The sequence below is a fragment of the Schistocerca americana genome, chromosome 2, assembly GCF_021461395.2.
Source record: "Schistocerca americana isolate TAMUIC-IGC-003095 chromosome 2, iqSchAmer2.1, whole genome shotgun sequence".
Classification (NCBI taxonomy): Eukaryota; Metazoa; Arthropoda; class Insecta; order Orthoptera; family Acrididae; genus Schistocerca; species Schistocerca americana.
In genome coordinates this window covers 990,300,153-990,444,331 of record NC_060120.1, presented here as the reverse complement: position 1 = coordinate 990,444,331, position 144,179 = coordinate 990,300,153, and positions in this window count along the sequence as shown.

Below are 144,179 nucleotides of genomic sequence, written 5' to 3'. Positions count from 1 at the left end.
GCGTCGTCTCACGCGGTCTGCACGTCCAGCACGAACGCTGGTTCAACTGAGGCGCCAGGTGGAAATGGCATGGCAAGCCGTTCCACAGGACTACATCCAGCATCTCTACGATCGTCTCCATGGGAGAATAGCAGCCTGCATTGCTGCGAAAGGTGGATATACACTGTACTAGTGCCGACATTGTGCATGCTCTGTGCCTGTGTCTATGTGCCTGTGGTTCTGTCAGTGTGATCATGTGATGTATCTGACCCCAGGAATGTGTCAATAAAGTTTCCCCTTCCTGGGACAATGAATTCACGGTGTTCTTATTTCAATTTCCAGGAGTGTATATTACAGCTCAAATCTCTCACCTCCCGTCTTTCATCTGTTTGGCCCAATGAAGAATACAGTCTGCGGGTAGTAGCTCGTGGATGACAGGGAGGTTACTGATGCAGAGAGACTTGGGCAGCGGCGTCGGCCAGTAGATTGGTATCATGACGGCATACAGTCCCTCCCAGTTAAGGTGGCGTACGGGCATCGCTTTGAACGAAGATAATGTTGAAAAAGAGGATTCTGTGGGAAAAAGGGTGGGGAATAATATACTGTATTGGAATCCTCAAGAAAACGACCCTGCTTTCAGAAAAATTCTGTTGCATTACTAATTCAGCGCCCTTCATACAGCAGGCTGAAACATTAACGCAAGTTCTTACATTGTTCATGAAAGTGGTCAATCGTGTTACTGGAGAATAAAACTTGCAGAAGCTCATATCTGCTATTATTCAAGTAAGGTTACAGAAGGTTAAAGATACGCAAACTTGCTGCATGGCGGTCGGAACGACAAGGCTTATGGGCGTACTTCGCTTTTTGCTAATGAACAGCCAAGGTAAATCGAAAATCAGTAATCATATTCATTAGACGGAGATAAATTTTATTTGAAATGTAATGATTCTCTAATCCTTGATTTTCTTGCTTCAACAGTCAGTTTTGGCCATTATTTGTTATGCAGTCCTCAACACCGACCAGCGCAGCACCGCGGAACGGCATCAATAGAGCGCTGACCCGTGGGCTAAGTGGAAAGAGCGGGCATTGTCGCACCTCCAAGAAGGTAGATCTCGGCGCCCGCTGTCAAGGCTGACTTAACCAACTGCCCATCGCTGGTCGGGCCGAGTTCAGTCGCAGGCCTCGAGAGTATCAGTACTGAGTAACAGGAGGACGATACTTCGTTCTGCGAGCAGAAACTAACTGCATTTAGGAGGCACAGAAAGCGCATCAATCCACCTAATAACGAGAAGTTAAGTTTCTTTCCGTTTTTAGAAATACAGTGTTCTATCTAGCATGAGGTCGCGCTTGGTGCGGCCTTGCCTGTTGCTGGTACGCCGTAAGTCACGGAGGCTGGTACTAGGGCGTATCGCTTCTAGTCGGGCGTGCCGCGACAGGCCTCACAAGGCGAAGTGATTCGTCTCAGAGAGCCTCTGCTTCCCAAGTGTCTCTTTCCGCCTTACCGTGGTGCCAGACGTCAAGCTCGGCATATCTCGCCCCCCCCCCCTCCCCCCGAACGTCAAAAGGGAGAGCTGCGACCCAACCCGATGCGAAACCGAAGGTTGCGTGGCACAGGGGGAGCTGTGTCGAGGGACCGACGATCTGTCCCTCTCTCTTTTCGCAGGGTACAGACCAGCAGGTGCTCAGCATGCCGGCGATCTCGTTTGTCGGCGTGGGATAGCGGCGCGAGTTGGCAAAGGTGCTTCGCCGCGCCCCTGGGTAACCGGGCCGTGCTCTGCCAAATCCTGGAGGTGGTGACATCGCCTGGGCCGGGTTAGCTGGGTCCAGACCGCCGAACGACTGGGTGACCGGCCCACCACCTGAGTAGGAGTGGGTCCTTGGCCGAGAGATGGAAGCTCGGGCTAGTAAGCGGCGAAGGGCGAGAGGTGCATCCGCCTCTCCGGAGTGCGGGGTGCACTTGCCGAGGAGCGTCGAGTGAAATCGTCGATGGCAGAGCCACCGAGGGGGACCAGTGCGCTGGGGACGGCAAGTTGAACCCAAGCAGCTCGAGAGTGCCCTTGGCCTTGGGGCGAGATCGGTAGCTGTCACTCGCAATTTCAAGATGGCTGGAACTGAGGCGAGTGATACAAGTGCGCCTAAGCGGTCATCCATGATGCCTGATCTCTCTCCACAGGACGAGCTGGGACAGGCAGACGACGAAACTGTTACACAGAGACATGCGCGAATTACGATGCTCTTGGAGCAAAACATTAAAAACGGAAAGATATGTCCAGAGGCACCGTCTATCATTAAAAATGAGTTGGCTGCATGGGCTATTGCCAATGCCAAACTCGAAGGCCGCGTAGAGGAATTAGAAAGGGAGAATGATAGACTGAGGAGACAACCGACTAAGATCTGGGCGGGAGTGGCTGCGCAAGCGCCACTCAAACTGCAAACTACAAAAGACACAATTGCAAAAGTTACCAAGCGGCCAGACACAGCGGTCTTTCTTAGGACCCTGCCTGGCCAAGACACAAGCGAGAAAAAGATACAAGAATTACTGACAACCGCCATTGATCTTGTAAAAGACAAGATTAAAATAAACAGGTTTAAACCAAGTAGGAACTCGGTGATCGTAGAAGTTGCCACGGAGGAGGACAGGGATAAACTGCTAAAGAATCCTAAGCTGAATTCGGTGGTCAAGTGTGATCCACCGAGAAAAAGAAACCCCCCCAATCATACTACACGATGTTCCAGCGATAATGACGAATGAGGAACTTTACGAAACAATTAACGAACAGAACTTCGAGCATATGAATGATGAGGAGTTTAAAAACTCTTTCAAGTTCAGGTTCAAAACGGGGCCTTGGGATCGTGATGTTGTACATCACGTTGCTGAGGTTACCGCACCCATGTGGAGAAAAGTGATGACAATGGGCAGATTATAGGTAGGTTTCCATGCGGTCAAGGCTAGGGATTATCTTGTGGTACCTTGTTGCCACAAATACGGAGACTTGGACGACACTGCAGCAGGAGGCACTGCACCAGGGGGTCGGCGTGCTCCAAGTGTGGTGAAGACGGTCACACCTGGAAAGATTGCAGGGTGGTGGGAGCCTGTATCCCTTGCAAAAGACGTGGCAAGAACTCTTGTGGAACCACAGGATGGAATTTCCCTACCTATCGAATGTTAGAACAAAGACGGATTTCTAGGATTGAATATGGTTGAGTATGTTAAAGAGAACAGGATGCCAAAGCGGAGCAAAAGGAGGAGGAATACCATAAGGGCAAATAAATTTAAAGCATTCTTGAGGTCGCTTTCGAGCGTCGTTTAAATTGAGTCAGTCGACAAAGATGTTCAAACGGAGCTCCCAACGATGGACAAAGGCATTCAAACTGAGCTCCCCCTTGTGGTCACAACTCCCTCCTCTCACAGCCGGGAAACGATGGCGATCAAAGACCAGCAGCGTTAAGGGAATCCTGTGGTAGTGGCAATCCCGAAAGACGAAATCAGTAAAGAAGAGCAGAAACCAACTCAAGAAAGCACAGTAGCCAGCTCAAGTGCAAATGTAACCACACAAGACACCCCTGTAGTAAGGCTACTGCCTGTTGACCCGATCAGAGTATATCCCAACGATGAGTATACCATGTAGTTGGCGAGGTTGGAGCAGCCGGGTACCCTGACCACTGCCTTACGGCATGTGGTTCATGTGGGACTTGAGCACGGCAGAAAGGTCACCTTGTCAGTAATGGAGGCTGTAGACAGAATACAGCTAAAGTCAGTGAATCTCCCCACCGACTTCGGAGCCCTGCGCGACTTACTAAAGAAAGTCTTTGAAAGACGAGGCGAGAAATTCGACCTCAATGACATTAACGAACAATCTGTTTTGGCAAATGGACGAATTACGTCCGACTGGAGTAAGACTTGGCCTAACGATCACATCCATTCGTACTTTCCATAGTGACCAAAATTACCATTGGCCAACTTAATACTCACAACAGCAGACTAATGAAGCAGGAGCTGCGCAAGGAGGTGGAGGAAAGGAGACTGGATGTGCTCTGCCTGCAGGAGCCGTACTATCAAGCTGGAAAATAATCATTTGCAGCCGCGACCTGGCAGGTAGTCAGCAGAGGGGAAGACCCGAAAGCGGCGATTGTAACAACAAACCAAGTCCTGAGGGCTACGATACTCTCACAGTACAAGACTAGTCACTGCAATGTCGTGGAGGTGCAATCTCCCGTCGGATAATCACACTAGTTAAAATGCACTTCGAATGCGGTGACAACATCGAGAGACATCTTGACCACCTGACTACCGTAACCACGGCGTTGCAGGGACGAAAAATGATAATAACTTCTGACATCAATACAAAATCCCCCTATGGTATAGCGGTACAAAGGACACAAACGGAGAAAAGATAGAAGAATTCATAATGGCCTCACAACTAGTGGTGGCCAACAAGCCCGGCAACCCTCCTACCTACGCTGTGGGAGGAGGACTAGGCACAAACACTGACGTGACCTTAGTAACACCAAATGTAGTCTACATCATCCAACAGTGGAAGGTTGAAGAAAATGCCACCACTAGCGACCATAATCTCATAACTTTCACTCTAGGTGACAGAGAGTGCCGCTGGGCCATGGGGTTCGAGGTGCAAATGAATTATAAAGGAGCTGACTGGGAACGCCTAGCGAGGGAGTGCGACGTTCCTGCTTTGCCAGAGGGTGAAATTCACAAGGACACAGACGTGAACGAGAGAGCTGAGGAACTGGTGAGTACAATAATTAGAGTGGTGAAAGCAGCTGTACCAACCAGGAGGAAGGCCATGGCGGCCTCTCCGTCACCATGGTCGGCCGCACTCGAAGACATGCGCCGGTCTGTCAGAAGGTTGAGGAGGTACTACAAGCGCAGTGTCGTCTGGCTGGAACGGCAAAGATGGCTGCTGCAGTATCGGGAGGCCCAGCTAAGGTTCCAAAAGAAACTAAGAGCCATAAGAACAAGAAACCGGGGGGGGGGGGGGGGGCTATGTCCAGAATCAATTAGCTTTAGACCCATGGGGCACACTTTATAAATTAGTTAGAGAAAAGATCCGATCTCCTATGGAGTTGTCAACAGTCAGGCATGGGTTCAAATGGTTCAAATGGCTCTGGGCACTATGGGACTCAACTGCTGTGGTCGTCAGTCCCCTAGATCTTAGAACTACTTAAACCTAACTAACCTAAGGACATCGCACACATCCATGCCCGAGGCAGGATTCGAACCTGCGACCGTAGCAGTCGCACAGTTCCGGACTGCGCGCCTAGAACCGCGAGACCACCGCGGCTGGCTCAGGCATGGGGACGGGGTGACAAAATCCTGGCAGGAAACTGCAGAGGTCCTCCTCCAATTCCTGTTGCCTGATGATAGCGCGGATGGGGAAACTGAAGGACAGCGGCAGCTACGATATGATGACCTTGGCGAATATAACAATGACTCGGCAGTCTACCCCTTCTCTGAAGAGGAGGTGACTGCCCACATAAGATCACTAAAGAGAGGTAAAGCTCCCGGGCCAGAAGGCATTGTGGCGGAGGTGGTGCAATTCTTAGCCCCCCAGCTAACTGCACCACTCACTCACCTATATAACGAGTGCCTTAGGCAAAGGAATTTCCCCAAGACCTGGAAGGTCGCGCATGTTGTGCTTATCAAGAAAGGACCCGATAAAGACCCGATGGAAACGAAATCATATAGACTATGTTTGTTGGACCTATTTGGGAAGATATTAGAGAAACTACTGGCTGACAAACTGGCTGCTGTGTGGGATGTGCAGCAGGCAGTTCGGCTTCAGGCAGTTCTGATGCAATCGCCCTGGCGGCTGAGGTCTGTGGCTCTACAGCGCACAAGTACGTAGTTAGCATCATGGTAGACATCAGTGGTGTCTTCGACAACCTGTGGTGGCCTTCGCTCTTCTCCTGCTTGCGGGAGAAAGAGTGTCCCGGGCCGCTATACGGTTGCCTGAGGAGCTATTGAGAGGATCGGAACGTCTGGCTATCATCCTCTAGCGGAAGAGTGGGAAAATCGATAACAAAGGGATGCCCCCAGCGTTCCGTCTTAGGTCCACTGTTCTGGGGCATCCACATGGAGCCGCTACCGGACAACTTGGAACAAAGTGAAGAAGTACTAGAGGTGATAGCCTACGATGATGACCTCCTCCTGTTGGTTGGCGGCCGTAGTCGCGAGGACATAGAGCCTAAAATAGAATGGGCTATAGATAAATTGCAACTATGGTGCCAAAACACAAAGATGAAAATATCATCAAGTAAATCAACATACCATCTCGTAAAAGGACAGCTGATCAGAAATCCAACTGTGAGAATCAAGTACTACCGGTTCTTCAGCGACGTGAGACACGTTACCTGGGAATCATCATTGACGGAAGGTGGAACTTTGGGAAACACATTGACACTGTAACCCAGAAAGCCCTCCAAGCACTAAACAATCTCATCTCCATTGGACATAAAAGATTTTATCTTCCCTCTCACCTCATAAAACTACACTCCTGGAAATGGAAAAAAGAACACATTGACACCGGTGTGTCAGACCCACCATACTTGCTCCGGACACTGCGAGAGGGCTGTACAAGCAATGATCACACGCACGGCACAGCGGACACACCAGGAACCGCGGTGTTGGCCGTCGAATGGCGCTAGCTGCGCAGCATTTGTGCACCGCCGCCGTCAGTGTCAGCCAGTTTGCCGTGGCATACAGAGCTCCATCGCAGTCTTTAACACTGGTAGCATGCCGCGACAGCCTGGACGTGAACCGTATGTGCAGTTGACGGACTTTGAGCGAGGGCGTATAGTGGGCATGCGGGAGGCCGGGTGGACGTACCGCCGAATTGCTCAACACGTGGGGCGTGAGGTCTCCACAGTACATCGATGTTGTCGCCAGTGGTCGGCGGAAGGTGCACGTGCCCGTCGACCTGGGACCGGACCGCAGCGACGCACGGATGCACGCCAAGACCGTAGGATCCTACGCAGTGCCGTAGGGGACCGCACCGCCACTTCCCAGCAAATTAGGGACACTGTTGCTCCTGGGGTATCGGCGAGGACCATTCGCAACCGTCTCCATGAAGCTGGGCTACAGTCCCGCACACCGTTAGGCCGTCTTCCGCTCACGCCCCAACATCGTGCAGCCCGCCTCCAGTGGTGTCGCGACAGGCGTGAATGGATGGACGAATGGAGACGTGTCGTCTTCAGCGATGAGAGTCGCTTCTGCCTTGGTGCCAATGATGGTCGTATGCGTGTTTGGCGCCGTGCAGGTGAGCGCCACAATCAGGACTGCATACGACCGAGGCACACAGGGCCAACACCCGGCATCATGGTGTGGGGAGCGATCTCCTACACTGGCCGTACACCACTGGTGATCGTCGAGGGGACACTGAATAGTGCACGGTACATCCAAACCGTCATCGAACCCATCGTTCTACCATTCCTAGACCGGCAAGGGAACTTGCTGTTCCAACAGGACAATGCACGTCCGCCTGTATCCCGTGCCACCCAACGTGCTCTAGAAGGTGTAAGTCAACTACCCTGGCCAGCAAGATCTCCGGATCTGTCCCCCATTGAGCATGTTTGGGACTGGATGAAGCGTCGTCTCACGCGGTCTGCACGTCCAGCACGAACGCTGGTCCAACTGAGGCGCCAGGTGGAAATGGCATGGCAAGCCATTCCACAGGACTACATCCAGCATCTCTGCGATCGTCTCCAAGGGAGAATAGCAGCCTGCATTGCTGAGAAAGGTGGATATACACTGTACTAGTGCCGACATTGTGCATGCTCTGTTGCCTGTGTCTATGTGCCTGTGGTTCTGTCAGTGTGATCATGTGATGTATCTGACCCCAGGAATGTGTCAATAAAGTTTCCCCTTCCTGGGACAATGAATTCACGGTGTTCTTATTTCAATTTCCAGGAGTGTATATCATAACAGCATCCTAACATCAATAGTGAGTTACAGCTCAGGAGTCTGGGCACACAGTCTCACGAGGGTAGTGCCCACCATGACAGTGAGAAGAGTTCAGAGAAACATGATATGGAGATTTGTGGGGGCCTACGGGACATCTCCAGGGGGAGCCCGATTAGTCATAATGGGGCTCCGACCCCTTGATATCAAAATTAGAGAACAGGTTGCGTGGTTCTGGGCTATTAAAGGGACTTCCGCGAAGATAGAAGACATATTAGGCACTGGTGTCGAGGATAAGGGTGAGATAAGCCTAAGAGGCGAGCAGTTATGACAGGAATTGTGGGAGGCAGAAGAAACATGTCGCAGAACATTCGAACTTCTTCCGAATGTCAGGGAACGACTGGGCATGAAATACTTTCAACCTACCCGAGGATTTTATCCATTTTCTCACTGGCCATGGGTCCTACCCGATATATTTACGTCGGTTTGGGAAGGGTGCCACACGAGCGTGTGAATGTGGTGTATCAGATGGTACTGCCGATCATGTGGTCTACGAGTGCCCCTTTTCAATGATGTAGCATCCATATTACGTGACCAGTTACCCGACCATGACACCTACCACTTGCTCAGACGAGAAGACACTTTTCAAGCTCTCAACAAATTGGCTAACGAGGTAACACGAAAAGTGTTAAAAGAATACCTGAATGACATTGAGTAACTAACAACCTGAGACATACCTAATACTAGCTGAATCCAGTGCCCTATTCCCATACCGCCTGTGTGTGGACAGGCCGACTTTCCTCACAGTCTGGAATCCGCCGCGTACAGGACTAGGGGGAGTGAGGTACAACACCACCGATATAGGACAAGCACCAGATATCACTTAGATTAGAATTAGTTAGTAGGACTTAGAATTAGGAAATTTGTTCGGAACCTGCAGCGAATAACATCCTTGGCCTGCTCAGTGTCAGGCTCGATGATCAAGACTCTACAAGTGGGTTTATAAATTTACTGCCACACCTGTGACGCTGCAGGCAGTAGAGATTAGTTATGCATAGGTCTTATAAAGCAAATATTAATAATAATAAATTAGTTGCGCATTGTTAATCTAGTTATGGCTGTAGCTCACTCATTAAATTGTAATTAGCTGCAATTGATGCTGTATAAAATTAAGACCCACTAATCACTTAAGGAAGTTGGTTGAGATTGTATAATTATTATAAAATTGTAAATAAAGATTCTTTTAAATACAGTGTTCTATTAATCTGTGAGTGTTATAAACAGATCATTTTGGATTCCTTCTACCGACCATCGCAACTTCTCTCCTTCCTCGTTTGTGTCGGTGTTGAGTCCCGCAGTAGCCGACATAACGCATGTAAATTCGCTTGAAAAACTCAAAGTTATAGCAAACATTTCTGTCCGTCGTGTAAACAGTGTAGACGGAAGCATGGCGAGCTCTGCGCGCCCGCAGCACCACGCAGATCCTCCGCCCGCCTTGCGCTGGTGAACCGAAGGGTCCATATCTGGTGGCGCTATCGGCGATCGTCGGTGGCGGCAATTACCGGCCGCGGCCTCATATCCTGCGGGCGGGTCGGCCACTAACTGGCAATCTCTCCGCGGCGCGCCGCCTGCATCCTGCCGGAAGAGGAGAGGAAAGCAGAGGACAGGACCCGCACCCAGACTCGCGCCCCGCGTGTCGCTGGCCTCGCCGGCTCCGTGGCCCCCAGCAGCTGCCAGCAGCTCGGGCTGCGGCTGTTAAAAACACTAGCAGTTACCAATTGTTCGTTTAAAATTGTGAGCCACGTGTTTGTGATTATTACAGCGCCATCTGTCACAAAGCGAAGAAAGTAGTCCAACTAAAACATTGACATTTCTTTAGGTTCTATACGAATACGTAATAAAAAGTGGAGGTTCCTATTTAAAAAAAAACGCAGTTGATATATGTTTGACCTATGGCAGCTCCATCTAGCCGGCCAACCATAGCACCATCTGGTTTCCTTCTTCTAGCTAGACGAGTTTTGTTCTTTGTAGTTTATTCGTTTGACGCTTATTTCGTGAGATATTTGGCCCGGTCACTATCAATGGACCACCCTATATATACAGGGTGAGTCACCTAACATTACCGCTGGATGTATTTCGTAAACCACATCAAATACTGACGAATCGATTCCACAGAGCGAACGTGAGGAGAGGGGCTAGTGTAACTGGTTAATACAAACCATAAAAAAATGCACGGACGTATGTTTTTTATCACAAACCTACGTTTTTTTAAATGGAACCCCGTTAGTTTTGTTAGCACATCTGAACATATAAACAAATACGTAATCAGTGCCGTTTGTTGCATTGTAAAATGTTAATTACATCCGGAGATATTGTAACCTAAAGTTGACGCTTGAGTACCACTCCTCCGCTGTTCGGTATCGGAGAGCACCGAATTACGTAGGGGTCCAAAGGGAAGGTTATGGACCTTAGGTACAGAAGAGACTGGAACAGCACATTACGTCCACATGCTAAAACCTTTTTATTGGTCTACTTCACTGACGCCATGTTGTCAACTTGAACCTGTCATAGTGCTCTTTATGGGATGCCACTTGCCCAGGTTAGTTTCCGTATCTACACGGGGGCAAGATCTGTAGTATTGACAATGACGGTAGGTGACACTTCTCATCACTGTGCCCTTTTTCGTTATATATTAAAATATCACACACTTTATACTGTCTTTTACAACACTCGACATAGCTTTCCTAATTGTACGGTAACTTTTTTACAACTTCCGATGTAGAGTACGACATGTCCGGCCCTCCAGAACGGCCGAAACAGAGATGCGTGACCGGACCTTCAGAACGCCCGAAATACAATTACGCGTCCGCCCCTCCGGAAAGCCCGAAACAGAGTGACTAGCGCAGCCGAAGTTCGTCTCCGAGGCGCGCCAAAGCGACTCAAAGGTGTCCGTATCACTTGGGTTGCAATATCGTTACTTTTATGTTTCTCAAAATTAGTGAAGTTTAATAAACAAAGTCGGTAGACTCATAGGGAAAGTATGAGAGATTGTCATATTAAAACCTGGGTTAAATACAATGGAAAGTATATCAATAAGTAATAAGACAAGTTAGGCATTTTGGCGCTTAGCACCCGCATGTGGCGACCAATCAGAAACAAGTTTAGTACAATTGGTGCACTCTCCCACGGGACTGGAACATTCTGTACTATATGTCGCTTGTACCTCACTCCACTTTTGTACCATTCGCGTGTATCAAGAAATACTTTCGGCCACAGCCAGAACTATCACAGCGTGTCATTGTGTGTGTGTGTGTGTGTGTGTGGGTGGGTGGGTGGGTGGGTGGGTGTGGTGTGAGGGGGAGGGGGAGAGCGTGCGTGCGCGTTCGCTGAGAGGGTGGAGATGCGAATTTCAAAATGTCAAACTTTTTTACAGTCCTTTCCCCTTCCCCGCCCCCTCATAAAACCCCTCTTCCGACCACAACATATTTAATGTGTCAGAGATGCCTACGATAATACTAACAACAATTTAAAAAAAAATAACTTTATTTGAATGGGCGGCGTCTGTTCTTTCTGCCTCAATGGGCTATGAATGCACAACCGTCAGTGCAGGTCCACATTTACACTCGATCCCCAGCAGGAATCTAAGATTAGGGAGCACACACGACATGGACGGGGACTTCGGATAAGCAGTGGTGCTAGGAAGAAATACGAGTCGGATTAATAGAACCCGGGTCGTGCAATGGTTAACAGAATTTGCCTAGTGAACGAGAGATCCTGGCATCGAGTCCCAGTCCGGCACACATTTTCACTCGTCGTCGTTAATTCTGAATAAAGTCCCAATGGAAGTTATATCATCAATTGCTTCTCTTTCCTTTCCTTTCTCTTTCCTCGACTTTCAATTTACATAAGAATAACCGTACTTTACATCTGGCTAGGGCTATATCGACCGTACGAGACTCATCCATTTCTTTCTGTCGAATGCACTGTTTATCCATTCGGTGTCAATGTTCATACCAGCTGTGGCCTCCTAGAAGTTATCTCGCCATCTAATTCTGAGTCTTCCTCTTCCTCTCATTTCATATATTGTTCTGCAGAATGCTAGAAAGGTAGTCCATCTCCATCGTTCTTGCTGTATGGCATGCTCAGTTCAACCCTCTATTATTTAACACTTTGACGATATTACAGTGTTTTTAGACCTTAATCTTTTCTTACCCTCCATTCCAAGCTGTTTTTATCACACACAGGTCCAAAAATTTTCCTTAATATTTTTCTTTCGAATACTTATAGTTTTTCTTCATCTTTCTTTCGAAATATTAACACTTCACATGCCTGTAACAATACCGCTTTATTAATCGGTCGATAGAAGTGAATTTTAAATTATGCACTGAGCACTCTTTTCTTCTTTTTGCCAAGAAAAACTACAATGTCTTTCGTTCGCTGTTGCCAGACGGATGCCTATTTCTATATCAGTTCTATTTTCGTTACCGCCACTTGCGGTCAGATGTAATGAAAGTTTACCCATCTACAGCCAAAGTCTTATTAAGTTCCGCAATAAATTTCAGCTAATAATTGCAAACTGTCTGTTCAACAATCACAAACTGAGGAGGTATACACGGGAAACGCCGGCAGAAACACGAAGATTGCACGTATATAATGTTTGTCAAGCTGTTTCTCTTGAATAAATAATCAGTTTTTCTGAAATTGAAATAATTTGAATGTCTGTACATCTACCGATTCCGTCCCATTCGAATAATTCCTTCCTGGCGAGTCGTTTCTTTTGCCTAAGAGTCTATCAGTTTCACTCATTTCACGTAAGAGACAGAATTTAGCGCAAAATGATAAAAACACACTAACTTAAGACTTATTGCAACATACAAAATTAAACACTGCAAATTCAATCCTTTTGTGCCGCTGCCTTTTGGATGAAAAGCTCCTCGTATCACATGTTTTCTTGTGCAAGATTGTCACGCTGCAGCAACCAACAATAGCTGGCCATCATGGGTGTACCCCATCGCCCCTACAACCTCATTACCATTACTTTAATATCTTGATGAAACCTTTCAGCCTTATGTTTATGCACTGCTCGAGTTTTTTCTTGAAATCTTTCTAAATGTCAGAGAAGGATGTGTACCTTCGGACTCCTGTTGCATTCTAAGGATTCGTATTTTTCCATCATGTTGTTCACATATACCACATAGTATGAATCCCTCTTTTGTTCCGAAAACTTCAGAACCACTACTTTGAAATCAATCCAAGCTTCCGTTTTTTGTGAGAGACACAACTTTCAAAAGTGTTATCTTAGTTCCCTGATATATCGCCTTGCAGATATACCTTCTTTGACTTCAGTACCTGATAGCGCAGAAAACGTGTTGGTTATCTTTCTAAAACAACTGCCGTTTTATTCAGTGCTCTCGAAAATTGTTTCATTAGACCTAATATAACGTGCAATTGTGGTAGCAGCATTTTCTGAGGATCCGCTAAGCTTTTCCTGAAGACGTTCTTGGATTCCAGAGTCAAATAAATTTCTTCATGGCCATTCTCGGCCATTCTCGTGTAGACTAATAGTTCTTTCTTCCTCGGCTTCTCATTCACATATGTAACACAGATACCCTGTTGATGTCCTAACAACACAAACACAAAACCTTCAAATCACCATATATCGTCCATTGATGTTCACTGTAATTTACCGAATAGTAGGTCGAGATTCCCGTATGCTTCTGTGAGATGGACAGAATGAAGGACTGTGATTGATGCAACATGGCTGCCGTCATGTAGCAATACACCTTTAGTCTTCTATTACTTGAGTTAAGGATGGGCCTCCGGTTATATGTCTTGTATACTCGTAACTTGTTAATAAAGTTTGGAATGTCAATGCAGTATACGAAGACGCTTCCTGCAAAAAATACTCTTCCAAGTCATTCTCTCTGTGTCTGTAAAATGTTGCACTTACTGCTGGAGCTAGTAAGATCCTTTCTTCCAACGTTGAAGTTAGGATTTATGAAGTGTGCGTTGGGAAATTTAATACACTTACTAGCCTGTTTATCTCAATTTGTGTGAAAGGTTTGGACATGTCTTGCAGCTGCCCAATCATAATTTTTAGAACGTTCATCTGATAAACAACTTTATTCGGAATGCAGTATCTGAAGGTTCTCAAGAGCGATAGGTAGAGGAAAACCAGGGCCATGTGGTAGTCATACTCAGAAGTATCCGAACGACCTGAATTGCATTTCGCCTGATTCGCATGCAACCCACATAACGCAGCTGTCCAGCAGGTCCTCTAATAGCTCTTTGGTACAGTCGTTTGACTATTGAAAATGGTTCCAACACATCACCATTAGAAAACACTGCTCTGCATCGCAATAACTCAAGATGTAAAGTAATACTACGATTCTACAAATATCAAGGAACACCTTATCACAGGTAAGACTGCCCTTAAGGGTTGTAAGCTCACATTTATTACAATAAATGACATACCTGAAATGTTACCATTCTCATTATTAGGTCAGATAGGTAATGCACGTAGTAAGTTCGTCGTATTCATAATTTCCTCTTCAAAGTAACATACCGTACTTATTATTTAACACAAAATGGCATTAAAAATTTAAGTTATTCACGAGCAGCTAGTTGAGAATATGTATGAACTTCAAGTGACACGACGAACCGTCTCGTTCTGCATATGGATTCAAACCCAGGTCATGCAGACTAAGCAAAAATTACGCCTGATTAGGCATACAGAGAGTAATATCCCTCGATTTTAGACAGTATCAGTTAGCAAATATCAACCTTAAATTACATAACGTAAATATTTTTAACGAACGCGAATTCCTACCTAGCACCTATTATCCCTGTTGACGAATTACGAGAGATGTTAAATATTGCTTCTTAACAAGTAACTTACTTGAAATGCCGTGAGGTAAAGCTTTGTGTTGGACAGGGATTCAAACCCAGAACCTAATCGGATAGATATCGAAGCACAATCAACTGTGACATATTGGATATTCTCGGCAGTAGCTAAATGTTGTAACTGAAATGACGAGACGAAACATTAATTTTTTCCTTCCCAGGACTCCAACCCGGTTCTATCACTGTTATATTCTAGAGAAAACGAACGTTAAATATGGGTTTGTTGCACCAGCAGCGACATTTGAGCATGTCTGAAATAGAAATAATATGATGAAGAGTTCAGTGCTGACTGGGAATAGAACCCCACACATATTGTTGCTGACTACACACAAAGAGACGTCAGCTACCGAATTTTTCTCCACCAGCAGCTCGGAATAACATCTTGAACTTACAGTGATCCCGCAGATAGTTCTGTGTCTCACTGGGAGTCAAAAACGTCAAATATCGTTAGTGTTGACAACGAATGAAAATACATTAAAAATCGAAATTATTATCCACCAGCAGATAGGTGTTCTCATGCTAGAGCTTGTTAATACATAATGAAATCTTTAGTGCCGGGCCAGGAGATGTTGAGGAATCTGAAGTTTTGAACAAACAACAAATTGTAGTCGATCTGTATTGTCACAAAGGGAACAAATTCCACGTTAAGGGCGGTCTGAGTTGCATTCCCAGTTCAGAACCAATTTTATCGACGTACAGAAGCTCAGATAAAAGATGGAATAAGTGTCCTGTAAACCTACATAGCGTTTGTTCCGTCACTAGAAATAAATAACTAGTATAAGAAAGGTTACTGGTGATAGAGTTTCTACATGTCGCCACTCCAGACTTTATTGTGGCTCAACCTAACGTCTACTTGGTAGAGAAGGAATATCATTTTTAATGTGAACTTCAGACCACAATGCCATTATATCTTCTTCAATTGGTGTAGCCAGAAGAGAATGGAATCTGTCTCTCGCTATCTAAAATCATAGACGGAAGCTGGAATCTAACCCAGACCATAGATATATGAACCTATCATCATCCCAACAGACCACCAAACCCTCTTCTCAGTGGCTCATTTTTCTAGCTAACGCCGGTGTACCACACTGGCTTAGAATTCTGACACACAGGCTCCCTGTATCAATTTGCAGCATGTTCAGTAAATTCATTTACTTGGTTGACCGAATCACCATGAACTAGCTGCCTCAGCTACCCAGTGCATACATTCAACTTTACTTCGTAATCGGCAAAATAAAATCACGTAACTGCCAGCAACACACAACTGCCAACAGTGTAGAATGCAGAAATTTAAATAGGAAGTGTTCCTTTCCACTTGAGCTACTCTATTGCGCTATCTGCTTGTTGAAAACGTCGTGCAGTGCAAAAGAAAAGGTATAACTGTTTGTCTCTCATAAGTATTCACCTGGCCATATGCATTATCCCACAGCGCTGTGGAATGCAGAAGTTCTGGAGGAATTGTTGTTGACTTCTGGAGGTGTTGTAGCTCTGTGTCAACTAGTAGCATAATGGTAAGTATCGCGCATGGTAGATAAGAGGTCGCGAGATTGAGTACATTCAGTGCCATATTTTTTAAAACGCAATGCTGCTGTCTGCTGAAGTTATCAAGCTAATGGAACTTGTAATTCCCTTCACTTCTCAACCCAATATAGTCGCATGTGGCTAACTTCTGTGACTTTTGTTCATTTCAGGTTTTATAGACGGCCAGAGGGTAGATGCATCTCGAAACTTTTGTGTTATGTATGGGTAGAGGGCATCGTGCCAAATTACGTCGGAAAAGTATTTTCTACATTAGCTGTTGTCTGGTAGTGGCATTTTATTCTTCTTCAAACCTTGTTTGACAGCTTTAACTCAGAACAAGTTTTCTACATGCATGTAATTAATAAACCGCATGTGCATTTTCAGACTGTTATAGATAACATCAGAGAATTCGCATATATCGTTGATGACTAATTTCTATCTTATGAAAATTGTGAACTGTATTATAAAAAGTGAAATAAAACTAGCCACGATAACCTTACGACGAAAGTCTGTTTTAATAAAACTGTGTATCTGTACACAAGCATGCCTCTATCGTCACGAATTAGTAAAATACTACTCACTTAGATTTTGATTGGGTCTGTGTTTAATTGGTATGCTGTGTCATACTCAAGAGGTATGCAAATGTGGCATTTCATAAATAAAGTTATGTATCCCTAGAAACCCAAAATTTGCTTGTCAGCAGCGGAAAGAGGCGTTACCTGTTGTGCAGCATTGTAAGTATTTCACCATTGCACTATGAGCCGAAAGTATTTTCTTGCACTTTCCTTATCGGTGTTTGATCTGAGTGTTTGTAGCTCTTTCACAGAAGGGATAAAAACGCTACACTCAGTGGGACTGGAACTGCGAAACATAACAGGTCAGTACGTTACCATAGAGCTGGCGAAAACACATGTCTCTTAGCTTCCTTTTACGAGACCAGTAGTGGCTAGAACTCGTAAACCGCTATTTGAAGGACGAGATTAGTTGCGATTTACACGTGCAACGACTTTCCTGGGCTGAAAACCGTAAATTTACAATCTTTTGTTACACCTCAAGCGATATTAACTCAGATTAATCAATGGAAATGACAGGTAAAATCAAGTGAACTTTGAGGCTTAATACCGTGCGCACCAGGAAGTAACTCGTCGATCACAGAGTTGCCAAACATACACTGCCTTGTTGCCAAATCTCAGTTACAGTACCAGCAGTAAGAAGATGAACCGATATGATCCTACAGCAGGCTGGGAAGTGACCATAGATGGTGTCTCCAAGTCGCGGCTGCTACGGCCTGGAATACGTAATGCGTCTGATTCGAATTTCTGTAACTAGGTTTAGGGACTGGAGCGTACTTACTAATAATACTCAGAACTGACTGCAAACTAAGCATCGTAAATCAGTAACTCTCATACATCTACATCTACATCTAGATGACTACTCTGCAATTCACATTTAAGTGCTTGGCAGAAGGTTCATTGAACCACAATCATACTATCTCTCTACCACTCCACTCCCGAACAGCGCACGGGAAAAACGAACACCTAAACCTTTCTGTTAGAGCTCTGATTTCTCTTCTTTTATTTTGATGATCATTCCTACCTATGTAGGTTGGGCTCAACAAAATATTTTCGCATTCGGAAGAGAAAGTTGGTGACTGAAATTTCGTAAATATTTATCGCCGCGACGAAAAACGTCTTTGCTTTAATGACTTCCATCCCAACTCGCGTATCATATCTGCCACACTCTCTCCCCTATTACGTGATAATACAAAACGAGCTACCCTTTTTTGCACCCTTTCGATGACCTCCATTAATCCCACCTGTTAAGGATCCCACACCGCGCAGCATTATTCTAACAGAGGACGATCGAGTGTAGTGTAAGCTGTCTCTTTAGTGGACTTGTTGCATCTTCTAAGTGTCCTGCCCATGAAACGCAACCTTTGGCTCGCCTTCCCCACAATATTATCTATGTGGTCTTTCCAACTGAAGTTGTTCGTAATTTTTACACCCAGATACTTAGTTGAATTGACAGCCTTGAGAATTGTACTATTTATCGAGTAATCGAATTCCAACGGATTTCTTTTGGAACTCTTGTGCATCACCTCACACATTTCGTTATTTAGTGTCAACTGCCACCTGCCACACCATACAGCAATCTTTTCTAAATCGCTTTGCAACTGATACTGGTCTTCGGATAACCTTACTAGACGGTAAATCACAGCATCATGTACGAACAACCTAAGAGAACTGCTCAGATTGTCACCCAGGTCATTTATATAGATCAGGAACAGCAGAGATCCCAGGACGCTTCCCTGGGGAACACCTCATATCACTTCGGCTTTACTCGATGATTTGCCGTCTATTACTTCGAACTGACAGGAAATCACGAATCCAGTCGCACAACTGAGACGATACCCCATAGGCCCGCAGCTTGATTAGAAGTCGCTTGTGAGGGACGGTGTCAAAAGCTTTCAGGAAATCTAGAAATACAGAATCAATTTGAGACCCCTGTCGATAGCGACCATTACTTCGTGCGTTGCACAAGAACTATGTTTTCTGAAACCATGCTAATTACGTATCAATAGATCGTTCCCTTCGAGGTGATTCATAATGTTTGAATACAGTATATGCTCCAAAACCCTACTGCAAACCGACGTCAATGATATAGGTCTGTAGTTCGATGGATTACTCCTACTATCCTTCTTAAACACTGGTGCGACCTGCGCAATTTTCCAATCTGCAGGTACGGATCTATCGGTGAGCGAGCGGCTGTATATGATTGCTAAGTAGGGAGCTATTGTATCAGCGTAATCTGAAAGGAACCTAATCGGTATACAATCTGGACCTGAAGACTTGCCCGTATCAAGCGATTTGAGTTGCTTCGCAACCCCTAAGGTATCTACTTCTAAGAAACTCAAGCTAGCAGCAGTTTGTGTTTCAAATTCTGGAATATTCCATTCGTCTTCCCTGGTGAAGGAATTTCGGAAAACTGCGTTCAATAACTCCGCTTTAGCGGCACAGTCGTCGGTAACAGTACCATCGGCACTGCGCAGCGAAGGTATTGACTGCGTCTTGCCGCTTGTGTACTTTACATACGACCAGAATTTCTTCGGATTTTCTACCAAATTTCGAGACAATGTTTCGTTGTGGAACCTATAAAAGGCATCTCGCATTGAAGTCCGCGCCAAATTTCGTGCGCCTGTAAATTTTAGCCAATCTTCGGATTTATGGATTCTTCTGAACTTCGCATCCTTTCTCCGTTGCCTCTGCAACAGCGTTCGGACCACGGGGAATCAGTTCCATCTCTTACCAATTTATGAGGTATGAATCTCTCAATTGCTCTTGCCACTATATCTTTGAATTCGAGCCACGGAATCAATTTGAGAGCCACATCTCGTCTACATTTGCATAGTCAGTTCGGAAGGAATGGAGATTGTCTCTTAGGAAGGTTTCTAGTGACACTTTATCCGCTTTTTTAAATAAAATTATTTTGCTTTTGTTTCTGGTGGATTTGGAAGAAACGGTATTGAGCCTAGCTACAACGACCTTGTGATCACTAATCCCTGTATCAGTCATGATGCTCTCTATCAGCTCTCGATTGTTTGTGGCTAAGAGGTCAACTGTGTTTTCGCAACCATTTACAATTCGCGTGGGTTCGTGGACTAACTGCTCGAAATAAGTTTCGGAGAAAGCATTTAGGACAATCTCGGAAGATGTTTTCTGCCTACCACCGGTTTTGAACAAGTATTTTTGCCAACATATCGAGGGAAGGTTGAAGTCCCCACCAACTATAACCGTATGAGTGGGGTATTTATTTGTTACGAGACTCAAATTTTCTCTGAACTGTTCAGCAACTATATCATCGGAATCTGGGGGTCGGTAAAAGGAGGCAATTATTAACTTAGTTCGGCTGTTAAGTATAACCTCCACCCATACCAATTCGCACGGAGTATCTACTTCGACTTCACTACAAGATAAACCACTACTGACAGACACAAACACTCCACCACCAATTCTGCCTCATCTATCTTTCCTGAACACCGTCTAAGACTTCGTAAAAATTTCTGCAGAACTTATTTCAGGCTTTAGCCAGTTTTCTGTACCTATAATGAGTTCAGCTTCTGTGCTTTCTATTAGCGCTTGAAGCTCAGGGACTTTCCCAGCACAACTACAACAATTTACAACTACAATTCCGACTGTTCCTTGATCCAAGCACGTTCTGTATTTGCCATGCACCCTTTGCGGTTTCAGCCCACCCCGTACTTTCCCGAGGCCTTCTAACCTAAAAAACCGCCCAGTCCACGACACAGCCTCCGCTACCCGCGTAGCCGCCAGCTGAGTTGTTTTTATATTTGTTTCGTAGGTGTACTCAACACAAAGAAACTCATTCACAGACGTTTTCGTGCCTCGCCGATAGTCGAGGACAAGAGACAAATAAAAATAAAAAAAAGTGTGTGTTTCTTTGTGTGTGTGTGTGTGTGTGTGTGTGTGTGTGTGTGTGTGTGTGTGTGTGCGACAGAGAGAGAGATAAAAATCAAAAACAGTGAGATAGAGAGAGAGAGAGAGAGAGAGAGAGAGAGAGAGAGTAAAAAATTGTATAGAAATTGAATCATGGTATGTAAAGAAACCTTTCATTAAAATCACACGATCCACGTCATTACGAAATATCGTATTCATGATCTATGAAACAAGAATTATTCTAATGTAATCATATCATATTGATGACAAGCCATGAAGACTCATGAATTACCGAAATTTTTGCCAATACCAGTGACCAAATCTAAAGTTGAAAATAAAAGTCGACAATTTTTGTAATAAACTGGGACTTCTGTCAAGACCCTTTCATCCCTGTTAATTAACCACAAAAGATGTCTGATATACCTCTATTCTGAAGTAACAAATCGTACTTGCATTTAAAGGTGAAGTCCATGATGTGGAGTTATGTGACGAAGATACGAACTCAACACGTAATCTGATTGTTAATACCTCTTCAGTATGACACAGCATACCAATTAAACACAGACCCAATCAAAATCTAAGTGCATAGTATTTTACTAATTTGTGACGATAGAGGAATGCTCGTGTACAGATACTCAGTTTTATTAAAACAGAATTTCGTCGTAAGGTTATCGTGGCTAGTTTTATTCCACTTTTTATAATACAGTTCACAATTTTCGTAAGATTTCCTTTAATGTTGTTAAAACAATAGTAAACATGAGATAGAAATTAGTCATCAACGATATATGCGAATTCTCTGATGTTATCTATAACAGTCTGAAAATGCACATGCGGTTTATTAATTACATGCACGTAGAAAACTTGTTCTGAGTTAAAGCTGTCAAACAGGGTTTGAAGAAGAATAAAATGCCACTACCAGACAACAGCTAATGTAGAAAATACTTTTCCGACGTAATTTGGCACGATGCCCTCTACCCATACATAATACAAAAGTTTCGAGATGCATCTACCCTCTGGCCGTCTATAAAACCTGAAATGAACAAAAGTCACAGAAGTTAGCCACATGCGACTATATTGGGTTGAGAAGTGAAGGGAATTACAAGTTCCATTAGCTTGATAACTTCAGCAGACAGCAGCATTGCGTTTTAAAAAATATAGCACTGAATGTACTCAACTCGCAACCTCTTATCTACCATGCGCGATACTTACCATTATGCTACTAGTTGACACAGAGCTACAACACCTCCAGAAGTCAACAACAATTCCTCCAGAACTTCTGCATTCCACAGCGCTGTGGGATAATGCATATGGCCAGGTGAATACTTATGAGAGACAAACAGTTATACCTTTTCTTTTGCACTGCACGACGTTCTCAACAAGCAGATAGCGCAATAGAGTAACTCAAGTGGAAAGGAACACTTCCTATTTAAATTTCTGAATTCTACACTGTTGGCAGTTGTGTGTTGCTGGCAGTTACGCGATTTTATTTTGCTGATTACGAAATAAAGTTGAATGTATGCACTGGGTAGCCGAGGCAGCTAGTTCATGGTGATTCGGTCAACCAAGTAAATGAATTTACTGAACATGCTGCAAATTGATACAGGGAGCCTGTGTGTCAGAATTCTAAGCCAGTGTGGTACACCGGCGTTAGATAGAAAAATGAGCCACTGAGAAGAGGGTTTGGTGGTCTGCTGGGATGATGATAGGTTCATATACCTATGGTCTGGGTTAGATTCCAGCTTCCGTCTATGATTTTAGATAGCGAGAGACAGATTCCATTCTCTTCTGGCTACACCAATTGAAGAAGATATAATGGCATTGTGGTCTGAAGTTCACATTAAAAATGATATTCCTCCTCTACCAAGTAGACGTTAGGTTGAGCCACAATAAAGTCTGGAGTGGCGACATGTAGAAACTCTATCACCAGTAACCTTTCTTAAACTAGTTATTTATTTCTAGTGACGGAACAAACGCTATGTAGGCTCACAGGACACTTATTCCATCTTTTATCTGAGCTTCTGTATGTCGATAAAATTGGTTCTGAACTGGGAATGCAACTCAGACCGCCCTTAACGCGGAATTTGTTCCCTTTGTGACAATACAGATCGACTACAATTTGTTGTTTGTTCAAAACTTCAGATTCCTCAACATCTCCACGTATTGCGCGTGAATGGGTTCGAATCCTGGCCCGGCACTAAAGATTTCATCATGTATTATCAAGCTCTAGCATGAGAACACCTATCTGCTGGTGGATAATAATTTCGATTTTTAATGTATTTTCATTCGTTGTCAACACTAACGATATTTGACGTTTTTGACTCCCAATGAGTCACAGAACTATCTGCGGGATCACTGTAAGTTCAAGATGTTATTTCGAGCTGCTGGTGGAGAAAAATTCGGTAGCTGACGTCTCTTAGTGTGTAGTCAGCAACGATACGTGTGGGGCTCAATTCCCAGTCAGCACTGAACGCTTCATCATATTAGTTCTAGTTCAAACATGGTCACATGTCGCTGCTGGTGCAACAAACCCATATTTAACGCTCGTTTTCTCTAGAATATAACAGCGGTAGAACCGGGTTGGAGTCCTGGGAAGGAAAAAATTAATGTTTCGTCTCGTCATTTCAGTTACAACATCTAGCTACTGCCGAGGTAATCCAGTATGTCACAGTTGATTGTGCTTCGATATCTATCCGATTAGGTTCTGGGTTCGAATCCCTGTCCAACACAAAGCTCTACCTCACGGCATTTCAAGTAAGTTACTTGTGAAGAAGCAATATTTAACATCTCTCGTTGTTCGTTAACAGGGAAAATAGGTGCTGGGTAGGAATTCGCGTCCGTTAAAAATATTTACGTTGTGTAATTTAAAGTTGATATTTGCTAACTGATACTGTCTACAATCTAGGTATATCACTCTCTGTATGCCTAATCAGGAATGACTGTTAGTTTCCGTCAGTCACGTAATCTTTGCTTAGTCTGCATGACCTGGGTTTGAATCCATATGCAGAACGAGACAGTTCGTCGTGTCATTTGAAGTTCATACATGTTCTCAACTAGCTGCTCGTGAATAACTTAAATTTTTAATGTCATTTTGTGTTAAATAATAAGTACGGTATGTTACTTTGAAGAGGAAGTTATGAATACGACGAACTTACTACTTGCATTACCTATCTGACCTAATAATGAACGTGGTAACATTTCAGATATGTCATTTATTGTAATAAATGTGAGCTTGAAACGCGTATGTATTCAGTACTAGCGATGGCGAGGCATGACAGAACTCTGACCAGAGAGTTATTTATCGTGGCTAGTCTGCGCTTGACTGCGCGAGAGTTCAGTTGTGAGTTGGACTCAGTCGGAGTAGTGTGTGAGGAGTCGGCGGGCGTCGACATGGGTCTCTGGTCAAGGTTCGGGACGAGGTATATTGTTAAATAAGGTAATGAAGCAGAATTGCGCACATCTGATAATGTAATGTATGTTAATTGTAATTAATTTGTTCAAGAAAAGCCCCAATAATAATTTTGTTTTCAAAGCAATCGTTTTTTAAAAAATAATTATTCCAATTGAAACAATATTTCCTATGCTTTTCCTCCCAGAATCAATTTATCAGATTAATTGTCACTAGTGTAACTTCCCCACAAAAGAATTTTTATGACAATATAAAAAAGGAAAATAGAGCCAAGTGTAACCTCCCCGTGAAAACATGAAAATGAAAAGAATTGAATAGAATTGCAAATAGTGCCAAATGTTAGCTTCCCACAGTAATAAAACTCAATGATAATAAAGATGTGCAAATATATTAAGTCCCCTTAAAATTAACGTTAAGGTGAACCTGATAAATTTAATAAGGGCAGCTGCGCTGACCTTAGGCCCTATGCAATAATTAATCTGATAAATTGATTCTGGGAGGAAAAGCATAGGAAATATTGTTTCAATTGGAATAATTATTTTTTTAAAAACGATTTCTTTGAAAACAAAATTATTATTTGGGCTTTTCTTGAACAAATTAATTACAATTAACATACATTACATTATCAGATGAGCGCAATGCTGCTTCATTACCTTATTTAACAATATACCTCGTCCCGAACCTTGACCAGAGACCCATGTCGACGCCCGCCGACACCTCACACACTACTCCGACTGAGTCCAAATCACAACTGAACTCTCGCGCAGTCAAGCGCAGACTAGCCACGATAAATAACTCTCTGGTCAGAGATTCTGTCATGCCTCGCCATCGCTGGTACTGAATACATACGCGTTTCAAGCTTACAAGCCTTAAGGACAGTCTTACCTTTGATAAGGTGTTCCTTGATATTTGTAAAATCGTAGTATTAGTTTACATCTTGAGTTATTGCGATACAGAGCAGTGTTTTCTAATGGTGATGTGTTGGAACCATTTTCAACAGTCAAACGACTGTACCGAGGAGCGATTAGAGGACCTGCTAGACACCTGCGTTATTAAGGTTGTATGTGACTCAGGCGAAATGCAATTCAGGTCGTTCGGATGCTTTTGAGCATGATTGTACATGTCTCTAACAGGATCCAAATCAGGATAAACGATTCCTTTTTTATTTTTCGTTTTCAAACGTTTTCCTTTGCAAATGCAGAAGTAACAGTCATCCAAGGGATTCTTGGTGAACACTTCACCATCGGAAGTGGTAAACTAAGGGACTTCAACTTTCCCTTTGTCCAGTTTCCAAACTCCGCAACACAAATGCCACACACTCTTAAGGACCCCCGGCTTCACTCCAGAATCAACAAAATAAAAACTTTAACTAAATGAAGTGATATTCCCTCAGTGTGGCAATAGTAAGAAAATGAAAGTTCTATGTTTGCTTCAAAAACTGTCACCTCTGCATGGTTACAGCTGAAAAAATACACCAAAACAAAGTAGGCCACTGCAGCAGTGTTATGGATGCTCTTCCTCAACACTTGTTGAATAGCTTGTATCTGACAGCCCCCATTACAACAGTGAAATTACTGCCATCTGGTGATTTCCACACACGTTATAAAATTGATATACGTATGTCTGTATGTTCCACAATTCCTCCTAAACAACTGGACCGATTTCAACCAAGCTTGGTACGCGTACCACTTGTGTGGAAAGAATCGCTGTGGGGGTAGGAACCACGTACCTATCAACGGGGGTGAAAAGGCTGTGTAGCCTACGACGCACAAGAATCCATAGTTTATTCACAGAGGATTTGAGAACTAGAGCACTTACTGCCTTGCAACGAACTTCACACACAATTTCAAGCCTTTACGAAAAGTTTTCTCGCCGTCAACCCGCACAAAAATGAAGGAATGAAAAAAAGTTTATCACTTACTAAATTTTCGCTGTTCGTGTAGTAAAACTACCGTGTGAAGAAGGACACTTTAATTTATTACTACTTTCCTACTAACTGTATTTGCAACACTTTTGCAGCCAGTATTCACACCTGCAAAATTATATAATTATACGACACACAGTTAAGGAGATATTGCGTCAAACCATGCGTGACATTTTCATTTTGTACTTCTTTAATAGTAGCTCTGTCCACGACACGTTTCGCAGACCGTATCCACACATGCCGCTAAATGCACTTAGAAAAATGTATCATTGTACAACGCATAGTTCGGAAGATACGACGTCATAAACATCGAGCTGCGTGAAAAAGAGACTACAGCTCGAAATTCGCTGGAGATACAGTTAAAATTCGTGTACCATTGAGTGTGAAATATGTTAAATGCGGGCAAAAGCTAATCCTAAACCCCTGTAAAGATTAGTAACAAATTTTGTTCACATATTTGTTACGATTGTGCGGTTTGATTTACCGTGGCTTTTCCTGTCTGGTTTGAGTGTATCGAATAACAAGCAAATAATATTAATAATTAATGATAATAGTATGTGATCAGTTTATACGAATTTTAGACGCTTGACAATGGCTTTTTGCGTAAGGTTCGTTCATTCTAAATTGACGGTGATATTTCTCAAATTATTAGACTTCGCAGTTTGAATAATTCCAAAGCTTTGTTTCGTACTGGATCTTTGATGTAATATGTAACACGGAACCTTTAGCCTTGCCAAGACACCGTTTAATTGGAACAATAGGTTGCAACATAAATGAAACACAGATATTACATAATATTTGTATATTCCCAAAATACTATACTAAATTAAATAAATTAGACACTTAGATAAATTCTGTTGCGTGTGTGCTCTCATCATGATTGTAGTGTATAAATGACGGTGGTTGCTGCTTAAAATTATTTGCTAATAATCACTGTGTCGTTCATCAGTGGGTGTATCAAAGATTTATTTGATATTTAAGTCCCCCCCCCCTCCCCCTAAACCTTCTTCAGCCACGACCTGGGTCACAGTAGTGACTGTCTTTAGTTTTACGTCGTCATAATTGGTACGGGTGATGATGCAGACGGACGTGGATTTTCACTTGACGCTTCTTCTATGTTTACATTAAGGTACTTTGTATTCCACTCTCCAGTCTGTTGTGGCTTTTGCGGTTGAACACCTTGACTTACTTGCTGCTTGTTGGGAAAAGCCCAATTTTGATTTTGTACAAGCTGATAACTGTTTCTGTTTTTGTTGCAGTTTTTGTTGTTTCATATTCTGTTATTTACATTAGTATTGTTGCGGCACCTCTTGTGTGGGTTGTTGCTTGTTGTGTATGATACGTTATGATTATTGTTCATAATGGGGTGTGTCTTCTGATGTTGGTACCTGTATTGGTTTGTGGAAGGAAGCTACTGATTCTGCTTCGCTACGTCAGCGGCCGGCGCACCAGGATTAAGCTGGCTAGAATGCGCGTTTTGCGTACCACTGACGTACAAATTGTGGCAGCTGCTTTGCGAGCGGAACATTGATCCTCGTGTAACATATCAACAGAATCAAGCACTGATATAAAATATTCTGCATCATCGTGTGGAACGTGCAGTAACTTCTCTTTAATGTTAAAAGGCAATCTGGCAATCAGTGATCGGAGTATATCGCGCGTAGCTACAGGTTCATCCAGAAAGTGGTCCATATTCAAATATTTCTCAAAATAAAGACGCAAATCGCCTTGTTTAGCACTGAATCGCTCTGGTTCCATAATCTGTACCCATACGTTCTTGTAGGCTACCGACTGCGACCAAAATTTGGTCGAGGAAGCTCTTTCAAATTATTCATATTTCACGCATCTGTCGGCTGTTGGATTGGACTGGATTGTTTGGGGGAAGAGACCAAACAGCGAGGTCATCGGTCTCATCGGATTAGGGAATGATGGGGAAGGAAGTCGGCGTGCCCTTTCAAAGGAACGATCTTAGCATTTGCCTGGAGCGATTTAGGGAAATCACGGAAAACCTAAATCAGAATGGCCGGACGCGGGATTGAACCGTCGTCCTCCCGAATGCGAGTCCAATGTGCTACCACTGCGCCATCTCGGTCGGTCTCTGTCGGCTTAATTATATGTCCAAACACCTGCGTCACCAATGTTTCGTCCAATATTCAAGTTGGATTTGGTTTGCGTCTGTTTCCTGTCGTGTACCATTTTTGCTAGTTGTATACGCGTAACCACCATGCTAAACGTAATGTATATTGTAAGAAAAAGCTTTAAACATGTTTGAGAACATGAAATTAATTTCGTATAGCAATTATGTTGGCTTAACTGAGCAAGAACTGCAATTAACGGTGAAATAATTAATATTATTGGCTGCTTGCCATTTTACGTTGCATATGACACAATTCGGACATTTTGTGGAATATTTTGACTGTATTGTTGTAAGAACCTGTATGGTAAAAATAATTTGGAATACGCGATCTTGTGCAAAAATTACTGCTCCGGTTACGGAAAATTTTCACAAAATTGGGAGACAAGCTACAATTACTGGAAGCGCTTGGGCTAGCATGCTAATGTAAAAATACGATGTCTTACCTTGGAGCCAAGTATGAGGTGTGGAACCCAGGTTTGATCAACAATTTCAATGGTTCGTTGTTTTATGTTTCTTTTTTGTTTTTTGTTTTTATGTGTTTGGTATTTACAAATATTCAGTGGCAATGGCTCGTCAGATACGATCCCATTATGCATGCAACAAATAAAAACAATGTATCAAATACAATAAAATGTCCAGACACGAAGTCGCCAGTTTGAATTATCGTGTCTTTTCCTGTCTGGTTTGAGTATATCGAAGAACAAGCAGATAATATTAATAATTAATGATAATAGTATGAGATCAGTTAATATGAATTTTAGGCGCTTGACAATGGCTTTTTGTGTAAGGTCCATTCATTGTAAATTGACGGTGATATTTCTGAAATTATCAGACTTCGTAGATTGAATAATTCCAAAGCTTTGGTTCGTACTGGACTTTTGATATAATTTGTAACATGGAACCTTTAGCCTTGCCAAGACGCCGTTTAATTGGAACAATAGCTTGCAACATAAATGAAACACAAGATTAAATAATATCTGTGTATTCGCACAATATTGTACTTAATCATATAAATTAGACACTTACATAAATTCTGTTGCTGTTTGCAACTATTAATACGTCTAGTGAGAAAGGTACGGCCAAACTTTCAGGAAACATTCCTCACACACAAAGAAAATATGTTATGTGGACATGTGTCCGGAAACGCTTACTTTCCATGTTAGAGCTCATTTTATTACTTCTCTTCAAATCACATTAATCATGGAATGGAAACACACAGCAACAGAACGTACCACCGTGACTTCAAACACTTTGTTACAGGAAATGTTCAAAATGTCCTCCGTTAGCGAGGATACATGCATCCACCCTCCGTCGCATGGAATCCCTGATGCAGCCCTGAAGAATGGCGTATTCTATCACAGCCGTCCACAATACGAGCACGAAGTGTCTCTACATTTGGTACCGGGGTTGCGTAGACAAGAGCTTTCAAGTGCCCCAATAAATGAAAGTCAAGAGGGTTGAGGTCAGGAGAGCGTGGAGGCCATGGAATTGGTCCGCCTCTACCAATCCACCGGTCACCGAATTTGTTGTTGAGAAGCGTGCGAACACTTCGACTGAAATGTACAGCAGCTCCATCGTGCATGAACCACATGTTGTGTCGCACTTGTAAAGGCACATGTTCTAGCAGCACAGGTAGAGTATCCCGTATGAAATCATGATAACGTGCTCCATTGAGCGTAGGTGGAAGAACATGGGGCCCAATCAAGACATCACCAGCAATGCCTGCCCAAACGTTCACAGAAAATCTGTGTTGATGACGTGATTGCACAATTGCGTGCGGATTCTCGTCAGCCCACACATGTCGATTGTAAAAATTTACAATTTGATCACGTTGGAATGAAGCCTCATCCGTAAAGAGAACATTTGCACTGAAATGAGGCTTGACACATTGTTGGATGAACCATTCGCAGAAGTGTACCCATGGAGGCCAATCAGCTGCTGATAGTGCCTGCACACGCTGTACATGGTACGGAAACAACTGCTTCTCCCGTAGCACTCTCCATACAGTGACGTGGTCAACGTTAGCTTGCACAGCAGCAACTTCTCTGACGCTGACTTTATGGTTATCGTCAACTGCACGAAGAATTGCCTCGTCCATTGCAGGTGTCCTCGTCAATCCATACATCAAATGGGCATCTGCCAACTCCGCATTTGTAAACATTGCACTGACTGCAAAACGACGTTCGTGATGAACACTAACCTGTTGATGCTACGTTCTGATGTGCTTGATGCTAGTACTGTAGAGCAATGAGTCGCATGTCAACACAAGCACCGAAGTCAACATTACCTTCCTTCAATTGGGCCAACTGGTGGTGAATCGAGGAAGTACAGTACATACTGACGAAACGAAAATGAGCTCTAACATAGAAATTAAGCGTTTCCGGACACATGTCCACATGACATCTTTTCTTTATTTGCGTGTGAGGAATGTTTCCTGAAAGTTTGGCCGTACCTTTTTGTAACACCCTGCATATATATATATATATATATATATATATATATATATGTGTGTGTGTGTGTGTGTGTGTGTGTGTGTGTGTGTGTGTGTTTCTGTCTATGGCGATGGCAGAAATGCGCCTGGTCAGGACGGCTTCCAGAACAAGAAAGGTGCCCGTCTTCTCCGCAAGACAAAATGAAGTGCATAATTATTCTAATGTTTCAGCGGTTGTATGCCACAATCGATACAGCCACATATAATAATTAATATCTTATGTAATTCTTTATTTAAATTCAGAACTTATATCTACGTTTCTGCTATATATCGACGCCCATCCCTCAAATGTGCCTTTAAAGCGGATAAGAAGCACCAGCCCCTTATTGGGGTGAACATGATAACGTGGATAGAGAAGGGGGTAGGACGAGATAGGCACAGATAGTGGGAGGAGGAGACTGAGAGAGGGGGGAAGAGGGAATAGAGAGCATGAGGCTAGAGGCGGAGATGGATGGAGGAAGGAAAGAGTAGGTGTTGCGCAATAACTGGGGGAAGAGGTGGGTATTAGGGGAGGGGGGTGGGGGAGATGGACAGAGAAAGGGAAGAGGAGGAGATGAGCAAAGAGGAATGGGAGGAAGAGGCACACAGTGAGAGGGAGAGGAGGAGTAGGAGAAGATGGACTGAGAGAGAGGTAGGGGGAGATTGGTAGGGAGTGGGGCAAGAAAAGATGGACAGCGGGATAGGAGGAGGTGCACAAAGATTGGGGCTGGAGGATGTTGAGAGAGAGAGAGAGAGAGAGAGAGAGAGAGAAAGTGGAAGGAGTGGATGAAGGAGAAGTGGGAAGAAGGAGATAGGTTTAGAGAGAAGGAAGGGGAAGATGGACTAAAAGAAGATTGAAAAAAATCCGTACATAGGCAATGCCAGATACTGAGGTAGTATCGTATGTAATGCTTTTATCTTTAAAGACGCAGTAATGCAAAAATAATTACTTCGAGTTGGCAGTTTACTTTCAAGTAAATGTTTGCACATCTCTTTCATTGGGCATATTACATTTTACCATTTTTCATTACACACATCAAAAAAAGTTTTGCATCTTTGCATCACTTCGGTTACGAAAGTTACGGAACCTGCACTTAAAATTGGAATAGAGACCAACATAAATGTTATTTCCGCCCTTTTTCTTGCTCATGAAAACCTCACATTGCATGTTGTACCACCAATCAGCTAGACTTTCAAAGGTGGTGGTCCAGATTGCTGTATACACCGGCACCTCTAATACCCAGTAGCACATTCCCTTGCATTGATGCATACCTGTATTCGTCGTGTCATACTATCCACAACTTCATCAAGGCACTGTTGACCCATATTGTCCTGCTCCTCAACGGTGATTCGGCGTAGATCTCTCAGAGTGGTTCGTGGGTCACGTCGTCCATAAACAGCGCTTTTCAATCTATCCAAGGCTTGTTCGGTAGACTTCATGCCTGGAGAACATGCTGGCCACCCTAGTCGAGAAAGCTCGTTATGCTGAAGGAAGTTATTCACAAGATGGGCACCATAGGGACGCGAATTGTCGTCCATGAAGACGAATGCCTTGCCAATATGCTGCCGATGTGGTTGCACTATCGGTCGGAGGATGGCATTCACGTATCGTACAGCCGTTATGGCGCCTTCCATGACGACCAGAGGCGTACGTCGGCCCCGCATAATGCCACCCCAAAACAGAATGGAACCTCCACCTTCCTGCACTCACCGGACAGAGTGTCTAAACGTTCAGCCTGAAGGGATTGCCTCCAAACACGTCTCCCACCATTGTCTGGTTGAAGGTATATGCGACACTCATCGGTGAAGGGAATGTGATGCCAATCCTGAGCGGTCCATTCGGAATGTTTTTGGGCCCATTTGTACCGCGCTGCATGGTATCGTGGTTGCAAAGAAAGACCTCGCCATGGACGTTTGTAGCGAAGTGGCGCATCATGCAGCCTGTTGTGCACAGTTTGAGTCGAAACACGACGTCCTGTGGCTGCATAAAATGCACTATTCAACATGGTGGCGTTGCTTTCGGGGTTCCTCTGAGCCATAATCTGTAGGTAGCAGTCATCCACTGCAGTAGTAGCCCTTGGGTAACCTGAGCGAGGCATGTCATCGACAGTTCCTGTCTCTCTGTATCTCCTCCATGTCCGAACAACATCGCTTTGGTTCACTCCGAGACGTCTGGACACTTCCCGAGAGCCCTTCCTGGCACAATGCGGAAGCGATCGAACTACGGTATTGACCGTCTAGGCATCGTTGAACTACTGACAAAAAGAGCCGTGTACCTCCTTCCCGATGGAGTGACTGGAACTGATCGGCTATCGGACCCCCTCCGTCTATTAGGCGCTGCTCATGTATGGTTGTTTACATCTTTGGGTGGGTTTAGTGACATCTCTGAACAGTCAAAGGGACTGTGTTTGTGACGCAATATCCACAGTGAACGTCTATCTTCAGGAGTTCTAGGAACCAGGTTCATGCAAAACTTTTTTTTAATGTGTGTACATGTCATAAAATTATATAAAAGCTATATGCGATACGAAAAAAATTGTGGTATTTTTGGCTTCTAGTGGAAAGGGGCAATATAACACAAGTGTCATAATCAGTAAAGTAGTTTCAGTGTTAACGTGTCTGTGGGTGTATCATGATGACTGCGAGACAATGGGCAAAACAAGAACGGAAACACGTGGCGTCACCACCGTCGAAATAAGCGATGACCCAATGTTTCTCAGGCAAAGTGATCCTGAATGATATCTGGAATTGTCATTGCGTGTTCTTATTAATTAATTATGCAGGTGGAGGTGCCGGTGGAGGTGCAGGTGCAGGTGCATCAGAGGAGCAAACAATCGAATTCTGACAACCTTACGGGAAGTCGTCAAAATGAGGCGTCTCAGGAATCAATGTTGGGAGGGGGCAAGGGTTGTTTTCCCTCTACGACATACCCCCAGCTAATTCTGCACCCGAATAGTCACGTCTGCTGCTCCATTGGTCTGTCAGATTTGACGTCAAGCCCTCCGTCCTCCCTCCACGATCCGTATTATCTCTACATAGCACCCACACTGGTTTTTCTTTCCTTGGATACTAGAACAGTGGCGTGACATGCCAATTCCCCAAGGGCCTCGAAATTTTTTTCGAAGAGCAACGTGTAGTCAACAATCAAAATGCAGACTTGTACACGCGAGATGTGCATCAAGTCATCCTTCTTTGGGAACGGTGCACAGAAGTGCTAACACCAACTTTCATAGTTTCGACTTGATAGTTTCGAGGAGATGACTGATCTTAGTAAGTATTAAAGGTAAATACTAAAAGAAATCTCTTATTCGTCACGTGTCATAGACTAAAGATGTATATGCTGGACCACACAGCTGCCCCTACCGCTGGGTTTTATGCAGCCCTCAGGGCCTTCAAATACCATGTGAAAGATTTTCATATTCTCTCACTCACTGTGTGCAAATTGTTAATCCTAAAGAAAAAATGAACAGCACTTAGTTGGAGGAAATTTCATTTAGTTCATTTTGTACTCGGATACGTTTTAGCTGGAGGCCATGGTTTCCGACTTATTCAAGAACAACGTGTTTGAAGCTATCTATTGTATGATTTTCTTGAATAGGGCCTCTAGCGAAAAAGCATCTCAGTACATAATTTAACTACATTAAATTTGTTACAGAAAGGTCTTGTTCATTTTTTTCTGCAGGACTAATAATTTGAGTGTAGCCAGTTAGAGAATTGGAAAATGTTGCACTTGGTATTTGAGAGCGTAGCGGGTTGCATAAAACCTAGCGATAGGTTCAGCTGATTCACTCCGTATAATGAAAACTGGCGAGAAATAATAGAAAGTTTACGGCGCTCGTGTTCCTCGTAAGTTCACTCACCATATCACTTCTTGTTGTGAGGAAAGCTGTGTGAGAGATCTCTGCAGTGAGATGTTAGATGTAAACCTTGTCTTCTGCACAGTTCGATGTGGCCCGCCATGAATTCCTTTCCTGTCCAAACCTCTTCATCTCAGAGTAGTACTTGCAACTTACGCCCTCAATTATTTGCTGGATGATTCCAAATCCCTGTCTCCATCTACAGTTGTTACCCTCTACAGCTCCCTATAGTACCATGGAAGTCATTCCCTGATGTCTTAACAGATATCCTATTATGCTGTCCCATCTTCTTCTCAGTGTTTCATATATATTCGTTTCCTCACTGATTTCTTCCCTTCTTAGTCCACCCAATTTTCAACATTCGTCTGTGGTATGACATGTCAGATGCTTCGATTCTCCTCTGTTCCGGTTTTCCCACAATACATGTTTCACTACCACATAATGTTGTGCTCCAAACGTACATTCTCAGAAATTTCTGCCTCAAACTAGGCCTATGTTTGCTACTTGACCAGGAAAGTCCTCTTTACCAGTGATAGTCTGCTTTTTTTGTCCTCCTTACTCCGACCATCACTGGTTTTCTGGCTGCCTAGGTAGCAGAATACCTTAACTTCATGTACTTCGCGACCATCAGTGCTGATGTTAAGTTGTCGCTTTTCTCATTTCTATTACTTCTAATTACTTTCGTCTTCCTTCCAATTACTTTCAATCCATGTTCTGTACTCATTAGACTGTTCATTCCATTCATGTAATTCTCCTTCACATTCACTCAGGATAACAACGTCATCAGCAAACCGTATAATATATATCCTTTCACCTTGAATTTTAATTCCAGTTCTGAATCTTTCTTTTGTTTTCATCATTGCTTGTTCGATGTACAAATGGAACAGTATGGGCGAAAGAGTACAGCCCTGTCTTACACTCTTTTTAATTCGAACACTACGTTCTTCGTCATTCGCGCTTATTATCCGCTTTGGGTCTTGTAAATTTGTATATTACCTGTTTCTCTCTATAGCTTATCCCTTTTTCTCTCAGAATTTCGAACACCTTACACCATTTGACGTTCTCGTACGCTTTATCCAGGTCAACAAATCGTATGAACTTGTCCTGAACTTTGTTTTGTCTTGTTTCCATAATCAACTGATACGTCAGAACTGCCTCTCTGGTGCCCCATTACCTTTCCTAGAGCCCAACTGATCGTAACATAACACAACCCTACTTTTCTTTTCCATTCTTCTATATACGATTCTTGTCAGAAACGTGGATGCATAAACTGTTAAGCTGATTTTGCGATAATTTTCACACTTGTCAGCTCTTGCAGTCTTCGGTAATTTATGGATGATATTTTTCGAAAAGTCAGCTAGTACATCGTCAGAGTCATACGTTCTACACCCCAATGTGAATAGTCGTTTTGTTGCCTCTTACTCCAATGACTTTAGGAAATTCTGATGGAATGTTACCTAACCCTTCTGCTTTATTTGATCTTAAGTTTTCCAAATCCATTATAAATTCTGATTCTAATACCCGATCCCCTGTCTCTTCTATGTCGATTCCTTTTTCATCTTCTGTCACATCACACAAATCTTCCCACTCTTAGAGGTGTTCAGTGTACTGTTTCGACATATCCGCTCTCTTATAATATGCACTGAACAGTGAAATTCCCATTACACTCTAAGTGTTATCACCGTAGCCTTTAATTTCAACGAAGATAGTTTTGGCTTTTCTACGTGCTGAGCCCTACCTTCTGAAAATGATTTCTTTTCGATTTCTTCACAGTTTTCATGCAGCCATTTCGTCTAAGTTTCCCTGCCCTTCCTGTTTATTTCATTCTTCAGTTACTTGTATTTCTGTATTCCTCAATTTCTCTCAATGTTTTTGTAACATAAATAAGTATGTAAAACAAACACAAATGTCTCCCTACTGAAGGTAAAGATTAATGTGATGCTTCTGTAATAGGGCTTCATGTGTAAGTAGGCTGTTTAGGCTTTCTTATTGGTAACGCCACGTAGCGCTCTGTATGAAAATCACTGGCTGTGCTGTGCGCAATCTGTGGCTAGTTTGCATTGTTGTCTGCCATTGTAGTGTTGGGCAGCTGGATGTTAACAGCGCGTAGCGTTGCGCAGTTGGAGGCGAGCTGCCAGCTGTGTTGGATGTGGGGAAGTGAGATGGCGGATTTTTGAGAATGGATAATCTGGAGGTGTCTCCATCAGAAACAGTACATTTGTAAGAATGGATGTCATGAACTGCTATATATATATTATGTCTATTAAGGTAAATACATTGTTGTTCTCTATTAAAATCTTTCATTTGCTAACTACGCTTATCAGTAGTTAGTGCCTTCCGTAGTTTGAATCTTTTATTTAGCTGGAAGTTGTGGCGCTCGCTGTATTGCAGTAGTTCGAGAAACCAAGATTTTTGTGAGGTAAGTGATTTGTGAAACGTATAGGTTAATGATAGTCAGGGCCATTCCTTTGTAGGGATTTCTGAAAGTCAGATTGCGTTGCACTAAAAAAAAATATTGTGTGTCAGTTTAAGCACAGTCATGTGCAATTATTTCTATGGGGACGTTTCACATGATACTTTCAGTGGAACACTAGACAGACGTAACCTGAAGCTATGCTTTAACATCACACACGTATTGTCACACTTCTTGGTCTACAGTGAATCATTTTGGTTAAATCAATTACCTGAAGACAATGGAAACTGTAATTCCTCCCATTAGGTCGTCGTCTTGGCTTCTAATTATCTGTTGGACACCTGCAAAGAATTTCCTTAGTTCAGGTTTCAAAATGGCTCTGAGCAATATGGGACTTAACATCTAAGGTCATCAGTCCCCTAGAACTTAGAACTACTTAAACCTAACTAACCTAAGGACATCACACACATCCATGCCCGAGGCAGGATTCGAACCTGCGACCGCAGGGGTCGCAAGGTTCCAGACAGAAGCGCCTAGAACCGCTCGGCCACACAGGCCGGCAGTTCAGGTTCCAGCAACTCTTCAATTTACATACCCCGTTCAGATCTGCCATCGTTTCATTACATCGATATTCGCTCCTTTCTCTCCAGTCTACTCCCTGATTCATTCGTTTCTGTCTCTAACTCTTCTGCGAATTGCCGGCCGGGGTGGCCGAGCGGTTCTAGGCGCTACAGTCTGGAGCCGCGAGACCGCTACGGTCGCAGGTTCGAATCCCGCCTCGGGCATGGATATGTGTGATGTCCTTAGGTTAGTTAGGTTTAAGTAGTTCTATGTTCTGGGGGACTGATGACCTCAGAAGTATAGTCCCATAGTGCTCAGAGCCATTTGAACCAAAGACAATTCTCCTGCGAATTTCTAGCATGACTTTCTACTGTGTTACAACTTTCAGATTTTGAAGAGTTTTCGTGATTTTGTCCATGTTTCAGTTCCATAAGTAAAGATCAGTAAGTCCTCTGATTATGCCTATGTGTTTTGAAACTGTGGTTTACGAAAAGTATTCCTGAGCAGTATTTCTCTTCATTTCTTTTGCTGTTCCTCTCTTGTCTTTAACTGCCTCAAATACAAGAGTTCACAAAGTTGTTCTATCACTTCGTTGTTAATTGCAATTATTTTATTTTTAATATGCTGATTACTAATTATTTTAGTTCCACTGTAATTCTTTTTCCAGCATATTATAAGAATTACTCCGCTAAGGTCATCAGTCAGTTCCTCTAGTGTACCTGACTTGTACAATGAGGGACAATATTATTTATAGTGCAACATTTGCCACGATCGTACTAAGAAAAGTACATCTGCCATAACATACCAATAAAATTTTATTGCCGTAGTTTAATCACTTTACAATCCCAGACAGTGAACGGGAACAACGCTGAGACAATGGAATATAAAACACTCACGATGCCGATCAATTAAAAAATAAGATATTGAAATGAAATCTTTATTGTCAATACTAACATTCCACTATCAAATAATGAACGTGAACTCATTCTTTTGATAGTACTTGCTAATGACGTTAAATACACATCAATAGTTGCGAAATGTGGCATTTAACTAAAGTGAAAACTTGAAGCTACATAAATACGGCATAGAACGTGAAGAAAAGCAAAGCTTTCTTAACCGTCGGGAAAAAGTCATCCATCTTCACCTTTCTTAAAGGTTGACCATAGTACGACTATCGAAAGCCAACGTTGTTGAGACACAGGCCTCTTGAGTGCCCTAAATGGAGTTGTTATTGTTGTTGTTGTTGTCGCGGAGTCGTCATAGTCGTCTTCCGTCTGAAAAATTATTTGATTCATATGGCTACTGAAGTCCAGTCCTCTTCATCTTTGCTTAACTATGGAAACCTACACCCACCTGAACCTGCTTATTGTAGACAATTCCTCACCAATTTTTATCCTCTAACCCTCCCTCCCTCCCCCACCCTCTCACATCAAAGAAAATAATACCTTTATGCCTCAGGATGTTTCCTATCAACCGATCCCTTCTTTCAGTGAAGATGTGCCATAAGTTTCTTTTCTCCCCAATTCGAGTCAACATGTCTCCATTAGATGTTCGATTTACCCATCTAATCTTCAATATTCTTCTACAGCGCCTCATTTCGATAGATTTTCTTCGTGTCTGTACGCTTTACCGTTTACATTCAATTTCTGTTAAAGGCCACACACCAGACAAACTGTTTTATAAAATATTTCCTAATTAATATTCTACATTAATAAAATTTTTCTTTTACGGATACGCTTTGCTTGCTATTGCCACTATGCATTTTATATTGTCTCTACTTCGCAGCCGGCACGTAGTTTGCTGCCATATTTCATTTACTGTAGTACGTTCTCGTCATAATCTGATTTATTTCGAGTACACTACGTTACATTTGTTTTACTTTTTCATGCTTTTTAGACTCTGTTCAGTTGCTCTTCCAAGCCCTCTGCCATCTCTGACAGTATTACAATGTCATCGGAATATCTTAAAGTCTCGCTTATTCTCCGTGAACCTTAATTGGTTTTTCCAGATTTCTCCTTTATTTTCTTCACTTCTTGCTCAATGTACAGATTGAGTATCATTGTCTCACACCCTCTCTCAAGCAATTCCTCCCTTAATGCGGGCTTGTTCTCCTTATTCCGCCTCAGTTATAGAATGTCGGCGACTGCTGCGCAAACACTGTCTCGACGTACGCGTACACCATAATTACTCTACCAAGAAAACATCTGGGGTACACTCGTCTGGTATGAGACGTTCCCGGGGAGTCCACTGTGGACCGAACAGCACAAAATGCCCGGGTTCGGTGTGGGGCGGCGTTGGGGTGGGTGGACTGCTGTGGCCTGTTGTGTGGTTGTGAACCACTGAGGGCTTCGGCTGGACGAAGCCTCTCCGTCGTTTCTAGGTCTCTGGTTCAATACACAATAAACTATACACAATGCCTCCCTTTGTGCCTTTAAACTTTCAGAACTGGGGTCTGATTTCTATACGAATTGTAGGTAACCTTCTGTCCCCTGTATTTTATCCCTGGTTCCTTAAGAATTCCTGTTTATTCCATTCAATATTGACAAACGCTTTTTCTAAATTTATAAATTTTATAAATACTGATTTCCCTTTCTTCAGTCGTATACTAAGATAAACAGTAAGTTCGGCATTATTTTGTGAGTTCCGCCATTCCTTATGAATCCAAACTGGTCTGACAACGTTACTAGATAAAAATGAGGAATATATAGACACCAACATGCTAATAACGAGTTATTTTTGTCTTCCCTGATATTTATGTACTCGGCCTCTCTGCAACTTCATACTGTCTACATGGTCTCAGTATGATTGATGGTACCTCCTGAAATGATGAAAAACTTTATATCTTTTAACTGGAAACTGGAAACTGAGTTAGTTACCTGTTTATGAAATTTTCTTCTTGCTCATCGCTTGGTGTTTCAAATGGTTCAAATGGCTCTAAGCACTATGGGACTTAACATCTGAGGTCATCAGTCCCCTAGACTTAGTACTACTTAACCCGAAATAACCTAACGACATCACACATGCATGCCCAAAGGCAGGATTCGAACCTGCGACCGTAGTAGCAGCGCGATTCCGGACTGAAGCGCCTAGAAACACTCGGCCGCTGCGGCCGGCGCTTGGTGTTTTCAACAGTATGCAGATATTTCCATTATAGTCGAAATGACGGTGCGTTTCTCATAACCACCAATTCGTTCTTTATTCGCGTCAGAATTTCGAAATAAGAGACGCCAAATATGAAGAATGTAATATACATGGACAAATTAATAAATTGGCAATTTTTAAACAGAATAAACAGAAGGATATAATATTCTAAACGTAATATATACAGTTACAGTTTTCATACAAAGGTTAACCAGTATGTGGCTACAATGATAGCACTGATTTTAGCCAGTGTCGGTTCCCACCCACGAGTCCAGATGAAAATGTCACTTTATGAGATGACTAGAAGTTTGTACCTCCCCACGTTCGCACAGTGAGTATCCATCTTGCACAGTTCCTCTTTTCTTGAGGTTGTTCTTGAATCCTGTTACTTCAACGTGCACCATTGTCTTCATCACGAGGACCCATATCTGCAATTCTGGCGCGTTCAGTATGATATGGATACCTCTGTTATCGTTCAACTCTAGCTTTCCTTGGGTCTCATTGAACTGGCGCAGAAGACCTTAAGAAACTACTACTGGACTCAAGACGAGCTAGTGATGGCTGATGTTCATGAATGGGATGGGCTGAGATGATAAAGACCCTTTGCCTGTCTATACTAACAGCCAGTTCCCGTCTGGTATCGGGCGGTGCTACGTCTGCAGACGTTAGTTTCAGTCAGCCTGTGATTACCCTGCAGGTTCCATTCAGTGCACTAACGACTTTTTTAGCTTGAGAAGATTTATAGCACACAGGACTAACGTTTACAGCAGCGAAGTGCCAGAGCAGTCTGAAGATGGGCACCACTTCCATATTAGGACTGTTCCTATTTTTAAAAATATCGGAAATAAAAATATATCAGTATTGGCCCTCGATATATTGAAACAAAGTGTCATTATGTCGATATATTGAAGGAAAAAAGTCGACGTACCAGTCTATAAAAATATCTGCTGCATATTGGAAATATATATCCGCTTTTAGAGCTGTATATTTAAGTATTGATTTATTATTAGACATCCTGTACATCAATAAGCTAGCAATATGCTTATTCCCCTTAGAGTATGAATTGAAAGGAAAACGATGCACGTTCACGCTTGGCGATAACCACTATGCTAACGATGGTAACTGCATATAAAGGGCTTAATGAAAAGTGTCCTATGGGTCCGTCGTTCGGTTTCGTCTCATATATCGGATTTGTCCAAAACACGTCATGTTGACTTCCCCCTTTCTTCATTTCTGCAAACGCCACCGATCTACCACGTGTTATGTTAAAACTGCGTGGTTAAGTTAAGCGTTGTAGTTTCTTAAATATCTTCAACATTTCGTGGCCCTGTCAGCAACTTTGTAAATATTAATTTTAATTTTAATAATTAGCAGCCTCAGTTTCACCGTTTACCTAGAATTTACCTAGTTTTCAGTCGGGATAACCCAACCTTCTTCAGAATAACTGTAGCTGCCGTTTGTCCATAGTGGACATCGTCAAGCTAAAACTACAAATCTAAAAATTATCGTCAGACTATAAAACTTATCTGGAACTGTCTCGGCCCCACTTCGCGACCGCGATAGGGCAGCCACTAGTGCTGTTGGTAGCGCCCACCACTGATTACATCAGAATTTCCCCCCACAGATCTCCGCCCACCGCTAGGACCAATCTTATCATTTAGATTTTTGTTCATCATTTTCAGCAACTAGCTTTGAAGAATGACGACGTGAAGAAATAACACACTAGCTGCGCTAAAAATTGTTTTTTAACGCACCTGGTGTGCTATATCTTCACATCGGAAAGCTTGTTATTCAATTCACACCGCCACCCCTTAGTAGCATAGGACTTAGGCGACGAAACCGTTGCCCCGGTGTTTATGCAACGTGTCTTTAAAGTTTGAGAGCAGTCTAAGTTAAAGCTGAGATGAATTGGAGCTTTGCTGTGTTCCTATTCCATTGCGTCTCGTTTCACAAGGAACTTCCATAAGGATGACTCCAGCGCCAGGGCCACCTGCAGTAGGAACAGGGCCGCGAACGGTCCAGTCGAGGTAGTCCCGCAGGTTCTCCATTAGGTTTACCCTGGGGTGTCTGATGGCCAAGAGACTAAGGTAAACAGAGCTCTTCGAACCACGCACGTGTAATGGGTAGTGAATAAACATTACATGGTCGTGCTGATAGATACCAACGAAACGAGGAAAAACAGCGTGTAGGTGTGGACATGGTACCAAAGGATAGACGCATACTGTTGTTGATCCTTTGTGCCTTACAGAATGACGAGACCATTCACGGAATGCCACGAAAACATTCCCCATACCACAACGCTTCGACAGTTGTTGTAGAGTGTTTGCTTTCAGACGTTTAACGACGTACACGCCAACGGCCATCTGTCCGACGGAGCATGTTACATGATTCATCTGAAAAGGCCAAGTCTCGCCACTCAGTGGACGTCCAGTTGAAGTACTGGCGTACAAATTTCAGCCTTCGTCCACTATGAACAGCAGTCAGCATGACGGCGTGAACGAGGTACCTGCCGATGAGGCCCATGTGTAGCAATGTTCGCAGAACGGTCGTTGAGGAGACGCTGTTGGTAGCCACTTGGTTCATCTGAGAGCTCAGTTGCTGAATAGGTGCACGTCTATTCACCAGTGCACATCTCCGCAGCTGGCGTTCATCACTGTTACCTATGGACCGAAGTTCACCACATTTGCCTTGGTGCTGGTTTTGGATAGCGTCATTTCACCACGCGCAATACACACAGTCGAGCCAAAACATTATGACTTCCTGCTTAATCGCATGTTTGTCCGTGTCTGGAACGAAATACATCACTGGCTCTGCGTTTCAGAAATCCGACAGTTCGTTGGTGCGTTTGTGGAGGTATGTGGCATTAGATGTCTTCGAGCAGGTCATGTAATTCGCTTAAATAACGGCCGCTCATTTGTGTACGCGGTGATGGCACCCGATAGCGACCCAAATGGGTCCCATAGGATTTACATCAGGCGAATTTGGTCACCGAGACATCAACGTAAGGTCGCTATGATGCTCCTCAAGCGAAGGTAGCATGGTTCTGACGCAAAGACACCGACAATTATGTACTGAAAGATAACATCAACGTCGGGGAAGACATCAAGCATGAAGGGACGCACGTGAATCGCAGCTGTCAGCGTGACTTAACTACCACAGGTGCCACGTAATGGAAGAAGAATGTCTCCCATAGCGTAATACCGCTCCCACCAGCCTGTGTCCGTGGTGGGCTCCATGTTTCGAGCCACCGTCCATCTCGGTGACAGCGTCTGCGGAGACGACCATCGACCTAGTGTAGCAAAGCGTGATTTACCCGAAGAGCCGGCACGTTTCGATTGATCAATGATCGAATCGCGAGGGTCCTCTGCCCACTGCAATCGTAGTTGACGATGTTGTTGAGTCAACAAGTGAACACGTAGGGGGTGATGCGCTGCGGTGTTCCACGTTCAACAACGTACGATGAACAGTGTGCTCCGGAACACTTCTGCGTGCACCAGTGTTGTGCTCTTTCGGCAGAGATGCCACTCTTCACAGAGTAGACCCGCCTGTGAGAAGAGTCGTGGACGTCCAATCATTTAGCGCCTAGTGGTAATTTCACTGTCCTACCTCTTTCCGTAGATGCCTAGCACAGTAACACGTCAACATTCGACCAGGATCGCCGTTTTCCAGATAGTCGTTCAGAGGCTCTGCATAATAATAATCTGCACTTTGTCACAGTCTGTTACCTCAATGGATTTCCCCATTTGCAGCCCATACCTTCGCTAGGGTGATCCCCCGTCCGTGTCTGCTCCGCTTACATACTTTTGTTACCGCGTCTCGTGCCCGTAACGCCACCAGGAGCATCCCAACGCTGTGATGGCCACTAGTCAAAATGTTTTGACTTACCAGTGTACTTTAACCACTGCGGCACGTGAACAATTTACAGACAGCCGTTCCATAAATGCTTCCATCCTTGGCCCGGAATCTAATGTTCATACCGAACGAGGTGGCGCAGTGGCTAGCACACTGGACTCGTATTCGGGAGGACGACGGTTCAATCCCGCGTCCGCCCATCCTGATTTAGGTTTTCCGTGATTTCCCTAAATCGCTCCAGGCAAATGCCGGGATGGCCCCTTTGAAAGCCGGCCGGAGTCGCCGTGTTGTTCTAGGCGCTACAGTCTGGAACCGCGTGACCGCTACGGTCGCAGGTTCGAATCCTGCCTCGGGCATGGATATGTGTGATGTCCTTAGGTTGGTTAGGTTTAAGTAGTTCTAAGTTCTAGGGGACTAATGACCTTAGAAGTTAAGTCCCATAGTGCTCAGAGCCACTACCGCCCCCGCCTTTGCAAAATTAACTTGAATTGCCTTAGAAAATTTTTAGAAACGTTTTCTGTCGCGGATATACAACTAGCAGGCCCAAGCTGCAGGTATCAGTCTGTTACATCGGTAAGTTCCAGAGAGTCGTCGTATCAGCTTAATGAAGGTCTTGCTCCGACTTTCGATCAGACAGCCTTAACTTGTCATTCCAGTGTATCCCGCTACTGAGAAAAGTTTCGTTTTGAAGATATAGAAAACTTCCACTTACTTTTACACATTACATTGTATTATGGAAATGTTACCACTGGCTGTAATCATTCCACGACACTGAAACTGCTTTTAACTTACCTTAAGTCCGTCAATAAGTTCCTAGCACCAGAAAAGTAACTGACTAAAACAGAATATCTTGTTAACATACACTACGTTATAGAAAGTATCCGAAAACCCCCCAAAACATTTGTTTCTCATATTGGATGCATTATGCTGCCACCTACTGCCAGGTACTCCATGTCAGCGACCTCAGTAGTCATTAGACATTGTGAGGGAGCAGAATGTTGAGGAACTCACGGACTTAGAACGTGGTCAGGTGATTGGGTGTCACTTGCGTCATACATCTGTACGACAGATTTCTACACTCCTAAACACCCCTGGGTCCATTTTTTCCGATGTGATAATGAAGTAGAAACGTGAAGGGACACGTACAGCACAAAAACTTACAGGTCGATCTCCTCTCTTGACTGATAGACACCGCCGACAGTTGAAGAGAGTCATTATGTGTAATAGGCAGACATCTACCCAGACGATTACACAGGAATTCCAGACTGCATTAGGATCCACTGCAACTACTATGGCAGTTAGGCGGGTGGTGATAAAACTTGGATTTCATGGTCGAACGGCTGCTCATAAGCCACACATCAAGCCAGTAAATGCCAAACGACACCTCGCTTGAGCAGGCCGAGGTGACCGAGTGGTTCTAGGAGCTACAGTCCGGAACCGCGCTGCTGCCACGGTCGCAGGTTCCAGTCCTGCCTCGGGTATGGATGTCTGTGATGTCCTTAGGTTAGTTAGGTTTAATTAGTTCTAAGTTCTAGGGGACTTATGACCTTAGAAATTAAGTCCCATAGTGCTCAGAGCCTTTTGAACCATCTTTGAAACCTCGCTTGGCGTAAGGAGCGTAAACATTGGACGATTGAACAGTGGGAAAACGTTGTGTGGAGTGACGAATGACGGTACACAATGTGGCGATCCGATGGCAGAGTGTGGGTATAGCTAATGCCCGGTGAACATCATCTGCCAGCGTGTGTAGTAACCATGGAAATTCTAAGGCGGTGGTGTAATGGTGTGGTCGTGTTTTTCATGGAGGGGGCTTGCACCCCTTATTGTTTTTCGTGGCACTATCACTCCACAGGCCTACACTGACGTTTTAGGCACCTTCTTGCTTCCCTGTATTGAAGGGCAGTTGGATGTGGATTGTATGTTTCAACACGATCGTTCACCTCTTCATAATCCAGGACCTGTGGCGGAGTCGTTACACGGCAGTAAAGTTCCTGTAATGGACTGGCCTGCTTGGAGTCCTGACCTAAATCCCATACAACATATTTGGGATGTTCTGGAACACCGACTTCGTGCCAAGCCTCACCTCCGTGAAGAATAGGCTGCCATTCCCCAAGAAGCTTTCGAGTACCTGACTGAACGTATGCCTGCGAGAATGGAAGCTGTCATCAAGGCTAAGGGTGGGCCAATTCCAGCATTACCGATGGAGGGCGCCACGAACTTGTAAGTCATTTTCAGCCATGTGTCCGAATACTTTTGATCACTAGTGTATTTTATGCCTTCCTTATTGTATTTACTGAATTTGATTGAATATCAATGAAAATGTATTCGTTTGTAAAGTTGATCGTATCGGAGGATAGATTCTGTCACCGAACAACTCCAGATACAACAATAGAACTATCATATACGTTTCTGGTCTGCTAACAGTTTTTCTTCGAAATGCTTTGCCCGCTAAACCTCCGACACGTGACGCACTGCTCTGGCCATCAGGAGACACCGGACTGCCGTCGTAAATCAAGTTTACGGAGCCGTTAACTTTAGGGCCCGTAGTGTCCGCGGGAGGTACAGAAGCGGCCGGGCCGCCGCCTTGCGCCTCGTATGCTCAGCATTAATGATGCAGTTGACGCTTCAGTTGGAGGGGTCGGCGACAGGAATACTGGACGCTCCGTTCCCCGCTGTGTCCTGGCTCACTGGAAAGCCCGTAGCGGCCTTAACCAGCCTCCTTAACGCTGTAGTTACGATATAACTGGGTAATACGATGCATAATTAACGGCGAAATGCATTATTCGTCTTAATGCTTCCCTCAGAATACGCGTACAAGCACATTCTGTGCATTGGACGCAACGATGACACTATATGTCACTGTCCACTCCCCTCCTTCATTCATCATCAATGCTGAAACCGTTTCGAGATGCTACAGTGAAGAGAACTTTATACATATACCACAAGTTGTTGTAAAGTTATATTAAATAATACGCGAATGTCAAAAAATATTACTGATTACCTGGCAGTTTTTTGACCTGATCACGACTTTCACACATACAAAGAATGTGCAACTGTAGCTACATTTTCATCTACGATCAACAAGCCCCTTTACCACGTGAGGCGGAGTGTGCTACTGGCACGACTATCGCCACCCCCTTTGCCATTTCCATTCGCAAATAATACGTGACAAGAATGACTATGGGTAAATTCTTTATAAGCTCTAATTTCCCCGAGTTCCCCGTCACTGTCCTTTCGTGATGACTCTTGGTCGAGTTTGAACATTACTTCTCTGAGTGACGTACAGTGCTTGTCTTGTAGCGTCTGTCACAGGAAATTTGTAAACATCTCATTGAAGTTCTCGCGCTTACTAAATGAAACCGTCACGAATCTTCGTTTAATTTGCTCAGTCTCTTCTGTTAATCCAATCAGGTAGGGGATCGAGTATCGCGAACATACACTACTGGCCATTAAAATTGAACACCAAGAAGAAATTCAGATGACGAACTGGTATTCATTGGACAAATATATTATACTAGAACTTACATGTGATTACATTTTCACGCAATTTGGGTGCATAGATCCTGAGAAATCAGTACCCAGAACAACCATCTCTGGCCGTAATAACGGCCTTGATACGCCTGGGCATTGAGTCAGACAGAGCTTGGATGGTGTGTACAGGTACAGCTGCCCATGCAGTTTCAACACGATACCACAGTTCATCAAGAGTAGTGACTGGCATATTGTGACCAGACGTTTTCAGTTGGTGAGAGATCTGGAGAATGTGCTGGCCAGGGCAGCAGTCGAATATTTTCTGTATCCAGAAAGGCCCGTACAGGACCTGCAACATGCGGTCGTGCATTATCCTGCTGAAATGTAGGGTTTTGCAGGGATCGAATGAAGGGTAGAGCCACGGGTCGTAACACACCTGAAATGTAACGTCCACTGTTCAAAGTGCCTTCAATGCGAACAAGAGGTGACCGAGACGTGTAACTAATGACACCTCATACCATCACGCCGAATGATACGCCAGTATGGCGATGACGAATACACGCTTCCAATGTGCGTTAACCGCGATGTTGCCAAACACGGATGCAACCATCATCATGCTGTAAACAGAACCTGGATTCATCCGAAAAAATGACGTTTTGCCATTCGTGCACCCAGGTTCGTCGTTGAATACATCATCGCAGGCTCTTCTGTCTGTGATGCAGCGTCAAGGGTAACCGCAGCCATGGTCTCCGAGCTGATAGTCCATGCTGCTGCAAACGTCGTCGAACTGTTCGTGCAGATGTTTGTTGTCTTGCAAACGTCCCCATCTGTTGAATGAGGGATCGAGACGTGGCTGCACGATCCATTACAGCAATGCGGATAAGATGCCTGTCATCTCGACTGCTAGTGATACGAGGCCGTTGGGATCCAGCACGGCGCTCCGTATTACCCTCCTGAACCCACCGATTCTATATTCTGCTAACAGTCATTGTATCTCGACCAACGCGAGCATCAATGTCGCGATACGATAAATCGCAATCGGGACAGGCTACAATCCGACGTTTATCAAAGTCGGAAACGTGATGGCACGCATTTCTCCTCCTTACACGAGGCATCACAACGACGTTTCACCAGGCAACGCCAGTCAACTGCTGTTTGTGTATAAGAAATCGGTTGGAAACTTTCCTCATGTCAGCACGTCGTAAGTGTCGCCACCGGCGCCAACCTTGTGTAAACGCTATGAAAAGCTAATCATTTGCATATAACACCCTCTTCTTTTTGTCTGTTAAATTTCGCGTCTGTAGCACCTCATCTTCGTGGTGTAGCAATTTTAATGGCCAGTAGTGTAATAAAAGAGTCGATCGAATGTTTTGATCCCCTCTTCCTTCGTGTATGAATTACATACTCTTGGATTCCTTCAATGAATCTCAGCCTAGTACCTGTCTTTCCTACAACTGGTTTGAATTGTTCGGTCCACTTTGGACCGCTCCCGAGTGTTACCCCTAGACATTTTACTGTCGTCACTGTTTCCACCGACAGTGATAGATCTGTACACCCACATATCTACAGCTACTCTGTCCAAACTACCGCGAGGTGCATAGCAGAGGGTAAGTCCGATTGTACCAGTTACTAGCGTTTTTTCTCGTTCCATTCACGTATGGAGCGCGGGAATAATGACTGTTTCAACGTCTCTGTGTGTGCAGTAACTATTCTAATCTTATCCTCACGATCCCTATGTGAGCGATATGTACGGGGCGGTAGTATAGTATATGCCTAGAGTAATCATTTAAAGCTGCTTCTTTAAACTTTGTTAATAGACTTTCTAGATGTAGTTTACCTCTATCTTTAGGAGTCTTCCATTTAAGTTCCTTCTGTATCTCTGTGACTATCAAACATGCATTACACAAATCTATGACCATTAATGATGCCTTATCTGATACTCCTGCTTGGTACGGGTCCCACACACCTGAACAATATTCTAAAGCATTCTCATTTGTATACCGACTGCATTTCCCCAGTATTCTTGCAATAAACCGAAGTCTACCATTTGCCTCACCCAAGACTCAATCTATGTGATCGTTCCGTTTCATATTCTTACGAAGTGTTACACACAGGCATTTGTATGAGTTGGCTTATTCCAGCAGTGACTCACTGATATTATAGTCGTAGTATAATACGTTTTTTTTTCCTTTTGTTAAACGCAAAATTTTACATTTTTAAATATTTAGAGAAAGTTGGATATCTCTGCACTACTTCAAAATCATATCAAGATCTGACTGAATGTTTACGCAGCTTCTTTCAGATAGTACTCCAATATAGACAACTGCATCATCTGCAAAAAGCCTGATATTCCAAGTAATATTGTCTACAAGGCCATTAACATACAACATGAACAGCAAGGGTCCCAACACAATTCCCTGGGGCACACCCGAAGTTACTTCTACATCTGACGATGACTCTCCATCCAAGATGACATGCTGTGTCATCCCTACCAAAAGATACTCAGTCGAGTTACAAATTTCACTTGACACACCCAATGATCGTACTTTTGACAATAAGCGTAGATACGGTACTGCGTCAAACGCTTTACAGACATATAGAAATACTGCATCCACCTGACTCCCATGATCCAAACTTTCAGTGTGTCATGTGAGGAAAGTGCGAGTGGCGTTTCACACACTCGAGGATTTCGAAATCCCTGTTCGTTGGCATTGCGAAGGTCATTGTGTTCAAGATACCTCATTATGTTTAAGCTCAGAATATGTTCTAAGATTGTAAGACAAATTGATGTCAAAGATAGTCGACGGTAGTTTTGTGGATCACTTCTACTACCATTCTTGTAGATGGGTGCGACCTGTGCCTTATTCTTAGAACTGGGCCAGGCTTTCGGTTAGAGGGATCTACAGTAGATTACAGTTAGAAGAGGGGCTACTTCAGCCGCAAATTCAGTGTACATTTTGACAGGGATTCCGTCCAGGCCTGGAGTTTCGTTCAATTTTAACGATTTCGCTTTTTATCACCATCACCGACACTAATACTTGTTACATTCATCTTTCCAGTGGGACGTGGATTAAATTGGGGCAGCTCTTCTACGTTTTCCTTTGTAAATGAACCTTTGAAAACGGAGTTAAGAATTTCAGTTTTTGTTTCGTACATACGACCAGAATTTCTTTGGGTTATGTGAAAGATCTGATTATCCACATTTATCTAGCTTAGCGTCAAATGTCAGATCCTGGTCGAAGCGACAATCCGCAGCAGGTCTTCCAATAGTTTTCCAGCATTTGAACTTTGCTGTACAGAACGCATCCTCTACAAAAAGCCTGGTGGATTCTCCGACGTTATCCACCAGATCATTTACGTTCATCGTTTACAGGATCGGTTTTGTAACACATTTTTGAGATACTCTGAAGTTACTTCTACGTTTAACGATTTCGCCCCGTTATGAATCAAATGGTGAATTATATGTTACGAGGTCTTGAAACAGGTAATAAATCTTCTCAGGTGCTCGCTAATCATGTACTTAGGACCTCCGGTACAGTATCTAATGACTCCTGGAAATTCAAGGACACGGACTTCCCCTACAGATGAACAGGTGAATTAAATGTCAATGAATTTTTATGGAATACATGCTGATTATTGTAGAGGAGATACTCGTCCTGCAAAAAGATCATAATACGAGGACATAAAAAGTGCTCCAATGCAAACAACGCAGTGAGTAATGGAATAGCAAGAAAAAAGAAAAAAAAACAGTTCGTTAAATAGGGAGCTTGATTCCTAAAATAATCATTGCTATGTACCGACGTTAATACTTTCTAGCCCCAAAGCTACTAACAGTACAAAGACATGACTAAAGTGTACGAAGCGGAAGATTTGAATTTTAAGAGAATATCTGAGCTGATTGAAGAATGTCATCCAGTTACAGCACTGTCTTTTGATTCGTTTAGGAAGCATTTTAACGGAAATTTCGGTATTTCTTTCTATGGTAGCCTAGCAGCAGCATTTTGCCACAGCCCACCGCATTAAATTGAAGCACCCTGTCAAGGCCGAAGCCAGGATTTTCTCAAAGGATGACGGGTCTAATTTGTTAAACAGGACATTAGAAGTTTTGACATTTTGTGCTGAGATCGCATATATTTATTTATTACTTTTATGTAAATAATTTGCTTTTAGGAGGCCTTTATATAAATAGTATTTGGTGTATAATATTAAACAACAAAAGCTTTTCGTAAAGAACTGTACATTACCAACTTATATATACACTGAAGAGCCAAAGAAACTGGTACACCTGACTAATATCGTGTACAGCCCTCACCATCACGCAGAAGTGCCGCAACACGACATGGTATGGGCTCGATATTTCTGTGCTAGTAGTGCTGGAGGGAATTGGCATCATGAATTCTGCAGGGCTGTCCATAAATCCGTAAGAGTGCGACGGGGTAGAGATCTCTTCTGAACAGCACGTTGCAAGCATCGCAGATATGCTCGATAATGTTCATGTCTTGAGAGTCTGGTGGCCAGTGGAAGTGTTTAAACTCAGAAGAGTGTTCCTAGAGTCTCTCTGTAGCAAGTCTGCACGTTTGGGTTGTCGCACTATCCTGATGGAATTGTCCAGATCCGTCGGAGTGCACAACGGACATGAATTGATGCAGGTGATCCGACAAGATGTTTACGTACGTGTCATCCGTCAGAGTCGCATCTAGACGTATCAGGGGTTCCATATAACACCAACTGCACACGCCCCACATCGTTACAGAGCCTCCACCATCTTGAACAGTCTCCTGCTGACATGCAGGGTACGAGGATTCAAGAGGTTGTCTCCATACCTGTATACGTGAATCCTCTCGATACAATTTGAAATGAGATTCGTCCGACCATGTAACATGTTTCCAGTCTTCAACAGTCAAGTGCCGGAGTTGAAGGTCAAGGCGAGGCGTAAAGCTTTGTGTCACGCAGTTATCAAGGGTACACGAGTGGACCTCGGATCCGAAAGCCCATATCGATGATGTCTCGCTAAATGGTTCGCACGCTGACACTTGTTGATGGCCCAGCACTGAAATCTGCAGCAGTTTGCGGAAGGGTGGCACTCATACCACGTTGAACAATCCTATTCAATCGTCGTTGGTCCCGTTCTTGCAGGATCTTTTTCCGGCCGCAACGATGTAAGAGATTTTTTACCAGATTTTACCGGATCCCTGATATTCATGGTATGTCGTGCGAGAAAATCCCCACTTTATCGCTACCTCGAAGATGCTGTGTTTCATCTCTTGTGCGCCTACTATAACACCACGTTCAGACTCGCTAAATCCTGATAACATGATATTGTAGCAGCAGTAACCGATCTAACAACTGCGCCAGGTGCTTATTATCCTACATAGGCTTTGCCAACCGCAGCGCCGTATTCTGAATGCTTAGACATTTCTCTGTGTGAACAGGCATGCCGTACCAGTCTGTTTGTTGCTTAAGACGCAAGAAGGAACCGAAATAACACTCCGTGTTCGGAGCTTGCGTAGTGCGCATTTCTGCCAGTAGGCGTGTGTAGCCCAACTCATTCCCAGTTCAGTGGCACCTGTGTTGTCGGTCTGGTTTGTTCCGTTCATCTGCACTGATAGTTTTTGCTAGTGCTGTTTGTTCTTGTTTCGTTTTTTTATGATGGCAAGTTGAAGCTCACAACGTGCAGCTATGAAGTATTGTATTCTGCTCGGTAAAATTACTGCTGAAACGGTTTTAATGTTGAAAAGAGCTTAACAAGTGACGCTAGGGGAACAACGCAGTTGTACAAGTGGTTTGCTCGATTAAAAAATAGCGACATGTCGACTGATGACAAATCTCGTGCTGTACGTCCATCAGCTGTTCAAATCGAAGAAAATATTGAAAAAGATCGGGAGTTTGTGCTCACAGACCGTCGACAGCCAAGTGATCAACTGTCAAAAATAACTGGGTTATCTTGGAGCCCGGTTCAGCGAATTTTAACGGAAGATTTGGGAATGGAAAGGTTTGTTGCCAAGTTTGTTCTTCGGGTTCTGACTGATAAATCAAAAGGAACGTCGAGTTGAAACATGTCGTGAGTTGAAACAACAACTTGAAACTGATCTAGATTTTCTGTCAAAGGTCATAACTGGTGATGAATATTGATGCTATGGTTAGGTCCCAGAAAAAAAGTAACAGTCAAGCCAATGGAAGGAGTCATCGTCACGCCGTCCAAAAAATGTCGTCAAGCCAAGTCAAACATCAAAAAAATGTTGATTTGCTTATTCGATACCAAGGGCGTAGTTCATGCAGAGTTTGTTCCCCCAGGTCAGACTGTCAATGAAACTCTTTATTTGGAAGTTTTAAGAAGATTGCACACCAATGCTCGTCAATAATGACCCGATTTGTGGCATACAGGAGACTGGTTTTTCCACGATTACAACGCACCTGCACACACAGCCATCTCTGTTAGACACTTTTTGGCTAAAAGTGGCATGCTTCCGCTGCCTCACTTACCTTACTTGCCTGAGTCGGCTCCGTGCGACTTTTTCTTATTTCCACGCACGAAAAGGGTCATGAAACGATACCGATTTGACAACGTTGAAGAACTCAAGAAAAAAACGAGGGAGGTTGCATGGGGGCTTAATTATATAAGGAATGCAAATACTTTTTTAATTTTAGTCGCTGTCTGTCCGATTACGCAAGTCTCGTAAACGGTTGGCCCTGACCAGTATTTGTACGCAATCTGACTGCATAGAACAACAACAAAGAATGAAAGAAAACTTCCGTTAACATAATTAATTAATTAAGTCCTCAGCAACTATAAAACCTACGAAACAACAAAACACAAGTGTAGCTGTTCTGTGTGTGGAAGTGTGATTCAACGTACACATCTGGCACGGTTCTTCCTCTATACGACAAGATATTTTAAATACCACTTATACTGAAGTAATAAAAAAAACCAGAAATACTATAATTGCACATAGAAACCAGAAATACAGTCTAATACAAGAACACGAGCCAGATGCTTTGTCGACTGAACCTGTGACCAAGAGGCATTATTGTTTGAGACATTGAAATAACACAAAAAAAGGAATTTTTTACCTTCATATATATTGACGAAAAGCACACTCTGATCATTACAGCATCCCCAATCCAACAACATCTGGAGTCTAGCCCATCAAAACAATATGACAACATCTGAACAAGCACTCTCCATGGGAACTTCTCAACAACGACTCACCACTGCTACATCTCAACAAGCACTCTCCACCACGACTTCTCGATAAGAACTGCCTACTACGACTTCTCGACAAGAACTGCCAGTTTAGGCGGCTGAATAATACTCTTTTGTGCAATCTCTGGCGCTGTGGCTCAGTGTAGCCACCTTTCAAGGTGCTGTCAGCCATTTCTAATGATCACTACAAAAAAATGTTTCGACCAGTGGCAGGACCGGTGGGACAAATTTATTAGTTGTAGTGGGGATTGTTTTGAAGGGGGCAAGGTTTTTTTTGTAAACAATTAGAAAATCTACAGCTTTTTAAAAACATTCCGTTTAACTGGGTAGCCGCTTGTATACCCAAACGCACAATTAAATATTTCTGTATTTGGCAATATGATAACTTCACTCGACCGCGAAACGAATTAAATTGCTCTGAGCACTATGGGACTTAACTTCTGAGGTCATCAGTCCCCTATAACTTAGAATTACTTCAACCTAACTAACGTAAGGACATCACACACATCCATGCCCGAGGCAGGATTCGAACCTGCGACCGTAGCGGTCGCGCGGTTCCAGACTGAAGCGCCTAGAACCGGCCACTCCGGCCGGCAAACTAATTAAAATTCTAATATAATGTATTGCCTCTTTGCTAAAGTATGGTTCACTATCGCAGTACACAAGAAGCCTAACACTGTGCTGAATGACTTATAAAGTTAAAAAGGTTCAAATCTCTTTTGATAATGACTATGTTCCTCCTACTACCTGCTCCTACTACAATCTTATGTTTATATTTACGACTTTACTGAAACCAAGCCAGAATTTCTTCAACGTATCAAAGCATCAGAAGTTCCTCAGTTCAGTCTCGAATTTTATTAATCTTTCATTTCATTAAAATTCTTAAATTTCTTTAACTGATCAGAAACTTCTTTTAAAAATTACTATTTCAACAGTCAACTCGGAACTGTAGCAACCAAATTTATTTATGAACCAAAAAGGAATTCACTAATACTATGAGCTACAGTTCTGGGATCTTAATACTGATTCACCTATTAATTTCAGCTAGACGTATACTGTATGCAACCTCATAAATAAGTTTGTATTTACCCATGAGAATATGGTCATACTGCCTTTGATGCTAATAAAGACCTTTACGATGTACAACATACGTTGCTGTCTATATGACGTTTATTTACAAGTACGTTGGAGTTGTGATCTTAGGACTCACTGTGCCAAGGATATTATGAGTTAGAAATTTCATGGTATAACATCGTTTTTGTAGTACAATTTTGAGACATTATAATCGCCGTTCGACAATTGAGCCAACATTATGCATAGATGCGCGGTACAAAATGACGATCGTCTTCCAATGTAAATACAGTTTTAGGTGCCATGAGTCTCCGAAGAAATGTTCGGCTCGCCTCCGGTACAGCGCTTTTCATTTAAGAGGAGGAGGCGCATCTTTAAGGGAATTGTAGTCTCAAAGGAAGAAAGGAATTCAGAAATAATTGTCTGTGGCCTTTATATAGGGAATTGCCTAAATTGAAAATAATTTCCAATTTTCAACTTTGCCAGCAGATGGAATCCGACCATCTCGCCTCCCGAATACAGAGAACGCTAGTACACAGTTTCATAATAAAATAAAAAGCATTAGAACAACAGATGGAATTCTAACATTGCGTATTTTTCCATTTATTGTGCATTTTTCGTCATTTGATAGTGCATGATATTTAATTGTGCAGGGATTTCATGGCTTATTATTACTATAGAATTTCAGATGCACAAATAAATTTTGGATGAAAGAGGGGGGAAAATGCCGGGTGTAACCGGGTCGGACGAATTCAAGTAGCCCCGCTGAAAATGTCTTTTACAAACGAACTATAGAATGTGCTGTCTTCACATACCCGTTCCGCTCTCCACAAACCCCTCTCCATCAATCCGTATCGGAATCTATTTTCATAACTGAGTATCGTCCGGGTGACCAGTCTGGACGGTATTTTGCCATTTGGGCTAATAACGGCAGACTTTTGAGCAAAGAAATGGAAGCATAGTGATTTGGGTAATATTTTTGTTGATCAGCGCGACTGTTTAGCGCGACACTGGCAAATCCAAGTATATTTTTATTCACTGATTTTAATTTCATGTTATTTGTAATGATGTTCACCGCTCCGCTGCCTTGTGAAATAGTGACTATGGCAACCCCAAAGATCTACTAGTCTCCAAATAACGGCTTCAGTGTTGATAGCATTAAGCTGCTACGGATAAGTAATTCGACCACTGTAGTAGTGCTACCATATTTTTAATTTACCATAACGCTAGTAGACGAACCAAAAATTATCCACAGTTAGAAACTTCCAGAAAATCACGCAACTAAAACAATAAGCAGCAGCAATTGCAATAAAATTCGTCTGCCAAATTAGAATTAACTGATCAGCAAAGCAATAACTGAACTCAAATAAGGCCAACAATGGTTGGTCTTGGCTGAAGTGGAGATGGGCGATAGCCGATACTGCTATCGATATACAGGTAGTTTAAACATATTGACGGCCTTGTTGACTATCGATACTGCATATACTTCTCTAGTCGTATGGCAGAACCTTAAAATACAAAGGGCGATTAAAAAGTTTCCATTCCAAGGCCGTGCACTTCAGAACTGGTATGCTACTCAAGAAGAACTGCCATGGACACTGAAGCAACCATCCTACCGACGCACCGGGTTGAAGATAACGCTTGCTAAGACACCGTGTCCTGCGGCGTGAAGAAGTCCGAAACTGGCCGCTGCACGTCCTCGTCCGACAGGAATAGTCGACACCTCAAGGCCTTTTATAAGGGACCTAAGGCGTGATGTTGCGTAGGAGAGCTCAGGACCAGAGGACGTATGCTCGAGTGTCCCCCATTTCAGTTGGCGTAACTTCTGCGTTACGACATTTGCGATATGCGGACGTGCGTTATGAAGCAGAAGCACCCCTTGTCAGTCGATCCATTCCACATTCATAAAGTTCTTCAATGTCCGTTGGATGTCTATTGTTTATTCATCCGCAGCCAACAAAATAACTACAGACGTTGGTCTTGTTTGGACGCATTTGGTAATAACGTCGCCATAGTTCATGTTTCCGCATTTACCACATGCATGTCGGCAAGTCACGAATGTCACACTGATCCGTTTCTCACAAGTCGATACTCATACACCCGCATCGGATCCCGCTACGTTAAATATACGCCGCAACAACGCCATCAAACGGAAACTTTTTTGTCGTTCAGTCTTTTCTTGCAATTTCGCTGCACGGGAACTAGGTCGTGTATAATCTCATTTAGGCGACAGAGGAGGGTCTCCCTTTGACTTCATCTTTTACACTGTTCCTACTTACATAATTCAATAGTAATAAAAATCTCGGTGTAAGGCAACCCTACTTTCACGTACCTTGTGTTATCTGTGTTTAGATAAACTATATGGTTTTCTAAAAGGAAAGGTGGGAGACGTATTACCCTTTTATTTAGGAAATTTGAAGTAGAAGTTTTCGCTAAATGTTTTGTCACACAGCACTATACAAAATGTCCCATTTGTCTTTGAAACGTCCCCCTGGAAAAATTAATGAATTACCGTGCTGGTAAATCCCTCACGTTATTTGATTTTCAAACAGCTGAGCAAAACTGAACGTACTCAAACATTTCTCCCTTTACTTATTCTGATCATCACTAAACCGACACACAATATTTTTAGCGCAATGCAATCTGACTTTCAATAATCCCTACAAAAGAATGGCCCTGACCAACAATAACCTATACCTTTTATGAATCACTTGCCTCACAAAAATCTTCGTTACTCTAACTACTGCAATACAGGGAGCGCCAATGCTGCCAGCTAAATAAAATATTCTATTGAAGGCACTAACTACTGATAGGCATGTTAGCAAATGAAAGATTTTGATAGAGAACAAACATTGTATTTACCATAATAGCGTTCAAAGTCATAATACATATATCAGTTCATGATATCCAGTATTACAAATTTACTCTGTCTGGCGAACACACGTCCAGATCGTCCGCTCTTAAAATTCTGCCATCTATCTCCCCACATCCACCACTGCTGGCGGCTCACCTCCAACTGCGCTATGCTACGCGCTGTTCACATCCAACTGCCCAACACTACAATAGCGAATATTACAACAACGCCAACCAGCCACAGACTGCATACAGCACAGCCAGTGATTTTCATACAGAGCGCTACGTGGCGTTACCAATATAAAAACCTAAACAGCCTACTTACATAGCCCCCATGCTCCCCGCAAAGAATTTCACAAAATGTTTTGGGCAGTGGCCAATACAGATTTGAAAAAAATTTTTCATAATTACAATAACAAAGAAATCAAATGCACACACTTATCGACACAATGTTGGTCAAAAGCTAAAATTTTCTCACAGTCCAGAAAGACAGTCCTGATCGTTCATCACAGTAAAATAGCACTGTTTTTCTCAAAGTCTGAGCAGTAAAAGAAAATGCACAGGGAAGTAGTGGATTTCCATGCAGTCTTGAAGAAGAAGTGTTGTCTTTCCAACAGAAAGACAATGCTGGCTCTTGACATGCAGATAGGTAATGGGCCACAACAGAGCAAACTCACAGCAGAGTCAGTCGAAGTTTTGAAGAATATTGGTAGGTAGGTCATCACAGAGCAGACCCACTGTAGTCCTGGTAGAGATTATGGTATTGGTGGGTTATCAGAGGTGCAGACCCACTCCAGTCTTTGTAGAAATAATGGTATTGGTGGACCATCATAGATGCAGACCCACTGTAGTCATCGTAGAGACAGCCAGCAGCCATCTGTTGCGACTGTGCGGGTGCACAATCACCATCAAAGAGTCTTGTGGACAATATAGCAGGTCCACAAACCACCACTTGTGCACTCACAAAGTTTTTAGAAATGTCCTTAGAACCAGCAATGCTATTAACCAGTCCCTTGCTGAATTATTAACACACGTGCAAACACTAACAGTCCCAACTTCTCACATATTGTGCATATACTATGACCAACAGAAATGTGTGCAGTGAAATGAATGCTTACAAGTTACTTAATTTGATGAACTGGTGTCAATTACAATTTCATAATATGAGAATACAATTACAAAGGCACATAAAGCATCATTAAAACATAACAATACAGATAACATTTGTAGTAATACAGGCTTTATAAAAGAATGGAAATAAACACATACATCAGTGTTACAGGATTATGACATAAGTAAATAAATAAAATAATGAGAATAGTTTTCGAAACATTAACTTCAGACATGAGCATTAAAACACAACAAAATAAATAATCTCTAAACATCTTTACAAAGTAAATAATATAGTATTAAAGCAAATTATATTTTAGGACAACAGTATTCCTCATCATAGTGAATGTAGCTTAGTATTAGAAGAGCAAAAATTTCTATGAAACAGTACACAGAGACAGGAAAAACACAAATACACAAGGGTACACAAACACATAGCGGGATAACACAAAAGGAAAGGACAGGGTTTGTTTTACTACAGTATTTTCAAAACAAAACTTCTTTACTTCTTCGAGATCTCCCTTCATTCATCGTTATTCCCAGAAAGTCCTACCTATACCTGCTTTCTGTATTCTATTCATATCCTCTTACAAAATAATTATTCTTCATTGTACAATACCCTTTTTTTACAAACTTTTTTTGTATAACTTCTCAATGCATTTCTTCCAATTCTTCGCAACTCACTCTCTTATATAGCCCACCCCCTCTTAAGCTAAAATCTACTGAGCTCAGATGCATAAACTAAGGGACGAGGCAATGCAGCAGCACAAAACAATTAACACGAACAGCAATGACCAAAAGAATGCAAATTGGCAAAGCTAGCAGCAGTAAAGCTAAATTAGCAGAGCAAATGCAAAATTGCAACTAATATGAGTCAATGTGCAGCAACAAGAAAAATAAATCAGTAGTGAAACTGGTTTAACAGAGTAATACAAAGTGAAATTCAGTAGCACTATGCCTGGCAAATAGCAGCAGCAGATGCAATAACTTATATCTAAACATGACAAACCCAGAAGCAAAAAAATAGTACACTAAAGACAACAATGCAGATATTGGTAATGTCTATTCACATATTAATGTCTTTGTCATTAAAGTGGTTCACCGCAATAACCTATACTACAAGAAAATTACCATGTACTTGAAAATTAAAGTATGTATGCAATTACTGTTATTAGTCCCTTCTTATTGTTCTTTCCTTTCCAAGTGCTCGTTTTTCGAAGAATGTGGATCATAAAAGTATTATTTAATAGATCTGTTGACAGAAAGTGTTTACATTAGCAAATGCATTTCATTTTATTTTACAAAACCAATGCTGCAACACAGCTGGAAACCAGATATCAAATGAAATAAGCAACTATGTACAAAGTAAAGCACAAAAATATCATTCAATAGCCATGTGACATTTCATAAGTCAGTAGAAATTCTCTCAACTCTTGTAGAAAGACACTTGTCATAATCAGGTGTGCAGATGTAAGAATATTTCCCATCAATTCATAAGCATTTCAGTAAGTAGCACAAAGTACATGCTCCACAGTATAATCATATGTTATGCTTTCTACAAAGGAATGTCAACAGTGAGGGTAATGGCCTCTTTTTTCTCCACCTAATGGCTTTTTCTCCAGGCTTCTGGCGCAGCTGGGCACCCACAATGCATTACGTCAAGGTCACTTAGCTTTCATACCGAAATATTTAAGACAGCAGTTTGCACTACAGTGACAGTCTCATGTATTACAAATGTGTAGAAACAAAATTCTATCAATATAACAGCGTCCAAAAAATTTTTGCCAGCATTTTGATCCATTAACGCATGTACAGGGCTATTACAAATGACTGAAGCGATTTCATAAATTCACTGTAGCTCCATTCATTGACATATGGTCACGACACGCTACAGATACGTAGAAAAACTCATAAAGTTTTGTTCGGCTGAAGCCGCACTTCAGGTTTCTGCTGCCAGAGCGCTCGAGAGTGCAGTGAGACAAAATGGCGACAGGAGCCGAGAAAGCGTATGTCGTGCTTGAAATTCACTCACATCAGTCAGTCATAACAGTGCAACGACACTTCAGGACGAAGTTCAACAAAGATCCACCAACTGCTAACTCCATTCGGCAATGGTATGCGCAGTTTAAAGCTTCTGGATGCCTCTGTAAGGGGAAATCAACGGGTCGGCCTGCAGTGAGCGAAGAAACGGTTGAACGCGTGCGGGCAAGTTTCACGCGTAGCCCGCGGAAGTCGACGAATAAGCAGGGAGCTAAACGTACCACAGCCGACGGTTTGGAAAATCTTACGGAAAAGGCTAAAGCAGAAGCCTTACCGTTTACAATTGCTACAAGCCCTGACACCCGATGACAAAGTCAAACGCTTTGAATTTTCGGCGCAGTTGCAACAGCTCATGGAAGAGGATGCGTTCAGTGCGAAACTTGTTTTCAGTGATGAAGCAACATTTTTTCTTAATAGTGAAGTATTTAAACCTCCTCTACCAAGAAACGTGCCAGAACTGCGAGCTCGCATCAACGATGCTTTCGAACTCATTGATGGGGAGATGCTGCGCCGAGTGTGGGAGGAACTTGATTATCGGCTTGATGTCTGCCGCATCACTAAAGCGGCACATATCGAACATTTGTGAACGCCTAAAAAAACTTTTTGAGTTTTTGCATGTGTGTGCAAAACATTGTGAAAATATCTCAAATAATAAAGTTATTGTAGAGCTGTGAAATCGCTTCAATCATTTGTAGTAACCCTGTACACACATTTCATAACTCTTAAAGTACGATTCTTGGTTTCCAACATCCTTTTTCACTAATCATAGTCCCTAGCCACTACTAATTATATATATATATATATATATATATATATATATATATATATATATATATATATATATACATACTCCTGGAAATGGAAAAAAGAACACATTGACACCGGTGTGTCAGACCCACCATACTTGCTCCGGACACTGCGAGAGGGCTGTACAAGCAATGATCACACGCACGGCACAGCGGACACACCAGGAACCGCGGTGTTGGCCGTCGAATGGCGCTAGCTGCGCAGCATTCGTGCACCGCCGCCGTCAGTGTCAGCCAGTTTGCCGTGGCATACGGAGCTCCATCGCAGTCTTTAACACTGGTAGCATGCCGCGACAGCGTGGACGTGAACCGTATGTGCAGTTGACGGACTTTGAGCGAGGGCGTATAGTGGGCATGCGGGAGGCCGGGTGGACGTACCGCCGAATTGCTCAACACGTGGGGCGTGATGTCTCCACAGTACATCGATGTTGTCGCCAGTGGTCGGCGGAAGGTGCACGTGCCCGTCGACCTGGGACCGGACCGCAGCGACGCACGGATGCACGCCAAGACCGTAGGATCCTACGCAGTGCCGTAGGGGACCGCACCGCCACTTCCCAGCAAATTAGGGACACTGTTGCTCCTGGGGTATCGGCGAGGACCATTCGCAACCGTCTCCATGAAGCTGGGCTACGGTCCCGCACACCGTTAGGCCGTCTTCCGCTCACGCCCCAACATCGTGCAGCCCGCCTCCAGTGGTGTCGCGACAGGCGTGAATGGAGGGACGAATGGAGACGTGTCGTCTTCAGCGATGAGAGTCGCTTCTGCCTTGGTGCCAATGATGGTCGTATGCGTGTTTGGCGCCGTGCAGGTGAGCGCCACAATCAGGACTGCATACGACCGAGGCACACAGGGCCAACACCCGGCATCATGGTGTGGGGAGCGATCTCCTACACTGGCCGTACACCACTGGTGATCGTCGAGGGGACACTGAATAGTGCACGGTACATCCAAACCGTCATCGACCCATCGTTCTACCATTCCTAGACCGGCAAGGGAACTTGCTGTTCCAACAGGACAATGCACGTCCGCATGTATCCCGTGCCACCCAACGTGCTCTAGAAGGTGTAAGTCAACTACCCTGGCCAGCAAGATCTCCGGATCTGTCCCCCATTGAGCATGTTTGGGACTGGATGAAGCGTCGTCTCACGCGGTCTGCGCGTCCAGCACGAACGCTGGTCCAACTGAGGCGCCAGGTGGAAATGGCATGGCAAGCCGTTCCACAGGACTACATCCAGCATCTCTACGATCGTCTCCATGGGAGAATAGCAGCCTGCATTGCTGCGAAAGGTGGATATACACTGTACAATGCCGACACTGTGCATGCTCTGTTGCCTGTGTCTATGTGCCTGTGGTTCTGTCAGTGTGATCATGTGATGTATCTGACCCCAGGAATGTGTCAATAAAGTTTCCCCTTCCTGGGACAATGAATTCACGGTGTTCTTATTTCAATTTCCAGGAGTGTATATATATAAACAAGTAATCACATTCCTCATATACGATAGCATCAGCTATTTGATCATAAACATACCTCAACAGCATAATAAAGTACGATTCTTGGTTTCCAACATCCTTTTTCACTAATCATAGTCCCTATCCACTACTCATTATTCACATATATATATATATATATATATATATATATATATATATATATATACAAGTAATCACATTCCTCATATACGATAGCATCAGCTATTTGATCATAAACATACCTCAACAGCATAATACACATCGTCATCGTAATAATAACATCATAACAGATCAATCACTTCTCAAAATCGTCTCAGTTTCTTTCAATAATTTCAAAACCTTCAATAAATTCATCTACCTCAAACCTACTTCAAAAATCATGATCCCTTACCAAACACATCATTCAAAGCTCTCATAGTATCACAATGGTTCCGAAAAAATATGGTTCAGAAAGTACAGGCAAAATACAATTTCATAAGTGTGAAGTTATGCCACTGTGTAATTACGTAAACATGTGTCACTGACGTAGCAAAAAAAAGTTTTTGTCTCTCTCAGTTAAATGATCAGATAGCTGTGTAATTCTGTGTTAGAGAAATATGGTACCGATGTGTAAAGTTGTATAAGCGAATACCATATTAGCTAGGGTTTCTAGGGCTCGCTACACGGTTCAAATGGTTCAAATGGCTCTGAGCACTATGGGACTTAACTTATGAGGTCATCAGTCTCCTAGAACTTAGAACTACTTAAACCTAAGGACATCACACACATCCATGCCCGAGGCAGGATTCGAACCCGCAACCGTAGTGGACGCGCGGTTCCAGACTGTAGCGCCTAGAACCGTTCGGCCACACCGGTCAGCGCTCGCTACACACTTAGTATACAAAGTAGGTGTGTACCCCCTGAGGATTAATGTAATTATACTCTCAGGTGTTACCGGATACAGATATAGAATGAAATGTATCACCGGAAACCTTTGTATTTTTGTATGTTAAAAATAAATGTTTTAAGTACAAAAGTAATCACTCAAATACGTGTACTGTAGCGCTAAACTGTGCGTCTTGTTGTAAGATAATCACTGTCATTACTTAAGGGTAAAAAATGAGCCAAGTGTCGTAATTATCGTCGTCTGTAAGCAAAGTTCTGTAGAAGAAATGTACTTACCTCGTAATAAACAAAGTGTCGAAGTTTACGTGTATTCGGAAAAGGTACAAGCTCTTTGATTGTGTTTGGTGGTTCTTCATTCTTCAGTACAAGAATAGGTGGTAAAGCAGTGGAGTCATGAAGCATTTCATTCAGCACGTTTTGAAATAAGTGTAAATATCTGTAACAATGCTGATGCTTTCTGTGACAATAAAGTCTCCAAAGCTTATTGATTTCTTTCATAATCCGTTCAGACGGGTTACAGTGTGGTGAAATAAAAATAGGTTTGATTTTATGATTCCGAAACATGCGTGACCATACAGGAGATCTGAATTGCGGTCCGTTATATGAAATGACTTTACTAACGTGTCCAACTTCACGTAAGAAATTTTTAACAAAGGCGTTGGATACAGACCGTCCAGTAGCTTTACGTAACGGAGTGAAAAAAACAAATTTTGATGTAAGTTCAGCAGCTACTAGAATGTATGAAAATCCATTTGATGTTCTGACAAGGGGTCCCAAGAGATCAACATCAGAAAGTTCTTTTAATTTAGAAGGAATTATAGGAAACAACGGAGCACGATGTGAGATGGTAGATGGTTTAGCTTTTTGACAAAGTTTGCAAATAGACAAGACTCTTCGAATTCTCTTTTCCATATTGTTAAAGAACAAGTCGTCCGAAGTATATGATAACATTTTCTTGGACCAAAATGTGCTTAACTCAAATGTATGTACCAAATGAGCTTATTAACAAAATCGTCAGGAATGCAAAGAACCCATAGCTTGTCATCAACAGTGCAGCGTTTGAAGAGTATGTTGTTTCTAACCAGATAATAATGCCGAATCTGTGTGTGTGTCTTTTCATGCCATTTACTTTTGATGTCTTTCCAAATCAGATCTTTATCTTGTTCATGAGCAATGTCCTTTAAAGATGCGGTGATGAAGTTTTCAAAGGCGACTTTCTGAGTGTAAAGAATACTGAAATTTTTCTCGAGGTTGCCTTCTGTGTTACTTTTCTCAAGCCCTGTCGGTGCGCGTGACAGTGCATGCGCAACAATGTTCTTCTTGCCGGGAATGTAGACTATTGTGAAGTGGAATTCTTGCAGAAACAATGCCCAAAGTTTTAACCTGTCATCATTTAATTTTGAAGACATAAGAAACTGTAATGCACGATGATCACTGTATACTTTTACGTGCTTACCAGAAAGAAAGAACGGAATTGTTAAATGCCCAAACGATAGTTAAAGCTTCTAATTCAGTAACGGAATAATATTTTTCGGATTTTGTTAGCACTCGGCTAGCAAAAGCAGTGGTTTTCTGAACAGTAGTGTCATTTTCTATGGCTTCTTGAAATAAATGGGCACCAAGACCGACTTTAGAAGAATCCGTGCTAAGGCAGAATTCTTATGGCAGATTTGGATGAGCTAGTATTGGCGCGGTAAGTAGCGCTTCTTTCAAAGAATTGATTACAACTGTGCTTGTTCGTCCCAGTTCCAAACAGTATTTTTTCCAGTGAGAGAACAAAGTTTTGGTGTAAATAGAATTTGCATATTCAGAAAACGACGGTAAAAATTTACGAGACCTAGAAAACTGCGGACTTGTTTTTTTGTGGATGGAACTGGAATGGCTCTGATTGCTGCTAACTTTTCAGGATCCGGCTGAATGCCTTCAGAAGAAATAATGTGACCCAAAAACTTCACCTTTGTCCTACCGAATTCAGACTTTTCCACGATAACTATAATTCCAGATTCTGCAAAAATACGAAATACACTTTGAGGATGCGATTATGTTGTTCCCATGAGGCTTCTGCTATCAGAATACAGTCCACATTAAAGGTGATGTGACGTTTTAAGAACTCAGGTAATATGGAATTTAGCCCACGAATGAATGCTGCCGAAGAAACGTTCAAACCAAAAGGAAGTTTCCGAAGTCGATAACAAACGCCGGAACAAAGAATAACTGTGTATTTTCTACATTCTGGATGAAGTTCGATCTGATAAAAGCTGGATCTGAGATCAATAGAAGACAACACTTTTACAACATTAAAATTTTGAAGAAGTTCTTCCAACGTTTGCAGGCTGTCTGTTTCAGGAATGATGACAGTATTGATGTGTCTCGAATCTAAGACAAGCCTATTCGATCCATTTTTCTTCTCAACAACATGTAATGGATTGTTGTATGAGCTTACTGCAGGCTCAATAATTCCCTCGTCAAGCATAGATAGTATTTCTGTTGTAACACGGTCCCTATAATGTGCCGGAATTACGTATGGTCTAACACAAAATTTAGTATGCTCACGATCACGAAATTGGTATTGATATCCTTTGATTGTTCGTGTTTTGTGAGTAAAAAATGTGGAATGTGCTTGTAAAATCTCAAAAAAGTCCTGCCTATCAGTGTCATTACAATTCTCAATTGTTTGAATTTTATTCTGAACTAACTCATTAGTATCAAATACGCTATCGATATCATCCCTGTCAGTAGTTGCAGAGTGATTATTAGTGTCTAGTTCCGTCGAAAATTCGAACTGTTCTCTAATTGAAGGTAAAGCCGATTAATTTCCTCGTCATGGTGTGCCAGCGGTGTGAGTCATTAGCTATTGTCTCTTTGCTGGCGCGCGTCGTTATTGGGATTTGGAGATCTAACTTCTACAAACTCACCTTGTCGAGAGGGCCCTGCGGTTTGAATCCCGCCAGTTCTGATGAATTTCAGGTCTGTCGTTTTGTCGGTTGTCTGCATAGTTTCTCTTTTGTCGGTCATGTGGTAGAGAATTTCTCCCGGAATCGTAACTGCGCGGTGGACCGTTGCGTCTCAAGTTATTCTGTCCCCCATGATAATAATTTTTTTGGTTCCCATATTGTCTGTTTCTATGGTGATCTCTGTCATATTAATTACTACGGAAATCCGATCTTTCTCTGTAACTATTATTCTGCCAACGGTTGTCATATGGGTGGTGTCTGTTTTGGTCACGATTTGCGCTGCAAGACTAGACATGTCGTATCCAGTTATTATACCTGTCATCGCGGAATTGTGACAGATGTGACCTGTAACTGTTGTGTTCCTGTTTTCGCGTCCCGCTATGTTGTTGTTGTTGTCCTCAGTCCTGAGACTGGTTTGATGCAGCTCTCCATGCTACTCTATCCTGTGCAAGCTGCTTCATCTCCCAGTACCTACTGCAACCTACATCCTTCTGAATCTGCTTAGTGTATTCATCTCTTGGTCTCCCTCTACGATTTTTACCCTCCACGCTGCCCTCCAATCGTAATTGGTGATCCCTTGATGCCTCAGAACATGTCCTACCAACCGATCCCTTCTTCTAGTCAAATTGTGACACAACTCTTCTCCCCAATCCTATTCAATACTTCCTCATTAGTTATGTGATCTACCCATCTAACCTTCAGCATTCTTCTGTAGCACCATATTTCGAAAGCTTCTATTCTCTTCTTGTCTAAACTATTTATCATCCATGTTTCACTTGCATACATGGCTACACTCCATACAAATCCTTTCAGAAACGACTTCCTGACATTTAAATCTATACTCGATGTTAACATATTTTTCTTCTTCAGAAACGCTTTCCTTGCCACTGCCATTCTACATTTTATATCCTCTCTACTTCGACCATCATCAGTTATTTTGCTCCCCAAGTAGCAAAACTCCTTTACTACTTTAAGTGTCTCATTCCCTAATCTAATTCCCTCAACATCACCCGACTTCATTCGACTACATTCCATTATTCTCGTTTTGCTTTTGTTGATGTTCATCTTATATCCTCCTTTCAAGACACTATCCATTCCGTTCAATTGCTCTTCCAGGTCCTTTGCTGTCTCTGACAGAATTACAATGTCCTCGGCGAACATCAAAGTTTTTACTTCTTCTCCATGGATTTTAATTCCTACCCCGTATTTTTCTTTTGTTTCCTTCACTGCTTGCTCAATATACAGATTGAATAACGTCGGGGTGAGGCTACAACCCTGTCTCACTCCCTTCCCAACCACTGCTTCCCTTTCATGCACCTCGACTCTTATAACTGCCATCTGGTTTCTGTACAAATTGTAAATAGCTTTTCCCTCCCTGTATTTTACAACTGCCTCCTTCAGAATTTGAAGTAGAGTATTCCAGTCAACATTTTCAAAAGCTTTCTCTAAGTCTACAAATGCTAGAAATGTAGGTTTGCCTTTCCTTAATCTAGCTTCTAAGATAAGCCGTAGGGTCAGTATTGCCTGACGTGTTCCAACATTTCTATGGAATCCAAACTCATCTTCCCCGAGGTCGGCTTCTACTAGTTTTTCCATTCGCCTGTAAAGAATTCGCGTAAGTATTTTGCAGCCGTGACTTATTAAACTGATAGTTCGGTAATTTTTACATCTGTCAACACCTGCTTTCTTTGGGATTTGAATTATTATATTCTTCTTGAAGTCTGAGGGTATTTCGCCTGTTTCATACATCTTGCTGACCAGATGGTAGAATTTTGTCAGGACTGTCTCTCCCAAGGCTGCCAGTAGTTCTAATGGAATGTTGTCTACTCCGGGGGCCTTGTTTCGACTCAGGACTTTCAGTGCTCTGTCGAACACTTCGCGCAGTATCATATCTCCCATTTCATCTTCTTCTACATCCTCTTGCATTTCCATAATATTGTCCTCAAGGACATCACCCTTTTATAGACCCTCTATATACTCCTTCCACCTTTCTGCTTCCCCTTCTTTACTTAGAACTGGGTTTCCATCTGAGCTCTTGATATTCATACAAGTTGTTCTCTTTTCTCCAAAGGCCTCTTTAATTTTCCTGTAGGCAGTATCTATCTTACCCCTAGTGAGATAAGCCTCTACATCCTTACATTTGTCCTCTAGCCACCTCTGCTTAGCCATCTTGCACTTCCTGTCGATATCATTTTGAGGCATTTGTATTCATTTTTGCCTGCTTCATTTACTGCATTTTTATATTTTCTCCTTTCAACAGTTAAATTCAATATTTCTTCTGTTACCCAAAGATTTCTATTAGCCCTCGTCTTTTTGCCTACTTGATCCTCTGCTGCCTTCACTACTTCATCCCTCAAAGCTACCCATTCTTCTTCTACTGTGTTTCTTTCCTCCATTCTTGTCAATTGTTCCCTTATGCTCTCCCTCAAACTCTGTACAGCCTCTGGTTTAGTCAGTTTATCCAGGTCCCATCTCCTTAAATTCCCACCTTTTTGCAGATTCTTCAGTTTTAATCTACAGTTCATAATCAATAGATTGTGGTCACAGTCCACATCTCCCCCTGGAAATGTCTTACAATTTAAAACCTGGTCCCTAAATCTCTGTCTTGCCATTATATAATCTATCTGAAACCTGTGAGTATCTCCAGGCCATTTCCATGTATACAACCTTCTTTTATGATTCTTGAACCAAGTGTTAGCTATAATTAAGTTGTGCTCTGTGCAAAATTCTACCAGGCGGCTTCCTCTTTCATTTCTTACCCCAATCCATATTCACCTGCTACGTTTTCTTCTCTCCCTTTTCTACTGACGAATTCCAGCCACCCATGACTATTAAATTTTCATCTCCCTTCACTATCTGAATAATTTCTTTTATTTCTTCATACATTTCTTCAATTTCTACAGAGCTAGTAGGCATATAAACTAGTACTACTGTAGTAGGTGTGGGCTTCGTGTCTATCTTGGCCACAATAATGCGTTCACTATGCTGTTTGTAGTAACTTACCCGCATTCCTATTTTTTTATTCATTATTAAACCTACTCCTGAATTACCCTATTTTATTTTGTATTTATAACCCTATATTCGCCTAACCAAAAGTCTTGTTCCTCCTGCCACCGATCTTCACTAATTCCCACTGTATCCTACTCTAACCTATCCATTTCCCTTTTTAAATTTTCTGACCTACCTGCCCGATTAAGTGATCTGACATTCCAACTCCGATCCGTAGAACGCTGGTTTTCTTTCTCCTGATAACGACGTCCTCTTGAGTGGTCCCCTCCCGGAGATCCGAATGGGGGACTATTTTACCTCCGGAATATTTTATCCAAGAGGACGCCATCATCATTTAACCATACAGTAAAGCTGCATGCCCTCGGGAAAAATTACGGCCGTAGTTTCCCCTTGCTTTCAGCCGTTCGCAGTACCAGCACAGCAAGGCCGTTTTGGTTAGTGTTACAAGGCCAGATAAGTCAATCATCCAGACTGTTGCACCTGCAACTACTGAAAAGGCTGCTGCCCCTCTTCAGGAACCACACGTTTGTCTGGCCTCTCAACAGACACACCTGCGTTGGGGTTGCACCTGCGGTACGGCTATCTGTCTCGCTGAGGCACGCAAGCCTCCCCACCAACGACAGGGTCCATGGCTCTTGGGGGGGGGGGGGGTTCCCGCGATTGTCAGTGCCAATTTCCAATTCTTGTAACAGTCCCTGGAAAGCTTCAACGTTGTCTTTGCAACGTCCTGCCAAAATAATATATCGTAAATGTCAAGGCAATTTTATTAAGCAAATGCGGATGAGTTCTGAGGGGCTGTATGGGTTTGAAAGATATTAATGGTTATGCAACATGTCTTCAAAATATTTAACAAGACCGGAAAAAAAATTCAGATTGTTCAAAGTGTTTCATCATCATCATCATGATGCTATGTTTCACGCGATCTTGAGTAGCTTGTGACCAACATGCTGAGATTAAGGCATGATAAAATTCTCCTTCACTATGGCAATCGTGAATGACCGATCGCATTCTTACAGCTGGTTCATTCTCTAGGCAGCCACACATAAATTCTAAACTGTACTCCAATGACCAGTTGGGAGGAAAACAATGAGAGAACTGATGAAGCTATGCTTGTGGATGAATGTCGTTGCCAGAATTCTTAAATGTTTTGAATTTACGTGTACTAATGAACAGCTTATAGTCAAAATCATCATGTCGGCGAGTCGCATATCGGTCATGTTGCTTCGTTTCGGCGGTTCCATCTCAAAATTCGGTGTACCTGGCCAATTTCTTTCATAATTTCCGAAGTGCCCTGTGTTATTATTTTGTAGCTGTTCTGTATTTCTATGTCCCTCTTCCCGTATTGGAGCGCGAGTGTCCTCTGAAATATGTAATTCTTGTATTACCTGTGTCAACTGATCTTGTACTTCCCGGATTTCTCTTATGTAGTGTATATTGATTTGATTTTGATTTTGTTTGAATTTTCTAATTTGTTCATACTCTTCTGTGTCAGTGAAGGCTACGGGTTGTGTGTCATTCAGATCATCATCTACCTTTGTAGATAAGTTAGTGAACTGATCCGAGATTTCCTCAGTGTGTGTTTTCTGAACCAAGTTTCAGACTGTACATTTGTTTTGAAATCGTATCTACTGTGTCCTTTCAGTTTTCCTGAGTTTTTACAAGTTGCGTAACCGAATCGGTAGATGCAACTGAGGCAATTTTAGCTTGTAAGGTGTCGTGATTTTCATGAACAATAGTTTGCAGTTCTTTTATGGGTGCTTCGTGATTCTGTAATGCATTTTCATGACACGAAAGCATAGGATGGAAATGCTCACAAATTTGTGTTTTTTTCGACATTACAGACTTTTTGACATTTCGATTCGATTTTAAGTAACTCAACAGTTAAACCTTCAAGTGTTTGTTCAAGCGTTTGTTCTAGTGAGTCTAACTTTTGAAGCTGTTGCTGTGTTTATCTCTGAGTTTGTTCCATTTTGTCTCACTTTTGAAGCTTTTGTTCCATTGTGTCTAACATTTGAAGCTTTTGTTCCATTTGTTGCATTAATTGTAATAACAATGCACTGGTGTCTGAAACACGTTCCTCAGTGCTATTCGGCAGTGCATTTGAAAAGCCAATATTCGCATTTTGAAAAGCAGAAAATGTGTCTTGACTTGATTGAGAAACGGGTAATGACGCATAACCTGAATCTACGGTATTTGCAAAACTGTGTCCAGTCATTTCGGATCCCTGTGGCAAGCTGTTGCCGACCGACCGATCGACAATACTACCCTCTTCACTAGCTGTTTCACTGTCTACACGCTTATTTATTGCCTGATCCATTCCCCTATGCACAATTACCAAATTACTATGTTGAACATTAGTTAATTCATTACACGGTGGCGCTAACACACTGCTTTCGTCTTCTCTGACATTTCTCAGTTTACTTTGGAGCCTAGTATTACGTTTTTAACACGTCATAATTGTCACAATATTTCACGCGATAACACAGAAAAGCACAATTTGAACAACAAAATAAGAAAACACATTAACATAGCACTGAAAATAATATCTCGTTAGTTGCAAGCGCAGCTGCGAAATACTTGGTGCAAATCTACATGCATGCCACAACTGTTTTACTGTACAACAATGAAAAACTACAACTACAAAGAAGCTTAGAAGAAAAAATCTGTAGATTCCAGTGAGGTACCCGCAGTGTCGCCATATGAAACATCCCCTTAGAAAAATTAATGAAATGCTGTGCTGGTAAACCCCTTATGTTATTTGATTTTCAAACATCTGAGCAAAACTGAACGTACTCAGACGTTTCTCTCTTTACTTATTCTGATCATCACTAAACTGACACACAAAATTTTTTTAGCGCAACGCAATCTGACTTTCAAAAATCCCTACAAAAGAATGTCCCTGACTAACATTAACCTATACCTTTCACAAATCATTTACCTCACAAAAATCTTCGTTACTCGAACTACTGCAACACAGGGAGCGCCAATGCTGCCAGCTAAATAAAAGATTCTAACTACTGAAGGCACTAACTACTGATAGGCATAGTTAGAAAATGAAAGATTTTGATAGAGAAGAAACAATGTATTCACCTTAATAGCATTAAAAAGTCATTATATATATATATATATATATATATATATATATATCAGTTCATGACATCCAGTCTTACAAATTTACTCTCTCTGATGGACACACGTCCAGATCGCCCGCTCTCAAAACTCTGCCAACTCTCTCCCAACATCCACCACTGCTGGCGGCTCACCTCCAACTGCGCAATGCTATGCGCTGTTCACATCCAACTGCCCAACACTACAACAGCGAATATTACAACAATGCCAACCAGCCACAGACTGCACACAGCACAACCAGTGATTTTCATACAGAGCGCTACGTGGCGTTACCAATGTAAAAACCTAAACAGCCTACTTACATCTTGACCACCACAAACAACAACAAATAATATTGAATGAGCGGTATATATATATATATATATATATATATATATATATATATATATATATATATATATATAGTGAACAGTGTGTACATTGCAAACATTATTTTTTCTTCGTTCCCCTCAGTCATCTTTTTTATCTTTATGTGCTCATTCAGATTACCCCTCTCACACTAGCCAACAAGCTTCACTCGGATGTTGTGCCCCTTCCATAGTTTGATCTGTTCTATTGTTCAGTCATTTTAGTAACAGAACATTACTTCTCTATGAAACTTTATCTAAAAAGCGAAGCTTTATACTTTAATATGATTCAACATAATGAAAAAACTGGTGTTATCTACTACATTCCTATATTTATAATGAGGAACTGTCCTGTACATATTAAGTTTCGATATTTAGTACACTTACTATAATTGCTGTCCTTCATACGGTAAAAGGCACACCGTTTCTTTTAACGCCTGTGTAACAGTGTAGATATATATATATATATATATATAAGTAACCTTGTAAACATCATGTACATTGACTGTTCCCCTTCTTTCTTCCACCCCCCTCCCTACACTTCTTTCCTCCACTCCTACATCAATTCCCTTTCGTCCCTTAACTGTTTAATACCTCTGATCCATTGCTATTAATCCGAATCCTAATGTGCATTATCCGCTTATTCACTATGCATCCGTCCCCCCCCCCCCACATTCCCCACCCCTCTCCACACTTTCTTCCACATTTTTGTATCATTGTATGCTTGGTGTTTTATGACGATCATTGACGCTTTGATATAAGGGTTTTAAATTCCAGTGGTGTTTGTGCCCATTTATTTTACATAACTGACCAATTTTTAAACATGATTATAATTCATAACATTCTATAATTGCTTATTTTATAATTGACTATGTGCCAAATATTTCACTATCTTGCAAGATTTTATTTCTGTATATCTGTAATGACTTTGGTATAAATCACATTCTTACGTGCACACGGGGAAGTTGGCTCTAAACACTAGCATATTTTGCCCACTTCATAGATAATATAACCAGCTTGTATAATAAAGAGCCCCACCACCTGTTCCCATGAAATACCACACATCACATGGTGTAATTGGGATGTCTTTATGATAGTCTTTGTCTCTTATTTTTATGTCAGTGGCTGCTTAGACACAGTGTTGCGTAGTTTAAACTTGTGATTTGATCTTCTATTTTATTCCACAACCACACCAAGTGAATAAGTCTTGCTGTTTGCCAGTACATTAGCCTGTCACACACTTTTGATAAAATTGGTTAATATAACCAAAGATACAATTTTGACGATGACTTGTGCTCTACTAAAGTCTTACAATTTTAATACGTAAGCAAGAGAACAGGTCATGCACCCCATACGCTAATTTAAATGTTTGCCCTGCTATTTTGCTGATACTTGTACCTGCTGCAATTGTAACACTTGAAAATGGCCTAAGGCCGAAATCCACACTGTGTAATAAAATCTGACGTACAGCCGAATGGCGGTTATATCTTTCAAAAAGTTTTATATGACTGAGGTTCCACACCACTTGTTCTCCTGAAGATCGCTTCAGAAATTCATAACATTGTATCATTCACATTAACTCAGAACTGACTTCGACTGTTCTCTACTAGCACACTGGGCAGGTGTCAGGGGTAAAGCGACTCGTCCTCTTGCTGGAGAGGCAGCAGTCACGGATGGACATCTCCTGAATGAGAATCAAACGAGAAATGATAAAGTGATGCCCTCAGCAATCTTTATGTGTGCGGTGTCTTCTGGAGAACGCAGTCCAAATCACGGCTGACACCTCGTATTCAAACCACACAAAACGCTGCATCGACGAATGAGAAACGCAGGCGTCGTCACGCCTCCTAGAGCTTCCCTGGGCCACTGCAATCGACTGTCTATACACGGCTGAGCAGAGGGCTTTTCAGCCCAGTTCACAGCCAATGATTCAGACGACAGCATTTTCTTAGGTACGCCTGCACTGTATTTAATGTCGTAGTCCGAATTTCATGTGAACACTGTCAGTTGTTCTTCAAGTGATGAGTCTTGTAAATTTACCTTTATTGGTATGTGTGGTGTCCACCACAAATAAATGTTGCTTCCGTTAGAGCGTACAAAAATTTAACACCACATAGAGAGTTCTCCACAGAATTGAGGTAGCGAACCGGGGTCGGAGAAGCCAGCTTATGGAGATATGGAAGTAAACTTGTCTAGCGCTGTGTATAGCATTACAGTTTTCTATCTTATTTGCAACTAACATGCGTACAAGTTAACATGTACTGTGCTGTTTATTTACATGTACATTCTTTATTTCCTGCAAGGAAACAAGGAGGATGAGACTGATTACAAGGAAATCATTATGCAGGTTTTGTTTACTTGTCCATAAGGTGACTCTGTTGTGTAGTTTTTACATTGTTGCATGACAGAACGTGCTATTAATCAACGACAGACGTATTCATTACTCAATGCTTTTCAGAAACGTACAGTACAATACAATGGAGCAGTAGCGGTAGAGTTCCGTAGAACTAACTCACATCCACCTTGTGTATGGTAAAGTACATTGCAATGATTTCGCTGCTAAAAGGTTGTACGGGGAACAATTCCCTAACAGGCATCAAATGGCCGCTGCACATACTAGCGTGTGGTGACTGCTCCACGAACAACAATTACACTCATCTCTTCCACAACGAGTCCATACAGGGCTTTTGATCGATTTGGCACCAGGGGTCGCGTTGTGTCAGCGGTTGCTCCAACAATGGGTTGAGGGACCAGTTTTCCCCCAGATCGTACTCATTACCAACGAGGCCTCGTCTGATCTTGATAGTATTTCGAACAACAGGAATAACGATATGTGGGATGACGAAAATCTCATGTTGTAGTAGAATCACATCATCAAGTACGTTTTGCTGTAAATATCTGGGCCGGCATTGTAGGCGACAATCTTCTACCTGGCCACCTGAATTGCCACCTGTACTTGATGCTCGTGCAAAGAGTTCTACGTGAAATGTTGGAGAACGTACCCTGGGCTGTTCGTGAGAGGATGTGAGTACATCTTGACGGTGCACCGCATCATTTCAGTATGGATATCAGCAAGGTTCTGCGCAGAATCGGAGAGGAAAAGAACATGTGTAAAGCATCCACATGGAAAGGAACAGGATGATAGGACATCTGTTAAGACATCAGGGACTGACTTCCATGGTACAAGATGGAGCTGTAGAAGGCAAAAACTGTAGAGGAAGATACAGATTGGAACACATCCATCAGATAATTGAGGACGTGGGATGTAAGTGCTACTCTGACATTAAGAGGTTGGCACAGGGGAGAAGAAATTCTTGATTTCCTGGCCGCTGGAAGGGGAGGGCCTATTCCATGTCCGGCGAGGTCACCAGATCTGAATTCCCGTGATTGTATCCTATGGGGATATCTAAAGTCGCCTGTGTGAGAACCCTGTGTACACGGAATTAGTTGCCAGAATTGTAGCTGCCTATGATGTGATTCGAAACACACCAGGGATATTAGTCAGCGTGCGTCAGAATCTGGTTCGCCGATGTCACGCTTGTAATAAGGTTGATGGCCGTCAGTTTCAGCACATTTTGTAAGATACAGTATAAATGGTACGTTAATTGTGTCAGTGATGGTATTTGCAGATAGCTGTAACTAATGTAAATAATAAAGTACACAGTTATGTGGTTTTATTCCTGTTATCTCCTTAAGCTGGCTTCTCCGACGCCTGGTTCCCTACCTCAAATTGTTCAGTGGGGCACCGTCTATGTCCTGTTAAGTTTTTGCACGCTCTTACGTAAACACCATGTATAAAGATGTGCATATTTAGCCTTGACGGCGAAATATATTCTCAGCGGATGCACTCACTTGTTAGAAACCTTGTGGGATATGCATGCATGTCTGAAGCATATTGCAGAGTACATCGCAGTAATACAGGCACTGCAGAATAGTGTTTCATGCCAAAACAATGTCGCGACAATAATCATGCGTCTCTCTCAGTAGAGGAATCACAGAAATTGTGCCAGTGCAAGATGCAGACACACCGTGACATATGGAAGTTCGGGTCGGACCTGGAGGCGTGCTTGGATGGCCAAGGCGGCTACAGAGAGCAGTAATGCAAAGCGGGAAGTCCGGGTGCGAGTCCCATTCGGCTAAACTCTTTATTGTCACCAGTACATTGTGTAGCTGGATGTTATCATATTGCTGCGCTACGAATGGGTAAAGGCGTGGATTTGGGGAATTCTTGTAAATTTTGGGCAACTGTGGCTTGAAGATAGTACGTAAGGAACCGTTTGTCACATCTGATGGCAGGCGCGAGCTATGTTGATATTTGGCAAACGATTCTACGAGGCGCGCTTACGACACCGTTCGCATGAGAGAATGCACGACTCGACAGGCACTGTATAGGGGTGTGAAGTAATAAAGGCAGCACAAGGCACTGATGTGCTCTGAAGAAGACATATGTTGCAGTTACAATAGCGCCCAGTTATCTGTGTGTAGGGTAAAAAGCGTGCAGAGGAAAGCGGACATTAATTATTAAAGAGCACTCCACTCATCCACTCCAAAGGAACTACGTGAGAGGCGTAAGGAAAAGACGTATAAATAAGCGAGCCCGAAGGCTCAAAGGGTCAGTCGTGTCTTAATTTTGTCTACATCTAGAACCGGGGATAATGACCATTGTGTGAGTTGCAGGCAAACCGCGACCACCTGTGGTGTTGGGTATTGGCGGTCAATCGGCCCACTGAAAATACCACCAACCTCCGCTACACGGACCCCCAATAGCTGTTGCGGGGCAAGCCGCACCTTGGAGCGGCTTTGGCGTGAGAAGCAAAAGGGCTGCTGGCCTCCGCTCTCTGGCGACATCGTCCGGCGGACTTCGAGCTGCCGTACGAGGCGCGGCTTCGCGGCCTCCCAGACGCAGAGCTGTATGCGATCACTGACTGCGCAGCCCTGGGCGAACGGCCAGAGCTGCTGTGGCTCGGTGACAGCTGTTTCCCTCCGGCGCTCTAGAGATGGCCCACGAGTTACGTTTGAGGAAGCCCTGCCCCAGGCTACCGGCTCCGCCAACACATGCGGTAGCCACTCAGCCATGGTGTGGGTAGGAGCGCTAGATCTGCAAGGCTGGGCGACGGGACGCAGACGCAGCAGATCCCGGAATTGGCATTGGCGCCGACCTACGCACGCACGCCGTCCGTCACTATCACCGAGATCAGCGGAAGGCTGGCTGTGTACCTTCGATGCAGTAAAGCCAACGACACGTTTGCCGGTATTTCTCTGCATGGTTTGGCGTGAGTCACTTATCTCCTTTTGTTCAGCATTGATTACGGCTGCTTTTCAGCAGGTGTATCTAAGTTTCAGCGGAGAAATAACACAGCCAACCTCCAGGGATGTATTCATCAGAATGAAATTTTAAAAGTTGTAAATTTACAATGCGAGATGGCACGTTAAAGTTTAGAGCAGACACGATCAAGTCAAGAATTAAAAACGTTCCAGCCTTTGGTACGTATACCTTGCAAGGAACAACGTCAGCTTGATCACAATGATCGCAATGTAACTTTACGGCTTTCAAAATTTCATTCTGATGAAGACGTCCTTATATATGTTGAAGCCTAGGTCATTGTATTAAACAGTTATCTGCAACCGAATGGCTGTGCTATTTCTCCATTGTTACACCTCTCACCGAAACCATACCTCTCCCCCCTGAGCTTCGTGGGATAGTAACAGAATACATTTCTTCTATTTCATATATCTGCTGATCGCAACAGCGCCTGTTCCTTCTGACATGCATGTCTCAAGGACTTCGCACAGTACATCGTAAAAAGACAGGCACTTCAGTATAGTACAACAGAGTACCTAAATCTTCTGGGATGTTGTAATCGACTCACTACCGGAAGAATAAAATTATCGCTGGCATCTTTGAATACTCGGATGATATCCTGACAGTAGTTAACGGAAATTTTAGAGCTCAAATAGATAAAAAATATGATGCATCTCTATGGACAACTCAGCAGTGGTGCGAAGAACAAGAAGGTAAAGAAGGTAAATGTAACAAAACTAGTGATATTCGAATAAAAAGTTCTCGGCTTACTTCCCGTCTGAAATACAGATAAAATTCGGAGATTTCTATGACTACCTCCTTCGTGGTCGTCAAGAGCTAACGGAAATGGCGCCTACTGAGGTGGTATTCTTTTGTCTACAGATTGTACGAGTATTTAGACTCTCTTTCCAGCGTCGTTTGCAGCGCGATCACCCGCATCGGTCGGTAAACTACGAGAAGTCTTCCTCTGTGACTTCCCTTTATCAAGCGCACGCTTACATGCATTGCTAAGTACTAAATTGTGTTGAGTTTGCGCGGCTCGTGTTCATCCCGTTTTCTTACTTGCGTCACTAACTTCCTGCCATATCTGCCCCTCAGTGGCAGCAGCAGCGCTTATCAAATTGTTCAAATGGCTCTGAGCACTATGAAACTTAACATCTGTGGTCATCAGTCCCCTAGAACTTAGAACTACTTAAACCTAACTACCTAAGGACATCACACACATCCATGCCCGAGGCAGGATTTGAACCTGCGACCGTAGCGGTCACGCGGTTCCAGACTGAATCGCCTACAACCGCACGGCTACACCGGCCGGCTAGCGCTTATCGATAAGTGCACTGTCGTACGGTCTCTGGAGCGACCATTAGTATCTCCGGGTCGTCCTGTCTGGAGTTGGGTTGGGAGATCACTCGGGGCGCAGCAGCAGTTCAGTCCGGACGCAGCATCAGTGAAATTGGGGACGAAGCGGCAGTGAGGTGTTGACACCCAATGCTCGCTGGCCGCTGGTAACACACATCAACTGTCCGATGAAAGGAGATTTGAGCGGGACGACCGTTGGTCGGTCGCTCGGTTGGTCGTCTCATCGGGCGACGTGTGTTTGGTCTTTTGACCGTTTCTGTGCCTCGTCACTTGGTCATGTTGCCGGACGTGGGTCGGTTCCTTCCTTGTGCAGAGATGTCGTGGCCAATGGGCAAGATTTACCTCTGCATGGATGCGTCCGAGCGTGGTGCCCGGGTCGCCGTGTCTCCGAGATCCGAACGGACATGGAGTTGAGTCGGGTTGGAGCTGCAGTCAGCTTCGGACAGTCGAGAATCTCCCGACCGTCGCCGACATGTAACTTGAGTGGGAACGACCTGTGTTGGTCGTTCGGATGAAATATATTTGGTCGCCGACCACTTGTGGAAACTCCCTGTGTGTCGAACTGATTCGTCCTTGTTGTTCCACAGTGATTGCTTTTACGATTGTTCGAGTTCTTGAGTAAGTGTGTTTACGTCGAACTGTGTGTAGCTTCTGCGATTTCCACTGAGTACATGAATGCTGTCTGCTTACTCGAATAGGCAGTTGGTCGGTTGCGACAGAGGGAATTGATTATATTGTTGGCTAGGTTCTTCAGCCGTCCCTAAGTAGAGTTGCAACCCGATTGTTTAGTGTTACGCTTGGCTGCCTGTCTCACTTAAACTGTGGTTAGAGTTTCCTCCCCAGGCCAACCCTTGCAAAACTTCTGAGGATCACTTTGTTGTTTGTGATTGTCATTTAATTTGGTCGCAGGTACTGTGCCAGGCTTTCAGCCGTGTATTAATATTGTCTGTTTACGTTTAGTATGTGCCCTTCAGCCGAACTTCATGACAATTATTTTAAGATTAGGCCATCAGCCTTGTTTTATTTACAATTTTTGTTGCTCTGTTTTTAGGCCTTAAGCCGCGTTTGTTAAGAATCTGTGACGTTAATATGTAAATCCTTGTCTGTAACGTTTCTCTTTAATTATCTTGAATTCTTGAAACGGCCTTCAGCCGTGTTCTGTAAATGTTTATCTTAAGGTGGTCTTTAATTATTCGTGAGTAATTGTTTGGGCCTTCAACCGACGAGATACTTCAAGTTTTTTTTTAAGATGATTCTCTGTTTTACTGTGTAAAAGATTATCTTTAGAGCCTCTATTTTATTCTGCAAATTTTTATTAATTGGGCTTTCAGCTGAAGAATTAATTTGAATTTTCCTTAATATGGGCTTAGCCGAAATTTGTAAATGCTTGGCTTTTAAAGAATTTACTTAGCTGATCTGAAATATTATTTCGTCCTTTAGCCGAGAAGATTTTGCAGTTGTCCTTAAGTAAGGCCTTCAGCCGTTACTCTAAATCCTTCTGTTTTAAAAGGTTCATTTAAACTGCAGAAGTTACTTGGGCCCTCAACCGTGAATTAATCTTTGTTGTTTTAAAGAGAAAACTGTGCTTTGGTTTGTGGAATAAAGTTGTGTGTGTTCTTGTATAACTAACGGTAATTGACCTTGGCCCCTTTGCACAACCTAATCCGCTCTGTTCTGCGAAGCCAGATTTCAGGTGTCTTCATTTCATTTGTTTTCACAGAGCCTAATTTCTACTGCTTTCATGATCACATAATCAGAAAAGAAGAGTGAACAAGAATTATCGTTTGTGCAAACAAAATCTTGCCTTTATGAGACAGTCTCTACTTGACTACAGCTGATTTTAAGATACTCCTGTGGTTAAGGTGATGCCGCTGGTGCAAACAAAATCTTGCATTTATGAGACAGTCTCTACTTGACTACAGCTGATTTTATGATACTCCTGTGGTTAAGGTGATGCCGCTGCTGCTGCTCAACACGGCAGTTAGCGACGCTCATTGTAGACAGACCCACATAACTTTTGCCACCTCACAAGGAATATTATAAATCTCTAGTACTCTCAAGCTCAGATTAATTTTAACGGCTCTCAACGTTTCTTTAATTTTCCTATGTGGCCGGATGCCTGGTTCTCTCTGTAAAGAGGTGAACGATGGAGCGAACAGACTCGGTGAGAAAGGTGGACGGTGTGAATTTCTGTGGCAGGATGGAAACTGAGTTCGGAGATCACCTCCTCTGTCATGATCTCAGGTCCATCTTTCATTACCACGGCAGTGAGGGAGGGAGGACGATGCACAGGCTGTATTTGACTGGCTTGGGACACAGTGTTGAATGTGGCGAGGGAGACGTGAGGGTCGAAGGTGAAGCGTGGGATTTCGAGGAGGAGATTTGTGCAGGTAGCCGCTGAGGACTGGCAACCCATATTACATCACAGAGGACGGGGTTGTCTATGTCCAAGGCGTACCAAAAGCACCATAGTAAACGTTGGCTATTTACAGACAAGATATGGAAACAGACATTCCGAGCACTATTTCCTGCAGGGGGACCTCGAGCCACGGCCTGCAGGAAGTATCACTACGCCAAAACCTGACTGGCTGTAGACAGCTATTTAGGGGCTAGAACCAGCCCCATAGTTCAGTTCCTCCGGATACCAACCTCGCGCATTTCGACCGCTGAAGATTACATCATCGTCTCTGAATTGGACTTTTACTAGTGTGTGTGGGTTAAAACGAACCTTTGTGGAAAATTAGAAGTCACCTTTTGTTTGCCTCAATTAGGAGACTTTACTGGCATCGTTATTGTTACATTTCTTTCGTGGTTCAGTCATCATCCTTGTAAACGTAGATAAATAAAAGTTGTGTTGTGAAAAATTGCGAATTGTCAGGCGCTACTGAGTCTTTGCGGGACATGATTTGGGCAGTGGAAATGTGGGTGAGGTACTTCGTGATTGCAAAAGTAAAGAATTTCTATAAGGAGTTTGGGATTAGGATGGGATGGAATAAAGGTGTGAACAACTGGGAAATAAGATGTTCGGGATTTAGCGGTGTCCATGTAGTCAGTGGAATCGTGGTATGTCTGGGACTTTTTGGTTACAGTACTGGTAGTGGGGTGTACGTTAGGGCATTTTCATGGTTTCTTGGGGGTAGTGAGATGGAGCAGGGGTTGGGGAACTGCAGAAGCTGTGACATGTCGTGGTGCAGGTACTCTAATTTGGTTTCTGTTGGTTGGAATGCTTGTTGACTTGGGGGCAGGTATTGTGGATTTAGGCATTGGCAAGGTAGCATGGCAGTGTGTGATTTTTGTTGATGTTGGAGTAGGGCATGTGCTCGGTGATGGATAATTTGGATATGTGGGAAAGGAAAAGGAAATAGTGGGAGGCTGTAATGAGGCCGTGGGAACAGTAGAGTAGGCGAAAGATGTGAATTCGGATCGGGACGAGACTGTGCGAAGGGGTTGGTGGACATATGTGGGTGGATTGGAGAAATTGTTCCAACAGTGACAGTTGAAGCGAGGGAAGGTACGGTTTAAATGATTAAGATGACAGAAGTGTCCGTAGTGAAACAAGGGAATAGGAAATAGCAGTTACCGGCGACGAAATGTCGAGGTGGTGGGGGGTAACGGCAGCGGTGTTCGGAGTGACGCAGTGATGATGACAGCAAATGAAGGTGACGGTGACGGAGACGAGGATGAAGGTAGCGAGTCGACTGCGGCGACGTTGGTGAGACTCGACACAAGTGAGGCGGCAATAGCGAGACGGAGGTGGAGAGGCGTCGGCGACGAGAGGGCAGAGACGACATGACGACGATCCACATGGCAGATGAGGTGGGGGGAGGGAGGAGCACACGTGGATATACACAAGAGGTCTCGAAGATACGGAATACAACCAGTATGGATGTGAACAGCATCTATGGTATACTGGTCTCCAGCACAGTAGCTCGCGAGTTTGGTCAAAGGCCTGGCTGCTCTCTGTAATCACAAAAAGTGAGTGAATGGATCAACAACGAACTTTACCGGACGTCTTGTAACGTCCGCCACGACCAAATACAATGTATAATAGAGAAGAGAAAATGAAGGAAGAAAAGGGGTAGCGTCTTTAATTTTTTATCACAGAGTTCTCGGTTCCGGATTTGAACCCCGCCACAAACTAAATGTTTAATAACAATTGTCAGATTTGGCGGGCGAAGACTTCCAGCAAAAGACGTCATTTCTTGCGAACGGCCTTGTCAAAGAGGGCAGAGGAACGGACAGAGGTGAAATGGATGGTGCTCCCGTTGGTGGTCAACTGCTAAAGAGATGTTTGGTAACATAGCTCGCTGACTATAGCACATTTAACACACATATTAATGCATTCGGCGGAAACGCCTCACAAAATAGTCACTCATCATCATCATCATCATCATCATTTACGACTGATTATGCCTTTCAGCGTTCAGTCTGGAGCATAGCCCCCCTTATACAGTTCCTCCATGATCCCCTATTCAGTGCTAACATTGGTGCCTCTTCTGATGTTAAACCTATAACTTCAAAATCATTCTTAACCGAATCCAGGTACCTTCTCCTCGGTCTGCCCCGACTCCTCTTACCCTCTACTGCTGAATCAATGAGTCTCTTGGGTAACCTTGCTTCTCCCATGCGTTTAACATGACCCCACCATCTAAGCCTGTTCGCCCTGACTGCTACATCTATAGAGTTCACTCCCAGTTTTTCTTTGATTTCCTCATTGTGGACACCCTCCTGCCATTGTTCCCATCTACTAGTACCTGCAATCATCCTAGCTACTTTCACATCCGTAACCTCAACCTTGTTGATAAGGTAACCTGAATCCACCCAGCTTTCGCTCCCATACAACAAAGTTGGTCGAAAGATTGAACGGTGCACAGATAACTTAGTCTTGGTACTGACTTCCTTCTTGCAGAAGAGAGTAGATCGTAGCTGAGCGCTCACTGCATTAGCTTTGCTACACCTCGCTTCCAGTTGCTTCCCTATGTTGCCATCCTGTGAGAATATGCATCCTAAGTACTTGAAACCGTCCACCTGTTCTAACTTTGTTCCTCCTATTTGGCACTCAATCCGTTTATATTTCTTTCCCACTGACATTACTTTCGTTTTGGAGATGCTAATCTTCATACCATAGTCCTTACATTTCTGATCTAGCTCTGAAATATTACTTTGCAAACTTTCAATCGAATCTGCCATCACAACTAAGTCATCCGCATATGCAAGACTGCCTATTTTGTGTTCACATATCTTAATCTCACCCAGCCAGTCTATTGTTTTCAACATATGATCCATAAATAATATGAACAACAGTGGAGACAGGTTACAGCGTTGTCTTACCCCTGAAACTACTCTGAACCATGAACTCAATTTACCGTCAACTCTAACTGCTGCCTGACTATCCATGTAAAGACCTTTAATTGCTTGCAAAAGTTTGCCTCCTATTCCATAATCTTGTAGGGCAGACAATAACTGCCTCCTAGGAACCCGGTCATATGCCTTTTCTAGATCTATAAAGCATAGATACAATTCCCCGTTCCACTCATAACACTTCTCCATTATTTGCCGTAAGCTAAAGATCTGGTCCTGACAGCCTCTAAGAGGCCTAAACTCACACTGATTTTCATCCAATTGGTCCTCAACTAATACTCGCACTTTCCTTTCAACAATACCTGAGAAGATTTTACCCACAACGCTGATTAAAGAAATACCTCTGTAGTTGTTACAATCTTTTCTGTTTCCATGTTTAAAGATTGGTGTGATTACTGCTTTTGTCCAGTCTGATGGAACCTGTCCCGACTCCCAGGCCATTTCAAATATCCTGTGTAGCCATTTAAGACCTGACATTCCACTGTATTTGATGAGTTCCGACTTAATTTCATCCACCCCAGCCGCTTTATTGCACTGCAATCTATTGACCATTTTTTCCACTTCCTCAAATGTGATCCTATTTCCATCATCATTCCTATGCCATTCTACCTCGAAATCTGAAACATTACTGATCGCATTTTCACCTACATTGAGCAACTCTTCAAAATATTCCCTCCATCTGCCCAAGGCATCCACAGGATTCACCAGCAGTTTTCCTGACCTGTCCAAAATACTTGTAATTTCCTTCTTACCTCCCTTTCGAAGACTGCTAATTACACTCCAGAATGGTTTTCCAGCAGCTTGACCCATAGTCTCCAACCTGTTTCCAAAGTCTTCCCACGATTTCTTCTTGGATGCTGCAATTATCTGTTTGGCTTTGTTTCTTTCTTCAACATAACTTTCTCTGTCTACCTGGGTTCTGGTATGTAGCCATTTTTGATACACCTTCTTTTTCCTTTTACAGGCTGCCTTGACTGCATCATTCCACCAAGCTGTTTGCTTCATCCTACTTTTACACACTACTGTTCCAAGACATTCTTTAGCCACTTCTAGTACTGTGTCCCTGTACCTTGTCCATTCCTTTTCTAATGACTGTAACTGACTACACTCAACTAACTGGTACCTTTCTGAGATCGGTGTTATGTACTTGTGCCTGATTTCCGTATCCTGAAGTTTCTCCACTCTTATCCTCCTACATATGGACCTGACCTCTTGCACTTTCGGCCTCACAATCCCAATTTCACTGCAGATTAAATAATGATCAGTGTCATCAAAGAATCCCCTGAATACACGTGTGTCCCTCACAGCCTTCCTGAATTCCTGATCTGTTATTATATAGTCAATGACAGATCTGGTTCCCCTGCCTTCCCAAGTATACCGGTGAATGTTCTTATGTTTAAAAAAGGAGTTTGTGATTACTAAGCCCATACTGACACAGAAATCCAAGAGTTGTTTCCCGTTCCTGTTGGCCTCCATATCCTCTCCAAATTTACCCATAACCTTTTCATACCCTTCTGTTCGAGTTCCAATCCTGGCGTTAAAATCACCCATGAGCAGAACACTGTCCTTGTCCTTTACTCTAACAACTACATCACTGAATGCCTCATAAAAACTATCCATCTTATCTTGATCTGTCCCTTCACAATGCGAATATACTGACACAATCCTACACTACTGCAAGAAAACAGGTGTTAGGTTACCAATGAATCTCATTAAACTTCTTTGTTGATACGTTATAATCAGTATATTGTAAGGTAGCGTCGGCAGCTTGGTTTGTGGTCTTTGGGGATTTCAGGGCTAAATGGGAGGCAGTGGAAATAACGTTTCTCTTGCACATCAGAGAGAGGCTCCGGGTGAGGCGAGCGGCTTCATTGAGGTGATGGGTATAGCCTGTATGAAGAATTTCTGGGGGAAAGCCAAGTAATGTTATTAAGAATTTGTCCCCTGGCAGCATCTTGCTCCGGGACATTAAAACGCATGAGAAGATCGGGTCACATTTCAGCCAGCTGAAATTAGATAGTTCTGAAGAAGAAGCTGGTATGTAATGAACTAAAGAAACAGGGGTGCCTACCCGAGCTTCCAATTTTTATTTCCTTTTTTGTGAGGGGGGGGGGGGGAGGGCATAGATTGATATGTTTTCATCGATAAACTGTAGCCTAGTGCTGGCACATTGACTTTTGATGTTTGAAGTTTCCTTGGCACGTCGCGAACGGGTGTGAGTTCCGTATGCGCCAGTTTCAGGATAATGGGCAAATGCCATACGGGAGAGAGGATTCTGAAGTACATTAGCGATGAAGTCACCTAGCAGAGGTGAGCACGGCAATGTAGCCCATGCACAGTGACAATGGCAAACTTGGAGCGGCGTCAGGTTTTTCCGTTTGGATCTGGCTATGTGACGACTAGCTACTTACAAATTCTTCTATTCTTTCATTCCCACTGCCGATCTGGAACATTTCCATGTGGTGAATCATGTTCTGACCCTACCACAGGGTAGAGTTCTGAGGTGTAGCTGCTTTGACATCATTATAAATGTCATAATTTGCCTCATATTCTTTAATTTAATGATGAGCTTCCGTCTGCTGTGTTACACTTTAATGTGGCTTAGCTGTATCAAAACGAGTAAACACATTACTTTATTGGGTAAATCTTCATAGTGCTCGCGCGATTTAAGGTGCTGTATCATTTGAGTGTCTATGAAAATTGGTTCTGTCTTCAATATTTGCCGCCTTTTGTGGTACAATATGTTAAATTTATGTGTTCCTTTTACTTAAGATTACAAAGGGAGTCCCAACAGTAACTTGTGGAGTCCTGCGACTTAATTTTATGTGAAAATACACTCTCAGAGGAGAAAAGAAGACATAATAAAAAGTAAAATAAAAGCAGAATTGACAGTCTTCCCTGTTTTCAGCAATTTATGTATAAATACATTAAAAAAAAGAGTCGACATACCACAGCGGAACTACCCGAATAGCTTGGACATCGGTAGAAGTGATGTACAAGTGCAGCCAAACAAGTGTTTACCTTCTCAGAAAAATTGGATGATTTATTTGGCAGTAAATTGAGCAAGTCAATATCGCATTGGTCCACTTCTGGCCCTTTTGCTAGCACTTCTTCGGCCTGGCATTGATTGACAGTATTGTGGGATGTCCTTCTGAAGAATGTCATGCCAAATTCTGTCGAATTGGCGCGTTAAACTGTCAAAATCCCAAGCTGGTTGGAGGGCCACGCTCATAATACTCCATAGATTCTCAATTGGACAGTACTCACAGACCTTGCTGCCGAAGTAACCGTTTGGCAAGCATGGAGACAAGCAGTAGAAACTCTCGCCGTGGGCGGGCGGGCGTTGTCTTACTGAAATGTAAGCCCAGGAGTGCTCGCTATGAAGAGCAACAAAACGGGACGTAGAATATCGTCGGCAGTGCTGTTCTGTAACGATGCTGCAGATGACAAGCAAGTGGGTCCTCCTGTGAAATGAAATGGGTCCGCAGACCCTAATTCCTTGCTGTACAGGGCGTCTCTCGACACGTCACTGCTGGTCATCCCGGCTGAGTTACAAGAGCTTAGGCCGCATGTGGCCGACACCACAGGCTTATTGATGTACAGAGGAAATTGGAAGTTACGGGACCAAACTGCTGAGGCCATCGGTCCCTAGGCCTACATACTAATTAATCTAACTTAAAGTAACTTACACTAAGGACAACACACACACTCGTGCCCTTGGGAGGACTCGAACCTCCGACGGGGAAAGCCGCGCGAACCGTGACAAGGCGCCCAATACCACGCGACTACTACGCGCGGCTGGCACCAGTTGACAGTAAATTCCCCAGGTGTGACTCCGCAAGTATAAGCGTATGCTAAGTGTGAAGGTGTGGGACTGGGCTTAAGTGACGTGTGTTCAACTAATTTACTGGAACACTGCCATGATAAACTGATTATGCTATAGATATTTGGAAAAGGTGCAACTCTGGTACTTTCATTTAAATTATATGTAAATATTTTAAGGCATTCTGGCATGTGTGGCATTACTGTTTTCTCTGTTTGTGTTTCAGAGATCTAATATGTAACAACTTCGTCATACTTGTCTAAATCTGGTTGGAAGTCCTGTTGAGACCTGTGGCGAATGTGAACATCTTTTGTACCTCTTTCGGAAGGAAATTTTTTGGGATGTGCCTTTAACTTCCTTCATCCATTATTGGCCTGCTGTTTTGGTTTTGTAATTAACGTGTGTATGTTCTTTAACTCTCGTTACTGAAATTCTATCAGCTGCTACTTTTGAATTGACTGGAAGCTGTGTCACACAGATCTTTTTAAGGGAAAGTTTTTTCTCTGAATTACTTGTTGGTGATTTTAAACTGTTCGCTAATCATCTTTCAAGTGTTTGACTTTACAATAGTGCGTGCTCAGGTTAGCAGTGTGTGTGTATCATGTAAAACTATTGCTGAAATAAATTCGGAACTTGTATTTTGCTGTGTTGCGTGATGTCCTTAGGTTAGTTAGCTTTAAGTAGTTCTAAGTTCTAGGGGACTGATGACCGCAGATGTTAAGTCCCATAGTGCTCAGAGCCATTTGAACTATTTTTTGTATTTTGCTGAGAGTGGACATGGAAACTTATCTCTCCCGGATTCACACATCGTTTCAATCGTGATTCAGTACTAAGATGTTAGTATGGACATTTAGTCTTCGGTGAGACCCGTTCAGATACCTGTAAGATGCACCACAATGTCTTCATAAGAATGTATGGTTTCTACTAGATAATATTGGCAGAAGACCTCTTAGTGTTACCTGAAATTTATCGTATCTTGCTATAGATGAGGAGAATGGTTACCGAACAGTTCGTCAGAAAAGACAAGACATCTTTGAAAAAGTAACAGTGGTAAGTGGTAAAGTAACAAATGAGAAGAAAGAGCTAAAGAAAAAGGACGACTGATGAATGGCAATTAATCTGGACGCAGCCTGTACAGGAAGAAAAGTGTATACTATTCTACCAAAATTTAGAGAACGTGCGAAAATGAATCACTTTATCTCTTCGAAGGAGTTAACTCATTTGCTGACAGGACATGGATTTCATGCAAATTATCTTCATAGGCTCAATATAAAATCATGATCAAAAATATAATGACTACCTGTTTAGTAGTATGGTACCAAATATCTGTGCGCAGGTCACGCAAATTACGGTCCGAAGATTTGTGGGGAGGAGACCTGCCGCCCGATAACGTCCCAGATGTGTTTCATTGTGTTCATATCAGGCGAAATTCGTGGCCAAGAGTGGAGCACGCCGTCACGCACGTCGAACCACTGTAGCACGACGGCCAGTTATCTTGCTGGAGGAGGTTACAGGCGATGCAGGTGATTCACTATGAGGTTTACGTGCCCGTCCGGTTAGCCGTACTGTCTAACACACGGCTTTCCGGATTGGGAAGGTGCGCCTTGTCTCCGGCACGAATACGCCCGGCGAACTTGCGTCGAGGTCCGGCGAGCCAGCCAGTCTTTGGATGGTTTTACGCAGTTTTCCATCTGCCTCGCGAGTGTGGGCTGGTTGGCCTTATTCCACCTCAGCAACACTATGTCGGCAATTGCTGCGCACGCGTACACCACCATTACCATACCACGCAAACATAGGGGTTACACTCGTCTGGTGTGAGACGTTCGCTGTGGGATGGGGCGGGGGGGGGGGGGGGGGGTGGTTCACCGGGGGCAAGCCGCACAATAACCCTGAAAGAGTGGTTCGGTTTTCGGACGGCGGAGGGGTGAAGTGGATTGTGGTAGTCGTCGTGGGGTTGTGGACCACTGCGGCTGCGGCGGGGACGGAGCCTCTCCGTCGTTTCTAGGCCCCCGGTTAACATACAGTACATACAATACAATAATATTTACATTTTCCACAGTTATCATATTGCCATAGATTACTTCTACAGGTCCAGAGGAAGCCCAGGTGAATGTTCCCTACAGCATAATACTTTCCCCGCAGGCTACTGCCCATAGCACAGTCTACTTTCTGAGAACTCGTTTGCCTGGATGACATCATTCCGGGACATGAAAATCGACCGGGTGTAACGAGGAACCTGATTTATCTTACAAGAAGATACATTTCCATTGATCCAAAGTCCAATCTAGATGATTTTGTGTCTCCGACTACTGTAAAGGACGACGTCAACATGGGAACACGTAGAGGTGACGAATCACATGTTCAACACAGTGCAGTGAACACTATGCTCGAAAACACTTGTGTCGTTACGTCTGCCACAGATTGCAGCCTATACTGCTTTACAGAGCATGCAAGCCTCCGACTGTGATGTCAACTTTTCTGAGACATACAAAGAACATGGAGAAATCTCACCAGCTGTCCAATTCAGCCTCTTCTCAAAGAAACAGAGTTGAAAAATACTGTCATAGTATATCTAGCCTCAGATTCGTTTTGCTTAAGTAATCACGAGTTAATTGGTAATAGGCACGGGCCTATATCCATTAACTGAAAAGTCAGTGAATTTAATCTGCCTATTTACGTGTTAAAATCAGTTTTTCATGGCCAACTGAGGCCACCAATAACCTGCCTGAGTCACAGCAATTTACTTGATCGCCAATCTTTTAATTTAGAAAATTGAAATTTTCAGAAAATTCAAGGCCAATACTTTCATATTTAAGCCACTGCAACGCTGGCTCATACGAACACTGACCCCGCCCTTCTTTGGAAAATTGCCGCAACCGTTGCGTTACCAATCTGATTGCTGGGAGGCTGGGCGGCTCCCTCAACTAAATACACTTACAGCGTTTTGCATCGCTACTCGCACTCAAGTTAGCAACAGTAACCTTTTCCTGTCGGAGGTGGCACACTGCTGCGCAGTGTTCGGGATTACTAAGCTGCTGTAAGATTCTACTTCAGTTCTGAGTCAGCTTTACCCGTGGCTACCAGTGGTGCAGCACTTGACACAACTTTCCTATACGTGGGCTAGCCCTCGACATTGAGGAAGCAACAATGTACAGATTCAGTCGACTTGTGGTAGAATGCTTCTTCTTCGTCCGTGATTAAATGCAAACACGTGATACTTCTCCGCGAGCAACCAGCGTTGCTGTTCCACCGATGTTAGACCGTAAGCTTTGTCGCGCTGTCCTTGTTTGTGCACTTGCGTTACGTGAGTCGTCACGCCCAACTGCCTTCGTTCTTAATTCTCAATTCATATCTACACTCCTGGAATTTGAAATAAGAACACCGTGAATTCATTGTCCCAGGAAGGGGAAACTTTATTGACACATTCCTGGGGTCAGATACATCACATGATCACACTGACAGAACCACAGGCACATAGACACAGGCAACAGAGAATGCACAATGTCGGCACTAGTACAGTGTATATCCACCTTCCGCAGCAATGCAGGCTGCTATTCTCCCATGGAGACGATCGTAGAGATGCTGGATGTAGTCCTGTGGAACGGCTTGCCATGCCATTTCCACCTGGCGCCTCAGTTGGACCAGCGTTCGTGCTGGACGTGCAGACCGCATGAGACGACGCTTCATCCAGTCCCAAACATGCTCAATGGGGGACAGATCCGGAGATCTTACTGGCCAGGGTAGTTGACTTACACCTTCTAGAGCACGTTGGGTGGCACGGGATACATGCGGACGTGCATTGTCCTGTTGGAACAGCAAGTTCCCTTGCCGGTCTAGGAATGGTAGAACGATGGGTTCGATGACGGTTTGGATGTACCGTGCACTATTCAGTGTCCCCTTGACGATCACCAGTGGCGTACGGCCAGTGTAGGAGATCGCTCCCCACACCATGATGCCGGGTGTTGGCCCTGCGTGCCTCGGTCGTATGCAGTCCTGATTGTGGCGCTCACCTGCACGGCGCCAAACACGCATACGACCATCATTGGCACCAAGGCAGAAGCGACTCTCATCGCTGAAGACGACACGTCTCCATTCGTCCCTCCATTCACGCCTGTCGCGACACCACTGGAGGCGGGCTGCACGATGTTGGGGCGTGAGCGGAAGACGGCCTAACGGTGTGCGGGACCGAAGCCCAGCTTCATGGAGACGGTTGCGAATGGTCCTCGCCGATACCCCAGGAGCAACAGTGTCCCTAATTTGCTGGGAAGTGGCGGTGAGGTCCCCTACGGCACTGCGTAGGATCCTACGGTCTTGGCGCGCATCCGTGCGTCGCTGCGGTCCGGTCCCAGGTCGACGGGCACGCGCACCTTCCGCCGACCACTGGCGACAACATTGATGTACTGTGGAGACCTCACGCCCCACGTGTTGAGCAATTCGGCGGTACGTCCACCCGGCCTCCCGCATGCCCACTATACGCCCTCGCTCAAAGTCCGTCAACTGCACATACGGTTCACGTCCACGCTGTCGCGGCATGCTACCAGTGTTAAAGACTGCGATGGAGCTCCGTATCCCACGGCAAACTGGCTGACACTGACGGCGGCGGTGCACAAATGCTGCGCAGCTAGCGTCATTCGACGGCCAACACCGCGGTTCCTGGTGTGTCCGCTGTGCCGTGCGTGTGATCATTGCTTGTACAGCCCTCTCGCAGTGTCCGGAGCAAGTATGGTGGGTCTGACACACCGGTGTCAATGTGTTCTTTTTTCCATTTCCAGGAGTGTATTTTGTGACTGTCACTCTCTCTATGCTCTCTATGGACTGGACGAGCTATCGTTGCGTCTCTACTAATCCACTCTATGCTTTTGCGTCCCGACCTCTATCGGGCAAAGTACAACCATAATTTATAGTGTGACTTTGTTGTCCATCTGTCTGCCGGTGCACCTGTTAAAAGGCTTTCTCCTCAGGAATAGGTAAAAGTTCCAAATTGAAACTTATGCCACGCACTAAAATCCATGGTCCCGTGGCGGTGTAAAAATTTGAGGCTTCTAAGAAAATGCAGTCGAACGAAATGACCATTTATGTCGCATATTTTAATGCTCGCAAACTCACTGACCAAAACTTATGGGTACTTCCTATTGACATAGAATCGAAAAATTAGGCAAGGATCAACTTTTAACAATGCAGTAGAGGATTTGTAAGTGTATCATAAGGGAAAAGAAAACTCTCTTCTGTCGTTTGTTGTCTATCTGTCTGTCCATCTGTTAATGCCCCTTTCTTCTCAGGAATTGATAGACGTATAAAGTTGAAATTTATGTAACAGATTTAGTTTTATGGGCCCTTGGCGGTGTAAAAACGTTAAGCTTCTAATTCACTGCAATCAATAGATACGGCCTTTTATGTCGCATATTTCGATACTCGCGAAAACCATCATTAAGACCTATAGGGTACTCCCCGTTGACCCAAAATCATGAAATTTGGGAAGAGGCAAGGTTTCGCAGTACAATTAAAGGTAAAAATCAAAATTGTTAATTCGTAATTATACCACATGGGAAATATGTTCCTGTTATGATTCGTTATCCGACTCAAAACCTAAAATTAAAATATTCTCGAAAGTTTAGAAACTTTCGGGACCATTATCTCGCCAGAAAGCATGAACTGTCTTTACAGATAATTAAGTTGGTACAGAACCCTCAGAGTGTGTGCTTTGTTGCCGCCTGGCCAGTTCCTTATGTTTATTTAACTTGATGTACAGCAAGATGGACGCTCTTCGGGTACCACAAAATTGTGGTCTGGCTAAATCCCATTTTGTGCGACAACACTAGATCGAATTCACCTGTTTTTATATTGAATGACCTAAATTTAATTACTGTTCTCTGTCTGTTACTGGTCTGTAGTTCACCCCCCTCCCCCCGTCCCTGTTCCCTTCATTAGTCAAGAAGTGCCTGTTGTAGGTAACGTAGACTGATGTGTCCATTGCCCAGGCAATAGAAGACTACCAGGTGAGACCGTTATTGTCTCCTGATCTGGCAAACGGTCATAGCCAGATCGTCTAATTTACAACGTGCCAAGCATCTACCGACTTAGCAACCATATCTAGCGTATTCGTGGTCAGCACAAACTACTGGGTGTCCCCGGCTCTAAAAAGTATACCTGCAGAGCTACGACAGTTCTTCGCTTTCGATATTGTGAAACTAAACTCTTCTACTGCAGGTCCTTTGCTTTCCATTTGAGAGGAGGTGTTATGGATCAAAACAAAAAAAAAAAAAAATTGTCTAGTAAACATAACGTATACAATGAATATCTTAAGAGTTATGAATACTTGTTCAGTAGAAGAGATGTCTTTCGTAGTGACAAAGATTAACAATAGCACATAGCTCTTAAGGTTCTCACTTTAGAGTCCATATTTACTATACTTTTTTTTTTTTTTACTTCGAATGATGGTTCCTGCCATATCCCTGAATTCTGACCATTCCTCCTGGGACACTCTGTATGAACAGCGTTGTACTGAAGCAGCGTGACGATTCCAGGTTCATGTTGACGTCATGCTCAGGACTTTCTGCTCAGTCCATAGATACAAGGATTACGATCACCTATGATTTTCAGGTGCGGAGCAGGCGCCCAAAGGCGACGCAGATGTGTCCACCTGGGTTCGGATTTGGCAAAATTAGTGGCCAAGACATCAACATGTACTCGCCATTTGCTCCTCAAACCACTATTGCATGATTCTGGCAACTTATCCTGTTGGAAGATGCCTTCGCTGTAGGTCTACAAAACAAAATAATGGCACTGGCACTGATAATCACTCATGCTTTTCAGAGCAAATGCAAGTGAAATTTAACTACCAATAGAAAAAACTTAATAAAAAGGAAAGGAAACCATTAACTTTCCGGGTTAATCAAAATCGTTTCTAGTAAAGGGCACAGGTTTTACACCGGAATTCCGACACAGCGAGGTCACAAATCACTTGTATAAAACCAACTGACAATCCATATCTACAGCTACATGATTACTCTACAGGTCACAACTGTGTCTCGAAGAGGGTTCATGAAACCACCTTTAAGCTGCTTCTCTACTGTTCCACTCTCGAAAAGCGCGCGGGAGTAACAAACACATCTTTCCGTGGGAGTTCTCTTTTCCCTTATTTTATTACGATGATTGTTTTTCTCTATGTAAGTGGGAACCAAAACAATATTTTTACACCCTGAGGAGAAAGTTGGTGATTGAAATTTCGTGAGAAGGTCCTGCCGCGGCGAAAAACGCCTTTGCTTTAATGACTGCCACTCCAATTCGTGTATTATATCCGTGGCATTCTCTGCTCTATTTTTCGATGATACAAGACGAACTCAGCTTCTTTGAACTTTGTCCATTTCCTCTGTCATTTCTATCTGCCGGGTATCCACAGCACACATCAGTACTCCAGAAGACGGCGAGACCCATGGTGTAAGCAGTGTCATTACTAGACCTGCTACATTTTCTAAGTGTTTCTGCCAATGACGCGAAGCCTTTTGTTTCCTTTCCCCACATCATTATCTGTACGATCGTTCCTGTTTAAGTTATTCATATTGGCAGTTATTACTATTAAAGAGTCGCTTCATCAGATTTTTGAACGACAAAAATGATGATACTGAATCGGTTAAAATTAAATTTATCGGTCTTCAGATATGCTTCGTAGGTAACACAGTTCTGTTTGTCTAGGATAAAAATTAATGATAGCGGAATTCAAAGAATTACATTAATCAATTGTGAGACCACATTCAATTCAATTTTGGGACAGTGTATAAATACCGAAAGCACCTGGATGCTATATGGAAGACTGCTACTCGAGAAGCAAATAACTCCTCAAAATCTGAGCAGCTCGAATATGCAATAATACTGTAAGCAATAGACTGATGATGCCAGTACAAAAAACTCACTATAAAAAGCAAACTCGCCCGCATCTCGTGGTCGTGCGGTAGCGTTCTCGCTTCCCACGCCCGGGTTCCCGGGTTCGATTCCCGGCGGGGTCAGGGATTTTCTCTGCCTCGTGATGGCTGGGTGTTGTGTGATGTCCTTAGGTTAGTTAGGTTTAAGTAGTTCTAAGTTCTAGGGGACTGATGACCTAAGATGTTAAGTCCCATAGTGCTCAGAGCCATTTTTTTTAAAAAGCAAACTCAAGTTGAAAAATAAACTCACGAATTGTGAGATGTGCAGAGAAAAGGCAGCGCAAATGTTAAACGCGACACGTACCCATAAAACAGCGAAAGATGCGCCAGGCTGGGGGTTGACACCTATCGAGATCTCTGTGACAACCCGTCGCCCCGCAATCCCGAACACCAAGGGTAGTATTCTGTCTACGTTCCACCCAGCTGCTAAACGTCACCGGTTGGAGAGGAAGATTCACGAGTTTTGTCACCGAGACACCAAGGAATTTTTCGGCACTTTCCAAAATACAGGGGAAGCCCGCAGACTTTTCTCAACAAGCGTTTGTTGTATTTCCGTAAACGGACTAGAACCTAGCCCCGGATGGGCTCTGACCTTGATTGGCAGAAAATTCGTCTCAGCACAAAATGCATCTTGTTTCCCATACTTTGGACAATAAAATGGCGGTGGCTCATTATAGGCATACGCATTTAGGAAAGTCTGTGGGCATTTCTGGTTACTCCTCAGGGACCTCACGTAATTTGCACATCTCTGAAAAGGCGCTTTGATGTACACCGGCCTGCAGCGGCCTCCTCACGCGATTGCACTGTCCTTAGGGGGAATACTGGGAAACCTCCCGAATATACGCTAGGTCGACAACCCAGCGCCTAAAGCCTGCAGCCGGTCTCTCTCGCCTCTGTCCAGCAAAAGGGAATTTTAAAAGATCAAACTCCAGCATAAGCGCTGTTCCTCCATGCAGCAAAATTTAGGATCACAACAGCAAAGAATTAGCTGATAGTCACTTAGCGACATGTCGCTAACCAGTCATGTCATACACTGATAAACGATCCAGTTGCGATGATCGTAATTGGCGATGTTTATTGGGTCAATATGGCAGCTTGTTGGCGTGGTCTACTGCAGACACCCACGATCAACAGTATACACCTGTACGATGTGCTCCAACACACTAGTCCGTGCATCAGCATTCTGCTGTTTTGTTAGATTTGTCACAGATCGCTACCTATCCTACTTTACACAGCAGGCAAGCCTCCGATCACCATGCTCTGTGATGAGGCGTGAACGCCCGTCACCTTGCCACCTTCTCGTGGTCTCACTGTTCTTCATCCACTTTCAGAAGACGCTCACGGCAACAATACGCCTTCGCCGTTTCAGAACTTCGCATTCCCAGGCCCTAACAATCCGCGCTTTGTCAGACTCGTTTGGGTCGGTGATTTCTCCATTTTCGGCCCGCCACGCAACTCCATTAGGCAGCACCGAATCTCGTAGCAGCAGTAGTTATAATATTTTGGCTCCTCAGAGGATACGTGCTTTTTGTCAGATGATTCAGCGAACGGCACCCGTTCCGTGCATGGCATTAACATATCTCGACATTAGTACATGTACTTAAAGATCCGGTGGAGTTTGCTTATGCCTTCTGTCTAAGATGAGGGTTGAGAATGAAGGTTTTGTTACGTATGTGTTCTAGTTTTGTGTGTTTGATGCTTAGTATGTTATTAAGTTTGTAAGGTGTCAAGCAAATAACACACCTTAGACTGATTTCCTGAAACAATTCCAGTTAAATCGATATGCCACGCAACCTAGTTACATGAAAATGTACGAATTTTATTGACAGGCAAATCGAATAACCAAGTCGTCATTTCATGAATATAACCCAGTAACACTCACACTAGTAATTGCATGCAAATATTTTCCCAAAACAGAGCTACGAGACGCAGTTCTGAGGAGAGAAGAATTTTACAACAGCAATTCCCGTCCCGCATTCAGCTGAAACTTTCACTGGGGGACATATAGCGGACACAGTGAGACGCAGGGGTCACTGCTTAGGCCGCCAGCAAAAGCTGCCCTTGTCCCTGCTTTTAACAACGACCCTTCGGAAAGCCTTTCTATAGGAAAACGGCTGGAAATAGCAGATAAGCATGTGGAGAAACCCAACCCAAAACGTTGGTGCCTCACTGTGGCCACCTGCGTAAAAACCCGAGTGGAAAGAAGTTTTTTATCTCAGTATTGCGTTGTATAAGTTAAACTCTGCCCTATGAAAGAAACGATGGCTGTGATAGGCTACAGAAACTCCAGTGGATGGAGTTATGACAAGTAAGAATGCTTTGATTGGCCAGAAAGAAGAAGAGGTGCTACCATCTTCGATATAGGCAAATTGCAGACAGAGAAATTCGCTCTTTCTCTTGCACAAAATCGTCGAGTGTTTGAGCAAGGCGACTCGCGCCGCACTGAGACGATTGTGAGACTAATTATGTGAACACTGGTTCACAGGCTCGTCTTAACTTTCAAGTAGTTAAACTGCAAAGTCTCCTAGTACAGAGAATTGCACCGAGAACTGGTAGTTAATGTTTGCAAGTGATTTGAGGGCAATTACGTATGCGCTATTCCAGCGATATAGCATGTACCATGCCAATTAACCTAGCTAGGGAACAACTAGGAGTCTCTGCTTCACTCAAGATGTAGGAAATGTATCTGAATGGTGTTTAACAGTCGAGAGAGATTTAGAATAGCTTCTCAGGTTCACTGCTCGTGCCGACAGCAGCCGCTGCCGCCAGCGCGAAAGCGAAACAAACGCACCCGTGCTACGCCAGCAAGTGATATTCAATTGGCACCATTAACTGCAGTCGTCTCCGTCTCTCCAATTTTTTCGTAAATTGAACCATGACCAATAGTTAAACATTTTCACGATTATCGGGCTTAATTGAAGCAGAAACACGAGATATCCAATATAACGAAAACAACTGATTGGTCAGTGTAGAATGCTTTATACTCTGAAGTTATAGAATTGTTTAAATTGGATACTTCTTTCCGATTGCTCTTTACCGACGTCCATCCATTGTTTGCTTATTTTAATTGTGCATATTAGGTTGATTGATATCTCTGACCCCAACTGCATTTACTTTGTTTGTATTTTATCGACCCCCAGTCATGGTCATCGACCATCTTACTATTCAAGGACCTTAGAATAGTAAGGAATTTCGCTTCACAGTTCTGAACACCCAATATCAATACTTTACCATCCTGTACATGTTAGAATTATAATTGCTATGTCATAAAGTCATGCTTAGAGTAAAATATAAACCTGAATAACGAAAAACTAAGATTTTCTTTTTTGGTAACATATAGCTACGTCTGAACCCGTACAGTAAATTTTGTTAGCCATAAAATTTCCTTTGCGCGGAGTGTAGGGGAACCAATATTGATATCATTGTCTGGTTATACCACTGTCCATACTGACGCACTCTTCTAAACTCTGCATGCATGACATGGTATCTTCCTACCTTCCAGACTGTAAGTTCAACACAAATTCCTAAAACACTCACAGAGCTTCCTTGCGCATCTGTGGTAGGAAGAGAGATCAGAGCCAGTCTCACACCTATTAGAAGTTTGTAGTTACTGTGAACAGTATGTTATTCTCGAAACTGGTGAGTGGTAATACTCCTAGGATGCTTATAGTTAACATGATTGGGACCTCTACTTAAGGATGGGAAGAAACGGTGAAGTGTCTGTTTTGTTATAGCGTGATTAGTGTGTTTTGTATGTTAGATGTGATGGACGTCATGTTTCTGTCTTGTTGTACTTGTGTCTTGGAAACGAACCAGGCTGCATCTACCTTATAACGATTCCAACAGTAAGTGCTTCGTTTTGAAGCACTTGTAGTTTGTGCAGCCAAGCCCCAGACACTTTTTGATCCATTTTGAGACCCAAATACACTACTGGCCATTAAAATTGCTACACCAAGAAGAAATGCAGATGATAAACGGGTATTCATTAGACAAATATATTATACTAGAACTGACCTGTGATTACATTTTCACGCAATTTGGGTGCATAGATCCTGAGAAATCAGTACCCAGAACAACCACCTCTGGTCGTAATAACGGCCTTGATAGGCCTGGGCATTGAGTCAAACAGATCTTGGATGGCGTGTACAGATACAGCTGCCCATGCAGCTTCAACACAATACCACAGTTCATCAAGAGTAGTGACTGGCGTATCGTGACGAGCCAGTTGCTCGGCCACTATTGACCAGACGATTTCAATTGGTGACAGATCTGGAGAATGTACTGGCCACGACAGCAGTCGAACATTTTCTGTATCCAGAAAGACCCGTACAGGACCTGCAACATGCGGTCGTGCATTATCCTGCTGAAATGTAGGGTTTTGCAGGGATCGAATGAAGGGTAGAGCCAAGGGTCGTAACACATCTTAAAAGTAGCGTCCACTGTTCAGAGTGCCTTCAATGCGAACAAGAGGTGACAGGGACGTGTAACCAATGGCACCCCATACCATGACGCCGGGTGATACGCCAGTATGGCGATGACGAATACACGCTTCCAGTGTGCGTTCACCGCGATGTTGCCAAACACGGATGAGACCATCATGATGCTGCAAACAGAACCTGAATTCATCCGAAAAAATGACGTTTTGCCATTCGTGCACCCAGGTTCGTCGTTGAGTACACTATCGCAGGCGCTCCTGTCTCTGATGCAGCGTCAAGGGTAACCGCAGCCGTGGTCTCCGAGCTGATGGTCCATGTTGCTGCAAACGCCGTCGAACTGTTCGTGCAGATGGTTGTTGTCTTGCAAACGTCCCCATCTGTTGACTCAGGGATCGAGACGTGTCTGCACGATACGTTACAGCCATGAGGATAATATGCCTGTCATCTCGACTGCTAGTGATATGAGGCCGTTGGGATCCAGCACGGCGTTCCGTATTACCTTCTTGAAGCCACCGATTCCATATTCTGCTAACAGTCGTTGGATCTCGATCAACGCGAGCAGCAATGTCGCGATACGATAAACCGCAATCGCGATAGACTACAATCCGACCTTTATCAAAGTCGGAAACTTGATGGTACGCATTTCTCTTCCTTACACCAGGCATCACTACAACGTTTCACCAAGCAACGCCGGTCAACTGCTGTTTGTGTATGAGAAATCGGTTGGAAACTTTCCTCATGTCAGCACGTTGTAGGTATCGTCACCGACGCCAACCTTGTGTGAATGCTCTGAAAAGCTAATCATTTGCATATCGTAGCATCTTCTTCCTGTCGGTTAAATTTCGCGTCTGTAGCACGTCATCTTCGTGGTGAAGCAATTTTAATGGCCGGTAGTGTATTTTACTAATTCGCATCAGGGTCATTACCACCAATCTAGAGGGAGATGATTTGTTGGTCGCCTTCTGGTAATGAGCTTGACAGCGTTGCATTTTTCGGGATTAATTTTAATTTTCTAGATGTTGCACCACTGAGTAGTGTGCTCAGTATGCCGCTGCAGGGCGCATGGCGAACGGCAGCAGGTAGGTATGCTCGTGGAAGGCGGCTGTGGCTGAGCGGACGGAGACGCGGCTGGCGCTCCGCCGTCCATCCATCAGGCGGCGCACGGCGCCCGGCTGCGCCGGTTCCCACGTGAATGAGTAACGGCCCGGGCCCCGAGCCGCCGGTGCAGCTACCGCGGCCGCACGCAAACCCAGACACCTGCCGGCGAGGCGCGCCACCACCGGCGGCCGTCTCTAAATTAACACCGACCGCCGCGCCGCCGCTACTGCCAACAACGTCGAAGCCGGTCGCTACACCACTCAATCTCGTCCGCTCACGCAGGCGATACTTTCCGATGTAAGAAATGTGCCGCGCCGCAGTTTGACCTTGGCACGCGATCGCCTGAACGAAAACACTGTATTCTGAGACTAGGGCCTGCAAGTGGCCTTCGGTGTTACTAATTCGTCTCCTATGATAAGTAGACTAACCGTTGATTAATTGATCCTATGACTTCTAAAACAGTGAAGCGCCAAAGAAATTGGCATAGGCGTGCATATTCAAATACAGAGGGTGTAAACAGGCAGAATATGGCGCTGCAGTCGGCAACGCCTATATAAAACAACAAGTATCTGGCGTAGTTGTTAGATGGGTTATCCGGCCGAAGTAGCTGAGCGGTTCTAGGCGCTACAGTCTGGATCCCCCCCACCGATACGGTCGCAGGATCGAATTCTGCCTCGGGCAAAGATGTGTGTGATGTCCTTAGGTTAGATAGGTTTAAGCAGTTCTAAGTTGACCTCAAAAGTTAAGTCCCATAGTGTTCAGAGCCATTTGAACCATTTTAGATGCGTTACTGCTGCTACAATGGCAGGATGGCAGGTTATCAAGATTTAAGAGCGTCTGAACTTGGTGTTATAGTAAGCGCACAAGCGATGGGACACAGCATCTCCGAGGCAGCGATGAAGTGGGGACTTTCCCGTACGACCATTTCACGAGTGTGCCGTGAATATCAGGAATCCGGTAAAACATCAGATCTCGGACATCGCTGCGGCCGGAAAAAGATCATGATAGAATGGGATCAACAACGATTGAAGAAAATCATTCAACGTGACGGAAGTGCAACCCTTCCGTAGATTTCTGCGCATTTCAGTGCTGAGCCATCAAAAAGTGTCAGCGTGCGAACCATCCAACGAAACATCATCGTTATGGGCTTTCGAAGCAGAAGGCCCACTCGTGTACCCTTCATGACCACAGGACACAAAGCTTTACGCCTAGCCTGGGCGCGTCAACACCGAAATTGGATTGTTGATGACTTGAAACAGGTTACCTGGTCGGACGAGTCTCTTTTCAAATCGTATCAAGCAGCTGGACGTGTACGGGTATGGAGACAACCTCATGATCCATGGAGCGTGCGTGTCAGCAGGGCACTGTTCAAGCTAGTGTTAGGTCTCTAAAGGTGTGGGGCAATACCACCCACTGTTCCGACTGGCTGAAAGCTAATGGCGCCACCACGGACCTCTAGCACTCACTGTTCCAATTGGCTGAAAGCGACTGGCGCCACCGAGGGCCTATAGTACTCACTGTTACGACTGGCTGAAAGGGACCGGTACTCGCGAAATCCACATGTTGTTACCACCGTGTCCCAAAAAGACATAAAGAGAAATATAGAGAGAAGGAAAGTATGAATGGCAATTAACAACTGTTACTGAAGTATTAACGAGGAGTAGAACACTTGTATTAAAATTTCTATGAAGTTTTTGAATAACAATTCATGTAATTTGTAGACTATTTTCGCGACAGTTGAAAGGATTAAAAGTCGACTCGACATAGTGGTATGACCCTGAGGCTACCAGTTTATTTCATAAGCGTTGACTTTCCTGGGGACGACAGAACGTTCAGAGCGTGTATAACAGTTAAACGTGTGATCGGTGACTCGTGTTCTTCAAAATTTCTTTTTTTTTTTTTTGTTTTGTAAATTTGGCAGAAATGTAACAATTGCATTCAAAGCAGCTAATGGTTGGATGTCGTTAGATTGTAGGGATAGAGTTTTGCGACACAGTCTATTCCATCCGTATGTAATGTCAGTTTTGTGGAAGCATTGAACTTATTAGAAGCCAACAGCACGGTCCTCAGCTGATTCGAATGTAAAGTCAGTTCTATCTGTTGTATCAACTTTCACGGAGATTAATCTGATAACAATAGTTTCTCTACAATTGAAATGGATCCAATAAGCGTCAAGCAAGTTCACTCGTTCTTGAAAGAGAGGAAGCTACAAAGCGGAAACCACACTCCCCCAAACTGGTAAACATCTGATTGGTGGTGAATGGATATAATTTTAACAGCTTGAATGTGCTATGTAGTACACCTTAAGGCTGAAAACTACGATGGATCATCGTATATAAATTAATGTCTCCAAAACCACAAGGGCGAACATTGCGAAGGGAACTGCCTACAGTGAACATTTGGATTCGGGTACGTTGGAAAAGACTATTGGTCTCAGTGATGTGTGAGTGTGTGCGTGCGTGTGTGTGTGTGTGTGTGTGTGTGTGTGTGAGAGAGAGAGAGAGAGAGAGAGAGAGAAAGAGAGAGAGAGAGAGAGTGAAGTCTGAGTATAATAGATACACGTAGAGCGCGGAACGGTAATAAGGAGAGAATACGCGAAAGAGACAGACGTTTATTGAAAACGGTTATTATACCAACAAGTAAGCTCACCATACAAACTACAAACCGTATACAGCGGTGGATTTGCACCTGATGGCTACAACTGGAATTAATTTGTTTTCCAACGTAAATCATTTCCACATTAAAGCATTTTCATATCTACCAAGTTTCGCTGCCATAGGACAAGAACAACATTCACTGCAGCTCCGTGAGAAGCTGTCCTTTACAACAACGTGGTATGTGCAGGTGTAGTAAGAAAGCTCGCTGTGGAAACGTGACAGAACGGCAGAAATGAGCTATCGTGTTTAGAAGTTCCCATGACCACAGGGTGAACGAAATTACCCGATTTGATGGTGTATCAACGCGGACTCTGCAACCTGTCTAAAAGGAATGCTGTACAGCCTAAGCCATATACCAGCGCGCAACAAGAGTGATCGTAAATGTGTATTAATGTAAAGGGACCGGAGGCGTCTATCACACCTTGTCAGTGACAATCGGTTTCAAATCAGACGGGAACTGCTGCTGTCATATGAATTCAGGTCATTGTTAGCCAATTCAGAGCGAACATTGGAAGAAAACTGCCTGAAATGAACATTTGGATTCGGGTACGTGGCGAAAGTCTATTGCTCTCAGCATTACGTAATGCTGCCTACCTTCAGTGGACCAAAGAACACAGAAACTGGGCAGGTCAGACGGATTAGCTACTGAAAGAACGACAGTCGCTATTTCCTTCTTTTGAAATCATACAAATATGTCCAGGCCTAGTTTGGCCTGGAGGTGGTTCTTTAATGTTTTGGGGGTGTTTTCCGTACCATAATTTCGCCCTATTCATCCAGCTTACTATAAGATGCACCAGGATGTTTCTCTGAACATTCTTGGTTACCAGGTTTGCCCCCTCCCTTCTATATCTTCGTTATCGAATATGCTGTGATATTTCTTTTCTTCCAATACGACATCTGCCTTGTTCACAGTACTGCAATCATATGTTTCTGATTTTACAAACACTGTGAAACTACAAAGCATCTCGACTAGCTCACTAATTCGTCCGATCCTAATCCCACGGAAAATGTTTGGGACTATATGGAACAGCTGATCAAACGTCGCAATAAACATCCCAGCAGTTTAGTATCCCTATGAGAGGTGGTATACAGTGAGTGGCTTCAGTTCGATACTACACATCTGTACAGACTTGGAGGGGGGAGGGGGGAGGCTATTTTCCTCATCGAACTTAGGTCATTTGTAAGGCTAGCATTGGTGTTACATGGCATTAGCACTATGTCTCCTGGGTGTCAGTTGAACCGATGAAAATGTCATAGTGGTTCTTTTCCAAAGCAAGTAATTCTAATTTTCTGGCATAACATACGATTACACAAAACAGACCTCAAGTTTGTTACGGAATTGAATAACTGAACGCTGACTTTCAAAGTCAGAATGTTTACTCTCTTGACATTTTTATTTTATGGTGAGTCCTCTGAACACAATAACGTCAACATCTTTTTTTTAAAGTGGAAGTTACATTGCATTATTATCTGCCTATTGCCTATTTTGGAACATTTCCGAAATTGAGAGTATTTCATGCTGACATTAGTAAATTGCGTCACGTACATTTTAAAAACCCATTCAAAGACAAGAGCCAACAGCCTTTACTCTTTTACATAAGAACTAACTTATTCACCAGGAAAATTTATGGCAGCCAGTGTCTTTCAGAATGATGAGAAAATGTGTGATGTGAAACAGGTCTCACTTTCGAAAAGGAAATCTCTATAACGTATTTCGAGACAGGGCAAATGGGTTTTTAAAAGTCGCTTTCGCTTAGTTCACTGAAACCTCTAGTAAACTAAAAATACAAACTGTAAACCTTCCAACATTCAGAGGAAATTAAAGCGACGCCATTTTTTCATCATTTTTTTCAAGATGAAAGTATTAAACATCGATGGTTGATTTTGCCACCGTGCCTACGCGAGACGACTGAAAGCCGAAGTAGTATCGGAAGATTCTCTAATCCAAGAATATTAGTCATTAGTAACCAGTGAAACTGGTTCTTCTTTCATAGCAGATGTTTATGCGTTGTACCGTCGGTAACAACAACGGCAACGAAGGTAACAGAATGCACCCGAGAAGCAAATCGCGTTGCAGTGTGCATAGTCACTAACACTGCTGTCAACTGCTCCGCAGCAAACCATTCCGTACGAAATGTCGAAAACAAAATAATTATCAAACATCATTTAGCAACCTACAGTGTCTTGCATGCATCACAAACAAAAAGGAAAACGAAGCGCAGCAGCATTACAAGTGACATTGTCAGATTTTACTCTATGTCTATCAGACGATGAAGTCCCCAAACTTAAACGGCGAATGATATCAATTACCAGATTATGACTTCAAAAGTTAAGCTATAAGCCAATTAGTTACTCAAAAGTAAGAAAAATGAAGGAAATTATGTGAGGATCGTTGCAGACTACTTCGCGATTGGCGAAACAAGAGAACAAAGTGGATGTACACAAGGAGCTGTGTGTTCCAAAAACAAAAGTGTGTTGCTATCACTGTTTGGGGGAGAAACGAAGTGGGGAAAGTCATTTCCTGCAATTATTTTACTGAGATCCCGGCAAAAATTAGTAAAAGGTATCTAAAAGAACCGGTTGGCAGTCTCCTATCCACATGAGTAGAGAGATTGCCTCGGTTACACAAGGACTTTCCCTCAGACTGAAACAGCTGATTCCTTCTCATTGCCCTTCAGCTTTAATACAATTTTCGGATACTTTTGCGAAAGTATCTGCTGACAAGAATAATGTACGGATGGAAAGAAAAGATAATTGACGATGACGATCATTTCCGGCTCAGGAAAGGTGAAGGCAGCAGAGAGACTGCAGAAAAGTCAAAACTCGCTAATGGGATTTGTTGATGAAGAGAAAGTGTTTGATGTTGTAAAATCGTGTAAGACCTTCGAAATTCTCAGAAAATGATAGTTAAAGGGAAAGACGGGTGATACGCAACATGTGCAAGATCCAAGAGCGAATAATAAGACTGGAGGATCAAGAATGAAATGCTCAGGTTAAAAAGAGTATAAGAGGGGCTGCAGTATTTCACTCCTATTGTTCAAACTCTGCATCGAAATATCTCTGACGGGAATAAAATAAGGTTCAAGAGTGGAATTAACATTCAAAATGTTTGGAATGGCTCTGAGCTCTAGAACTTAGAACTACTTAAACCTAACTAACCTAAAGACATCACACACACCCATGCCCGAGGCAGGATTCGGACCTGCGTCCGTAGCGGTCGCGCGGTTCCAGACTGAAGCGCTTAGAACCGTTTGGCCACACTAGCCGGCGACTTAATATTCCTGATGAAAATATATCAATGGTGAAATTCTCTGATAACATTGCCATCCTCAATCAAAGTAAAGAAGAATTACAGGACGTACTGAATGAAGCAAAGAGTCTAACGAATACAGAATGTGGATTGCAGGTGAACCGGAACAAGACAGGAGTTGTGATGATTAGCAGAAATGAGAATAGCGAGAGAGTTAACATAAAACTGGTGATTATGAAGTAGGCAAAGCTGAGGAATTCTGCTGGCTGTAAAGCAAAGTGACGCGTGACAGATGAAGCATGGGAGTTAAAAAAAAGTAAAGAATAGAAAAAAATCAGACGAGGACATTCGAAGTGGGTATTCCTATCCTAGAGAAGTACAGTGATTTCAAACAAAGGCCTTAATAGGAAGAAATTTCCGAGAATAAACGTTTGGAGCACAGTGTTGTATGGTAGTGATAATGGATTGTAGGGAAACCGGAACAGGAGAGGATCGTAACGTCTGACATGTGTTGCTACAGAAGAGTGTTGAAAATGATGTGGACTGGCGAGGTAGGGAACGAGAACGTTCTCCGCAGACTCTGCGAAGAAAGGAATATATCGAAAAAAAATGAAAAGAAGAAGGGACAGGATGATAGGATAGGTGTTAAGGCATCAGGTAATAACCATCGTGGTACTCGAGGGAACCGTAGAAAGTGGAATCTGTATGGAAAGACAGAGATTTGGATACACCCGTCAAATAACTTGAGGACGTAGTGTAAAAGTGCCACTCTGCGATGAAGAGTTTGGCGCAAGACAGGAATTCATGGTGAGCCGTACCAAAACAATCAGGAGACTTCTGACGCTATATATATGGCCATTAAAATTGCTATTTCACGAAGATGTGCTACAGACGCGAAATTTAACCGACAGGAAGAAGATGCTGTGATATGTAACTGATTAGCTTTTCAGAGCATTCACACAAGGTTGCCGCCGGTGGCGACACCTACAACGTGCTGATATGAGGAAAGGAGGAGGAGGAGATTACTGTTTAACGTCCCATCGACAACGAGGTCATTAGAGGCGGAGCAAAAGCTCGGATTAGGGAAGGATGGGGAAGGAAATTGGCCGTGCCCTTTCTAAGGAACCATCCCGGCATTTGCCTGAAGCGATTTAGGGAAATCACGGAAAACCTAAATCAGGACGGCCGGACGCGGGACTGAACCGTCGTCTTCCCGAATGCGAGTCCAGTGTGCTAACCACTGCGCCACCTCGCTCGGTCATGACGAAAGTTTCCAGCCGATTTCTCATACACAAACAGCAGTTGGCCGCCGTTTCCTGGTGAAACGTGATTGTGATGCCTCGTGTATGGAGCAGAAATGCGCACCACCACGTTTCCGACTTTGATAAAGGTCTGATTGTAGCCTATCGTGATTGCAGTTTATCGTATCGCGACATTGCTGCTCGCGTTGGTCGAGATCCAATGACTGTTAGCGGAATATGGAATCGTTGGGTTCAGGAGGGTAATACAGAACGCTGTATTGGATTTCAACGGCCTCGTATCACTCGCAGTCGAGATGACAGGCATCTTACCCGCATGGCTGTAACGGACCGTGCAGCCACAGATGGGGACGTTTGCAAGACGACGACCATTGGCACGAACAGTTCTATGACGTTTGCAGCACCATGGGCTATCAGCTCGGAGACCATGGCTGCGTTTACCCTTGACGCTGCATCACAGACAGGAGCGCCTGCGATGGTGTACTCAACGACGAACTTGGGTGCACGAACGGCAAAACGTCATTTTTTTGAATGAATCCAGGTTATGTTTACAGCATCATGATGGTCGCAACCGTGCTTGGCGACATCGCGGTGAACGCACATTGGAATCGTGTATTCGTCATCGCCATACTGGGGTATCGCCCAGCGTGATGGTATGGGATGCCATTGTTTACACGTCTCGGTCACCTGTTGTTGGCACTGACGGCACTTTGAACAGTGGACGTTACATTTCAGATGTGTTACGACCCGTGCTCTACCCTTCATTCGATCCCTGCGAAACTCTACATTTCAGCAGGATAATGCACGACCGGATGTTGCACGTCCTGTACGAGTCTTTCTGGATGCAGAAAATGTTCGACTGCTGTCCTGGGCAGTACATTCTCCAGATCTCTCACCAGTTGAAAACGTCTGGTCAACGGTGGTCGAGCAACTGGCTAGTCACTGTACGCCAGTCACTACTCTTGATGAACTGTGGTATAGTGTTGAAGTTTCATGAGCAGCTGTACCTGTACACGCCATCCAGCTCTGTTTGACTCAATGCCCTGGCGTATCAGGGACATTATTACGGCCAGAGGTGGTTGTTCTGGGTATTGATTTCTCAGAATCTATGAAGCCAAATTGCGTGAAAATGTAATGACATGTCAGTTCTAGTTCCAGTGAATACCCGTGTATCATCGGCATTTCTTCTTGGTGTAGCAATTTTTATGGCCGGTAGTGTATATACGCTTGAGATTTGCTACTTGCATTAATTTGATGAATGCGCTATAATGGTAACTTACGTTTGTGAGAACTTGAAGAGCAAATAAGGGAATAAGAACGTGGAGGTCGCTGCAGTTGTTTTGCTGACAAGTGTCAATGTCCAACGCCGGCGGCCGCGCTGCGCGCCCGCGACCTGGCGTTGTTTTCTTTGACAGCGGCCCTCGCCCTCGCCTCGCCCCCTGCCGTGGCGGCTCTCCAGGGCGCGCCTTGCCTTGTCTACACTTTTTCATTCCGCCACTTGAACCACTCCTGCTGCCTGCGTCCCTCCCTTATCCTTTGTGTGTTCCATCCCCCGCCGACACTTACCCGATCTCCTCTTTGTGTACCTTGGCTGCTCGAGTTTGTTCTTCGGTCAAGTAATCGCGGGGAAACTCTATACCGCAGAGCCGTTAGCTCACGTACGTCTTCAACCTGACGTCGCAAGGCCCCCATATCTCGGCTCGTATACATACAGAAAGGAACATTTTCCACGCTGCACGTTCATGTGCCTAGCTGAACAGCACGGGGTGGTCAGAATATCTCAGCAGTCGGTATCAAATATTCGGTGATAAGGACGAAGAAACGGAACAAATGGAAAAAATTCAAAGGCATCATTCAATATGCCCTAGACAAGTACGTTCCGAGTAAGGTTGTAAGGGATGGGAATCATCCACCACCATTCAATATCCATGTTAGAAAAGCGCACCGCGTCTCAGGTTCAAGAGAAGAAAAACCTAGCTGACAAACAAAAGCTTAACGAAGTGAAAAATAAGCGTAAGGAGAGGAATGAGAGAATCGTTCAATGAGTTTGAAGTAAGTCCTTAGCAACCGACAAGACAAAACACCCTAAGAGATTTTGGTCGAGTGTAAAATAAGTAAGTGGGTCAAAATCATCTATTCATTCTCTCAGCGACCACACTGGCACCGAAAAGGAAGATAAGAGAGAGAAGGCCGAAATGCTAAATTCGGTCTTCCGAAGTTGTTTCACCACAGATGATCGTAACACTGTCCCTCCTTTCAATCGTCGTGCGAGCGTCGAAATGGCAGATATTGTGATAGCAGATCGCGGAATCGAAAAGCAGCTACAATCGCTTAGTAGTGGAAAGGCTTCATGACCAGACGAGATACCTATAAGGCTCTATAAAGATTGTGCGGTAGGACTCGCTGTCCTTCTAGCAGTAATTTATTGTAGATCACTTGAGAAACGAAATGTGACTAACCACTGGAAAAATTGCAGGTCATTCCCGTTTTTAAGAAAGGCCGTAAGTCAGATTCACACAATTATAGACCTATATCGTTGACGTCAATTTGTTGTGGAATTATGGAACATGTTTTATGCTCAAGAATTGTCACGTTTTTGAAAAATTAACATCTCCTCTATAAAATTCACCATGGGTTCCTCGAACAGAGATCCTGCGAAACTCAGCTCGCTCTGTTCCTCCATGAGACCTACAGCGCAGTGGACAACGGCGCTCGGGTTGATGCCATATTCCTTGATTTCAGTCAGGCATTTGACACCGTCCCGCACTGCCGTTTAATGAAAAAAATACGGGCTTGAGTATCGGAGCAGATTTGCGATTGGATTCAAGACCTTCTTGCTTCTTTTTAAATAGAGGTGGAGCCCCTCCACGCCCACACCGGCATGATGGCCAACACAAAAGGTCTACTGCCATCTCTGCATAAGGGTTAGTATTCACTAAAGTGAGGTGTCGTAGGATGTGGGTACTGCGCTGTTTGCATATTAGGATTAACCATTAATACGCGCTCATCTGGAGATAGATTGGTCGAAATCTGACGAAGGGTAGCGGTTTGAAGGGCAGAGGAAAAAAAGTGCCAAGGCAAGGGCCAAGGGAAAAAAACCCCTGCGAAAGTTAGGTCGGGCGGAAAGAGCAGTAGCGGTTGTCTTGCTGCCTGCGATAGGTTGTGTAAGGATAGGCTTTGTTAGTAGTGGGTATCATGCATGTCGATACCTTCACGTTGTGCGTTTGCGCTGCTCGGCGGCTGGCGCTGGGTGCTGGTACAGAGTCCTCGTTCAGCGTCAGCAACCAGCAACAGTTAGGTTTGTTATCGATCTTGTGTCCGATAGGTCATATACCGGAGGCACAGTGTGAGGGAATGTTGGCAGATTGTTTGTGCGTCTGTGGGCGAGCTCGTCGGTGTCCCTGCTGTGGCCTGTTGGTCGGCACTAACAGCAGCTGGTAGTTGCCAGTCAGTGTTGCTGATATGAAGGGGCTTGCCGAAGTTTGTCGCTGTTTGCGTATGTTAGTTAACAATAGGTGGCTATGACCTAGCTAGCAGTGTCTTTGGCCGCTTCTGTTTCCACCTGTGGTTGTGATAAGAGACCTTCTTGCAGATAGAACCCAACATATAGCTCTCAACAGAACTAAATCGACACATGTTGTAAGAGGTATGCGCTGCCTGCGATATGTAAGTTATAAGAGAATCTGAGACCAAAGAGCAGTGTTGACTGCAGTACGAACTGTGTAGCAGTAGCAGTAAGTTGTTGCTAGCGAGCAGTCTGCTGTATCATGGTGGCTGGGCCGGTCGCGGTGCAGCGATGCCGGAGCCTGAGTATTATTGTATAAGGTAAAAAGCAGCCTCGCGCATGTCTAGTAATGTTATGTGAACTCCCATGTAAATCTTATAAAAATGTCCTAATAATAATCTTTGTCATATAAAGTAATTTCTAACAAGCATTCATTTCAATTTAAAGAATTTAATAATTTCTCCAATCCATGATCATTCCGATTGTTGCAAAAGAAAAATCAGTTGCTTCCTTTCATAAATAACAAATGTATAGGCCAGCATTGCACAGAGCTATGCCGGAAAAAGCTATTGTAAGAGCAGATAGTTGGCGACTTTATCGAGGTAAGAATTTTTGCTTTTTATTCAGAATGATCTTACAGGGCCATGACGCAGCACTGCTGTCGTCCAAAATTTACCAGGTTACTGAATTTTTTTTGTTTTATTCCGAGGTTTAGGAATTTTTCTGTTTCGAGCTTAAATTAAATGAGAAAAGAATTTTGTGGGTACATTAAATGGGAAACAAATTTTGTGTGGAGGTTAAATGTGAACTCCCATGTAAATCTTATAAAAATGTCCTAATAATAATCTTTGTCATATAAAGTAATTTCTAACAAGCATTCATTTCAATTTTTCTGTGGGGAGGTTACACTTGGCGACATCCTGCCAGGATCGTACTTCTTTGAGAATCTCTGAGAAGTAGTCATATATCTGCCCTTATTTACTTAAATGTAGTTTGCATCTGGCGCAACGCATTTACTAGTTTGTCACTTTTTCTTTCACAGATCATCGGCAATTCATTGCTCTTTGTTGTAATTGTGTTTGTTCCACTTTTGCTTTGTCTTTGTTTCACTTTGTGTTTAATTTTGATTTGTGAAAAATGCCGCGAAAAACTGTTAACAGTACATCGCGATGTGCAATGAGTGAAATAGCCGACTCGAATAATTTGACCGATAATACTTGCGACACTCAGTGTCTTAATGATAGTCCTCCATTTACAGACAATCAGTGCGTACCGATCACTAGTAATGATTTTAATTCTAATGATGAGCAAACAAATTCAATTATGTCCTCTGTTAATTTAACGACAGTTGATGACGCGGCACGTTCCATTACAATGAACGCTGCCCAGTTTGACACACCCGGTTTGCAAAATTTACGTAACGAACAGATAAATTTTTATAACGAAAACGAACAGTGTAATCAGAATACGTCAGATTTATTTGATTCCGAGGTAGTGACCCACAGTGCACATCCGATTGGCAAACCTTTTCGGGAATCACAGAATGACCAAATGGTTACACAAAACGTGACAATTGCAGGTACGCCATCAAACAGCACAGAGAATAGAGTAGGTAATATTGGTATGGATCAAGTTATGGCATTATTGCTACAACTTAATGAAAAACTAGACAACAATTCCATAGAGTCGAATGAAAAACTAGACAACAATTACAAACAACTTAATGAAAAACTAGACAACAATTCCAAACAGTTGAATGAAAAACAGGATAACAATTTCAAACAGCTTAGTGAACAGATTACAGCCGTTGCCGCGCAATGTCATGATACTAAAGAACAATTACGTGAAGAAATTAAGGCTTGTGCTAGGAACAATAGTGAAGAAATTAGATCTGTGGCTCAAGGATTAATTAATACACATGCAGCCACAACTAAAGTACTTAGAGACGAAATTAGTGCAGTCGCTAAACGATGTTCTGAAAACGCAACACAGTTACGCGACGAGTTTAAATTAATGTCAGCGGAGCTTTCACGCACACTGGAAGCGAAAGTAGATGCGAACGTTTTAATCACCACCTACAAAACAGTGAAACGCTTTACAGTAAATTTATACAGGAACAGAACAGAGTAAAGCACCAAGTCATGGAAACAATTACTGCACAGAGACAGGAAGATAAGCGTAAATTGTTTACGAAAGCAAAAACATACGTAGATAACAATATTGCTACAGTACAGACGAAATCAAACAGTTGAACACCGAATTGCATGATGAAATTTCCGATCTTAAAACAAAAACAGATACACACACATTAGACTTTCAGACAATGACCAACAGACTTGAAAAATTGGAACTAATACAGGATCCCGATGCCATCGAAGCAGACGTTAAAAAGTTGTACAAAACCACACGCAAAATACAAAAACAAATTAATGCTTGTGACACTAAAAACAATGATCAGGTAAAAGCTCTTACTGAAAAATATGATGAATTGGCCAGTCGTATTGACGTTATCGAAAGTAATAATGACACCAAATCAGACGATACGTCACCAGTATGGTTTAATCAAACACCTGAATTCTAAAATTTACAGCAGACGATCAGTGAGATAGGTTCGTCTAATAATACATTACGTAGAAAATTGTCATTTTTACAGCACGAAGTGACGGAGATGAAAAATATTTCAGCCTTTAACACATCACAGCATACGCTACTTTCCGAACATTTGTCAGAATCACACAGCCAGTATACTTTAGGTAATTTACAGATAGTACGTGAGTTAGATTCTGAACAGTCACAGACAAACAGATTCTCATACAATCATGAACCTGTTCATACATACAGAGACGATAATTTTGATTACAAGCACTTTCTATCCGTTAGGAAATTTAAAGAATTTAAGAATGACAGAACACAGATTCACACTTTTGACTGGATACGACAATTTATTTTTCTATTTTCACCAGCTTGGCCTGTAATGCAGAAACTAGAATTGGATTGGATACAACAATTTGTTTTTGAATTTTCACCGGAGTTGCCTGTAATGCAGAAACTAAATTTTATTTGCAGCGCATAAGAGACCTCAGGGGATTCATTACGCTTTAATGAATATGTGCCGTAGCGTGCACAGGGCCCCGATCCGTAGTAGTGCTATTTCATCTTTAGTTTTCTGCACTGCTGCCTTCTCTTCTACTATCCTTTATATCTGTCAAAACAGCCCTTCAACTATCAATCTATCTAGAATTAAGAAAGAGTAAGGAAAGCCCGATATGACAAGTTTTACCAAAAGTGACAGTTTTCTTTAGACACTCCCGAAATGACAACTACCACCGTAATTTTAATAACAAACAAAATTTTAATCATCAGTACTTACAAAATTTTGAGCAATCGTCAAAATTATCAGCTACCACATTTTGGTAACAATAGAGGTTTTTCCCAACAACAGCAACAAAACCAGCTGGTTAGCACACCTAACCAACAATGTAGTCTGCAAGGTCAACCAAGCTTTAATGTTTCGCCGCCTACACGTATAGCGTCGGCTCCGCCAAATAGTAACGCACAGCAACAAGGAAATCAGTACGTGCAGAAAACACACCATTTCAACTCATATCGCAATGCACCGTATAGAAATGACTATCATGACAGACGTAAAAGTAATGAGCACAATTTTCAGCGTACGTTTAATAGCAGTCGGTCTTACCAGCAACAAAATCATCCGCAACAACAAATTATCATGAATGAACCAGACAGTAGATGTCATCCCGAACGTAATATATCAGGAAGAAATAACAGAACAGTACAAATAGTCGAAATGCCACAACATCCTCCCGCAAATAATAGCACGTCAGATAGAATTTGACTAGATACAGTGCAGAATGAATCTTCCAGCAACGTAAGCAATACTTCAGATACACAGAATCTTGTTCACGAAAATGTTATTACGTTTGACGACATCCGAGACACTCTTTTGCAGGAAAGACCAGTTATTCAAAAAAACATTTCACACCCTGTCATTGAGGTAAAGATTGGATCATCCAAATTTTCAGCAGTAATCGATTCTGGATCACCTATGTCAGTTATAAATGAGGAAACTTTCAACGAATCTAACAAAGAGAATACCTATCCTACATTAGGCAAAACTAAAGTAAAAGGAGCAGTATCTGGTAAATGAGTAGATGTAAAATTACAGACACATTTATCATTTTGTATTGCAGGTCATACATTTCACTCAAATTTTTGGATTGTTCCTTATTGACAACAGACGTTATTTTAGGTACGAATTTTCTGGTACCACACGACGCAATTATTGACTTTCAAAACTCCTATTTAATGTTAAAGGATGAAAATGTACAACTGGCTTTAGAATTTCAGCACTCTTTATCTGCAGAAGAACAAAAAATTAATCGTACAGAGGTCATTTCCGCATCACGTAACATAGACTGTCATTCCACATTGTTCACAGATACGTACGTACACAACTATAATACTCCAGACTATGACGTTATACAGATGATTACTGATAAAATTAAACAGAGCAGTGCAAATACAGACCACGAACGTTCAGAGCTACGCAAAATTCTTTTCAGCAAGCTCCAGCTTTTGACAACGTCCCTGGTACTATGTCCGGTTTTATATATGAATTTCAAGTTAAACAGCACGACACGTTTAAAGCCAAACATCATCCCATTCCGTATATTCACAGAGAACAAGTTAAGAAAGAATTGCAAGCTATGCTTGAGCAAGGTATTATTGAACCGGCAGTTAGTCCGTACATAAACCCACTCCATATTGTTAAGAAAAAGGATGGTTCACTTCGCCTCGTACTTGATTCGCGTCACATCAATGACATTATTATTAATGAAACAGATCGCTCTCAATCACTAGAAGAACTTCTACAGAAATTTCATGGTACGGCTATTTATTCCACATTAGATTTGAAATCGGGATTTTGGCAAATTCAGCTCCATCCGAACTGTAGAAAGTACACAGCTTTCCTCTGTTTTGGTGACTGTTACCAGTTTTGTAAATTACCGTTCGATTTAACAATTTCTTCAGCAGCATTTATTCGCGGTTTGAATACTATACTTCCGACAGAACTTAGAGACAGAATCACAACGTATGTAGACGACATTCTTATTGCAGAAGCTAACTGGTCTGAACACAATCGGATTCCTGAACAACCGTTACGAACTTTTCGTGCAACAGGACTCACAGTTAATCTCAGTAAATCGCACTTTGGGAAAACTTCTATACAATTTCTTGGACATGTAATTTCAGCAGAAGGCATTGCGCTTAACCTGGAAAAACTTCAAGCTTTACGTGACATGACTGTTCCTACGACGAAGAAACAACTACGCAGCTTTTTGGGTTTAATTAACTTTTTCCGTAAATTTATTCATTACTCTGCTTTAGACACTCCTAGATTATGTCAATTGACAGGTAAAAACACTATTTGGTCCTGGGATAGCCAAGCACATTCTGAATTTGTCAATCTGAAACAAGCTTTGTTTAATGCACCACTTTTATCACATCCAGATCTCACTAGAAATTTTTCCATTGCCACCGACACTTCTAACACCGCTTTAGGCGTACACATTTTTTAGGAAATTGAAGAAGACGGTACTACAGTAATTAAAATCATCGCCTTTGCGAGTCGCATTCTGTCACCTGCTGAACGCAATTATTCTGTCACAAAACTTGAAACATTATGTGTTGTATGGGCATTTACGAGATTTCGGCATTTTCTTTATGGAAGACACACTACCGTTTACACAGATCATAGAGGGATACAGTTTTTACTTTCAGCAAAATTTACACACGACAGTTTCAGCAGATGGAAACTTTATTTACAGGAATTTAATTTTACAATTGTTCACATTCTCGGTACACAAAATATTGTAGCAGACGCACTATCCCGTTCTCTCAGCAACAATCAGCAAGACATCGCAACCAACTTCTGCCAAGCAAATTTCAGCGTCATGTATATTCAACAAGTTGCATTTGAAAATTTCATTTCATCGTCACTAAGAGACATAGCACAAGAGCAGAGTAAAGATAACGTATGGAAAGAAATTAAACGCCTTTGGCAAGACAGGAATAATGTTACCCTTAGAAACCATTACACTGTACGCAATAATATTCTGTTTCGCCGCTCTCATCCTGACAGCAACAACTGGTTACTATGCATTCCTGACGAGCTTGTTAACAAATTAATTTGGTATACTCATTTAAGTTACGCACATTACGGAGCCAGAAAATGTCTTCTTATACTGAGACAGAACTGTTATTTTGCCAACATGGAGAAACGTATTCGACGAGTTTTAGCGTCATGTAAAATCTGCCAGAAAGCTAAATCAGACACGACTTCACATATTCCTCCATTACATCCCATTGTACCTATTAAATTGAGACACATGGCCGCTGTAGACATTTTTGGTCCGATTCCCAGAACTAATAGAGGTTTTTGCTACATCTTTGTCACTGTTGAACTCACTTCGAAATTTGTTACCTTCACTCTGTTACGCAAAGCTACTGCTAAATCTGTTTCGAAAGCATTTATAAAACATTTTCTATTCCATGTAGGACATGTATTGAAAGTAATTTCCGACAACGGATCACAGTTTCGATCTGCTATATGGACACGTATGTTACTTGCTAGAAACATTTCTCCGATCTATATATCCAAGTATCACGCTTCTTCGAACCCTTGTGAATGTCTAATGAAAGATATTGGTAAACTCTGTAGAATATACTGCCATAAAAGACATATTGATTGGGACACATACGTACTCTCATTCCAGGATGTAATTAATTCCATACCAAATGAATCTATTATGCTATCTCCGACGGTTATAATGAAAAATGTTGAACCACCTAACAAAATTAAAGAATTAGTATCCTTTCCTACATCTCGTCGACTACGACACCATGAAATAATTGACATTGCGCTGAACAACATCAAACGTGCCGCAGAGTGCCGGAGAAGACAGCAAAAACAGGTTTGTGCACGCCGTGACTTTCACCTTGGACAGAAGATATTAGTACGCACACATTATTTATCCAAGAGAGGAAAGAGTAGATGTAGTAAATTGGCTTCTATACGCAGGTCCATATCGAATCCGCAGCATTCCTCACCACAATGTAGTACACGTCGAAACTTTGAGAACCAGAAAAAGCAAAGGCAATCACCATGTCTCCAATATTAAACCCTTAATTGAATGAACATACTTTATGATTTATCACACTGTAATGCTATTTCCTGATTTTTATATGACCCATGATGCAACTATATTTATATGAATACTTACTGATGACTATCGTATTTTTTCTTGGCAAGTGCCCGGGAAGGTAAGGTTAGCAGGTCGCTTTTCTTGTCGTTTCACATCAGACCGTGTACATTTTTCCAGATAAACTTACACATATTATGACCACTTATGCAATTATATTTATATGACTACTTACTGATGATTATCATATTTTTCTTGCCAAGTGCCCGGAAAGGTAAGGTTAGCAGGTCGCTTTTCTTGTCGTTACACATCAGACCGTGCACATTTTTCCAGATAAACTTACATATTTTATGACCAATTATGCAGTTCTATCTAGTGACATATTAATTTTATCAAATTCTTTCTCCATTAAAGTCTTCAACTCTCGCCTCTATCAACTACACAATATACAAGTTGAACACAAAGAAAATCATTTCTTGTCGTTATATATCAGACAGCGCACATTTTCCATTTTTCATGTATGTATGATTGTTTTCCTGTTTGTTTGTATGGACTATGAAATGTTTAAGATGTAACAAACACCAGTTGACTTTGACATTTTGCCTTATCATATCTCAACATCGTGACTATTTTACATTTTTTTTTTTTTTTTTTTTTGCTACTACATTATGAGACTGTGTATACATTTTTGCACCTAAACACTGTCTATGTTTTTGACATATTACGTTTTCTGTCATGCCATGCTGTATGCTTAATTATATCACTAGAAACCAGTTTTTATTTAATGGGTATATGATTTAAATGCAAGACGTTAATCATTGTGCATCATTTTCAGAAAGCAATAACGTGTAAAAGAAATAAATTAAACAAACCACAGTGGATTACTATGAAATGGGAATTTCACCTTCGGAATGATCGAAAGAAGATGCAATACCTCTTCATGAAGAGTAAATGGATCAGAATTAACAAGCATTAACAAGAATATACTATACACATCGTATGATAGCAGTCGTAACTATTTTTTTTTTCTTTCAGAATACGAGGTGATTGATGCAGGCTGTCTGACAGAACTACAAATCTTAGTTTTAGTGATGAAATATGCTAGAAATAAGAAACTCTATACTATGAATAGTTGTATGAAGTAAATGGTAATACGAATAATGAATAGTGAAGTGTCTTGTTTGCAGATGATAATGAATGATGTTGAATAGTTATATGAAGAATATGCTACTTTGAATAATGAATTTTTTCTTTGCAGGTGATAATAGTAATGAAGTTATGGTAATATGAATAATGAAGTTTTTCTTTGCAGATGAGAATAAAGATGAAGTTTATATATTTACTGTTTGTTCAGAAATGCTATGTAGTTATTTAAGTATTTGTTGCAGTTCATTTTGACAGTATGTCTTATGTCGCATGGTATAATGACTTAAGGTTTTGGAAAGGACAGCTTGAGTACATACATATTATGTACACGTTTCATTACCTGTTAATTCGAAGTTCACTACTTTTCAGCATAATATGCGTTTCTTCTTTCAGCTTAACAATACATTTTGTATTTTTTCTAGGAGAAGCTATTCATGAAATTAATGTGCTATAAGCAGTTAGTCATTAAACCTGTTCTAGTACTTGCATTTTTTTTACCCATTTGTGTGTGTCATTCATGAATGTGATCACATATACTCTACTTGTTTCATAACCTTGCTACAGCTGACTCATTATGAATGACGTTACCTACCCTCATTTGCAACAATAAGTCAAAAGCAAATATTTTCATGCCCCAGCAATTAATTATCGATCCCAAAGCAATGCATTGCTAGCACAAAAAAAATAGACCTTGAATAATAGTTACAGTGTGTTACATTTTAAATATGTCTTATGTAACTGGAATGGTCAGTTCTGAGTAATACTGAATGATGTTTTCTAATCACAGACCTTGAGTAATAGTTATAGTGTGTTGCATTTTCAATACGTCATATGTCACTTGAACGATGAAAAATGTTTTGTAATATTCAATACTTGCTATACGTTTAGTAACTGGCCCATGAGTGCCAATAATTATTTTAAATATGTCATATGTCACATGAATTATGAAAAATGTTATGTAATATTCAATACTTACTATACGTTTAGTAACTGGCCAATGAATGCCACTGTTTCTTATATTTTAAATTTGTATTATGTCACCTACATGGTAATATATATGAATACCAGTAGTCTGATGCTACACTCATTATCTCCTGTTTTGAATGATGACTTCTGATGGTTTGTAACTGGGCAATGAGTGCCAATGATTAATATAACTAGATGAATTATGTTAATACTATGCCATTAATTAGCTCCTGTTTTGAATGATGACTTCTGATGGTTTGTAACTGGCCAAAGAGTGCCAATGATTACTATAACTAGATGAATTATGTAGATGGTATGCCATTAATTAACTCTTGCCTTGAATGATCACTTTTAAATAATGTATAAAAATGGTTTGTAACTGGCCAATGAGTGCCAATATTTACTGTCATCAGATGGCTTATGAATAATATTCTGTAATACTCCATACATAGTACAGAAATATTTAGTAACTAGGCAATGAGTGCCAACAATTAGTCAAATCGGTTGATAGACTAGTGTAATTCTCAATGATGACTAGCATGAGACTTAATGTCCTTCACCTTCTGACCTAATTACCAGAAATTACTGCAACATACGTTTGTCCTGTATATCCTTATGATCATGGAGCACTATATTTGGTTTCTGCACTAATTCTACGTTGGTGAAAGAGTGTGGTGTTGACACATCATGGTGTCCACCACCTTGAACAATGGAGATGTTATTATGGTTCCACTGTTTGGTGTACCTAATGTACTACCAAAATGATAACATGGAATATTAATACGACATTTCAATGTCTTAGCTACACTGATTAATACTTCAGGGAAGAGAACTTCGGATTGTCTCACTTGGTGTTGCACTTCTGTAGAAAAATATGGACTTTCAGTGCAGCTAAGTGCAACCTACTGTGCTACAACCATGATGCAATTCTTCCCCTTCCTACCCTAGTTCTTGTAAAATGGTAAAAAAAAAACCTACAGTGCGTATGCACTTTATGTCATTTGTTAATATGTTTTGTACTCATTGCGTATACATTTTGTCGTTGCTTCGTATGTTCTGTACTCAGTGCATTTGCACTCTATTTCATTTCATGTTCTGCACTTATATATATGTATATACTCTGTGACTGTAAACTTATTGTTGTTGTGGTCTTCAGTCCTGAGACTGGTTTGATGCAGCTCTCCATGCTACTCTATCCTGTGCAAGCTTCTTCATCTCCCAGTACCTACTGCAACCTACATCCTTCTGAATCTGCTTAGTGTATTCATCTCTTGGTCTCCCCCTATGATTTTTACCCTCCACGCTGCCCTCCAATACTAAATTGGTGATCCCTTGATGCCTCAGAACATGTCCTACCAACCGATCCCTTCTTCTCGTCAAGTTGTGCCACAAACTTCTCTTCTCCCCACTCCTATTCAATACTTCCTCATTAGTTATGTGATCTACCCATCTAATCTTCAGCATTCTTCTGTAGCACCACTGTAAACTTATATAATTAAGAAAAATTGCGTATACATTTTGTGATTTCTTGATATGTTCTGTACTCAGTGCATGTGCACTCTATTTCATTTTATGTTCTGTACTTATATATATGTATATACTCTGTAACTGTCAAATTAGTTAATTAAGTAGATTTTAGAAAAATTTGTTGATCATGGCAAGTCCAATTGACTCACCATCGCAGCCAAATTTTTGCCCCCCCAGTGGAGGGTTATGTAAGAGGTATACGCTGTCTGCGATATGTAAGTTATAAGAGAATCTGAGACCAAAGAGCAGTGTTGACTGCAGTACGAACTGTGTAGCAGTAGCAGTAAGTTGTTGCTAGCGAGCAGTCTGCTGTATCATGTTGGCTGGGCCGGTCGCGGTGCAGCGATGCTGGCGCCTGAGTATTATTGTATAAGGTAAAAAGCAGCCTAGTGCATGTCTAGTAATGTTATGTGAACTCCCATATAAATCTTTTAAAAATGTCCTAATAATAATCTTTGTCATATAAAGTAATTTCTAACAAGCATTCATTTCAATTTAAAGAATTTAATAATTTCTCCAATCCATGATCATTCCGATTCTTGCAAAAGAAAAATCAGTTGCTTCCTTTCATAAATAACAGATTTATAGGCTAGCATTGCACAGAGCTGTGCCGGAAAAAGCTATTGTAAAAGCAGATAGTTGGCGACTTTATCGAGGTAAGAATTTTTGCTTTTTTATTCAGAATGATCTTACAGGGCCATGACGCAGCACTGCTGTCGTCCAAAATTTACCAGGTTACTGAATTTTTTTTTTTTTTTTTATTCCAAGGTTTAGGAATTTTTCTGCTTCGAGCTTACATTAAATGAGAAAAGAATTTTGCGGGTACATTAAATGGGAAACAAATTTTGTGTGGAGGTTAAATGTGAATGAATTTCTGTAGAGAGGTTACACTAAATTAGAATCACATTCATTATTCATATTAATATTTATTAATTTTTCTGTGGGGAGGTTACAATGTAAAGCTAATATCCGGAGTACCACAGGGAATTGTGATAGAACCGTTGCTGTTTACAATATATATAAATGATCTAGTAGAAAGCGTCGGACGCTCTTTAAGGCTATTCGTAGATGATGCAGTTGTCTATACCAAAGTAGCAACGTCAGAAGATAGTAAGAATTTGCAGAACGACCCGCGGAGAACAGATGATTGTTGCAGGCTCTGGCAGTTGACCCTGAACGTAAATAAATGCTGAACGTAAATAAATGTAACATATTGCATACACATAGGAAACGAAATCCACTACTGTACAGCGACATTATTGATGACAAACAGCTGGAGACAGCCACGAAAGAAGTGGCTTATAAGGCGCTTGTTCGCCCAATTCTTGAGTATTTTTCATCTATCTGGGATCCCTATATCTATCTGGGATCCCTATCAGGTAGGACTGATAGAGAAGATAGAGAAGATCCAACAAAGAGCGGCGCGTTTCTTCCCTGGGTCGTTTAGCTGACGAGACAGCGTTACGGAGATGCTAAACAAACTCCAGACGTTACAAGAGAGGCTTTGTGCAACACAGAGAGAGTTAGTAGTGAAATTTCGGACATTATTTCTCAGGAGGAGTCGAACAACGTAGTACTTCCCCCCCCCCTTTCCCCACGCCCCAAAATACATCTCCCGTATTGACCACGAGGAGAAAAATTGAGAAATTAGGGCCAATACAGAGGCTTACCGACAATCATTCTTGCCACACACTATTCGCGAGTGGATCATGGTTGGAGGGCTCAGATAGTGGTACAGAAAGTACCCTCCGCCACACATCATTAGATGGCTTGCGGAATATAATGTAGATGTAGTTGTAGATGTAGATATAGGTGTGCCAGATATTTAAAATTATCCAGTGAGATTTTCCTCGTCGTGACGAAAGCGATGAAAATACGGTTGTAATACTCGCTTACCGCAAAACTGCGGGAGTCTTTACGAATTACAACACAGTCGCGGTAAAATTGACAGTGATCCAGCAAAGTGTTTGTAAGGTAGCTTTATTCTAGTTACGGACCACATTCTCGTACAATTGGTAATTTCGGTTTACGATGACTATCTTTTGACTTAAATATAAACGCACGTTCCGCCACGTCCACCCAATATGCGTAAGTATGGTACAATCCGAAAATAGTAATCAAAACTCGACGCATTTGTCACTGGATGTTATCCGAGATCATTATTTATATAAAATATAGTTATTTTCCGTAAATCGATCGTTGCTTTTATTTCGAAATGAAGTTAACCATTTTCAAATCAGACTTCGTAACTATCAGATATGGTATGAAGATGGAAGACACTGACCGATGAACGAGGGGATAGTGTTGCTAAACCAGAGATCTACAAAAACCTGACTCCTGCTGTTATTATATACGTGATAGGAATCCTCCACATTCATGTTGATCAAGTGGTCTTAATGTGGTGTAATGGAAAACCGAAACTGGTTGTGTAAATACTAAAAACGCAAAGGTGACAGCTGCACGTGTATTGTCCTTTCATACTGAACTGTCTACATCCTTTTAACCACCTATTACAAGGTTGGACATCACATTGGCAGAAAATAAGGCTACTTCGCAGTAAATAATAAGAGAGAAAATCTTCGTCGTTTCATGTAAAATTGTAAACGTGGTACAACTTTACTTGAGAGAATCTTAGTCGTTTCATGCAAAATTCTATATGTGGTACAACTTTATGTGAAACGGTGAAGTTCTTCTGGCCTGTTATTTTGTGATCGCATCACGCCTATATCTGATGGCTGGATGTGGTAGTAAAAGCATTTGTACTCCGCTCTTGGAGGTGGTCATCCCAGACCGAGGTTATACTTTGTGGAAGACTGTGGTTTCTTCACACTGTGACCAACATGAGATGAGCATTCAGTGCCTTCAGCTCACATTCATTAATAATAATATATATGTGTTCAGAACACGACGATGTGATAAATGCGTGTAATCACTATCACAAAACAGTTGGTTACACACACGTTGTGGTAGATGACAAATTGAAAGAAACTCCCAATAATAAGAATGTCTTACAATTTTTACACTATGCAGCGTAAATGCAGATTGTTCATTACAAATACACCAAACGTCTTTCACCGTATAAAATGTAGAGTTTTGAAAACAGACTTCTTCAGTAAAGAGGAGGCTAAGTATAGAAAAACGAATATAGATGAAGGACGGCTGCCAGTGAGCGGCTGACTGATTCGCTTTGCCACATAACACGCAACTCTTTATAATGCATGCCTGTAGCGCAGTATTGAGGCCAATTGATTGTTTCGTTCAGACAAAACACAAACACTCGACGCCAGTACAGCTCTTTGAGTTTCTCGTTCACTTTTTCTTTTTTTCTTTCTTTTTTTTTTAGAAAAAAGGCTGCAAACATGCACGCACACGAAAAACGTTTTTCCTTATAGGATGTCAATCAAAACCTGCTCTACATCGGAGCACCTCGTTTCTCTTTTTCTGAACAAACCAGAACATAGAACACTTTCAGCTACAGGCCTCGCACAGGAAAATGAGACTGAACGTGTAATGAAGTCTCAGACATTCAGAAACGTGATACTACGTTTACTGTGTCTTTCTGCTTGAAGTACATTTGATTTTATATTAAATGATTCAACATTGAATTATCGTTTTGGAAGTACGGAAACGCTAAAATCATGTTTTCTGTAGTTACGATCAATAAATTGCCGTAAATGTATTTTGTTTTTCAAGTTCACTTGTATGACGCTAACTTGTTTCTTTTTTGTTTTACTCAGTTGGCTGAGAATGGTCATTTATAAAAAATAAAAAAAACTGGTAACAAACTGTAATTCTTCGTCTTAGCAAATGTCAGTGTTTTGAATACGACGCTCTGTAAGTATTATACAGCTGTGGAGGACAGCTAATCGAAAATATAACGCATGTCCACTAGGCTCGAGTTAAAAGGTGTAAAGGTAAGTTAACATACTGTCAAGTAGGCGGTTAAACAACTGCTGTCACAGAAATCAAATCTTACAGAATTTTCAGGTACTGCGTAAAACCCAAGGAGATGAATCGGAGTTGGGCCCAGTGCGTGTACACTTCACCCCTTGTCGCGTCAGATGTGCTCAGTAGGACTGAACGTGATAATTTCGATTTCAGAAGAGGTCACGAATATACCGATAATCCAGAAGCTGTTTAAAGACAGGAATATCTGATTCAGAATCGAAAACAATAAAACTGATAAATTTATCAAAACTGCTGGTGAATTGGAGACATCAATAAATCCATGACGTCAGTGAGAGATCTTAGGACTTTCATTCGCTCCATACTTTTAAGTAACTTCAGTAAGAATGGTGGACACATTAGTAAATCGAATTAGAACTTTTTCGTCCGAATTGCAAAAGAGACCAAGATTAAAGAGACAAACAAGGAAAGGCGGAATACTGCCTTAAATGTACGTTTGTTGTGTGTCCATCCGCCCCCCCCCCCCTATACTACCGTTTTTTGTGTCGACAGTTTAGTACTATAAGACGATACTGGCGCTGAAAGAACGAGTAGAAATTCAACAGTGAATTTAGGTAACCGAGTGCTAGGTATGAGACTTATGCAATAAAGAACAGAGATTAATCGGATGAAGTGGCGAAACAGGTGGAGCTATTAAAAGTGATAGAGTAGACCTATGTTATTGACTGAATAAATCGAAAGAATTGATCAATAGCATTACGCACTAAATAACAGGGCAATACTCATAGTGAGCTGAGAGTATTACGTGTCAATATTTTTCGATTTGTGTCTACTGTGATGGTGTAAAACAAGGACTCACTGTTTTCAGCGGATGATCCTTATACAGGGACCTGTATTGATCATTTATGTTGAAAGTCTCTTACCCTAGTCGTTTGTATGCTGCAACCAGGTAAAGGAAGACAGCAACATTTTCGTCTCTCTTCTCAAACCCACATTCCACATAATTCATTCAGTTGAGGACATAACGATAACTGGGGTGAAATGCCGCTTGTTATCTGGGACTATCACTTTAATTGCTGGTGCAGTATTGTTTGGAATTCATCTTTCGAAGTATTTTTATGTAGCAGAGTGTCGTGCTATTGACTTGTAGGTCCGTGTCCGTCGCTGGTTTCAGTAAGGCAGTAACCTTATTCTCCAAGAATAATTACAGTCTTCTTGCTGCAAAACGAAGTACGTCAGCATTCCAAGGAAGGTCCACAGTGTTTAAGCAGCTCCAGAAATATCATATCAAAGCCTACAGTCCTTCTACTCTGGAGATTGTTACTTAATTTTCTGGTTTTAAAAATTCTTTCATCCTGGAACGAAACACTGGCAACACAAGCCCAGGTGACATGTCATTCCGCGCCATTGCTTCAGCCACTCTCTCTGTTTCCGACATTCCAGATGTAAAACGGGAGTAGCTATGTGTCCATGAACAACGGCACTTGGTTGCTCGCTGTTCTGAGGCACGTAACAGTAGTTTGTAGCGTGAGTATTCAAGATGATGTGATAAATGAAAAGCACCAGTTTGCTTTTGTTCTACAATATCACTTTTATTGTTAACCGGTTTTCGGCTTACAAGGCCATCTCCAGACATTTACTGAGTATTATCACCAAAGAAGTTACATGTTAGCAGACAACATCGGAAGAGAAGTAACACATCTAGACTGAAGTAGAAACATACAGTAAGTAACATCTTTGTAATGAAAACGTAAAACCTGAGCTGTACATAAATAACAATGGAGTAGACAGGAAAACCTTTAGCACAAAATAGTAATAGCATGCCTACATAAGTTTCTATTAATAAACAAAACTAATAAAATAAAATAAAATTAGTACTAGACAGGGCTGCATCAGGAGGTACGAAACATGGAGAGTGATACACAACAAATTAAAAGAAGAGGCAGTTATCAATGTCAATACAGAATACATAAGGAACTTAAGCAATATCAATAAGATAAACAGAAATAAGTAAATGCAGGAAAATGGAGGTGTTTGAGGGAACCTATTATAATGTTGTTCTACCAAGAACCGACGGAAGATTCTGTTAACAAGATGATGTGAATTTGGCTGTGGTACATACGATGACTCAATTGTCCATCCTGTCTATTTTCACAATCAGAACAGGTAGCTCAGCATTTTCAAATTCTTTGATGAATTAGGTGGCTGCAAGATGGTGTGTAGAGATAAGCATACAGTTCTCTTTCAGATTATCAGTCAGTAAACTGTAAGTACTCCTCCAAATATTATCCATTTCTCAATAAATTGATAATATCTTGTAACCTAAAATTTCTCTACTTTTGTTGTTTATTCAGGTCTCCTTCGGATTAATAATTATCATTTATATAACTCCAGAGATATGTATGAGGAAACTGGTGGTACATCTAAGGTCACTTGAAAAGCAGGAGGCATATTTACATCCTTTTTCATTAATTTTCATGTTAGTTTATTAGTTTAGAGAATGAGAGCGGTGGGAACTGAAATTAGAAAATATTTATTACGGATCTTAGGCCACGTGACTGGTAGCACTACGCCCTACGTAATTTAGTTTCTTTAACATGGTGACCGTGATAGCGTTACGGAGATGTTTAGCAAACTCAATTGGCAGACTCTGCAAGAGAGGCTCTCTGCATCGCGGTGTAGCTTGCTCGCCAGGTTTCGAGAGGGTGCGTTTCTGGATGAGGTATTGAATATATTGCTTCCCCCTACTTATACCTCCCGAGGAGATCACTAATGTAAAATTAGAGAGATTCCAGCGCGCACGGAGGCTTTCAGACAGTCGTTCTTCCCGCGAACCATACGCGACTGGAACAGAAAAGGGAGGTAATGACAGTGGCACGTAAAGTGCCCTCCACCACACACCGTTGGGTGGCTTGCGGAGTATAAATGTAGATGTAGATGTAGAAGGACTCACTGTTTTCTGTATGCCTTTTCATCCCTAGGAAGACACAGCGCATTGGAGCTGAGAACAGGAAATGTCATGGGGAGCAGTGGGGCGACTGAAGGGACAGGCATTGACTTCGTGAAACTGGAGCAGCTGCGGCGTCCCAGGGAGCTGCTAAGCACTGTCAACTTTACAACTTCAGGCAGGTGCTTGGGCAACCAGGAAGTGGAGCGGTGTCACGACCTGCTGGCGAGGGCGGTTTTATCATCTTTTTCCGACCGACTATGTAGACAGTCACTGCCTGCTTTCGAAAACACTAGCAGCACAAAATAATGGACTGGCCTCGCGAGCAGTAGTTCCAAATTACAGAGACCCTCTCCATGGACTCAAAGACGCAATACTGGCCTGTTAGTGTGTCACGCCGCGAGCACAGAGCTGGTGCTGACGTTTTTTAGCAGTGGGGGGGAAATATGATTGACATCTGAAGGTGACACATTGTTTTGGCGGGACTTTCTCTTCTGCAGGGAAACCTCGCTATTGGGCTGCAATGGTATGTAATTTTGCTATTGGCAACAGACACAGTTGGGCGTGAAGAAAGTGCGCAGAGCGTAAAGGGAGAGCCAGTGTTTTAACATTCACACGTGAATAGTGGAGCTTAATTAGCAGATTTCGGACGGTTGCGGTCCTTAGAGTTTCGCGGGTGGACTTAGCATGTGGCCACCGTTGAGAATTGCTGGGGGGCCTTGAACGAAGTGGTGTGGAGCGAATCTTACCTGACTAACAGGGACTGTGTTGGAGACATCGCGACGTGCCCTCGTCTTCTCTGAAGAGCCACCTCCACGCCAGCACTAGAAATTTACGATGAGCATTAATTGCGGCACCAGTAAGCTAGCCCATCTGTTCCACACGTGTTAAATTTTATACAATTACCTGTCTCAGCTTCAGCGTTCAGCGTTCATTTTCGAAAGTATGATCGATTTACTCTGTCAACAGGCTTCGAATCACTTTGTTTTTCGGTAGAAATTTGTAAAGTTAAATTCGAGTGTTACATCTGGATTTGAGTTAAATCGGTGTAACTTTGCCAGGTAATAGACTAACACTGCTACCCATAATAGCCCACAATCAGTAATTCATACGGATACCATTTACCATCTGTCCTACTGTCTCTTTCTCACGAGTGTGATAATCACTGTTTTAATGAAATAAAGCAGACAGTTTAAACAAAAGATTGTATTTCTCGGATACCCTCCCGTCTCATTAATTATTATGCAAGTTTCTCACTTGAGATCTATATCTAGGGTCTAACATCGCCTTATGCATCTGAAATTGTGCAGATGTAAATTCATAGCGTAGATTTTAAAGAAGTGGTCGGCCAACACATAGTTTTTTTGGGTTGGAGAGATGAAATCACTAGTAGGAGATTTTGCACACTGAATTGTATGTTCGTCTTAAGCACACCTAAATGTATTTAATTAATGGTTGTTTCACACTACAACGCTGCATTCTCTTTTATCAATATGTGGACAGTATATCTTCAATTATGTACGCGTGGTTTACTGTACGTTTGTTTTCTGCTTGGCGAGTTTAGTGTGTAACATCTCGTCGACATGGTGCATTAGCTAAAATGGACCAAGGTGAGAAACAGCAGCTGTAGTGTCTTCATGTCCGGAATATATACTCTCACATCACTGTATTTGCGATTTTTCCACAACTTGCATACACAACGGATTCATTGCATATGAAAGTAGCGTATACTACAGTAAGTAGTTGAATAATACCGTAGGAACACGTGAAACTGGTATTGTGCTGCCGAAACATGTCGTGATAAATATTGCAAATAATAAATGGATATAGTAGGAAACTTGGATTTTTTTTTAAGTTTGCAACACGGTGGTAGATATCAAGATTACTTGGTTGGTTGAGTACCGACAGCGAGGTAATCGGTCCCATCGGACTAGAGAGAATGGGGAAAGAAGTCGGCCGTGCCTTTTCAAAGGTACCATCCCGGCATTTGCCTGAAGCGATTTAGGAAAATCACGGAAAACCTAAATCAGGAAGGTCAGACGAGGGTTAGATCCGTCGTCCTCCCGAATGAGGAGTCCATTGTTCTAACCATTGCGCCACCTCGGTCGGTGGTCTTCATGAAATGGCCAAATGGCAATTTTGACTAATAAATCTGCAGCTGTCATCTTCGTTCTCGTTATAATTGTCGTGATCGTTAGCCGTTTCCTATTAATTTCTGGATATATGCTCCTGTAGACTCCCCATATATTACGATCTTAATCAATAGGAATGGCATTTCAAATACAGTTGAACTAATTAAGACAATTCTTCAGCCTAAAGTCAGCCGATTCGCAGTTACCTCGCTAATGACTCGTTTGCAGACAGATATTTAATGGAAAGTTTTGCTTTTATTATGATACACGTTCAACTTTAGCAGCTTCTGCTATTATTACAAGGGTCTGTTCCTTCTACAGTGTTATTTAACATCTACACCAATGCCCAACTACTTCCGGCGAACACAGCTTTCTTTATTATGCTTATCTGGCATTAGTGAGACGAGGTAAATATTTTAAAGATGTTCAAGACCACCTTACAGCGCACTGGGAGAATAAAGTATCTCGTACTGTAACAACCAGCTTCCTCGAATAACAGCAAAAACCAGCTGTGAGCGTTTCATCTTAAGCACATTAATGCACGTCGCAAACTATACGTCCCATGGCAAAGTATACAGCTAGTAACAAAGCTCCATTCAAAAGATATGGGAGTCATACTGGATCTTAAACGGCGCTGTGAGAATACGAGAATGAAAGTGGAAATCGGAAATAATATCGTTTGCAAGGTCATTGGCAGCAGATGAGGCTGTCGATCACATACCCTGACAATGACGGCACCAGCAACATGTTACTGTGCGGCAGACTATGTGCGTCTAATTTGGTACAAATCCATCCACGCAAAAATCGTCGACAAGGCGCTAAATGAAACGTATAGGCGATTCTGGGTCACATGTAAAACTCTAGCAGCACACACACATTGCGCCACAAGATACTCGTCGTGAAGCAGTTGTGAAAGCGTTGAGAACAAATCGAGCTCATCAGGAAAACTATCCATTACATGTACACGTTCCAGCGGTCCCAAGGTTGAGGTACAAAAGACGTTTCCCCAACACCATTGCAGTTACGCAAACAACAGCAGTTAGGTCACAGAAAAAAAATTTCTTTTTCGACTTGAGAATGATTCTACCTTGCGCGTCCCATCCGGAAACCTCCCGTCTGGAGTTGAAAAGAACTGGATAGTGTGGAAGTCACAACCACCTTCGTTCAGGAGTTGGAAAATCCAGGAATAATTTACAGGAATTCTGCTTCCCTGTGGATACCACCAATTGTGACTGCGGAGAAGCACGGACAATGGAACACCTACTGTATTATCAGCCATGCTCTGCATCTTGCACAGAAAATCTTACGCTTGCATCTGTGAGCGTAGTTGAAGTGTGATTTTGGTCTGTAGTTGTGTATCGTATAATTCTTTCTTTCATTTTATGTAATGGCAATTACCATGTACTGTACACTAGTATCCAAAACTTAGGCATAATCACGGAAACATGAAAATGAAAAAAAAAGTAAAATGAGCAATGGCCCGAGATCACCATAAATATTTACCTACAAACACTGCCTCTTCACTCTGTACAGGAAGGGAATATTTAGTCCTTTAAATAGCTGCGTAATCGAAAACTAGACACCAACAGTGCATGAGACCTCTTAGTTTTGTTTGTCTGTTCACGACGAATATAGTGTAGTCTCTTACTGAAGTTGACAACGTAATGCCACAAAGACGCAATTTGCAACATGTTTTGCAGCGTAAAACACTTCTAACATTCTGCGTGGTGTCTGTTGTTCTACACCGTGTCTCCCTACCACTTTCGCGCAACGACGCTCTGAGCGTGTTTTTTAGGGAATTGACTAGTTTGAACCTGGGAACTGTTGCTGGTAAGGAGACGTCAGACCACACATGACATGTAGAGATCAGAAGAGTTCGGTGAGATTAGCGATGATATAACCAAATACTTAATTCAAAAATGGTTCAAATGGCTCTGAGTACTGTGGGACTTAACATCTGAGGTCATCAGTCCCCTAGAACTTAGAACGACTTAAACCTAACTAACCTAAGAACATCACACACAACCATGCCCGAGGCAGGATTCGAACCATGAAAGGTGGCTACACTGAGCCACAGCGCCAGAGATTGCGCCAAAGAGTATTATTCAGCCGCCTCCACTGGCAGTGCTTGTCGAGGACTCGTAGTAGGCAGTGTTTGTTGAGATGCGCTAGTGAAAAGTTCTTGTCGAGAGGTGGTAGTAGCGAGTCGGTGTGGAGATGTTGTAGTGGAGAGTGCTTGTTCCATGTTTTATGCAGTTGTTTGATGGCCTAGACTGCAGATGTTGTTCTAATGGAGATATTGTAATGATCAGAGTGCTCTTCGTCAATATATATGGAGGTAACAAAACTCCTTTTCTTTTTTTTCTCATTATTTCAATGTCCTGAATAATGCGTCATTACAGGTTCAGTCAACAAAGCATCTGGCTTGTGTTCTTGTATTAGAGAGTAATTCTGGTTTTCTTGCGCAATTATAGTATTTCTAATTTTTTTTTAATTACTTCAGTATACATGGTATTTAAAATTTCCTGTCTTATTGAAGAAGAGCCGTGCCAGATGTGGGCGTTGAATCACACTTCCACACACAGAACAGCTACACTTGTGCTTTGTTGGCTTCGTAGGTTTTATAGTTGCTGGGGACTTAATTAATTAATTGTATTAACGGAAACTTTCATTTTATTTTTTGTTGTTGTTCTATGCAGTCAGATTGCGTACAAATACTAGTCAGGGCCAACCGTTTACGAGACTACGTAATCGGACATACAGCGACTAAAATTAAAAAATATTTGCATGAAAAGAATAATTAAGCCCCCATGCACGTGACGACCGCTGCTTCGGATCGTCCCTTGGAATTCTTCTGATTGTAAAAATAGTAGACAGTAGTATTGTTGTAGTAATTTGTAGTTTAGGAATTGTAGTCTATATTGCATGTGTAGATTTGGTAATTGTCATTCTTCTAATGGTATTTCAGAATTTAATTTTGTTGCCTTGTCCACGGGTTTGATAATTTAGTGCAATTATTTCAATTGTTCGTTAATCGTGTTCGAGGGAAACATTTCGTGTGAATGGTATTGTTGGTGATAAAGTGTCATTGTGTGTAATTTTCATATAGTGACGAGTTTTGTATGTTTTGTAAATGATTACGCGATCGATGAAAAAGGCAAAAATGATGGATAGTGAGAATGACGAAATTGTTAACATGGCGAACTCGCCAACAGAGGAAAACAGTATCATGAATAATGAAGTGGAAAACAATTTAAGAAGTCGGGAAAATAGTCCGGAACCATTTCAAAATTTTTCTCAATCAAAAAATTTTCAGAATCCGAGATTAACGACAGAAAATTCTGGAATAGTATCGAACACAAGTAGCTTTACAGCTTTGACGGAAGGAGTTGGTTTTGCGGAAAATGTTAGAGGCGAAAAAAGTTTCGAGCCAGTTACCATGGAGCGGTTGATGAGTGCAATATTAAATTTGTGATCTCGGTTAGACTCATAAATGGGAACAATGGAGCAGTTACGATCTGAATTAAAAACTGGTATGGGAACAATGGAAACACGGTTAGACTACAAATGGGAACAATGGAAACACGGTTAGACTCACTGGGATCACAAATAGGAACAATTAAAACAGAGATGGGAACTTTACGATCTGAATTAAAAACTGATATGGGAACAATGGAAACACGGTTAGGATCTGAATTAAAAACAGAGATGGGAACTTTGGAAACACGGTTAGATTCACGAATAGGGACATGTTTAAAAAATATGAAAAATGAATTAAAGAAAGAAATTAGAGAAGAAGTACCACCGATTTTGAATTCTCACAATAACAGATTAATTGCAGTAGAGATTAGACAAAGGGAACAGGATAGAGAACAGGAAGAAAGAGATCGCGTGATAGTACAAAAGTTTTCAGAGTTAAATTTACAACGTGAACACGATAAGGAGGAAATATTTGAGAGAATCGAGGAATCCGTACCAAATGACAGAATAAATAACCTAACACAACAATATGAACAGTTAACTACCAAATGTGTTAATACTGAAACCCGAGCCGCGACACTTACGGAAGACGTAAATAAATAGAAAGAACAAATAGGTGATTTATCGGAAAGAGTTGAGGAGATTTCAGATAAATTGACAAGTCTTAGTTTAAATGGGGACAGAGATTCAGATGATACAGCACCATTGCCATTTGCAGAAACCGAAGAGTATCAGAACATAAATAAACATGTTGAAAATCAGGGAAAATTTAATGAACGCGTTAAAAGGGAAGTTGAGGCATTACGAAAGCAAGTCAAACAAATCAAAGGCGAAATTTTAGGAAAAGACAGTAGAAGAAATTTAGAATCACAGATAGCAGAGGGGTTTGAAGAAAGTAATTTATTTCATTTACGAGAAGCAACAAGAGAGCGCCAGGCGCGCGAACTTGACAATAATCGACATTGGGACAGGGACAGGCGCGGTAGGTCTTTGTCGCCACGAGGAGAAAACTTTGACTATAAACACTACTTAACTGTTCGGAAATTTCGGATCTTTCGCAATTCTAAGAATGACATACATCCATGTTCATGGTTAGATCAATTTATGTACGCACTTCCACCAAATTGGCCACTAAGACACAAACTGGAATTTATGTGTGGATATTTAGGAAACGAACCGGCGACGCGCATGCGCGCACTTATTAGAGATTGTAATAATCTAAATGATTTTTATCATGCATTTCTATCGGCATATTGGTCCGAAAACACGCAAGACAGAGTAAAACATAGTCTTATTATGCAGCGTAATTTCAAACAGTCTGAGTTCCGCACGCCAGCAGAATATTTTGAAGACATGATTCGAAAGAATCAGTTCCTTTCCAACCCTTATAGCCCGACTGAATTAATTCGCATTTGTTTAACTAAGCTGCCACAATCCATAAAACAAATTGCTCTAGCTGGAAGATGTAAAGACGACACTGAGATTTTAAGACTTTGCTACAAGAACTCGAGTATGACAACGACGATGGGACTTCCTGTAATTTTTTCAGTAACAGTAATCACAACAGATTTTCAGAGAAAAGGGATAGTGATCGGAACGGGCGTTATATGGGTAATTTTGAGAATGACAGACGTAACAGACAGGACAATAGATACCAGCCTTATGACAATAACAGACGTTCTAACAGAAATTACACAGACAGTTATAATAACGCTAATTCCTACCGGAATGATCAATCATACGGAAACAGTAATCGGTATCATCAAGACAGAAATTATTCATACAATAATAGAAATTCTTACTACAGAAATAATCAGGGTAGTAGATACAACAATAATTTCAGAAGTGACAGTCGAAATTACACAAGAAGTAGTTATGCAGACAGACAGGAAAACAGAAATTTTAATAACAGACACAACCAAGAATTTGCATCTAACAGACAGGAAGGACCTAATTGGCATCCTCCACGTGACAGAACTTCAGAGAGACAAGTGCAAATCGTAGAGTGTGTGTGTGTGTGTTGGGGTTTATGGGCGCTCAACATCGAGGTCATCAGCGCCCTGACACACAGTAAAAGGAACGAATGTGGAGAGACCTAATAAAACTGAAAAACACACTCAAAGCAGGAAAAGAGGGAAAATACGACCTGAGAAGGTAAAACCTAAGGTAAGGGATAACATAGCGACAAGAATGACATAGGAAACCGTCAGTGTCTGGATCCGCGAAATGACGCGAATAATCAGAGACGTGACGCAAGCAATCGACAATGACTTGTAGCCCTCGGCTTATGGCAGCAATATAGACGGTTCAGAAAGTAATGACACTACGACTTTACACTACGTACGCCTGGAAGACATGAGAGACATTTTGCTAGACGAAAAGGAAAATAATGTAGACGCATTTTTACATCCTGTTATTGAAGTATGTGTGGGTAAGAATAAGTTCACTGCAGTTTTAGATTCTGGGAGCCCACTGAATGTCATTAGTGAATCGGTTTTTCGTATATGTGTAAGAACTATTGCTTGTCCTGTGTTACCTGTTTCTAAAACTACAATTCGAGGAGCGATTTCTGGAAAAAGTGTGGAAGTCAAACAACAGACTAACTTAAATTTCATTTGTCGAGGATACGAATTTTCTGCTAATTTTATTATTGTTCCATTACTCAGTACACAAATTATATTGGGTATGGAGTTTATTAACACACATAAGGCAATTTTAAACTTTAAAGATGGAAGTGTGAATTTGACTGTTGCCGGAATGCCGAAATGTTTGAAATTTTTCGAGTGTTTAACAAGATCTGAATCAGAAACAAAATGTTTAAGGTTTCTTACTTCTGATGTTTTCGTTGAGCATTAGGACGACAGTGTGTTTATTCATGACAACGACAATAGATACAGAGACGCGATGGGTGATATAATTAATAGCGAAGAATTAATTAATGAAAAGGTTAAGAAAGCTGAAGTGCCAGATGACGTTGCAAGAGAAGAACTGCACCAAATTTTGACTTCACATGCTACAGTGTTTAGTCATCACACAGGAACTATACAAGGCTTACAATATTTATTTAAAGTAAAAGAACACACACCATTTCGCGGGAAAACGTACGCTATTCCTTTGGCTTACAGAGACAAGGTTAAGAGTGAACTTCAATACATGATAGATCAAGGCATTATTCAGCCAGCAGTTCAGTCCTTATACCAGCCCATTACACGTTGTTCTTAAAAAGGATGGGTCAATTCGTTTGGTTCTGGATTCCAGACAGATAAATAATATCATTATTCCTGAAACTGACCGTCCACAAAATTTAGATGAACTTCTTCAACATTTCCATGGAATTAAAGTTTTATCCACGATTGATATGCGCGCAAGTTTTTGGCAAATAGAACTCCACCCTGATTGTAGAAAATATACTGCCTTTTTAGCCTTTGGTAACTGTTACCAGTTTCGGAAATTACCGTTTGGACTTACTGTATCTTCTGCAGCATTCATTCGTAGTTTAAATGAAATTTTACCTGTTTATCTTCGTGACAATATTACTTCATATGTTGACGACATTCTTATTGCTAAACGTTCTTGGAGTGAGCACAACAAAATTTTGGATTCATTATTACGTATTTTTGCAAGAGTTGGCATTACAGTGAAATTTCTCGGTCACATTATTTCTACAGAAGGTATTCTTCCTGATCCAGAGAAACCAGATGCTATTCGTAATTATGCTATTCCTACCACAAAACGTGATGTTCGTAGTTTCCTTGGTGTCTGTAATTTTCTTAGACGCTTTGTTAGATTGGACAATTTGGCCACACCTCGTTTATGTGAACTATCTGGAAAGAAACGTAATTGGTGTTGGGATGAGGAAGCTCAGTCAGAATTTGAACAACTCCATGATGCTTTATTTGCTGCTCCACTTCTTTCACATCCGGATTTATCTAGAGATTTTTGTTTGGCGACGGACTCATCATACAAGGGCCTAGGGGCACATTTATTCCAAGAGATAGAAGAAAACGGCATTGTAGTACAGAAGACTATTGCATTTGGAAGTCGTGTTCTCTCTAAATCAGAAAAGAATTATTCGACTACGGAACTTGAAGCATTGGCTGTTGTTTGGGCTTTCACAAAATTTCGGACATTTTTGTTTGGCAGACACACTAAGGTTTACACCGATCATCGAGCTCTGGAATTTCTTATGTCAACAAAATTAACTCATGGAAGATTGTCACGATGGGCGTTGTATCTACAGGAATTTGACTTTAGTATTGTTTACATACAGGGTTCTTCAAATATTGTTGCTGATGCTTTATCACGTGCACCTATGGGTTTGAAACAAGGTGCTGAAGAGGACTGCAACGAAAACAATTATTGTTTGATGTATATTCAAGGTGTTGCGTTTGAGAATTTTATTTCTTCTTCACTCCAGGACATCGCTAAGGAACAAAATAAGGATTCAATCTGGAAGGACATTAAAGAGAAGTGGAGGAGAAAGGAAAGCGTAGCGATTAGACAGCATTATTTAGTTTGCAATGATATTCTTTTTAAAAGAAAATCGGTCGACAACTCTGTTTGGTTAGTTTGTATTCCTGATGAGTGGGTCAATAAATTTATTTGGTACACACATTTCAGTTATGCGCACTTTGGTCCCAGAAAATGCTTTCATAAATTACGAGATAATTGTTACTTCAGTAATATGAAAAAACGTATTCGATCTGTTCTTGCCAAATGCAAATTATGTCAAAAGGCTAAGCCGCCAACTATTTCTCACAGAGCACCGTTGTTTCCTATCATTCAAGCGAAATTAAAGGATATGGCTGCAGTCGATTTGTTCAGTCCAGTGGTTCGTTCTACTAATGGTTTTGCGTACATTTTGGTAGCAGTGGAACTGACATCAAAATATGTGTGTTTTACACCTTTACACAAAGCAACAGCTCGTTCAGTATCTAACGCTTTCATCAAACATTTTCTTAAAGAAGTGGGTCATGTTGATAAAGTTATATCAGATAATGGATCACAGTTTCGCTCTAAAATTTGGCTTCGTACTCTACAGCGTCGTAAGATTAAACCAATTTTCATTTCACTTTTTCACCCTCAATCTAATGCTTCAGAGAGATGGATGAAGGAAATCAATAAATTGTGTCGACTTTATTGTCATCAGAATCACAGAACTTGGGATCAGTATCTTCATATTTTTCAAAACATCCTGAACGAACTCCCTAATGATTCAACTTCTTTACCGCCAATACTGATATTAAAAAATAAAGCACCGACAAATCGCATTTCTGAAATCGTTCCTTTTCCGCCCACACGGAAACTGCGGCATTCTGAAGTTGTCAATCTGGCTCTGCAAAATATTGCGTCTGCGGCTGCTAGACGAGAGAAATCAGTTAAACGTCCTGGTCGTTTAAAAATCTTGTCAGTTGGTCAAAAGGTGTTAATTAAGTCTCATCGTTTGTCTCACAAAAGGAAAGCCTTGTGTCGGAAATTTTTTCTGCTTTATAACGATCCATATAGAGTTCGCAAAATTATTCATGATAACACTGTTGAAGTAGAAACTCTTAAATCTCGACGCTCCAAGGGAATACATCATATATCGAACATTAAAATTTTTGTGGAATGACATACTTTAGAGAAACCAACAGTTATACGTAAACATGCAGAGAATACAAGGATACCGCGCTGTGTTTTGGCGGCGGCACATACTCAAAGCAACAGTCAAGTCTGCGCGCCGCACAAGGCAGTCGTTGACCGCAAACAATTACTTCCTACGTCACGCGCCTACAGCTGATCGAGTGCTCAGTGCGAATGCACTGACAGCCGTAAACAAATACACAGTCTAAATTCTCCGAATAAATCCAGTATAAAGCTATAGTGACTTGATAAATTACGTTATTAACGTTCAGTATTTTTCAGGATACGGTTCTATAAAATATTTAAGAACTTCAGGTAAATTCTGTGCATGTCCGACGTTAAGACGACTTGCTATCGAGAAAATTTCAGGAAGAATGTAATT